Source organism: Choloepus didactylus, chromosome 20 (assembly GCF_015220235.1).
Source record: "Choloepus didactylus isolate mChoDid1 chromosome 20, mChoDid1.pri, whole genome shotgun sequence".
Classification (NCBI taxonomy): Eukaryota; Metazoa; Chordata; class Mammalia; order Pilosa; family Megalonychidae; genus Choloepus; species Choloepus didactylus.
In genome coordinates this window covers 5,176,766-5,320,944 of record NC_051326.1, presented here as the reverse complement: position 1 = coordinate 5,320,944, position 144,179 = coordinate 5,176,766, and the positions used below count along the sequence as shown (strand labels likewise).

At 41.4% G+C, this 144,179-nt stretch overlaps 1 long non-coding RNA gene across 2 annotated transcripts; it reads left to right on the top strand.

Annotated features, from left to right (window-relative positions):
* Window positions 1-43,969: 43,969 nt before the first annotated feature.
* LOC119516627 lies at window positions 43,970-96,036 on the top strand. 2 transcript variants are annotated; one of them, XR_005213337.1, is made up of 5 exons: window positions 43,970-44,320; window positions 51,770-51,874; window positions 53,536-53,653; window positions 93,396-93,644; window positions 95,205-96,036. It is a non-coding gene; the product is annotated as an uncharacterized LOC119516627 (long non-coding RNA). The 2 variants fall into 2 exon arrangements; XR_005213336.1 differs by lacking the exon at window positions 95,205-96,036 and having other exon boundaries at window positions 93,396-93,957.
* The last annotated feature ends 48,143 nt before the right edge of the window (window positions 96,037-144,179 follow it).

The window sequence follows — 144,179 nt, the reverse complement described above, 5'->3', positions numbered from 1 at the left end:
ATTTTTCGAACGTGTGGACATCTCCTGTGGACATTTGCTTCCTTTCCAGCTTTTCTTGAAGAAACACTGACTTCACCTGTCCTCCTGAGGTTCTTACTGCCCTATTCCATGTTTGTACCCTGAAGATGTGTCTTTCCTGAGCTTAATATCCTTCAATTCACTTCATCCTCAGGGTCTGGCCTAAGCTCCCAGCCTGTCATTCCAAGATCTTCACAAACTGGACCTGTGTTTCTCTCAGCTGGATCCCTTTACTTTCTTCCTTTCTTCCACTCCCTGCCCTGGCTCTCTCTGCTTCGAAATATCAAGCTGCTCGTGTCATGCTTTCTTGGGCTTCCTGGCCTCCCATTGCAGCTCCATGCCTTCTGGATGCTCCTGTACTTGGAAAATTCATCTTTAAAGCACCAATTTAAATGCCATTTCCTATGTGAAGGCTTTCCTAACTCCTCAGGACAAATGTAGTGACCTCCCTCCCACCTCGACTGGAACTTCACCACATTTGGTGTGTGCCTGGGTTGCTGGCATCAATGCATTCCATTCCTTCGCCATATTTTTCTTCAGACTGTGAGTTTCTAGAAGGCAAGTCCTCTGACTTCGTCCTCCAGTCCTCTTTGCTTATGACACAGCCTCGTCACTCCTTCCTATTTGCTTATTTTACAGGTTTAGGCCTGATCTTAAGCTTTTCTGGCTCATATACTTGCCTTATCATTTACAAATAATACCTTAAAAATTGTTAATGTACATCAAGCACTTCACTAAAGAACCACCACCATGTCAAGCTTTTTGCCTGTGTTTTTCTAATTCTCGAACCACCTTATTAGGTAGAAAGAATTATTAGCCTCATTGTACAGATAAGGCCCTTGCAGCTCAGAGACTCTGAGGACCTGGACTGAAGTCACACAGACCATTCTCTTTTCTGGCAGGCAGACCGGCAACTTCGAGCAAAGAAAGTGTATCTACCAGCTGCCTGGCTCACTCACACATGGGCTGCTTCATTTTCTAAGCTTTGAGAGTTTGGAGAGCAAAGGGTTAAGCCTGAGTGTATGGATTTGGATGGAGTCAGCTCAGTTTTTCCCTTTCAGATGGCAGCTTCCTGACTTTGTAGTCTGTCTACCCAAGTTGGTGTCTCTGCAGGATCAGTTTCTTAGTCTTCTCTATTTCTCTTATTTCTTTTTGAAGTATTGTCAAAATAATCAAAAAACTTTCTTTCACAAGGTTTTTTTTTTTTTTTTTGCCTTCTTTTGAGATATATCCTGTTTGCTTTGTTTGTTACCCCAACCCATTTCCAATTTCCTGCTCTTGGTCATTTCTCCCTAGTTTATCAAACCATCCAATTTAGAACAGCACTTTTAATTAATGCGATTTATCTTCCTTAAGATTAATGAAAATGAGAAGACCAAATGCAGCTCTGAGCTCTCTGGCAGCTCACTGTAGCTTATAATATTGATCAAATCAATCCTTGTGCTCTTTTATGAATCTTTGTTCATAAGAGATTATGTTGGAGGCATAACATCATTCTGATGAACATTGTTAGATCATTCTGGAGATGATATTCTTGGTTTTTAAGGTAAGGAGTTCATTCTGCCACAAGAATTCAAGGTCATGTCCAGCTAATGTCAAATCCCCCAGCAGATGAATAATCTAGAATCAAGGTCAGATTACAACATCAGAGTCTGAAACAGAGAGTATGGTTGAGGGTCCAGAAATACACCTTCATTTTCATATATGAGGGGACTCGACCCTTACATGTTAACTCTGGCTAACCCAACCAGTCTTCCTTCTCCTAATCTTGAAATATGTGTGGGAGCAAGACTAGCTTATGGCCACCATGTTTTTTCCATGGGTGTGCCTGCCACAGCTGGTGCTGTCCTTGGTATGATGTCAGTTAGATATGGAAACTTTTGAGTTGGAAGTGCTGCCTCCTAAAGCAGATAACAACATATTCATTCTGCCTTTCCAGATTCAGATGAGAGATGGTGGCAATTGGAATTCAGGGGCTTCATCACCTTAGGGAGTTTGAGGTATATAATTTGCTCCACAAAACTTGTGAACAAACCAAATTTATCCTCCACAAAGCCAATGACTTTGTACACTGAGATATCATAAAGTTCTGACAGTGATAGCAAGGGCAGGGAATAGAATATGGAGACATTTATCATAAAGTCAAAATCCCCAAGATGTTAATATCAGACTATGCAATACCCATCCTCCCAAGTCCGGACAATCTTCTATAATCACATAATGTAAACTCAGTTTTCCAAATCACAGTGTTGATAACTTTGAAGCTCAGAACATACATATACATGTATATGTCATGAGATGTCGAGGTAGAGCTGCAAACCAGTGGTGGAATGCAACTGGACTCGGGGTTATCCTTTTCTGTAGACTATAAATTGGTCATTCAGAAGGCAAAGGACATGTTTAAATAACCCAACAGCATCCAGATTTTTCACACTGAATTGACTTCATCCATGTATGTCCTTTCAATCAATCTCAGGATGGAAACTTAAATTAGGAAAAACCAAGGCATTTAATCCAGAGAGAGTAAGCTGATGTTTTAGGGTCCATATGACAATTTATTTTAATTGCATGTGCCTCATGCTTCATGTCTGGAAACTTTACTTAAAATAATGTACCTCAAAACAATTACAGATGTTCAGATAAATGAAGGAGAGTATTTTCCAGTCCACGGGGGATAACTTGGTACTGGTGGGGACATGATCACTTACCTGAGGTTGTATTAGAGTTCTGAACTTTGAAGACAATGTGCTGCTTCTCTGAAGGTGGCCTGGGAGAGGATTTGGGGTGGAGATGATGCAAGACACAAGAAGTAAGAAATGTGATTGGTTCATGGACACCAGTCCCTGTTACTAAGGGAGAAAAAAATCTCCAACACTTTATCTCCATGATCCAAATAAAAGAGAAGCTAAATTTATAAACCCATCAAGACTATAATGATTTTGTTTTTGACGTTATGTTTTCCAAACCCATAAAATACAAGGTTTTGAAACAGGAAATGGAGAACTAAGAATTCAACTACTATTCATTCAAATTCATATTTTTGGCAGTATTTTTTGGTAATTAGGGAACAGAGGACACTTCCCACTAATTCCTCTTATTTTTCCAATTCTGAATACAGAAAAAGTCATTGAGAAGCATGGTTTCTTCAATTTCATAAAATATTGAACTTTGGAAAATAATAGCAAATCCGTCAGTGGGAATCCATATAAAATATCCAAGTACACATTGTGTAGGTATATATTTGGAATGTGACCAGATGTATGTTAAAAACTTTTTCTAGACTACCAATTTTGATTCATTAAACTATTTAAACATAAACCAATGGGTTTTGGCTCATACTCTCTTTATCCAGTATATGGACAGATGAGTAGAAGAATGGGGACAAAAAGTAAATGAATAATGGGGGGGTGGGGGTGGGTAGGAGATGTTTTAGGTGTTCTTTTTTACTTTTATTATTATTTTTATTATTATTTTTATTTTTTTGGAGAAATGAAAATGTTCAAAAATTGTGGTAATGAATGCACAACTATATAATGATACTGTGAACAACTGATTGTAGATTTCAGATGAGTGTAGGTTATGTGAATATTTATCAATAAAATTGCATTAAAAAATAAACCAGTGGGGATTGTGTAAATGATTAAAAAATTATCTTAAAAGATTGGATTTTGGGTGCAAAGTCTCCAAAATTTTCTAGGATTATAATGCATCAAAAATAAATTTCAGATTGATAAAGTATTGTAGGAAATTGAAACTATGAACTCTATGCCATATACATGTACAGTTAATTGATCTTTCAGAGAACATAGACTTTACAATAATTTAAACAATAAGAAAAATCACAAAGTCAAAGTGATGTATTTAACTAGATCAAATTTAAACTTTAACATATTGATAATATTTGTAAAACACATAAACATTAATGGGTCAATATCTTTTCTTTGTGAACCCCTGACAGAAATCAATAAGAAAAGCACTAAAACTAAAAATTATATATATATGTATATATATATTCAAAAAAAGTCATAGATGGAGAAATACAAGTTGATAGTAAACACAAATTAAAAAATTGTAAATTTAGTAGTTATTAAATATGCAAATTTAAATGATAGGGTACAGTGTTTATTTCATAGGGAAAAAAGTCAATGATAGAAGAAGTGTAATATGAGGTATACATATTCTAGCTATCATTGCTGAAAATGGTGTAACCTACTGAGGAAAGTATTTAGCAATATGGATTGAGCCTTAAATACTCATATTTTATTACCTAGAATTTTTACCTTGGGTTATATATCCCAGGGAATTAATAGGAGATGCATACAAAGATGCACCTACATGGAAATTTCAAGAGAAAGCTTAACAATACAAAAATTCTTCAATGATAGTGCAATCACTTAGTGAAATATTATGGAGTCATTACAAGTATATTTTCAAACAACATTTACCGATCAAGGAATGTTTTAATAATTTTTAGAGTAGAAATACTATTTTTATAGCACAAACTTGGGAGGTATGAGAGCCTAAACTATAGCAGGGCTTTAGGACTGTGTTGCTATGTTACCTAGGATGCAGCTGGGAAGTGGATGATTAGTAAGCTAGGTTCAGACGTGCGAGCTCTGTAACGTTGGGCATTGTGGCGATATGTATAGACACAACCTCTGGCAGGCTTTGAGGTTTATCTCTTTAGAGAGAGACAGATATCAGTTAAATGTGGTGATAAATTTGAAACCAGTGATTTTTGGATCTTAAACATCCAAGTTTTCTGTCCTCCAGACCCAGGGCTGGAGAAGTGCAAGTGCATTGAAGACAGGAGGAACACAAAGAAATTCAGGTGCAGGCCATGTTGAGAGATCATGGGCACGACACCAGAGAAAAAACCAAAGCAGGTAAGCTCCACACCCAGGCCATTATTCTAGAGTACCTCAAACAGAGGCTCCAAATCCGAGTCGGGGGGATGAGAGTCAGTCCATTGTCGAATCTGAAATCAAAGCCTGCATGAGTTGAGTAGAGTCCAGACATTGTGTGTAGGGTAACTAGTAGTATAAAAGAGGCCAACTGGTAAAGGTTTAATATAGTGGACATTTTTTAACGTCAATGTCAGCAACTGGAACACAGTAAAAATGCAGATTATGAGAAAGAACTGTTGAATTGAGCAATCATAAAATGAACAAGTTGTATGTACGTTGTCATTTAAACTGTCGGCCTAATACTTTGTTAAATGATTTTATTAAGGCTTCTTAACAAATAGAATTCATTTAGAGACTTCACACTGTGAAGTACTCGGAGGAAATTTACATGCTTAGAGGCACTGATCCAGTTACCAGAAAAAATGAAAATATTAGGATACAAAATGGAAATGAAAACAGCAGAAAAAACTAAAAGCATAAGGAAGAAATTAATAAAAAGTAAAAGAAAACACAAAGCAAAACAAAAATCTATTTATCAATAAAATCAAAAGCCAATTATTTCAGCCCAATCTCATATACATGACTTCTAGCTGATGATGGAGTGCCGCTGGCCTGGTGTGCCAAGATGGGCAGCTCAAATTGCACGTTAGCTTTGTGGCCCATGGTTAAGCCTCTGGCCTCTGCTAAGGCCCAGCAGCAGGCCAAAGCTGTTTCTCAAGAGTCTGCCTGTGACTGTCCTGTGGGGACCTGTCAAAGTCTCCAGCTAGCACCTCTACTTGCCAGTGACACTTCCAGCACCATTGGAGTCGCTGGATTGCATGACCCAAGTGGCAGGGCAGCTTGCGCAGCAGCCTGGGCCTGTTGCAGAGCCTTCCTTTGTTCTGGCCCCACCCAAAACTAGCAGCTTGTTGGGTCACTTGGTAAATGGGCCAGAGTAACATATCCAAATGTGGACTATGTTGCCTCCAAAATCCAAAGAGGATAGCTAGGCATTCACCTCTTTTTCAGTTGTAGGAGGGGTCAGATAAAATAGCTTATCCTTCATGTTGGAAAGCATATCATGACATGCCTCACACAGCTGACACCTGGAAATTACACTGAAGTGGAGGACCCCTATATTTTTTATTTATTTTCCAACTTCTGTACAAATGTCTTACCAATGTCTAGAGAGGTTGCTATTTCTTGCTGTCTAGGTCCAATCAGTCTAATGTCATCCAGGTAGTAGATGAGTGTGATGTTTTGTTGGAGGGAAAGGGGATTATGGCTCCTGCAGATGGTGTTATGACAAAGGTCTGGAGAGTTGATTTACCCCTGAGGTAGGACAGTGATGGTGCATTGCTGACCTTGCCAGCTGAAAGCAAACTGGTTCTGGTGGTCTTTACTAACAGACATCAAGAAGAAAAATTTGTCAGATCAATAGCTACATAGCAGGTATGATGGGGTGTATTTTTTTGTTGTTGTTGTTCAAGGCCTTGAAGTCACAAGTAAGTTACACAAGGAAGTGGCCCAAATGCCCATGTCCCCACTCTTGTCACATCCTCTTCTTTCTCCTAACCTGCACCTATGGCCCATTGGGGAGTTCCCTATGATCAACTGGCTGAGGAACAGAAAACTGAGGTCTGGTTTACTAAGAGTCTTGTATGATATGTAGGTGCCACCCCAAAGTGGAGAGCTGTAGCACAGCAGCCCCTCACTGGGACGTCCCTGAAGGACTGTGGTGAAGGGGAATCCTCCCAGGGAGGATTTCTAGCAGTGCACCTAGTTGTGAATTTTGCTTGGAAGGAGAAATAGTCAGAGGTGTGCTTGTATACTGATTAATGGGCTGCGGCAAATGGTTTGGCTGGATGGTCAGGGACTTGAAAGGAACAGATTGGAAATTTGGTGATGAGGAGGTCTGACATAGTAGTACGTGAGTATATCTTTCTGAACAGATTTCCCAGGTAAATGTTCACCAGAAAGAGACCTCAGCAGAGATTTTAATCATCAAATGATAGGATGGTACAATCTATAAATACCTGTCAGCCTCTTTCCATACCACTCTTGCCATTGGCCAATGGGCTCATGAACAAAGTGGCCATGTCAGTAGGAATGGAGATTATGCCTGGGCTTGGCAACATAGAATTTCACTCAGGAAGGCCACCCTGGCTGCAGCCAGTGCTGAGTGCCCAAGCTGCCAGCAGCAGAGACCACACTGAGTCCCCATTCAGCACCATTCCCTGAGGTGATCAGCCAGCTACCTGGTGGAAGGTTGATTACATGGATCACTTCCATCGTAGAAGAGGGATCATTTTGTTCTTACTGGAGCAGACACTCTGGATATGGATTTGCCTTCCCTGCATGCAATGCTTCTGCCATGGACTTGGTGAATGGACTTCATGGACTTGGAGAATGCCTTATCCGCCATCATGGTATTCCACACAGCATTGCTTCTGATCAAAAATTCACAGGAAATCCACTGTGGCAATGGGTGCTCATGGAGTTCACTAGTTTGACCATGTTCCCCATCATTGTGAAGCAGCTGGATTGTTCGAATGGTGGAATGGACTTTTGAAGACTCAGTTATGGCACCGACTGGATGGCAATACCTTGAAGGGCTGGAACAGTGTTCTCCAGGAGGCTGTGTATGCCCTAAATCAGCATCCACTCTATGGTGCTGTTTCTCCCATAGCAAGGATTCATGGGTCCGGGAATCAAGGGGTGGAACCACTCATTGTTACCCCTACTGATCCACTAGAAAAAATGTTTGTTTCCTTTCTCCACAACCTTATACTCTGCTGGTCTAGAGGTCTTTGTTCCAAAAGGAGGAGAACTTCCACCAGGAGATACAACGATTTCACTGAACTGGAAGTTGAGACTGCCACCTGGCCACTTTAGGCTCTTCATGCCTCTGAATCAACAGGCAAAGAAGGGGATTATTGTACCGGCTGGTATCACTGATCCTGATTATCAAAGATACATTGGACTGCTGCTGCAAAATGGAGGTAAGGAAGAGTATGCCCAGAATACAGGAGATCCCCTAGGGCGTCTCTTAGTACTGCCATGCTCTGTGATTAAAGTCAATGGAAAACTGCAGCAACTCCATCCAGGCAGGACTACCAATGGCCCAGACTCTTCAGGAATGATGGTTTTGGTCCCCCCACCAAGCAAGGAACAATGACCAGTTAAGGGGCTTCTGAAAATAAAAGGAATATGGAATTGGTAATGGAATAAAGTAGTTATTACTACCAGGTTTATAACCATACAACAAGTTAGAGAAACAAGGACTGTAATTGTTATGAGTATTTCTTAATTATTTTGCTATGAATGTATAAAGAAATATTTTTTCTTGCCTCTCTTATCCACCTAGCATATAACATGTTATATTAACTTTATATGATACTATTTAAGTTACAGGATGTCAAGGATAAGAGTGAATATCACCAAGGATTCTTCTGGAGAAGGGTTGGCATGTGTTTGGTTGTATACAAAACAGTTGTTTTAATTAGGTGAGAGTATGACTATATTATTTTCTTCATTTGGCTATTAAGTATAGTTTAAGGAGATGTGGATGGGTGCCAATCGATGAGGACTGTGATGGTTAATTCTGTGAGCCAACGTGGCTAGGTTATAGTTTCCAATTATTTGGTCAAGCCATTGCCTGCTTGTTACTCTGAGGATATTTCATAGATGGAATTTATATCTATATTCAGTTAATTGCATCTATGAGCAACAAGGGATTTTGAATCTCCTCATTCAATCAACCGGAATTCTCAAAAGCCAGAAGTGGGGATTTCTGAGGTCGGAGGAGGAATTCAGACTGATGGTTCCAGCATCTCCTTTATTGACGTTTCCAGCTTAGAGCCTGCCTTACAGAATTAGGACTTGCCAACCCCACAGATGTCTGAGCCAATTACTTAAAACAAACAAACAATGAATGAACAAAAATGCCAATCATTTGATAAGACCAATTAAAATAATTAAAAATTGGCATTCTGAAAAGTAAAAAGAATATGTAAATAACAATATTAGGAATAAAAAAGGGGATGCACTTCAAGTTAAAAAATAAAAAACAGGATATTCTGTATGATAGTATACCGATATATTGGAAAATATGGATAAAGTTGATGGAAAATCAATTTTAAACTGTATATTGATTCAAGAACTGATAGACAGCTGGTGTTAGTCATCAGCCATATTAAAATAATTGAAAAGGTTATCAAAGATCTGTCCCTCAAAAAAAAAATCAAGCCCAGAAACTTTTAAAGATGAGTTGCACAAAATGTTCAAGGGAAAAATAGTGTTTGAAATTTATGCCGTGCATGAAATAAGATGAGCAACTTCCATTTTATTATATGAGGCTTGTATAACCCTGGTGAGACATAAAAGATAAAATAAAACAAAGAAAATTTAGGTCAATCATAATTTGAATATAGATACACAAGTGTAAATAAAATATTATCTGCCAGTGCATCTGAATATTTTTTAAATGCTCCTTAAAATAAGAATATGAAGGAATGCAAATATATTTCAACATTAGGAAGAGTATTAACATAGTTTTCACACTGAAAGAAAAAACAGTTTTTTTTTATTAAGGGCAAATCAAGGAAGTGAAAGTCTCTCCTCTGATGACAGATTAATAGATTACCCTCCCACCTTGAACAACTAAATTACTGGAGAAAACATATGAAAAAAATCTTTCTCAGACATTGGACAACAGGCAGCACAGGAAAACGTGCCCCGAGGAAAGAAAAACAAACAAGATGAGACCTACAGTTGCCCAGATCCCCACCTTGAGAAAATTTCCAGGATGCTTTGCAGGGAAGGGGAGACCATCGGAGACCAGTAGTTCCCCTGAATTGAGAGGCAGATTTTAGAGTTAGAGGAGGTCAAATGGCTGGAATTTGCATGGCAGAATTCCAGAAAGGAGCAAATTGCACTGAGAGAGCTCGGTAGGTCTAGAGTGTTCTCTTGAGTCTTCAGCTCAGCACCAATCGTGTCAGGTGCCGGGAACTAGGGAGGTGAAGGAACGAACGGCCAGGAAGGAGGCCAGAGGCATCCGAGAGCTCTTGCAAGGCTGGGAGGAGCAGTGTGGGCTCCCACCAGTCCGAGAGGAAAGACCTCCTCCCCTGCAGGTCACAAGTGAAACACTCAGAAGTGTATCGTTTTACTAGTTGGACAAAATTATTCTTAGACAAATGGCTGTTCGCATGCACCCTAATAAAGCACTCTCCTCCCTCTCTCTCTCACTCTCTCTCTCTTTTTCTCTCTCTCTACTACAAAACAACATCTGACATCCCATTAAAAATTACCAGGCATGCAAAGATGCAGGATAATAAGACATATGATGAAAGAAAGTTAATTGAATAGAGACAGATGTATGGATGACAGATCACAGATGATAAAATTAGTAGAAAAGGACATTAAAGCAGTTACTAAATATTCCTCATATGTTCAAGAAGTAGAGAAAAAATTGAGCGTGATGAGGAATGACAAGGAAGACAAAACAAACAAAGGCCCCAATAAAACTTACAGAGATTTAAAAAAAACCATGTCTGACAAATTGCTTTATCCATGATCAAATTGCTTTAAAAAATGTGATGGAGAGACGATTTGAAAGGCAGAAGAAAAAGACACATCATGTGCAGAAGAACCAAGCCAAGAACAACTGAAGATGTGCCGGAAATAACACAAGCCTGAGACAGGGGGCAATATCTTAAAGCACTGAAAGATAAACAAATAATAATCTAGAGTGATCTTCCCAGTCAAAATATCTTTTAAAAAGATGAAATGACTTTTTTCAGACATACGGCAGCTGAAAGAATTCTCATCATGTGTTTGGCATTACAGGAAATGTTAAGTCATTTCAGGAAAAAGGGAAATGATACCAGGTAGAAATAATCTGGACCCAAACAAAGAAAGAAAGAGCCACAAAAATGGTGTACATGTATGGGTAATAATGAAAGACTCTTTAAAAACATTTTATGTCTCCTTAAAAGATAATTGTCCGCTTAAATAAAAACGAAACAATATGCTTGTGTGGCTCAAAACATGTAGAAAACAGGCTATGATGGCAGCAGCACAAATGCCGGTTGGGGGTAATGGAAGTGCACTGATGAGTCTTAAATTACATGTGATATTTTTATAATATCACTTGAAGATAATGCATTGATGAGTCTTAAACTATATGTGATAATTTTATAATATCACTCATCAGTCAAGGATTTGTAATCTAAAGCCTAAGGCAACCGCTGAAAGAATAAGAAAAGAAGTATAACTAATAAACCAATAAAATAGATAAAATATAGTCATAAAACTCTCCAATCTAAAATAAGGTGGTAAATGAGGAAAAGGGGAAAAAAGAACAGATGGAAGAAATAAAAACAAAGAGTAGGATGGTAGATCTACTCCCAACCATATGAATAATTCCATTTAATATATATCATCTAATATCCTCAGTTAAAAGCTAGAACCTGCCAGATGTGGAAAACAAGCAAGAAGCAACTGCATGCTGTCAGTATCAAACACACATTAACTATAAATGTGGACGATTTGAAAATAAAAGGATGGAAAATATGTGTATGTATATCTACATACTGACTTTAGTAAAAATATTTTGGATTGACTATATTAATATCAGATAAAGTGGATTTCAGAGCAGGCAATATTATCAGGAACATAATGGATGATTTAATGAAGATAGAGGTGTCAGTTCTACAAGGTGTCATTAGAATCCTGTATGTTTTACATCTAATAACAGTGTTTCAATATACGCGAATTGTGCCGGTTTGAATGTATTGTGTCCCCCAAATGCCATTATCTTTGTGGTCTTGTGGAGCAGACATTTTGGTGTTGTTTGGATTTGCTTGGAGTGTGCCCCACCCAGCTGTGGGTGATGATTCTGATGAGATATTCCCGTGGAGGCGTGGCCCTGCCCATTTGGGGTGGGCCTTGATCGGTGGAGCCATATAAATGAGCTGACTCAAAGAGAGGGAACTCAGTGCAGCTGGGAGTGATGTTTTGAAGAGGAGCAAGCTTGCTAGAGAGGAGCATCCTGGGAGAAAGCCGTTTTGAGGCCAGAGCTTTGGAGCAGACGCCGGCTGCCTTCCCAGCTAACAGAGGTTTTCCGGACGCCATTGGCCATCCTCCGGTGAAGGTGCCCGATTGCTGATGTGTTGCCTTGGACACTTTGTGGCCTTAAGACTGTAACTGTGTAGTGAAATAAACTCCTGTTTTATAAAAGCCTATCCATCTCTGGTGTTTTGCATTCTGCAGCATTAGCAAACTAGGACATGAATCCAAACATGATAGAACTGAAAGGAGAAATAGAAAAATCCACAGCCACAGTCAGCTATCTCTTCACTGCTCTCTCAGTCATTGGTAGCCCAAGTAGGAAATCTCTGAAGATAGAAAATAATTGAACAAAACTATCAACCAACTTGACATTTCTGGAACAATTCATGCTATATCTGCAGGACACCCATTTACTTCAAATGCACATGAAATACTTATCAATAGGATCATATTTTGGGCTATAATTTCAGTCTCACTAGATTACAAATGATTCACATGATACAAAGAATGCTCTCTGATGACAATGAAATTAGTAATCAAAACACAGCAATATTTGGAAAGTTCCCAAACATTAAACATTTCTGAATAAGTCATAAATCAAGGAAAAAATTCCAAGGGAAATGAGATCGTATTTTGAATTGAATAAAAATAAAATTATGACATAACATTTCTGAGATTCAGTTAAAACAGTATTTGGAAGGAAATTTGTAGCATTAAACAGTCATTTTAAAAAACGTGAAAGTCACAAAGAAATGCCCTAAGGGTCTACCTTAAAAAACCTGATAGAGAAAAGTAGATTACACCCCAAAAAGCAGAGAAAGGAAAATTATGAGGATAACATTTGAAATTGACATAGAAAATAGAAAAACAAAAGAAAAATATGATTAATTAAAAAGCTGGTTCTTTGAAAAGATCGATGAAATTTATACACTTTAGCTAGACAAATCAGTAAAGTGGAATAGAAAGAGAGAGAGCATGTGCAGAAATTACCAATATAAGGAATTGGAAAGGAGACACTTTTGAAAATCCTACAGACATTAAAAAAGTGGAAAGACAATATTATGAGCTACTTTATGTTAATTTAAGAACTTAGTTGGAAAGGACAAATTCCAGCCCTATGCAAGAAGAATTAGATAAAGTAAGCACACACACAAATGCAGACACATATTTTTAATGCAATTTGTAGTTTTAAAACTTTCCTAAAATGAATTGAAAACCACAGATGACTTCACTGATAAAATCAACCAATATTTTAAGGGAAAAATAATACAAATTCTACACCTGGAAGAGAAATTGGTACTTCCTATCTCATGGTATGAGACTAGATTTACTCTGATATCAAAACCAAAGATGTAGAGAAAAATAGCCACAGATCAATATCCCTCAAGAGCATCGATGCATGTTTCCTTAAAGGGTTTAAATCAAGCTATGTACAAAGAGGATAATGCATCACGATTCAGGGGAGGTTATCACAAGAATGAAAGATTGGTTCAACATTCAAAAATCAATTCATATAGACATATAATCATCTCAATATATGGAGGAAAAGCTATTTTCAAAATTCAATATCCTCTCATTATAAAAATTCATTACATACTAGGACTATGAGGGAACTTCCTCAGCCAAATAAACAGAATTCTTGAAAAACTACGGCTTATATCACATGATATTGAAAGACTGAATGGCTCCCTCTGAGAATGGGAACAAAGGAAAGAGACTCACATTCAACAAATATTTTCAAATTTGTACTGGAGGTTCTAGCAATGGCTAAGGACAAGTAAAAGAAATTTCTTCAAGTTTGGAACAAAGTACTAAATTTATCTGTATTGTGAGATGATATGATAAATAGCCTATGCAGAAAATTCTAGAGAATCTACAAAAATACCTATTATAATTAATAAGAGAGTTTAACAATTTGTAGTATACCACATCAGTATACAAAAATTGGCTGCGCTTCTAAATACTAACAGAAGTCAGAAATTGAAAAAAAAAAGAAATTGAAAATTAAAAAAAAGTACCGAAAAAAAAATACCGCTTACACTACAATCAATATTGTAGAACACTTAGATCCAAATTTAATCTATGAATTCATCTACTAAAGCCATTAAAACTTCTACAAAGTGAAGCAGTTGGATACAAGATCAACCTACAAATGCCAAAAGCTGCCTATGCTGTAGCAAGAATCAATTCAACAAATGTGATGGGAACATAAGATATCCTACTTGTAAAAGCAGGAAAAATCTCAAAAATCTCCAAGATTACATATAAAGAGAAAAGTTGTTTCCTACAAGAATAAAAGTATAAAATGTCATTTATATCCATAAAACCTAAATAAATTCATTTTGTTTTCATTCCGTTTTCTTCATTGCACAGTTGTAAAGATATCATTCTTTCCAAAGGAATCTATAAATTTCTTTGGAAAGGGAATACATTTTGGAAATCAATAACTTGATTTCAAAGTTTACCTTAAAAATAAAATGTCCAAGAATAGCTAAGAAACTTTTGGACAAGAAGAACAATGGGCTATCTGCTGCCTTAATAGATATTAAAACACTATTTAAATCTATGCTGTTAATTGTTGTTCATCATATATTTTAGCCTATCATTTCCACTTTTAGAAACTTACTTAAAACTACTCAAATACACACACAAAAATTTTAGCACCTGTGCAAGACCCTGTTCTAAGCAGATATAAAATAATGAACAAAACAAATGCATTTCCTTTCCTCATCAACACAGTGTTTTCCTTGCACACTGACCTTAAATAAATAATCCAACAGCCAAATACAGAGCATGATTACAAAACACTATAGGCTCTCTGAAGGAAAAGTGCAGAGTGCCAGGAAGATCACAGTACCTGTTTATCATTTATGTATCTTCTCTCTGCATGCACACACACGCACACACACATACACCCTCCAATGCCAAGATTCCCACCTGTCCTTCAGGGTCCAGCTTACTCTTTGTTTTGTCCAAGGACTCTGTGCCCCCAAATCTCCTTGGTTAAAATGATGGCTCCGCTGTCTGGGTCCCCACAGTGTTTATTCTTCCCTGTTGCACTCACCACGATTGCACGTTACCTGTTTGAGTTCCTGGCTGCCTCTCCCTCTGGGCTCTTTCATTCCTACAGCTCCTTTCCCTATGGCTCATGAGCTGACATTGAGAGCTACTTGAATTACACTGGATTTAGGTCTTCCAGAGAAACAACGTTTTATCACCTTGCAACAGGTGAGGATAAATGCTGAATTCTGTAGGATTTATTTTCTTCCATTTTTTCAACCTTATGTAATTCAATCTATCACCCATACACTAGAAATTGAGTGCAAAGTTTTCTCTTTCCCTCTCTCGGGCAGGCTAAACAACTTGAAGCACATTTTCCAAAATGTAACCTGTGAGAGGAATCTTATGGATGAAAGAGTCATTTAATTTAAAGGTTCCTATTTCTTTGCTTTCTTTGCAATACACATTGATCTCAGGCTTCACTTGAAGGAATTTTATCCTTTCCAATGAGGATCAGAGACTTTGCATCCTAAGGTTAATTATTTAGCCAAATACTCCATCATATTCCATACTGTATTCTGAAACCAAATGAGGAATCAAGGATATGAAGAGAAAAATATAGTGGTAGGTAATGATTAGCACAGAGCTGGGGCCAGAGTTAAATAGAGAGAGAGAGGAATGGGGGGGATATCAAGGGCAAAAGAGCTTGTCCTAACAGTGCTTGCTCATCAGCCCGTCTCTCTCCAAATACCAAGGCCCACGGCCTCAGCTAGAGATTGGGATTCCTTTCCACATTACCTAGGGAAGATACGTCAGTATACGTCCTGGCCTCCTAATCAGTAGGGGAGTATTTCCATGCCATTTGTTTTTCTGATTCTGCAAAAGAAACTGTATAAAATGGTCATTATCTGCTCCTGTAATATTGGATGGAATTTACCCACAAAACCCTCTAGACCTGCTTGCTTCCTTTGTGGGACTATTTTAAATTTTAAAGCCAATTAATTCCTTTATTGTTATGAAAACTGTTTACAGAAATAGTATTTACTGAAATTTCCTATTTCTTTGTGTGGAGCATTTGGGGCATTCCTTTTTTTTTTTTTTTTTTTACCCTAGAAGTATGTGCAGCTCATTTAAAATTTCAAATTTGTTGCTATAAAATTGTTTAAAGTCTCCTCATTATTGTTTTGAAATCTTTTCTGTATCTTAGTTAAGACTCTTTATTTCTAATACCATTTTTGTACCTTCTCTTTTTTTTCCTTCATCTGTCTTCCTAGGAGTTTGTCAATTTACTAGTTTTTGCAAATAAATACCTTAGGTTTTCTTGAATATCTATTATTTATTTGAACTTTTAAATTAATTTTAGCTCTTTAAAAGTTACTTTCATTTCATTTTATTTGGTTCATTTGCTCTTCCTTTCCAACTCCTTTAGACGAATGCTTAGTGTGTTAATTGTTCAGCCTCTCTTTACTCATATGACATTTAAAGCTATAATTTTTCCTCAAAATACTGCTTTGGTTTTATCCCAGAAGTCTTAATATAATGTATTTTCACTAATTCAGTTTTAAAAGTTTTCTAATTTCTATGATTTTTTTTTTCTTTAACCTATGGATTATTTAGAAACTTTTTTGAAAAATAAGAAGATACATTTTCTACTTATCTTTATATTATTTATTCTTGGTTAATGGTATTTTTGTCAGAGAACAGACTGTATTTTAATGTTCCAATTTTTTTTTTTTTTTTTTTTTTTTGCTATTTGCTTTAAGGCCTTGCATATGGTTAATTTTTGTGAATGTTGTTGGGTAGTAATATGAACTATTCTGCATTTGTCCAGTAGGCCAATTTTATTAAACAGGTTTAAATCTAATATTTCTAGTTTTTTTTTTCCTGGTTAATATCCCAGAATTATTAAGGTTTGTCATATAATCTCCAAATAATTTTCCCTTATAGTCCTATCAATTTTTGCTTCATATATTTTAAGGTTATAATATTTCATGAATAAAAATCTAGATTTGTTATATCCTTCTGGTGAAGTAAAATTTTATCATTCTAAAGTAGTCCTCTAATTCTATCAATACATTTTTATCTTATGGTATATTTTGTCTAATAATAGTAAAACTACATCAATTTTTACATTCTATCCTTTTATATTCTATCTCTTTACTTTTTGCTTTTCCTTTCAACATCTTTGTGCTTTAGGGTCTAATGATTTATGTCTTTTAACTGAATTTAGTCCACTTAAATATATTTCATTGCTGTTGTGAGTGTGTACAGACACATGCATATTTGTAACACTTATTTCCAGCATTCTATCTAATCAGCTTTCTGGAAATTTTTTTCTGCTTTGTAGTTCTTTAGTGAACACTTTTTAATAGAATGAATTATTTTCTAATTCTGTTTTTTCTCTACTACTCCTTTTCTTGGATAACTATCCCTTATATTTGAACATGTATTATTAACTTGTCAAGTCTGCATCTTGTCAGCAACCCATATTGTTTTGAACAATACAATTATTCCCTCTAAGCTGGTATCCAAGTATTTTCAGCAGTTTAGCTTTACTTTGATTTTTTAATACCCCAAGCAGAATTATTTTTATTGTTTAATACCTCATTGTTTGTTTAGGCTATTCATGTTTCCCATTTTCTTTACTGTCCATTCGTTCTTGAATATCAAACCTTCCTTCTGGGATTATTTGCCTTCATTTTTGAGAAGTTCCCTTAGGGGATGCCATTTAGAGGTAACATCTTTTAAAAATATTGAAAATGTTTTTTTTACCTAATTTTGAAAAAAGTTACGTTAACTATTAGCTATTACATTAATATTACATTAATCATTAACTGTTAACATGTAATTACAGCTACATTAATACATTTAATAAATACACTTATATTTAATAAGTGTATAAGTGTTTTCTCACATCTCATTTATGTATCTATAAAATATCAATTAATTTCCTTCAAATTATTTAAGATAGCGTAATTCTGAAATCAGAAGAACTACTGGATTCAAACAGTGATTTCAATTTCAAAGAAACAAGACTGCAAGTAAAACATGGATTTCACTTGAGTATTAAAATGGCAAACTATCACACAGTAAAAGATTATTATAAACAATTAGCTATCTTGTAAGGCGGGAAAAAAATTAAACTCTTAAGGGCTTCACAAAGTAACTGCTCGTTTACTGATTCAGTCACTCATTCCACATTTATTGAGAACCCATTAGGCGTGGAATTCCGTGAAACAGTGAGATACAAAAAAATAGAAATTCCAGAATGTACCCTGGGGGTGGCAAGAATGGGGAGAATAGTTATGTATTATCATATCAATGCTAAAATGAATTTCATTTTTTCCTTTTTAATTTCCAAAAGCAATCATAACACTAGCTCCTCCAAAAATGTTTTAGTGCAGAACCTCATTACTGGCAGTACAGGATTCCACGGAAACAAAGGAGTGTGTGTGCACCTTCCTCTGCTGGGTTGTGATGGGCGCTGATTCACCTGGGGAGCTCGTGCTGAGCCCGCTCACATCTGCCATGCCCGTGTTCTCTTCTGAAGCTGCCATTGTCACCACCTCCTCCCCTCCGCACACACACCAGGGCACGGATGCCCGTGAGAGATGCGGTGGTGGCCTCGATAAAGAGGCTGGACCGGCCACGCGGTGGGGAGATGTTGGTTCTGGCGACAGGAAATGAACGCTCTTGCTGTGAAAAGCCTGGTAAGTCCCATTAGAGGGTTTATAACGGCACTAACTCAGCTTTTACTCTTTCTGTCAAAATATTCGATGCTTTCGTCCACTCCAAGTATCACTGTGTCTAGTGACTGATATTTTTAAACCCATCAGTTATTCAAGGAAAAGGGAAGCATTTTTAATCATATGTCAAAAATGAAGACTTTTGTAGAAGCTTTTCCATTCAGAGAGAAGCTGAGGGAAAATGCAAACAGAAAGAACACCTGCCTTTTTCCAGGCCACTTAGCAAAGCGCTGTCCTTGTTTCAGCCAACAAGCCTCGGTGGAGAGCACATTTTGTGCTGCGGCTTAGCAGGGAGGGGCGGGGTTCTCCTCTCTCCCGGCTCCCCATGAGCGCATCTTGGAGAGTGAGAAGGGCGCTGTTAGTAAATGTGCTGGTTAACAGGCCTAAATTGGCACTGCCCAGGCCAACCAAGATGCCTTGGCTTCAAATTTTACTATAATGTTGGAGGGAGAAGATGCCTAAATGACAGGATCTTTATGGTCTTCTACTTAGAGTCATACTTGATGAGATAAACCTATGAGGACAGGGATGAGAGTGTCAGATCCCTGCCGCTGGGGGCAGGGGCTTGGAGGAAGGGGTAGAATTCAGGAAAGTCTTCTCAGAAAGACAGCCGACAATGCTGGAGCACCAGCCACGAGTCATCCAGTGAAATAGAGCATGTTCCTGTACAGCGTTCACAGAATTCTTATAACCTCCCAAGGGAAGTGATTTTATACAGATCAAATGCGGTGACTTGTTGATGCAGGACAATCCTGCCCTTTAAGTCTGGATCACTTCTGTCCAAAGCCGTTTGTAGAAGATGTGGCACGTGGCAGATCTGTGCTGGATTCAGACACAAAGACAAAGAGTGCGCGCCCCAGGAATTTACCGTATGCAGGAGGAGCTTGCAGCTTACCGCATGAGCCATTCAAGCAAGATTGTAGAACCAGTTTTAGGAAAAGGGTGATTATTATAGTCACTGGATTTTAAAGACCTAAGGAATGTGAATATTTTACCTGCATTCAAGAACTTGTACTTTTTTACCAACTAGGAGTGCAAAAGTATAACTGCTATTCAGTGGCTGCCCTTGGTAAATGCATAGGGCACTGCACCTGTTGTATCTCATTTAATCTCCATAATATCATTTAAAACATGTTACCTCATTTTATAGATGAAGATACTGAATTTTAAAAAGCAGTGGCAGGTTTGAACCACAGGATAAAGTACAGCTGGAGCTATGAACTGGGCTTATGTAAAACATCTCTCTTGAGCCCACTGGACCCCTGCAAAGGCTGCATTGTGGAGAGTGGACCCTGGGGTTGTGGGGACTTCCCAGCACTGGCAGAGGAAGACTTCAGGGACATGAGTGATGCCAATCACAGCATCAGGACCACTGCATGGCCACAGATAATGCCTATAGTGGACCCATAGTTGTGTATTCTTTTTTGTTAAATGCAATAAATTAGATTTCTTTCAAAGCAAAGAGACTGTGGTTTCTCTGCTTTTGACAAACAAGATGGGAGAGTGTCCTTCTGCACACACCTGATTGGGGAGTATACATTAGCAATGCTCTGTTACCAGGTCTTCATTTTCCAGCCACCAAAACTGAGGAAGAAATCAAGGGTCATTAGTCCTTCAAATCCCTGTGGCTACTCAGAGGAGCAGGGCCCATCTTTTAGGCTTGTGTTATGTGCCAGAAGCTTTACAGAATTCTCCAGCCTTGCAGCTGCTCTGTACAACAGCTTCTTGAACCTAATTTTATAGCAGAAGGAATAAGGGAGACAGAATTACCTAATTGGCTGAGATAACACAGACACTAATGGACAAATCTGGAACCTGGCCTTTGACCGTTCATCTGACACATTGCCTGGAATGTTGTCCCTCACTTCCTCCTTCCATTCAGGCTCTGACCTGATGCTAAATATCAATTGTGTTAAAAATGATAACTTAATTCCAGGAAGATGGTGAAGTAGGTGAGGCAGAGCAGGCTTCTCCTCCATGAAAGAAACTAGAGAAGGGACAGAGGACACCTGGGACCACGGTTTCAGGGTGTGAGCAGCCAAAAAGTGTCTCCGCAGTACATGGAAGGGATGTGGACAAAGCACGACAGATGGTCCTTGAAGGACGGGGTGAGTTTGTCCCTGCTGGGACTGCCTCCCAGGCCAGCAGTGGCGAGATGGTCACCGGGCAAGGGAGGGAGCAGTGTCACTGCACTCCTGTGCGCCCACCTTGGCAGTTAGCTGGGATCCTCCACAGCCAGACAGCTGGGAGCTCCCATGAGGGAACCCAGGAGGCAGCATTTACTCTCCCCCCACAGAAGTCAAGGGTGTGAACTGGCAAGAAATGGGGATAGGAGAGGGTGCCATACAAAGCATCAGGAGCCACCCTCACACCCCAGAGGCTCACGGGTACATGGCAGGCAGAGAGCAGGGCATGTTCCATCTGCGGGTGCCCTTGAGTGGACTCTCTGCCCGCTACTCAGGACCCATGTTGCAGCCCCAGTGCAGGCCGCCCCCAGTGCACACGGAGATCCAGTGCACTGATTTGTTCTCCACCCAGTCTGGACTCTGCCCATTGCACAAAAGTTTGGGGAAGACCTACTTGAGAGCACCAACTGCTGGTAGGTATGGGAAACTGCACTCCAGTAAACTGTACCTCAAGCACCACCTGCTGGTAATTGAGGGAAAATGCACTACAGCAAGCTGTACCTCAGGAGCACCACCTGCTGGTACGTTAGGGAAATTGCACTCCAGCAAGCTGTAGCTCTTCCAAATTATATACAAATTGCTCAAATAATCCTGCATTTCCCCACAAGCAAATGCCACAAAGTCAACAGAAAAGTACAAAGCACTTGAAGAATCTAGAAGATATGGATAAGCCAAATGAACAAATTAACAAGCCAAAAAAGACACATGATTTGGAGCAATTAATTAAAGAAGTACACACAAACTCCAAAACAATTTCAACGAGATGGCTAAAGACATAAAGGACATTAAGAAGGCCCCAGAAGAGCATAAAGAAGAATTTGAGAGAGTAAATAAAAAAAAAGATCAGATCTTATGGAAATAAAAGACACTGTGGATCAAATTAAAAATATACTAGAGATGCACAACAGCATATTTGGAGAGGCAGAAGAAAGAATTGGTGAACCAGAAGACAGAGCAATTGAATGTAAATGCACAAAAGAACAAATGGTGAAAAAAAATAAAAAAGTTTGAAATGAATCAAAGAAATGATGGACAACATGAAGCAAACAGATATAAGAATCATTGGTGTCCCAGAAGGAGAAGAGAAGAGTGAAGGGCTAGGATGAATGTTTCAAGATGTAATTGGCAAAAACTTCCCAACCTTTCTAAATGGCATAAATATGCAAATTGAAGATGCCCAAAAAAATTCCAAATAGAATAAGTCCAAATAAAACCACTCCAAGACATATATTGATTAAATTGTCAAATGCTGAAGAGAAGGAGAATGTTCTGAAAGCAGGAAGAGAAAAGCTTGCATAACATACAAGGGAAACAACATAAAACTAAGTACTGACTACTCAGTGGGAACCAGGGAGGCAAGAAGGCAGTGGTATGACATATTTAAGATTCTGAAAAAGAAAAATTACCAGCCAAGAATTCTTTATCCAGCAAAGCTCTCCTTCAAAATTGAGGAAGAGTTTAAAATTTGCACAAACAAATGCTGAATTTGTTAACAAGAGAACTGCCCTGCAAGAAATAAAAAAGATCTACCAGGCGAGAAAAAAAAGAAAGGAGAGAGAGGTCTGAAGAAGGGCACAGAACTGAAGAGTATTAGTAACGGTAGCTTAAAGGAAAAAAAAGGAAGAGGGGGAAAATAGATCTAACAAATAAAAGCCAAAGGATAAAATGGCTGATTCAAGAACTCCCTTCACAGTAATAACCTTGAAAGTGAGTTGATTAAACTCTCCAATTAAAAGATACAGACTGGTAGAATGGATTAAAAAATATGACCCATTGATAAGCTGTTTACAAGAGACACATCTTAGACCCTGCAACACAAAGAGACTGAAAGTGAAAGGATGGAAAAAAATATTCTATACAAACTGCAGCCAAAAGAAATCTGGGGTAATTATACTAATATCAGACAAAATAGACTTTAAATGCAAAGATGTCATAAGAGACAAAGAAGGATACTATATATTAATAAAAGGGACAATTCACTAAGAAGAAATAACAGTCATAAATGTTTATGCACCCAACAAGGAGCTCCAAAATACATGAAGCAAACATTGGCTAAACTGAAGGAAGTAATAGACATGTCTACAATAATAGTGGGAGACTTCAATACCATAGTATTCTATAGATAGAACTAGACAGAAGACCAATAAGGAAATTGAGAACATAAACAATATGATAAATGAATTAGACTTAACAGACATACATAGATCATTACATCCAAAGTACCAGGATATGTATTCATTCTGCTCTAGTGCCCATGTAATGTTCTCCAGGATAGATCATATGCTGGGCACAAAACGAGTCTTGATAAATTTAAAAAGATTGAAATTATTCAAAGCACATTCTCTGACCATAAGAAAACACAACTAGAAATCAGTAACCACCAAAGAACTGGTCTTTCACAAATATATGGAGGTTAAACAACACATTCCTAAACAACCAGTGGGTCAAAGAAGAAAATGCAAGAAAAATAGGTAAATATCTAGAGACAAATGAAAATGAGAACACTACATATCAAAACCTGTGGAATGCAGTGAAGGCAGTGCTGAGAGGGAAATTTATAGCTCTAAATGCATATATAAAAAAGCAACAAAGAGCTAAAACCAAAGACCTAACTGAACAACTGAAGAAGCTAGAGAATGATCAGCACACTAACCCTAAGGCAAATAGAAGGAAAGAAATAACAAAGATTAAAGGAGAAATAAATGAGCTGGAGAACAAAAACAAAAATGAAAACCAAAAAAAGAAAACACAATAGAGAATAAATAAAACCAGGAGTTGGTCTGTTGAGAAGATCAACAAGATTGACTTACCCTTAGATAGACTGACAAAATCAAAAAGAGAGATGACCCAAATAAACAGAATCAGAAATGAGAAGGGTATAATTACTATGGATCCCAAAGAAATTTTAAAAAAATCATAAGAGGAGACTATGAACAGCTGTATGCCAACAATCTAGACAATTTAGAGGAAATGGACAATTTCTTGGAAACACATGATGCAAGAAGAAGTAGAAGACCTCAACAAACCAATCGCAAGCAAAGAGATCCAATTGGTCATCAAAAATCTACCAAAAAATAAAAGCCCAGGGCCAACGGCTTCAGAGGAGAATTTTACCAAACTTTTCAAAAAGAATTGACACCATTCCTGCTCAAAGTCTTCCAATAAATTGAAGAAAAAGGAGCACTACCTAACTCGTTTTGTGAAGCTAATATCACCCTGATACCAAAACCAGATAAAGATGCTACAATAAAGGAAAACTATAGGCCAATCTCCCTAATGGATATAAATGCAAAAATCTTGAAAAAAATACTTGCAAATTGAATCCAAAGACACATTAAAAGAATTATCCACCATGACCAAGTGGGGTTAGTGCCTGGCATGCAAGGGTGGTTCAACATAAGAAAATCAATCAGTGTAATACAACACATTAATAAATCATCAGGAAAAAATCAAATGATCATCTTGTTAGATGCTGAAAAAACATTTAACAAAATTCAACATCCCTTTCTAAAAAACATTTCAAAATGTAGGAATTGAGGGAAGCTTCCTCAATATGATAAAGGGCATATATGGAAAACCTACAGCCAGCATCGTACTCAATGGTGAGAGGCTGAAAGCCTTCCCTCTAAGATCAGGAATGAGACAAGGATGCCCACTCTCACCTCTATAATTCAACATTGTGCTAGAAGGTCTAGCCAGAGCAATTAGCCAAGACAAATAAAAGGTATCCAAATTGGAAAGGAAGAAGTAAAACTATCATTATTTGCATATGATATGATCATATATTTGGAAAATCCTGAGAATTCGATGACAAAGCTAATTGACCTAATAAACAAATTCAGCAGAGTGGCAGGATATTAGATTAATGTACACAAGTCAGTAATGTTCCTATATACTAGTAATGACCAAACTGAAGATGCAATAAAAAAACAAAAACAAAAAAAAAACAAAAACTATTCCATTCACAATAGCAACTAATAAAATCAAGGATGTAGGAATAAACTTAACCAAGGATGTAAAAAATCTCTACACAGAAAATTACAAAACCTTACTAAAATAAATAAAAAAGGACCTAAATAGGTGGAAAAATATTCCATGCTCAGGGGTAGGAAGACTAAATGTCAAGATGTCAATTCTACCCTAACTGAGCTACAGAGTCAATGCAATTCAAATCAAAATTCCAGCAACCTACTTTATAGACTTGGAAAAGTTAGTTATCAAATTTATTTGGAAGAGAAAGGAGCCTTGAATTGCCAAAAACATCCTAAAAAAGAAGAGCAAAGATAGAAGACTTACACTTCCAGACTTTGAAACCTACTATAAAGCCACAGTGGTCAAAACAGCATGGTATTGGCACAAAGATAGACATATTGATCAATGGAATTGAACTGAGAGTTTGGAAATAGACCACAGAACTGTGACAGAACAGTCTCTTCAACAACTGGGGCTGGAATAAATGGATATCCATAACCAAAAGAATGAAAGGGGACCCTAACCTCACGCCCTATGCCAAAATTAACTCAAAGTGGATCAAAGATCTCAATGTAAGAGACAGCACAATAAAACTGTTAGAAGATAATATAGGGAAACATCTTCAGGACCTAGTAATAGGAGTTAGCTTCTTAGACATTATATCCAAAGCACAAACAACAAAAGAAAAAATAGATAAATGGGAACTCCTCAAAATCAAAAACATCTGTGCCTCAAAAAACTTTGTCAAAAAGGTGAAGAGGCAGTCAACTCAATGGAAGAAAATATTTGGAAACCATATATCTGATAAGAGACTGATTTCCTGCACATATAAAGAAATCCTGCACCTCAACAGCAATAGTGCAAACAGCCCAATTATAAAATGGGCAAAAGATATGAAAAGGTATTTTTCTGAATAGGAAAATGAATGGCTAAAAACACATGAAAAATTGTTCATCTTCACTAGCTATTAGGGGAATGCAAATAAAACCACAATCAGATATCATCTCACACCAATAAGAATGGCCACCATTAAACAAACAGGAAACAATAAATGCTGGAGAGTATGTAGAGAAATTGGAACCCTTGTTCATTGCTTTTGCGAATGTATAATGGTACAGCCATTGTGGAAGGCGGTTTGGCAGTTTCTCAGAAAACTAGATATTGAATTACCGTACGATCTGACAATTCCACTTCTTGGTATATACCCAGGAGATCTGAAAGCAGTGACACGAACAGACATTTGTACACCGATGTTCATAGCAGCACTGTTCACAATTGCCAAGAGATGGAAACAATCCAGGTGTCCTTGAACAGACGGGTGGCTCAACAAAATATGGTACATACACACGATGGACTACCATGCAGCAGTAAGAAGGAACAAGGTCCTGAAACATATGGCAACATGGATGAAACTTGAAGATATAATGCTGAGTGAAATAAGTCAGACACAAAAGGAGAGATATTGTCTGTGACCACTCCTATGACCTTCCTGAACAATGTAAAATCAATGCCTTATAATATAGAATATTGGGGACCTAGAGATAGGCAGAAGCTAGTTGAGGGGGAATGTATTCTAACATGTTCAGATATGTTAATGAAGGTGAATTCAAACGTACAGGAATGGATGGGGTGACGATTGTTTGCTAATGGGATTATAAGTATCAGAGCTGCATTGAAGGTGAATAGGATTGAAAGGGGTTGTTTAAAGTCATGTTTCCCACAGATCAGCACCACAAATATAGATAGGGGCTTGCATGATATACTTCTAAGGTAGGACACTAGTACAGAGAATTGACAACAAAATGGTATATGGGAAAAATCTACCTATTGCATACTAGGGACTATAATTAATAGGAATACCATGCTAGCATCACACAAATACTAGGGATAAATAATTAAGGGCTAAAAATAAAATAAAATAAAATGACAACATTTCCACCCCCACTCTGATACTCTCAATCCTCCTTAAACTTCTTCTTGTTTGCCATTTTTTTCCACAGCATTTATCAACTTCCAAGACAATAGATAATTTTCTTATTTTTTTATCTATTACTGTATTAGTCAGGGTTCTCCAGGGAAACATAACTGATAGAATATTATGAGATTTATTAAGGAAATTGGCTTACATGACTGCAGGGATTGGTGAGTTTGAATTCCATAGGGCAGGCTGCAAGTTGGGAACTCAGGAGAAGCGGGCTGAAGCAGAGAGAAATTTCTTCCTTCTGACTGCTGACACCACCAGTTCTCCTTTAAGGCCTTCAACTGATTGGATGAGGATTTTCTCATTGCAAAAGGCAATCTCCTTTGTTGAATACAGACACAATCAACTGACTAATGCTTTAAATCTGCAAAATACCTTCACAGTGAACAATCAGGCCAGTGCTTGACTGACACACACCTGGACACCATCACCTGGCCAAGTTAACACGTGAACTTAACCATCACAATTACTTGCTGTCTCTTTTTCCCTGCTAGCATATGGACTCCTAGGAGAAAAGGACCTTTGTCTATTTTAGTTACTGATATACCCCATACTCTTGGATAAGAATTTGACATCTGGTAAACATTTAATAAATATTGATAAATAAGTGTATGAATGAATTAAGGAATGAATTAGCAAAGCCCATGTCCCTTCTACTGGATGATGCTTTCCCTTCCTGGGAAGTCACATGACATAGTCTGTCCTGGCTGTGATGGGCCTGGGAGAGCTACCCACTCTTACAATATAAGTTCTTTGTTCCTTGAAGCCTTTTATTTTCAAACTCTTTTATAAATATTTATATATGGCTAGGTGGAAATAACATTATGAGTGTTCAGCTAGTATTAATTTCATCAGAGTCATGAGTTTTTCAAACTGGAAAGGACATTATACATAGAAAACTTGCCATTTTGCATATTCAAGAAACCAAATATTAGAGAGAAGAAGTGGAAATTATTACGTGAATGTAAGATCAATTAAGATCCATCAGAGGGCACAAGCAGGGCATAATTTGGTGCCCAAGGAGAGAAAAAGAGGGAAATGGGATGGGAAAGAAAGGATAAAAGGGAATGGAGGAAGGTTTCAGAAATATAAGTTTCCATTTTCTAATGTTCCATCACCTAGTATATGCTTTTGATACTTACTGAACATTCTGCAAATTTTGGTTCTATCAATATAAATTAAATTGACAGGCTATGGCCATGACAACCTAAAATATTGCCAGTGCTACAGGATGCTGGTGTAGACATCACTGCTCCCTCACTTTACAAACTGGTAGTGTCTTTTTATTGCAAGCATTTTGGAGACTGCATTCTTTCATAGTCTTTCTCTTTTAGTGATATATATAATGTTATAAGGTCTTAGAACTGGAAGAAAAGGGTGAAATGCTGCCTGTCCTTTCTTTCTAATACCATCAGCTGAGAACAAGATAGGGACACAGGCACATAGCAGTGCAGGGATTCAGTAGAAAGGGGAGGGAATGGAGAACTGCTGACTGGTAAAGACGCTTTGGATGGTTTAACAAGGGCAGGCCATGGTTTGCTGACCTAGGCAGGAAAAGTGAAATGAGACAGGAAAGGAATAAGATGGCAACCAAGGCAAGGAGCCATTATATTCTTCTCCTTAGAGAGGATTCTGTGGCAGCAGCACCCTGAGTGAAGAGCAGGATATATAAGCAGGAACACTTGTGTAGACTTTGGCTTCCCAGGTGTTAAGAGATCACAGCCTCTTCTTGAATAGCCTTTTTTTAAAAAAAATAAAAATAAAAAACTTGCCGTTTATTGAACACCAGCTATGTGCCACACACTGTCCTTCCCAAACACCAAAGGAATTAGTATTTGCAGGGGAGAAGGAAAGAATGGGGGACCCAGTAAAGAGCACCAGTCTTGAATAGCCTTTTATGTTTGAAAAAAAAAAAAAAAAAAAAAGACCAGGGCTCCTGGAAAATTGGCTAATTCCAAGGTTCCAGTAGGAAATGTACACGGTGAGCCTGGAATACCTTGTCATGACAGACAGTGAAGAAGCTAACAGAGCCTTCCTGGATCAGGTCCAAAGGACTTAGAAGTCAACTTCAAGAGCCCCGGGAACCAACGATGGGACAATTACATCGTCAATAAGCATAACAACTATAGTGTATTGAAATACATTGACTATAGTTAAATCCCAAGTTTATGATAAAAAATAATTAAAATGTGTTACCATTGCATGGATCCAGATAATCAGTTTGTTATTTTGAAAACTGTTAAAGAAAACTGGGAAAGAGTAAAACATTTCCCTGTCATTTCTATATAACTTACACAATGCATAACCGAAGAGTGGATGAAGCCAAGTTTCCTTTATAGTTTCTCAAGCTAAAGCATGAAGAAGCAATGGCATTAATGAGTGGAGCTAGGGATTGCTTATCAATGGCTGCTAAAGAGATGCAATGATCATGTGCCCCCGGGTGGATGAACAAACCACTATCTGTGGTGTAGTCTTAGAAGGAAATGGATAATGAATCTGAACAAATCATTGGATCCAAATGGCAATTTGCAAGAAAATCAGGGAAGAGTGCAACATGTTAAACTAACCACAGGCGGAGATGCAATCAACCTGTAAAAAGATAATTCTACAGATCAAATGACCTGGTTTGTTCCAAAAGTGAATTTCAAGGTGAAAAAAGAGAAAGAAAGAGATTGAAGAGGAACTTATATATTAAAAGACATTTAAAAGATGCAGCACTCAATCATGTGGATCGTAATTAGATCCTTTTGCAAGCAAACTGTCAAATAAATTTATTTTATATGTGAGACAACTGGAAATTTGAACATTGATAGCTATTTGATATTAATTATTAATATTTTATACTGTTAAAATGGTTTTGTGGCTGTATTTCATAGTAAACCTTTTCTTTTAGGGATGAAATCTAAAATATTTAGGGCAAAAATGATAGGACTTCTGGAATTGGCTTCATGCTGTTATAGGAAGGTGAGGAGTGGGCGGTAAGATACAAAAACAAAACTGATAAATATCAAAGCTAGTGATAATTATCAAAAGGTCTTATACAATAAAGGCATACTATATATATACTTTTTTTACATGCTTGAAATTCCCCAGAATAAAATATGAAAAGCAACCAAGTTGCCCAAGAGGAAGTAATCATTAGGTTGAAGTGGTACTGAAAATTATTTTTGACTGCTTTGAAGATTTGGCATCTCACTGTACTAGAAAATCTGGGAAGCTGCCCTCCAGAATCTCTATTTTATTTCTAGGATAAAGAAATAACTATTGATATAACAAGTTAGGAGAATGGGGTTTGCAATCTGAGGCTACCCAGGAATTGTCGTGATTTACATGCAGTTTACATGCTTTATATTTATTTTTATGACTAAGAAAGCCTCTGAATATATTCTTGTGTTAAGAATATTTGCAACAAATCTCAGCTGTTCTAGAATCCCAGGAAATGGACAAATTTATTCTGCAAACTTGCAATGATTTTGTGAAGGCTGGGGGTGTGAAAAATTACATGGAAGGAGGTGTTCCAATCCCATACTCTCATTTTATTTAAATTTATCAAGCCAACTCCTTCTAAGGCAAGTGGCCTTTTGGATAGTGCAGAGCAAAACAGGGTTAGCTGGAAGTGAGATAGCCCAGTCCGACTTGCAGCTGGCAAGTCCCATTGCTCAGTAATGTGTAGGTTGGGCATATGGGGAGAAAGGGTTTTTTCGTTGATGTCCCCTGCTATCACAACCTGTGCATCTTGGAGTTCTCACTCGTGTTAATTTTCTGCATAAACTGCATCATAATTTTTCCCGTTATATTTTACGGAGAAGAAAAATGGTAATTTATTCAAAGACATTGCCTCCTATTCATCATCACGCCTCCCATGCAGTGCCACCCCCCACTCCTGCTTCCACTACATAATATTGACATCCAGCTTCAGAGGCGGTTAACCTGGAAGAGTTCTCCGAGAATATCTAGGACAACTCCCTGTTTCACGGATAGACGCGGTGGGCTTAGGATGAGGGTTCAGGGTGGGTGTGAGTGGTGTGTGTGGTTGGTTTCAGATGGGTGACTGAGGTCACCGGCCTGGTTATTGCCGAGGCGTGTCCTGGATCTCGGTGGCCTGCCTCCAGCCCCGTGCTCTTTTCCCCCGAGCTGTTCTGCTTGATGGGTGTGATGCGTCCCCTTTGCTCTGGAATCCCAGACTCCAGATTATGGTTAATTTCCTAGAAAACTTGTGGTCTGGATGATTTTGCTCTAATCATTTATAGGAGAAAGGGGACCTTGGCCCCTTCCCTGGTACCCCCCTACCCCCCAGCTTGGAAAACCTGCTAAGACGATTGAAGTGGACCCTCGCAGACTTATGCCCTCCAGGATCTCTTTTTATTAACTGGGTTAGATTTTTATGCTTCTAAGAGAAGTTAAGGTGTCCATATTTATTAAGTAGAGTTTAATTGTTAATTTCGTGGAGCAATTGTAGTGCATTTCGGTGAAAAGTTCAATCCTAAAGAGAGAACAGGAGATGTTAAAGTCTCCATTGCTGAAGAATAGGCCTTTTTCATGGGAGTATCTGAATAAACAAATGGCGTAGCATTTGGAACAAAATTTATTTCTTAGAGAAGATTAATGCCATGGCCAAGAGCCATTTCTTGGCTGAAGTTTGTGGGCAGATGCATCAGTCAAAGACTTGGGAAATACTGAGCTACTTAGCATCCTTTTATCAAACACTTTTGACATGTTTTTTGGTTCAGGGAATATCCTCTTAGGTTCGTACTTGGGTACGAGTAGTTGGAGTTGACTAGAATATGAATTAGCAAACCCTCCTGGCATAACAGATGGTGCTGGGTAAACTAGCTGTTAGCAGGTATTTACTAAAGGGAGCACTGCTTCATGATTGACAGCATGTGCTCTGGCCCAAACTATGCATGCTTCAATCCTGGGTCCCCAGTTTTCCAGGTAGGTAACCTTTAAAACAAGTTGCTTACCCTGCCTGTGCCCCAGTTTTCTCATCTGTAAAATGGACCTATTAAGAGCACTTATTTCGCAGGGCTTCATAAGGTTTCTATGAGAACTGAATGAGTGAATACACAGGAAGCCTTTAGAACTGTACCTAGTATGCAATCAGCACTCATTCATTGTTAGCAATTATTCCATATCGATGTCAGCAATTTTTACATACCTAGTCATGGCTGACTTGCTCCAAACAATCCTTCACCATGAAGCTTTTCTGTATTACTTTTTCCACTTTGCTCTTCTCTGTTGCCATGGAAAGATTAGGAGGTTTAGAAGCTGACAGTTCTGGCTTCACTTACTAACCATGTGACACGGGCAAGATATGAAATTCCTTGAAATCTTTACTCTGAGTCTACAGCATGTGGATAATAACATCTCCCTGGGAGGGGTGCTGTGGTCACTGGGTGAGAAATCGGAGGTGGTGGTTAGTATAGGCCTGGAGGAGGGGCCCTCAGTAAATGAACGAGGGGCTTCAGCCTCTCTTACTGCTTCTGGAAGATCGTTGCCCCACTCCGTGTGCTTTTACTGCTGCCCTACGTGCTCGTTCAACAGGCAAAGTTATGCTCGGTCTTCTCAGTTCCTCGTGGGATGTTTGAGGCATAGACCAAGTCTCATTCATTTGAGTAACTCACTGGGACCAGCAAAGGGCAAGAAACAGATTTCATTCCTGCATTTATGAGTCAACAAATATTTATTGAGTGGCCATGATGTGCCAGGCACCATGAAAGAGAGACACGAGCTCTATCCATCAAGGAAGTCAGAGCTTCTGCTCGCATGGGGCTCGTACTCTTAAGAAAGAGACTGATATTAAGTAAGTAACCACATAAGTCATCATCAAATCAAGGCTATTTGAGATCTTGTTTCTAAAGTGTACTCCAGAAACAGTTTTGAGAGAATGCTCAGTCTTAAGCTCTGAAAACAAATAACTATGGGTTTTCTGGTTTAGTGTTTCTAGATTTATTAAAGCTCTCCAAAAGGGCTGGGTTGGTTTCGATGAGAGGAACTTATCGGAAGTCCGTGTGCTGTCCCAGGAATGTGAGCTGCCTCATGAGCTGACAGCTGCCGTCCTGAAGGGTCCACGCTGGCTTTACAGAATGCTCCCACTTCCACGGCTCCCGTGGACCACACCGCATACGTGTGGATTACAGCAAGGATCCTGGGCTGGAGAACATCTCCAGGGTATCAGTTCTTCAAACTAAGGAAGCATAGGCATTTGGTTGATGTGCTCAAGGTGACGATAGGCTGGTGGAATTAATTTTGACAATTGAGTCCATGATCTGACTCTGGCTCATGCTGCAAGAGCCGACACTGCAGGTAAGCAATGGTGCAATTACATATTCCAAGAACCTATGCACCACAATGAAAGGAAAAATGATTGAAACTGCAAAAGTCATCCACGCCCAAATTGAATTTCGTCAAAAAGCCTGAAGTAATTTCATTGTCAAAATGAACTCTGTCAAAACCTTTGAGGCTCCTTTCCTCCTCAGAGGGAAACAGTTTAGGGAACAGTTCATTTTGGCTGATGTATCTATTGGAGGAAGTGGACTGACAGGAGTCCCTGCCGAGTCCTGGGGAAGTGTGTGCCCGGCTTTGGAGGCCCTGTGTGGGGGACAGAGCAGCGTTAGAGGGGGACCTGGGTCTGCATTCTTTGGGCTATGTGGTGGCAAGTGAAAGCTGCTGACATGCAAATGGGGACATGATCCTCTCGAACTAGGAAATGGAGAGAGTGAAGCCAAGGTACTGACCCCGTTCTCACCCCAGTCTCTCTCTGCACGTCTCCCCTTTGCTCTCTCTGCTGGTGGGCTTTCCCTGAGACTCGAAAGAGACGGTAGGAGATGCCTGTTCCCAGCTTTGGGTTTTTCCAGCTCCTGTATTCCAGAGGCCAGCCAGTCTGGGATTGGATTCTGTAGCCCCGATTCCAAAATCTGAGGAAAGAGGCTGGAATCTGTCCAGGCTATGTTAGGTCACCAGCCTTGCCCAGGGGGTTGGGATCTCCCAGATGACGAGGCTGTGAAGAGCCCACTTGTATGGCTGGGGTGGCAGTCCCCAGGAAAACAGGGTGTCTTGGACTCACCACCTGGGAAACATCCTTAGAAGACGTCCACTGCTCGATCCATTTTAGATTGTTATCAGAATACTTAAGAGAGAACATTTACCTTCTAAATGGAAAAACAATAGGCTTTGTAAACAATCTTGTGCAGAAATACAAATAACCAAATCAAAGGTAATGAAAGCTATCTTCTTTTTGCCTGAACATGAAATATAATTAAACTACCCCTCAAATTAAAAACAAGCATAGTCTCTTTCCATGGAATACCCACCATTTGCAGGCCTTCAAGCAATCTCACGATTAAGGACAAAGCCAACCTGGATTTGCGTTTTGCCATGGATAACCCTATAAGCTGGAAATATCCCTTGGAGAGACTTTAAGACAGAGCTGACTAAATCACTCCCCTGAAGGGCAACCCTGTGATAGCTGGGACACTCTCGGAGCCCCAGAGCTCCCAAAGAACAAGGAGCCAGACATATAAAGGGCTACCAAATTAATATGAAACATAGGCACCTCTTATTCATTGGAAATCAGATGAGAGGAAATAGTCTCCCTCAACCTGTCTCAGTGTCCTAACCTCTGCATTACTGTTAATTCTTTTTTTTTCTTTTTTTGCCCTATTCACCTGATCTACCATCTCAATATTTCTGCAAACAATTGTTGCTTCTTTGCTTGTACAGGCCTTATCATATCTTGCCAGAATTACTGAAAAACTACCTTTAGAAATTATTCATTCTTAATTGTACAAACATTCGTAAAATGCATTCATTCTCGGTTGCTTCTAGGAATGAGGAGATTGAAAAGACAGTTCCTGCGTGTGAAAAGTCTCCACTGGGTACTTCTGTTGTACCATTTTTTATCATTGTGATTATTTTTTAGTCTCTTGCTAAGGAAAGAGTTCTGTAGAGAGCTACAGGCTAAGGCTAAAGCTGTTTAGATGTTGCATTGGTTTTATTAGACTTGTTGATAGGAGATGGTGGTTCTTACAGTTTCATTATGACCCTTGCAGTTTCCACCTGTATTTTAGAGTTGAGTGTGTGTACGCACATGCATTCACTTTAAGTTGATATTAAGATACGGAGTTTTGGTTTCAACAAATATCTGAGATACTTAATTTCCTCAATTGTTATGAACTGAATTGTTTCTCCCAAAAAGGCATGTTTAAGTGCTAACCCCTGTTCCTGTGTATGTGAGCTTATTTTTAAATAGGGTTGCTGGGAATTTTACTAGTTAAGACGAGGACATACTAGAGTAGGTGGGTCCCTCTCCTATACGACATGTGTCACCTCAGGGGAGGGAATGTGGACGCAGGACGGAAGACAGAGAGAGAGACCGAGAGGAAGACGGCTGCGTGACAGAGGCAGGGACTGACGCCACCACCAGCCAAGGATCTCCAGAGCCCGGGGAGAGGCAGGTGGGGGCTCCCCTTCAAGACATCGCACAGTCCTGCTCACACCTGGAATTCAGACTCGCAGCCCCCACTCGTGAGACAGTGAATTCATGTTGTTTACGCGAACTAGTCTTAACAACCAGCCCGCGGTGCTGCATTCTAGCAGCCCTGACTTGGAAGACACCAACTGCTATTCTTGATGAAGACTCTCAGGTACAAGTGGGTAAAAAATAAACCAAAAGGCCGCTGTGATGTTTTGTGATCTTTGCTTTATAAGATCAGAATAAAAAGTAGTGCAGAATGGAAGACTTCCATTTGATGTTACACTTGTGACTACTTTAGAAAATAGGGGAAACCGGGCTGGGCCTCCCTCAGCCTTTTTCCTCCTTCCTGCTAATCTCGTCTATAAGCCTACTTCCTAACCGGTGTTCTGGAGAAAGCCCCTGCAGGTCTCGGCTCTACCCAAAGCTCCACCTGATAAAATATGCATCTGACAAGGTACCCGGCTGCTAATGCACAGACCCCATCCCATCAAAAGAAATGTTGTCTCCTCTCTTCTGCGACGGAACCCCCTGCACCTGCTGCGTGGATCCACCGCCTTCCCCCGGCCCCTTCTCCTCCCTCCTGCCCGCCCCTCATCCTCACAGCCGGGGGAGCTCTGCTCACTCCAAAGTCGGCAACAACCTCAGAGGTGCCAAGAGAGACATTTCTGTCTCTCCCTGTTTTGCCTCTCCCAATATCCTTGCCATTTCCGTCTGCACCCACAATTCCAAACCTACCCCCTCCCTGACGTGGGGGCACCACTCATTTCGGGCTCTTCTCTCTCCTTCTCTCTCCTTCTCACAGAGTCCTGCGTGGCTCCCCCTCACCTGGTGTTCTCACAACCCCTGTCATCTGTCTGATGGGTCCCCGAGCTCTATCTCCAGCTCCTGCTCTTCTGAGCTCTGAACTGTGCACTTCCCCATCTGGCTCGTGGGCATCTCGGAGCAACCTGCTTGGCCGGGTCTCGTCACCTGCACATCTCGCTGCTCAGAACTGCCCTCTTGTGTTTCCTACTCAGTGAAGGACTCCCGCTTGCATCTGGCTGCCCAGCCCAGAGACTTCAGGTGCTCCTGACCCCAGACATCCAGCCAGGCACCAGGTCTCAGTGTTTTACCTTCCAAGTGTCCCTGTGATATATTTTAGTTATCAGTCATTGCTTGCCTGGATTATGGAAACAACATTTAACACTCTCATTGATTCCAGTCTTTGTCCTCATATCCATCCAAGGTGATCTCTCTAATACAAATGTGGTGATGCCCATTCCCTGCTTAAAATTCTTCCAAAGCTCTCGGTTACCCTGAGTAAAGTCTGCTTCTCAGCACACAATGTACAACCTTTGTCTGGCTTTTGCTTGTGTCTCCAACTTCATTTCCTGCCAGACCCTCCACTCTCAGCTGTATGGTTTGAGGCTTGAGAAATGCAAGATATTATTATTTATGGTTATTATTATTTTTTTTTACTTTTCCCCATCTCTCCAAAACATGGAGTTTCCTTTTCCTCTTACAGATTTCCCAAAAGCAAAGTGGCATTCGCCACCCCCTGTCATGTAATCACTCTAATTTGCTTCAGCATGAACTGTCTCTCCTTCCTGTGTCCTTGGGGGTCCCCCCAATCTGTTCCCACCAGGATTGCCCTGGGGGATTCGGAGCTGGGGCCTTGGGAGGGATGAAGCAGGTGTCTTCCAGGCTGGTGGTTCCCAGCCAGTCATTCTTTTGTCCGGTCCTGTTTACAGGTTCTGCAGAACTAGAAGGCTGGTCATGCTGGATGACCAGTCAGCCCCAGCCCATGGTGGTTACTTCTCACTAATTAGCAGAAGTAAACATTTAGATTTCAGGACAACTCAACTTTTCATATGCTAATCCCTATGCAGAGAATTCCTGCCCTTCTTCCTGATTTCAGCCTCTGGTAAAATCTCACTCTTGCTTCCATATCCAGCTCAACTATCACCTCCTCTGTGCATCCTTCCTGGACACTCACCTTTTCAAGGACAGTTAATGCCGCCCTCCCAGCTCAGAGTACCAGGTGCATCCCTCCGCATCACGGTCAACACAATGTCGGCTGAAGCCACCTGTGCGTCTGTTTCCTTCTGAAATCATGATGGGCAGTCACTTCTGTATTTTCTATGTTTACAGTCATTTCTATATTTTCTATTTCTATTTCTATATTTCCAGTGTGTAGCCTGGTGCCTGGCATGGAGTCATAGTTCAGTAAATGTCTGGCAAATGAGCATGTATACCTTCTTGGAGAAAATAATGGACCCCATTTATCCTGTTGCCTAACTTTATTTACAAAGACATTTCACATGGAATCACAAGACATCAGAACAGGAAGGAATTTTTGGACTCCAAGAGGGTGGTGGTAGCTGTTTCCCAGTCAAAACCCTCAAGAAGACGTAAGTGAGAAGCAGCTCTGGAAGATTCCATGGGAAGCTGTCTTGATTTCCCGGGATTGGCTGCCTCCTGTAATGCAAGTATAAACACATCTGATAATGAGGCCTGAGCTGAACAGACTTTCTCCTGGAAGCCTCTTCCACTGGGATTCCTTGGGGTCTTCAAGGGGAACTCTTGGGCGAGGGTGACACCTGACTCCCTCTCTATGGCTGTGCTCCCCCACCCCACCCCGCCCAGTGGCTTGGATTCGCTGGGCTCTGACTCACCCCATGACTCAGACTGAAGCAGAGAGAAGGGGTTGTCTCAGGCCCGGAACTACCATCACCCTCCCTACCAAAAAATTCTTAGTTCTCAGGTTCCACACGTGACCACAGATTTCTCCAAGCAGATCTGTGCCCGTCCCAGTGCTGCTGCAAGGAGATGTCCCACCCCGTTTTCTGGCTGTCCCCCTGACATAGGTTCCCTTCTAGGTTTCTGTATCTGACACTCTACCTCGAGGATCTCTTCTCTTTCACTGGCTTCAGTAGGTTTGGGCTGGTCTGAGGAACGGCTGAGAATCCTTGTTTCCTCTTCTTTGCCCATGGAGTGGCTGTTTCCTGCTTCTATGGAAGAGTGGGTACCCTTCTCCAGATTTTATAGCTCAAGTGGGATTTGTGTTTAAGCCTCAGGATCCAGAACCAGGAGAGATTTGCTTCCCATCCTGCCCCTCCGGACAGCTTCCTCCAAAGCGTCCCCTCAGCTCTGCTCCTCTCAGAATCCTCTTTCTTATTGATTCTTCAGGTTCAAATAGTGAATTATGTCAAGTCCTGTGCTTCACTTCAGGACCCACAGAGCAGTGGAATTTATCACAGGACTTTAGACTTTTGTGTTCTGAGAGCCAGTGAGTTGGCCAGTCCCAGGCCCACCCCGGCCCTCCGTGTGGCTGTTAACCTCATTCACGCTGCCTCTGGAGGAAAACACACACTGCATTCCTCCCTCAGGAAAGTGTGAACACTTTGAGAAATTACTGAGCATTTAAATGTCAAGATAATTGAGCCCACAACCCCACAAATACTTCTGTAAAGGACAAAGATGAGGCATCACCACAGCTCATGCTGCAGGGGTTCAGCCCACACCCTCACGGACAGACCAGAGCAGAGAGGGGCAGCTCTGTCCCGTGGCTCCCCCACAGAGGACCCCCTCACCTCCAGGGAGCCCGCGTCCGAGGCCAAGAGGGTGCTTGCACCCGACGTATCAGCCTCATAGAACCTGCACTTTCAGTTTATTTCCTACGCTTTCTTACATCTCTACTCTGCCGTGTTATAAGAAAAGGGGAGGCGGGAGGTGATTCCTGAGGAACCTGCCACCCCAATTCACCTCCTGCCTGAAGGGAGGAAGCAAAACATCACCCAGCTACATCTGTAAAGCTGTCTTAGAAGTGGGGTCCGGAGAGGCCACCCTCGGGGCACCCACTCCTCTGAAAAGGCTGTCACCTTGTCCTTACTGAACCGAGGGTCCTGACTCATTCAAGGCGACGTTTTTCTGATTTGTTTTCTAGTGTGGCCATAGCAGCCTCAGCTGGAGATTTTCCAAGTGTGAGCCAGCACAGTAAGGGACCAAGCTCCTCAAATTCTCCACGTCTACTTTCCCCACAGGCTGCAGAGGCCTCCCATGATAGGATTTGGAGTTAGAGGACTGGGGCTAAGATATCTTGATTTCCCAGGGCCATTTCCATTTCCAACAGGTATTCTTCCAAATTAATTTCTTTTCCAATAAGAGTTGTTCTTATCCTGATGACAAAAAAAAAAAAAGCCATGGTATATCATTATGGCAGTTGGTATAAATTAGGTACATGCTGGGTGCCATGCCCCACCCTGGGCATGGTCAGGAGACAGTCACACAAGGCTCAGAACGAGGGTGTCACGGAGCGAGGGGTGGGCGCATCACGCACCGTCCTGGCAGTGGAGACCCTAAGTGCTTCAGGCAGTTTTAGAGAGAGCGAGCCTGGCGATGAGCATGGTCAGGTGCTCTATGAAGTGAGTATTCCATCTACATTAGGCATCCGTCCTCCATGAGTTTATAGCCTCATATATTATGTTGCCTCCTTCCAGGAAGCTTTTGTCTTTCCCTTGTCAAAATAGTGAAGGCTCATAGAATCTTCCGGAGCCCATTCAAATGGCTCTTCTTCAACAATGCAGTTACAGACCCACCTGTTTAGTGGCTCCCTTCTCCGAGCATCCTAAGCTCTTCCTCTAGATCTGTACTGTAGCACGGTCATTGAGTGGCCAGTGGTGATCTTCAAACTTTGTTATCAGTTCTTGACAAGTGCATGGGCAGATATTGAGAAAAAACACTTGGAAATACTTATAGCAGTGTGACATTGCTGCTACATCCAAGGCTGTGCCCGGTGGACTCTTCTCCTTGAACAGGGTGCAGATCCGTTTGGGTGTTGGTGAACTCGTGTGATGAGTCACAAGTGATGTAAGCTGGGTCCCCAGCAAGCCTGATAGGACCCTGTCACAAGATATGGTATTTTAAGTTTAGTCAACCAAAAAGTACCTAAAATATAAATAAATTTCTTTCATTGAAAGATAAATCAGCGGAAACATTATAGGATAAATTAGTTGAATGGGCTACTGATGAAGGGTTGGAGATGAATCCCTTGATTTGTTTTGGATACAAGTTAAAAATTAATATCCTGAGCCTGCTGAAATTGCTGTCAAATCTCTTCTTCCCTTCTCATCAGCCTACTCATCTGCATGAGTAACATCAAAACAAGACATAGGTATGTTTTAGGTATATGTCATCCTCAGTGAGTAGTGTTGTCCCCAATCCAACCAGATTAGATAAATTAAAAGTAAGAAGCAAGTTCATTTGTCAGTTTAAAAAGGTTAAATACTGATATTCACAGTGTTTGTTCAAAGTGTGTGGGAGAGGCTTTGAAAATAAGGAATCACTATTTCACTCATAGTGTTTTGTTTAATTAAAATTGTAAAAAGGTAAGTTGAATCCAATGCTCTGTGTTAGTCAACTATATGCATACTTTCAATGACCCACGAGTAGTTTTTATAATTATTTTTCTCCCTTGTGCTTGCTCTGATTATATTTACTGAAATATAATCTTCTGTCACTGAATCTAATAAAAAAATTTGGGCTTGTGTTTTGTCTTTATTTCTAGTTTGTTTTACTTTCCTGATTATTCATTTTTATTGCTTTTTACAAAAAACACAAGTCTACATTGGGTTGGAAATTAAAATTGTCTTAAAGGACCATAAAGAACTGGAGCTGGACAAGCTCTTCCTTCTCTCTGCACAGTCACTCCCATCATGGCCACATCGATTTCACGTCCCTAAGGTTCCATCCAAATGCCAACGACCTCCATGAGTGTTTCTCAGGCTGGGCCTCGTCCTGCACTCAGCCCAGCCTGTCTAACTGCCTACTTGATGTTTCCACTGAGAGGAGTAACAAATCCAAAACTGAACTCCTGGTCCACCTCCTGCCCACCCAAGGTGCTCCACCTGCAGACTCTGCCATCTCAGTAAGTGGAAACTCATCCTGCCAGGAGGTCAGGCCCAAACCCTCAGAATCATCCTCGACACCTTTTCTCACCTGCCACATCCATTCCCCCTCGAAATCGTGTTGGCTTTACCTTAGAAATGCATCCTGAACTTAACCACTTCTCACCGCCTCCATTTCTAACTTTCTAATCCCTGCCATTACCCCTGCTTGCCTGGATCATGGCAACAACCTCTGAAACTGTCTCTCTCCTTTCACCCTGGTTCTCCAGTCTCTTCTCAGCGAGGCAGGAGAATGGGCCTCTCGGAGCTGAAGGAGAGCCTACCACTTGGCAGCTCTCAGCACTCTAACGAGCCCCCATTGCACTCCGTCTAGAGGCCAATTGCAAGGACCTTAAAAGCCATGTCCCGTCTGCTCTCTTCCTTCACTCTTTCTCACCTACCTACGGGCTTCCTTACTTCTCATGGCTCCACGAGCCATGCTCCCACTTCAGGGCCTTTGCATGCATTGTTTCCACTTCTAGAACCCTCTTCACCTAGCTAGACTCTTAACTTGCTCTCTTGTCTCCTTAGAACTCTGCTTTGGTGTCACCACTCCATGGAGGCCTTCTTTTAAGCATCTTTGACGTTGTGTTCCTCTGGCTTCCTCTCCTCCACTTCCCTGCTTAATTTCTATGCACAACACTCAATAGCTTCCAATATACTCTACCATTTATTTTTACAGCCTGTTTCACCCCACTAGAATATGAACTCCACAAGGGTAGGGATTTTGTGTGTTGTGTTCACTGCTGGCTCTCTGGGACCTAGGTCAAAGGTTGGCACGTAAATGTTTGTTGAATGAAGAACTTATCCTCCATATTCTGAGATTTGTTATTTGACTATGAGCCTCTAATCAGGAGAGGGGGTGCCTTGTACTATTTTGCATTCCCTGGGCTTACCCTGGGGCCTGGTAAAGAGCAATGATTAATGCGTATATATTAATAAGTGTGGAGAACACGGCAAATGATGAGGGCGTAGCCCCACATCTCAAGGTACTTACTATCTAATTTTTGACATGGGGACTGCTACAAAATCAAGATTTACTTGACTGTGAGGGACAAATAATAACCTATGTATAGTTCTGAGATTTGGGGTGGAGCAGGTGTGATTTGAGTTCTGGTCCTTTGCAAGAGAGAGAAGGAAGGAGGTTACCTCCAGCTGAAGGAGAAACAGCCTTGAATGGACCATGTTTTGCCAGAGTTTGAGCAAATCATCCAGGCTGAACATACCTTTCCAATGTTGAGGACTCTCCCTTCACTCAGAAATTTCTACTTTGTTTCCTATTTCAAAAAGTTACGTCTGGAAGTAAAAACTCTTGCCATTTAGAGATATAACCATTTTTATCTTCAAATAATCTTCCCTAAGTGTGCCAGTTTGAATGTATTATGTCCCGCAAATGCCATTATCTTTGATGTAATCTTGTGGGGCAGATATATTAGTGGGGATTAAGTTGGAACATTTGGATTAGGTTGTTTGCATGGAAATACGCCCCACCCAAGTGTAGGTGATAACTGATGAGATATTTCCATGGAGGTGTGGCCCCACCCATTCAGGGTGGGCCTTGATTAGTGGAGCCATATAAATGAGCTGACTCAAAGAGAAGGAACTCAGTGCAGCTGTGAGTGATGTTTTGAAGAGGAGCTACGGCCAAGAGGGACACTTTGAAGAAAGCACAGGAGCTACAGATGAGAGACAGTTTGAAGACGGCCGTTGAAAGCAGACTCTTGCTCTGGAGAAGCTAAGAGAGGACAAATGCCCCAAGAGCAACTGAGAGTGACATTTTGAAGAGGAGCTGTAGCCTAGAGAGGAACGTCCTGGGAGAAAGCCATTTTGAAACCAGAACTTGGAGCAGATGCCGGCCACGTGCCTTCCCAGCTAACAGAGGTATTCTGGACGTCATTGGCCGTCCTCCAGTGAAGGTACCCAATTGCTGATGGGTTACCTTGGACACTTTATGGCCTTAAGACTATAACTGTGTAACTAAATAAACCCCCTTTTATAAAAGCCAATCCATAGCTGGTGTTTTGCATTCCGACAGCATTAGCAAACTAGAACACTAAAAAAGCTAAAAATCAGACTTGAGTTCCAGGAGATGTATCTCAGCTGTGGGTTACATGGGTGAGATACATTCTTCCAGCCATAAAAATCACTGCCTTTTCTGCAAAAATAAGCAGGGAGAAATAATGACTACATTTTGTGGAGGTAAGAGGAGAGAGTGTGGAGGTTCAGGGGAACTGTTTTCCTTTCCCTAGATCTAAAGGAATGGTGTGATCCGTGCAGCCATTCACATTTTAGTATGAATAAGCCGATCCCTTTGTTCTTCCTCAGGGGGTTGCACTCCTTGAAGCATAAATGCATTCAGGTCTCAGCAGTCACCTGAGAGCGAGGGTAGTTCTATCTGTTGGGTAAATTCAGCTTCCACGTTCCCCTTCAGATTTGCAAGTTCCTGACCATATTGAATGTCCCACTTTAATTCAAAGTATTGATAAACACAGAAGTTCCTAACAGTTAGGTGCTTGATTTTCACTCTTCTGAATAATTTTAAACACCAAGAAGTAAGAACAGCTTGTGAAGAAGGCCCTTTAAGACACCGCTGTGTGTGTGCGCCTCTGCTCCTGCCGGATGGGCTGCCGTCCAAGGTGCGCCTTCTCTAATACGGGGAACCAGAGTGGACTCAGGTGGGAGGATCCACCATTCACCCAGAACAGCTGTGAAAATGCCAAGACACTCATGATGTTTACCACCCTCTGGTTCGATGCCCTGGACTTTGTGAAGCTGCAAAGAGACTCCACGTTTCCATTTCCATGAGCAATTTTGTAAAAGAAGATTTGTTCTACAGCTAACCTGAATCTAGCAAGTTCTACCGTGTGAGAGAAAAGAATCCACCTATGGGTGTGTCATTTCTGAAGCCTCAGTTTTCATTTTCTGAATCAGAGAACCAGACTCACACTTTCTGAGCCGAGAAATAGAGCGTGAATCTTAGCGGCAATCCTGGATGGGGAGACAGCCTGGGAAACACACTGGATGTTCAGATGTTGGAAGTCGGGAACAAGTTACCAGCCAGTAAGTACATAAAAGATAGTATTTGAAATTGGATCTGTGCTTGAGAGCCTGGGAGGAATGTTTACAGCAATTCTAAGGCCCTGACCAGAAATGAGGACTTAGGACTTTAAACCGCACCCATAAGCCAGCTAGAAATGAGTCCATGAGAAAGCAGGGCATCCTGGCACCATTTAAATTTGTTCTCTTCAAATGCTAAGTCTTCCTTAATGCCACTTTAACTCCCTTTGCCCTTCTACTTTGCTTACTTGGCAAAAAGAAATTGTGTTTATCTGCAATGTGAAATGCCTACATTTTGTTATTCTATGTCATAACATGACGCAGATCATGGTTGATCATTTTCCTTATAATAATAGCTAATGCTTACCTAGAGCTTACCATGAAGTTTTCAAATCATTTTACATATACTAGCCATACCAGCTCATTTAATCATTGCAACAACCTTATGGATTAGATGCTATTATTATTTGTGTTTTATAAATAAGAAAAATGAGGTATAGAAAAGTTGAATAACTTGCCAAGGTCACATTGCTAATAAGAGGTGGAGACAAGACATAAATGCATTCTGGTTCCAGAACCCATCGCCTGTGATAACTATGCCAAGCTGCCTCTTAATAGTAAGACCAAGTGTTCCTTTAAAAGGTGTTTTTGAAACTACTTTGATTTTAGGAAAGTTAAAGCTATAGGACTCTGCCTATCAAAATTCTACTTGTCCTTTAATCTTCCTCCCATAAATTTCAATATTTCCTCCATAATACAAGATTTCTGGTTGCATCTTTGAGGAGATCAATAAAAGTAATAAAACTCTAGAGTTTGATCAGGAAACAAGGACACAATTAACCAAAATCAGGAATTAGAGAGATTACCTCAACTCTGCAGTTACTAAAAGGGAATATCATTAAAAACTTTATGCCTACATGTTTCAAAACTTAGATGAAAGCAACAAAGCCCTTGAAAGACACAAATTACCGACGCTTATAGAAGGAGAAATAGATAACCTGAACAGTCCTATATCCATTAAGGAAATTGAATTTATAGTTAAAAACCTTCCAACAAAGAAAACTCCACGTCCGTTTGGCCTCACTGGTAAATTGTACCAACCATTTAAGGAAGAAATACTATCAATTATATACAAATTCTTCCAGAAAATTGCAAAAGAGGAAATACTTCCAAATTCATTCACTGAGGCCAGTATTACTGGATACCCAAACTGAAGGTGCTAAGGGAAATGTCCCAATACAAACAATATCCCTCATGAACATAGAGTTTAGAAATTCAACACTAAAAACTTATAAAAAGTATATTATCTCATGATCAAGTAGGATTGATCTCAAGAATACGGGGTTGTTTTAACATTCAAAAATCAATGCAATTCACTACATTAACAAATGAACAGAGAAAAACTCTACGATCATCTCAATAATTGCAGGTAAAGCATTTGGCAAAATCTAGCATCTCTTCCTGACAATAGCTCTCAGCTCACTAAGATTAGCAGGAAACTTCCTTAACCTCAGAATGGGCATCTGTGAAAAGCCTACAGGCCACGTCATATATGACAGCGAAAGACTGAACACTTTCCACCCAAAACAGGGATAATTGCTGATGTCTACTCTCAGCACTTCTATCCCACATTGCACTCAGTACAGTCAGGCAAGAAAAATGAATGCAAGGCATCACGATTGAAAGAAAGAAGGAAAACTGCCTTTACTTGAGAACTATATCATTGTCTACATTGGCAGTCTGATAGCTATAAAAGTGAGACTAGAAGCAATAAGTGAATTTAGCAAACTTGCAGGGTACAAGATCAATATACAAAAACAATTTTATTTTTATGTACTAGGAATGGAAATATGAAATTGAAATTTAAAGATGCCATTTACCTTATCATCAAAATACATGAAATAATTACAGATAAATCTGGCAAAAGGTGTGAAAAACCTGTACACTGAAAACTAAAAAAACACTGTTAAGATAAACTAAAGACCTAAATAAAGAAAACCTAAATTAAAGAAGATCAAGATATTTTGTTTAAAGTTTAGATGTCTCAGTAACATTAAGATGTCAATTCTCACCAAATTTCTCTGTAGATACAATGAAATTGCAATACAAATTCTACCAGGATTTTTGTAGAAATTGACAAGTTGATTGTAAAATTGCAAGAAAAAGAAATTAGAATAGCCGTAGCACTTGTGAAAAAGAACAAAGTAGGGGAGTTAATGCCACCTGATTTCAAGACTTTAGACCTATGGTAACCAAGATAGCGTGACAGTGGTATCAGTGTAGACAAATGGATCAATGGAGTGGAACAGAGAGTCCAGAAACAGACTTCCACATAGTTGGATGACCGATTTTTTTTTTTACTGTCAATTTCCTTTTTTTAATTCAATGTTATTGAGATATATTCACATACCATACAGTCATCCAAAGTGTACAATCAGTTGTACATGGTAACATCATATAGTTGTGCATTCATCACCTCAATCTATTTTTTGAACATTTTCCTTCCTTGTACCAGAAAAAGTCCCCATTTTTCTGCTCATTCATCCATACACTGGATAAAGGGAGTGTGATCCACAAGGCTTTCACAATCACACTGTCACCCATTGTATACTACATTGTTATACAATTGCCTTCAAGAGTCAAGGCTACTGGGTTGCAGTTTGATAGTTTCAGGTATTTACTTCTAGCTATTCCAACACATTAAAACCTAAAAAAGGGTTGTCTGTATAGTGCATAAGAATGTCCACCAGAGTGACCTCTCAACTCCATTTTGAATCTTTCAGCCACTTAAACTTTATTTCGTTTCATTTCACATCCCCCTTTTGGTCAAGAAGATGTTCTCAATCCGACGATGCCAGGTCCAGATTCATGCCCGGGAGTCATGTTCTGCATTGCCAGGGAGATTTACACCCCTGGGAGTCAGAGCCCACGTAGGGGGGAGGGCAGGGAGTTCACCCACCGAGTTATCTTAGCTAGAGAGAGAGGGCCACATCTGAGCAACAAAGAGGTACTCAGGGGGAGACTCTTAGGTGCAATTATAAGCAGGTTTAGCCTCTTCTTTGCAGTTGATGAGCTTCATAAGGGCAAGTCCTGTGATAGAGGGCTCAGCACATCAAACCATCCGTCCTCAATGTTTGTGAGAACATCAGCCACAATCCAGGTGAGGAAGCCCAACACCTCTGTATTTTCCCCCAGCTCCTCAGGGAGACCCTGCATATGTATTTTTATTCTCTGTCCAAATTACTTTGGGATATGTCACTATTTCACTCTAACCTATGCAAACCTACGAGGTCTCACTTCCCATTAAAATTTCCATGTAATTATGGTATTTGAATGAATTGTGCAAGTTCAATTGTTTAGGAAATATAGATCTTGTATCAACTAAACATCTCTTCCTTTGGTGGATGGCTGATTTTTCACAAAACTGCAAAGACATTTAGTAGAGAATTGATTGTCTTGTCAATAAATGGTACTGGATATTTATATGCAAGACAAATCAATTCATTTCTCTCACCATAAAAAAAAAAATAGTTCAAAATGGATCATAAACTTTAATGTAAAACCTGAAACTATAAACCTCCCAGGAAAAAACAGGAGAAAATCTTTCTGACCTTGGGTTAGGCAAGAGTTCCTTCAATATGACACCAAAAGCATGATCCACAAAAGAATAAATTGACAAATTGGATCTCATCAAAATTAAGACATCTGCTTTTCAAAATAAACTATTACCAGAATGAAAATACGATTGACAATCTGATAGAAAATGTTTCTAAAGAATACATCTGGTAAGGGTCTGGTATCCAGAATATATAAATATCTTTCAGAACTCAATAATAAGAAAACAAACACCCCAGTAAAAACTGGCAAGAGATTTGAATGACACTTTATAAAGAAGATACATGAATGGAAAATAAGGGCGTGAAAAGATGTTTGGCATCATTAGTCACTAGGGAAATGCACGTTAAAAGTGCAATCAGATGCCACTACACTTCTAACAAGGCAGCTAAAATTCAGGAGGGATCATGCCCAGTGTCGATGAGTTTGTGAAGTGACTGGAACTCTCATGCACAGCTGGTTGGAATGTAAAATGGTACAATTCCCTTGGTAAACAGTTTGGCAGTTTCCTAAAAGAGTAAAACATATACCTCCATGTGATCTAGCCATTCCTCTCCTCCTAATTTACCAAAGAGGAAAGAAAGCATATGTCCATACAAAGATGTGTACACAAATGCTCATAGATTTAGGTAAAAGGCAAAAACAAATAAACAAACAAAAAAACTGGAAATCACTCCACTGTCCCTGAACACACAAATGGCTAAATAAATTTTGGTATACCTATAGAATGGAATATTACTCAGAAATAAAGATGAATGAACTACTGATACATGAGACAACATGTGTACATCTCAGCAAAATTGTGCTAAGTGAAAGGAGCCAGCCAAAAAAGAGCACATACTGCATGATTCCTTTTATAGAAAACTTCAGAGGATGCAAACTAGTCTTCAGTGGCAGAAACCAATCAGTGCTAGACAGGATGGGGAAGGGAATGGGGGTGGGAGGGAGGAATTGCAAAGGGTCTTGGGGAAACCTTTAGGGGCGATGGATATGTTCATTATCTTGATTGTGGTGATGGTTTGTGGTGTTACATTTATGTCAAAATGTATCAAATCGAACACTTTAAACACATACCTTTTATTGTATGTCAAGTATTCTTCGTTGAAGCTATAAACAAGAAACAAAGAGAGCAGAACTGTAACAAATGCTAGCAGTGTTTCTATAAAATCAATGGCTGCTAGCAGTCCCCTTATAACCTGGACAAACATTCAAGTTGTGTTTGATAAGGGGGGCTTCTGATGCGACCAGAATATTTGGTCAGCCTACGGGATTGTTTCGAAGGCAGATTAATGTGTATTTTGGCAACACGTCGGCTTCTTGCTTGGCTGATTTAAATTCTGTGCTGCAGAGGCGAAGTCATTTGTATGCAGCCCGTGTCCTTCACCAGCAAACACAGACTCTGCCAGTTCTCGTACCGAGAGACTTAAGTCTCAAATGTCCTTGAGAATGACCACATCGAACACACAGAGAAAACAAGCATCCTTTTTGGTTGTTTGTTTAAATTAAGAGTTGATTCATTTTCATCACACATATGGAACCATGTGTTAATACTTTTTCTACATCCTTTTTTAAAACAACGTCAATCAATCCAGCAGCTGCAAAATTCTCTATTCCATGGAAAGATGGGACAATTAGAGTTCATATCTATTTTTAATCTATGCCTTAGTGCAGCCTGGGGATTAAGCAGAAGTAGCTGATTCTAGGCATTTGATGTCTCTTTTTCACATAACATTTAAAGGCCTCAAAATTAGGTGAGGCTGGTATGTGCATGGATGCATATGTTTATGCATATTTTCCTAATTCTTCTAAATGTCCAAATTCTTCTAAATGTCCTAATTCTTCTAAATGTCCAAATACATGGAAAGTTATGCTGGGGGTGGATTAGGACCTGAACTAAGGGTCACAGTGGATGGCTTTGAAGACCAGCTTTCTGACTTTACAGCTCTATGAAATTAAACAAGATGCTGAGGTGCATGTAACTTACCTGGAGCATGAGAAACAAGCACATGCATTGCCAGACATCTATTGTGTGTGCCCCAAATGCTTTGCAAATTGCACAGGGCCATACAAATTAAAGAACTATTCATGGCTAGACGGCAGAAGTCTTGGGTTGCAAAGTAAATGCAGAAGTGCAGCGCAGGGTAGAGGGTGTGTTCCCCAGGTCAAAACCGAAAGATTCAAGCCCAATCTTTGCCCCTTACTTTAGTTGAGTGCTCTTGGAAAAGTCACATACCTGGGTGAACTACGAATGTCTTTGCAAGATTAAGGACAACCTACTTCAGAGTGTCGCTATGAGAATTAAATAAAAAAAAATTATGACAATATTGAAGGTTACTCAGTAAAAGTTAGCAACTATTATTGTGATAAACCACCATTCAAATAAGACTGGGTGAAGTACTTTTCAGTTTTTATGATCAGATAAAAAATATAATTTAAAAAAATTATTAAATCCCATACTGGTATAAATACTTCTACTGGGACTGCCAAATCCTTGAATATTTATAGATAGATTTTGAAGTTGAAATGCCTTCATTTTAAAGGAGAATTTTTTTCTCAGTCTATAGTAAGAAATTCTATTTCAGAGAAAATGTTGATATGCCAGTTTTAATGAATAATTTAAAAAACAATTGAGACAATCCTTTCTTTAGTCAAAAGAATGTTAATCTATCATTTCAGAGTAAACATTCTGTACCTAAAACCTGCATGGGTGGTTTTATTGATCCATTGAAATGAGGAGGAAGGAGGGATGATACATTCTTTAAGCTTAATGTCAGTCAATTTCCCCCAGGCATTTGACCTGCAAGATGTTTTCCCAAGTGAAAGAACATTATCTGAGAGAAAGAGAGAGAAAGGAAGGAAGGGAGGGAGGGAGGGAGGGAGGGAGGAAGGAAGATATGGTAGCAGCAACCCCAGTGCGGTATGGTCTGTGTCACTCCACAGAGATGAGGAAAGCAAGGTGAGTCCATCGTGTCAAGGAACAGTGAAGAGAGACAAAAGTCATTAAAATAAGTCAAGTGAGTGGATAATGGGTGTATGTGCAAGGGACAGAGGTCACCCAGGAGAATAGGCAACCTACTCTATTTGGGGGCCCCAGGGGAAGTTTCGATGGTAAATTTAGGGCTATATCTCGAAGGGTGAATAGATGTTTCCAGGGAAGCAATAGAGAAAAGGCATGGAAACCAGAAGACCAATCTGGTTGGAAACAGCAAGTGATTATGGCATTGTGGGGTTCAAGGTGCAGAGCAGGGGGAGGTGGGGCCAAAGAGGTAAATCAAGGACCAAACTGTGATGTCCTTTTATGTAACTTATAATAAGAACCTTTCCCTAATTTGGGCTGCATGGTGAAGCCTGCTGGTGACAGTTCACCAACTGTCCTGGCATCCAGGAGTCCTTGTTGGATCCAGGGGTTATTACTTCAGGGAAGTGCTGCTGAGACCGAGAAAATCTGTGCCCCAAATCGATGTTCCTGGTTCTAGAGTCTGTTCCTGCTTGGGACTGCTTGTTGGAAAGGGTCCAGGCCTATAAGACTCAACTGTGAGCCAGGAAGCACTGGCAGCCAAATGGAGGGCTCCCATAAACCAAACTTTAGAACAAGTATCCCAGGAGCACAAACACCGCCTTGAGGCCGTTGTCCTCTCCACTGTAGTTGGTATAAAGCAGGCATTGTGCTGGCTTGAGTCTGACAGCCTTACTGCTGGTTTTACCAGCTCCTTTTGAAAACAGCTTAATGCAAATCCAGAAGGAGGTGGCTCTGAAAAGGGTTCCCTGTGTATCAGGAAGTATGCCAATGAATGTGTCTTGATCACTCATAAGCATTCCATGCATTCCTTCCTCAAGGATTTCTGGAACATCCCTGATGTGCAAGGCCTTGTGAGCAGTGCCAACACCTGACCCTGCCTCACCTTCTAGGGGTCACCTGTAACTGGGAAGGAAGATTTACAGGTAGGCAGCTCAGTAACTGTTGGCTGGGTACCCAGGAGGGACCAGGGTCCATCAGCTGGTGGAACTCAGAGGGGAGAGAAAGCTTTGAGCTGTAATGGCATCAGGGAAGGCGTCTTGCAGGAGGTGGACATAACCTGCACGTTGAAGGATGGGTGGTGGTTGGACGGATTTCTAAGGGACAGGACGGAAGGAGGCGAGAGGCGGTGGGCTCCTGCTCTACCCCCACACCCACCTTTCCAGAATCAATTAGCCCACCTCAGGCGTGCCCACTTCAGCCTCTTATCCTGGCTCCAGCAGGCTGGAGTTCTTTGCCTTCTGTGGGATGTTTGTCCCAGTTCTGTTATTCCAGCCATTCTCAACCTGGGGTGATTTTGTCCCCACCCTCCCCTTCCGAGCCCACGGGCATTTTTGGTTGTCACAAAGGAAGGGAAGGTTGCTACTGGACTGTAGTAGATTGAGGTCAGGGATGCTGCTAAATATCCTACAAATGCAAAGAACTACATCTTTCTGTCTGTCTATCTATCTATTTATCTATCTATTTTTTGCAAAGAATGCAGAGAATTACCTGGTCCAAAATGTTAATCATGGCGAGGCTGAGAAACCCTGTGACTCGTCAGCCCTTCCTTGCCCCCCAACCCCACTGAAAAGGTGCTTTAGATAGGATTCTCTTCAGCCTCAGAAGTCACCCTCAGACTTGATTCTGACATTCATCGGGGACCCCAGCAGGGAGGTCTGCTCCTGCCCCGCCTCCCCGGCAGGGCCTGCAGGGGGTCAGGCAGCTGCAGAGTTCCAGCTGCAGAGGGTCCTGGGGGAAGGGGAAAGAGGCATGACACTGGGTTTGGAGATTGGAGCCTTATCAGGGTTCTTTGAAAAAGCATTTCTGTCAAGCCCTGGAGATGGAAATCCTGTTCAAGAGGTTAAGGAGAAAAAGATGGATCAGAATATGGGGGCAGAAAAGATATTTCCATCCTGCAAACTTCCACAGCTTTTGCGTTGCACTTTGGAACCGGGCTGGAGTCTATGGAACCTGTCTTTGCTAATAGAATTAGTATAATAGGGTAATTGCTCTGTGGAACTGTGAGCTCTCTGAGGGTAAGTTCTGGGGCATATAAAAAGGCAGAAAGATTTTATGGAAATGAGCATGAAAGGAATATTAAGTACTTTGAAAATTTAAAGCATTCTAGGGCTAAATGCTATTTTGAATCCTAAAAATTTATACCCATATATATAGAAAAATTTTTTAAAAAAATCAATTTATTGACGGTTCTTGCCAGAATCCTTGTATTTCCTGCCTCTTTGGGATAACAAAGCTATTACTTGAATTTGAAGTCATTGGATTATCCATGTGCTCTTCATTTTACTTTCCCCCCTTTCATTTTATTTTACTTTATTCTATCCTACTTTATGTTTGTCAACTGACATAGTAGGAATCAGTGGGAAGAAAATCTTTTTAGGTAGATAAAAATCTGCGGCCAGGAGCTGCAACAGTGAGGGGAAGCAGGAATGTAGATGTACCAATAAACACCAGATGCTTTCTGAAATAATTTCTCCCATCCCTGCAAGCTCTTGTGGATGGTTTTTAAAGAAACACCTTTATACAATTCATTGCTCTCTTGATAGTTCTCTGAGATACTTTGATCTATGAATTCATTTAATTTCAGCTCCTTGCCTCTGGGCTGGCTCAGACAAGCTGCTTGTAGCTACTGGAACCCACCAACTTCCAGGCTGAGGACCAGGCTGGCGGCTGTCACATACCCACTGTATACTTGGTCACACGTGGTAGGTGCTGGGATGATGTGTGTCAAATTAATGTGTGCACGGTCGAATCTGTTTGGTGTATACATTTCTATGCTAACAGAATTTGGTATCAATATGGATAGTTGACATTTATATCCAATCCCAGATTCCAGTTTGTTAACCTTAATCAACCGATTCCACTCTATGTGTGTCTGAGGCCTTCCCAAGAGCGTCTCCGGCCAGCTGCCGCCTGCCTGTGGGGAGAGGCAGGGCCCCCCTCAGGAGAAGGTGGGGTGACAAGGCTTAGCCAGGGGAAGGCAGTGGCTTTGTCCATCTCACAGGTTGGATTTGAGGAAGTGGATGAGGAAAAAGGAAATGGATAAGGTTGCAAGAATGTGGAAAAGTGACGTACCCGAATATCCAGGAAACTTTTGTCCTGTTTCAACACGAGCAGAGGAAATAGCATCAATTACTGGAATTGCTCTAAATCTGAGCCTGCGCCTTTGAGCACATTTTGGCCACCTGTGGTTGAGAGACCAGGGTCAGTGCCAAGAACTAGTTTTAGCCACAGTGAAGGATCCCACTGGAAACTTGTTTGTCCTCTTCTTGCTTCTGCTCCCCAAGCATAACAGAGGCCACATTCAATGAGAGAGGCCGCGTGTAACACAGATCTCAGGGCTAAATGCAGAAGTGTATGGAGTATGGGATTCAAAGACAGGCATTTATCCTATTTTTCCCTTTCATGTATTCAGGAATGGAATATCTCTTCTGCTCTGGGTTCTGGTCTGGGCACTAAGGTGCTTGGTATATTTGTCAGAAATATGAAAGATGGGATCTCTGCTGTCGGGTATTTTTCAGTAGAACATGGGAAATAGAAGAGTAAACGTGCATGCGTGCATGTGTGTGTTTACAGTGAAATATAATAATTACTATAAAAGCAGTGAACACAATGGGGACTAAAAACCTAAATCTGTCTGGGGCCATCAGTTAAGGTATTTTGGAAGAGAAGCATTTGAGCTGAGACTTGAAGGTTACATGGAAACTTTCCAGGTTGACAAGCCTGGAGAAGGCCCTTCAGGCCCAGGAATTCAGAGAGGAGTTGTGTCCATCTGACATGTAAACTGTGAGGGTGGGGAAAGGCAGGATATGTGACTAGCTCCCTAGGCAGGGGTCAGGGGTGAAGGGACCCCTTTGTCAAGACAGTTTCTGGTTTTATCCTGTAGAAGATGAGGTTCTTGGTGAACATTACATAGGGAAATAGTACAAATGTATTTGCATATTTAAATATGACCAGAGCAGTGGTGCTGAGGATGCGTGGAAGAATGTGCTTTAAAGACCATTAAAAATCTCTTGACTAGTGGCTGGTGTCTCAGGTGGGCAAAGCTGTCTGTCTGGCAGCTCTGAGGCTCAGTCTCACACAGAAAATAGAAGTCATGCTGGAATGTTTGTGCTCAACTGGGCTCAGGCAACGTTGGCCTCGGCGGTCCGAGTGGGCTCTCCAGGGCCAGCTCTGGTGGAAGCTATTTAATTGGTTCCTTCCATCTATTTCTCTTTCAAGTATCCTTTGTGAAGAGATCAGATGTAAAGCTCTCTCGGCATCACAGCGGGCTCATAAAAATTGATTTCTTTTTGTAGTCAACCAGTTTAGCCACAAGCCTCCTCTGTCTTTTTAGCTCTCTAATCACAGTCTGTTTTCCCACTAATTAGTGATGGGACAACTCGGCCCGGGCCCTCAACTGGAAACTGTTGGTGTCATGAGGAGAAAGCTCTTAATCTGATGATTATCCAACAAAGAGATCTTCTCTGACAAAAGCTCCTGGGCTGCCCGAGGTGCCCGGTCTTCTCTCTTCTCTCACAATCTCTGCTTGGTCAGGCTCTGCTGAGGCGGGAGCTTCTGTGGGTATCGGTGTTTCACCAAAAGGCACCCATGGATATATGCCAGGATGATGAGGAAGCCTGCATTTTCATTGACATTGGGGGTATTTAAAACCACTCCCACTGGCTGTTGTTTTCAAAAGACTCGGTTCTGTGCCGTACATGGGTAGATAGATGACTTAGCTCCGTAGGACAGGTTGTCTTGGCACCGTGAGCTCTTCAGTCTGTAAAGATGATGGCAGGTTTTGCTGTGTTAAAATATTTATTTTTATGTAACTTAATGTTAAATGTTTCCTAGGAGAGGGGCCATATCTGGTGTTAGGGGCAGCTTGGGAGTGGGAGAGCCATCTCTGAATCCTCCAGCAGGTGGACCTTGCTTTGAACTGGATTCTGTACATACTGTGTGACCTCAAACCGGGTAATGAAGTCATCACATTCTCAAGGAGCTAATATATACTTCCCAGAATTCTGATGACATAAAATGAAATGAGGTGCCTTAAACACTTCTTAAAGTCTAGTAGTGCAGCGTCATGGTCTTTTTGATGGATCAACTTGGCTAGGCTATAGTCCTGTTGTTTATCAAACACTAATCTAGGCGTCTTCTGCAAAGGCATTTCGTAAATGTTATTGAAGTGCATAAGCAGTTGGCTTTAAGCAAGAGATTATTCTAGAAACTCCTAGTGAAAGGACTTCCGAGTAGAGCTGAGGCTTCCCTGAAGAAGAGGAAATTCTGCCCATGGACGGCAGCTTCAGCCTATGCCCAAGTTGCAAACCACCTCCCTGAGGGTCTGCTCTACAGACTCCAGGTTTCCATTGCAGCTCCCTCCCCAATTACATACGCCAATTCCTTATAATACATCTCTTAATATATTCATATCCTACTGGTTCATTTCTCTGTTTGGACACTGATACACACAGGAAGCAATTATTTAATAACAGCTGAAGTGTAATTGTTTAATCAGAAACCAGAGGGGTTTGTTTCTGAGTTACCATGACTGGCCCTAAATATGTCTATTCTCACCAAGACTATTTCTCACTAGATATCATGGAGTAATGAGATAGCGATAAGAGTAGTAACAATGAACAGCAGATAGCATCACAAGAAGCCAGCCTGAAAACCAGGTCCAGCCAGTCCAAGCCGGGGGGAGCCTTCTGTCCCCCTCCCACTTGTCTGGGCACCTGCCGTGGGCTGAGGCCAGGCTGTTCCAGGGGCGTCCTGAGCCCTCACCTGCCACGGAGCAACCGGGCGCAACGGCCCATGCACAAAGCCACAGGCTAAAAGCCTGCCGGGATTGTTCTCAATAATTACTGAAATTCAACCATTTCCACAGTGGGTTCCTGAAGGTGTGCATAGTGCCTGCTTACCCCTTCTAGACCCCCAGCTTCCTTTTACCATTTGTGGTTTCCACGTCAAACTTCATAGAAATGGTGCCGCTCGGCATCCCAGTCCCTGTCCTGTCCAGCTGCCACATCACGGCACCGTGGCCTCCCCGGCTGCCCAGGAGCGCCACGTCCAAGGTCGGGGTGGGGCAGGCTCCTGAAGCCCATCTTTTCTGTGACCGTCTTAGGGGATACACAGCCCCCTCCAGCAAACAACTTCCTACCCCTGTCCTGCTGCATGGTCCAAAGTCTGGGACCTACTTTGCTTTTTGTTATTTATGACCTTGTTTAAAGAAAATAAATATTTCACAACCTTAACAAAGTTATTTTTTCAAGTTATTCACCTAAAAGAAACTAACTTTTTAATATGATAAAAATTCCTTACCAGTTTCCCCTGGAAAGCTTCTGATGGCCCTCAAAATCCGCACTTGTGGATGAAGCTTTAATAACTTCACTCACAACTCAGATAATGCCCTTTACCTCTTCTCTGCAGACCTGCAGGGACAGGGACAGCTCGCAGGAGCAGGGTGCCTTCCAGGCCTCAGATTCTGAGGAATGCGTGTCAAAATACATTTATTTTTCCTTCAGCCATTGCCAGCATCCTAATTTTTTTTTCATTCATATGTGAAAATGAAGCATAGAATTGACTACTCTGGAGCAAGTTTGAGCGTGCTATCTGCATTTGGTGAAATACCGATAATCTTTTTCCCTAAATGGCAGCATTTCCAGGGATCTAGCCCATCGTGGGTGCTTAATGCACAATAGCGGTTATGCCGGTGACGTCCTTGACTGACACGGAGGGGAAGGGGCCCTGCCACCCTGGCTACGTCCCGTCCTCTGTGCTTTGGTTTGCTATTCGACAGCCAACCCAGGTGTGTTGCACCTTCTGTAGATTTCCAACGCAGGGGCCCCTGGTGCCCTCTCACCAGACCCAGCTCACATCCCAGTTACGACTGCTTGACTCCCCCAGCTCCCTGCGCCTCAGCACTGCTGCTGGGGAGGGTATTTCAGAATGTGAGCCGTGATGGAGAGCAGCCCCCCATTTCTAAACGTGCTGCTGGAGAGGGGAGGCAGGGAGGGAGGATATTTGAACACATCCACTTCGAAGGCCTTAACTTTCAAATATTCCTAGGATGCAGGATTCTGGAAAGAGGAAGATGCCAATGTCCTAAGTAAACACTGACATAACACGGGTTCAGGGGCAGGAGATGACGAGGCACTCGGGGAAAGGGCTGAGACTTACTCATCAGCGTTTGTCCGTCCTCTTACTCCTTTCTCCATCCAAGCGAAACTGTTTATGGTGCTTTAGATTGATCAGCACGGCCCTGCTGTCATGCTTTTGGTCATATTGCCCTTTGGCCAAGAGTGCCTTCCTCCTCTGATCAGCCTAGTTAGCGCGACTCGTCACGGGTTCTGAAGCCACAGAAATGGAGCTGAAATTCTGGCTCCAACTCCCACTTAGCAGTATACATCTTGGGCCAAATGCACCCCCTTTCTGTCCCTCAATTTTCTTCTCTGTAAATTTGGAAAACATAATGAACACCCCTTGCTGTGATTACTGAAGTCCTTGTTACAAATGCAGAATCCACAACAACTGAATCCTAATCTGATTTTAACAAGATGCCTGGGAGCTTCTGTGCACATTAAAGCTTGAGAGGCACTGACGGCCCCTAAACAATAAGGTTATTTGGAGGAGTAAGCGAGCTAATAGATTCAAAATATGTAGACCAGCACCTAACACACGTACTAGGTGCTGAATTAGTATTAGCTATTACTATTTGTATCTTCCTTCAACATACAGCTCAAGCGGCAACTTTCCTGCCAAGCTTTCAACGACCTTTCCACTACCTTCTTCTGACTTACTTGTGCTCTCTTTTGTTTGTGCTCCCCTACATCCCTGTAGGCACCTCTGATTATTCATTTACTTGCATGCCTTCTCTTTTACACCCAGAGATGTTAAAGGATACAAAGTGTCTTTTATCTCCCTGCTCTCTGGGTCCTGACAGCGGATAGCTCCAGAACAGACACTCAATAAAATGAAAGCTACGTAAATGAATGAATTACACACACACACACATACATGCACACCCCACAACCACCACCCAGCATAAACACTCAATAAAATGAAAGCTACTTAAATAAATGAAGGATACACACACACAGCCCCCACCACCACTGCCAAGAGTGACAATGGTCACAAATACCAAATGAATGAGGTGAGAAATCCTTACTGGGAGATGTAAGGAATGCTGAGGTGCTCTGAGAAATTTCCTGAGTGAGGACGAGCTGTAAACTGCTCTTTGAACTGCATGAATATTCAAAGTTGAAAAAAGATACAGGGGTGTGGAGAGCTGGTGCATACCAACAAAGCAAAGATGCATTTCACTGAGGGTAGCCCGTCTTTTTTTATTTGTGTGTCAAATCTAGAAGAGGAACAAACAGCTCTCAAGTCCATTCGGCCACTGATGGGTTGTTGCATAGTTCTGCATTTTATTTGTCACAGGTGCTGGTGTTGCTGTTTTCTAATTTGCATGTACTCTGAAAGCCTGTAACTTCCTGCACAATTACAATGAAGTTTGACTGAGGGATTCAAGTGACCATTTTAGGCCCTGGATTTGAGCTGCTTGAAGCAGGTGATGAGTCACGGGCAGCACTGGCGTAGCTGGGCGGGGTGGTGACTGGTCTCCTGCCCACCCCCCGTCTCCTGCTCTTACTCCCACGTGGTGCTTGCCTGAGTTACTGGGGTCTCCACAGAGTCCACAGTACATGACGCTGAGTTTTCAAATATGCAAAGGTTATTTCGTTTGGATTCTCAGGATGGAGGGAGGGCTTTGCAATTTTCACTAGAGCTGTCTTTACTAAGAAAGAAATTCCAAGAAACCTGATTTGTCCACAAAATTCTGTTCCTCCTTTGTGTTGTAGATAAGAAAGAAAGATTAAAGAGTATCAGGAATAAATAAAATCTCCTGCATCCGCTAAAATATATCTTTATCCTTTCTATCCTATCTACTCCATGTGGGCAGGTATGTGATATTTTTTTCCTTATTGGCCAAAAGATGTGCAGACGAAGCCTGAATATACAGAAGGGGCTAGTCTGAAGCTTAGTGGATAGTTGACGTTCACAGCTGTCTGCAGGGAGTCCCCCTCTGCTGGGTACACTGTTAGTGCTCCAGGGGCTGATGTAAGCAGAGGAAGCAGCCGCCTAGCCTGTGTGGTGCCTCAGGCTCCAGACGGAGAGCCTGCCCACAGCTCCCGAGGCCAAGGAGCCCATCTCCATCCCCATGGAGGGACCAGTCTGCAATGGCTGAGTCCGATTGATAGGAAAGGCCATCAGCTGAAGAGCCCAGTGGAGGGTGAGTGGAGGGCACTGGATGAAGAATGGTAATTTATTTTTAAAAAGTCTTTAATGCACTGTATTAGAGTATAAATAGGAGCCAGTTTTTATGTGGCGCATATTATGTGCTAACCATTGTGATGACAGTTCACAGGTGTTACCTCATTTAGTATTTACAGAAACCCTAATGGTAGACATTAATATTAGTAAATAGCCATTGATTATTAATATTAATAATTATGAATAGCTATTTTGTTAATAATAGTTAATATTAAAATTGTTCTTGATTTAACATAGGAAGACTTTGAAGTCTTGAAAGCTTATGCAACTCACCTGTATTCAAAAAGCTTAGTAAACATGAATTCTCATCATTTTAATTTGTATGATTTCTAGTGAATTTGCATATTTTTTCACATCTACTTACAGCCTTTTTTGTTGTTGTTGTTTAGTTTTGCCTTTTCTGACTCCTTAAGCTTCCAGAACTAACGTTTTGGGATCCTGTGATTGATGAAGCATTTGCCAGTAGGTTTTTCTGCATATCGGGTCTTGAGGGTGATCATTCAGCTGTCAAAATTTTCTTTGTAAAGTTAAAGTTGTTCTCTCCACCCCCACATAAAGGCCAAAGGGACAAGACTTTGTGGGATGCAGATTAAACATGCACCTGACTTTTTGATGAATTCCCAGGAAAAGGCTGGTTGGCAGAAGGGTAGGAGTTTGGTGCCAGTGAAGGGAAGTAAAGATTTAAAACCAGAAGGCAACACTCCCTCCTCTGCTTTACCCACTTCAGACCAGTGCTACTTGTCTTGGTAGGGTGAGAGAATCAGGAACGGGGTCTTTGGCAAAGATTGTGAAATATGTGATTGGAAGGGGAACGTGCAGAAGCGATTGCCAGGAGAAAGTTCTGGATTGATTCTGCCTTTGAGAATTCATACAGCCTCAGGTAGGCACTTGAACTCCCTGTACCATAGGTTCTGCCCTCGTAAAAATCCTCTAAAATATGAATTATTATTAGCCTTGGTTTAAAAAGCGCATTATAATCAGCTTCCCAGCTGAAATAGAGAGGTAATGCATGGCTTAATCCTGCTGTTTTATTTTATACAGATCTTTGCTGAGGCCCCACAGAGTGAATGAATTTTTAATCTGTAATGTGCATAGGTAGAAAAGTGTCAATTTATTCATCTTTTTTTACCAAAGCAAACAACAGCTTCATCCCTATCTTTCTAGTGAATCATTTAATGTGAGTGACGGTCAGCTTCTTGTCACCATCATTAACAAAAGAGAACAGAAAATAGAGAGAATGGAAAAACCTTTTTCCTTCCTCTGAAAAAGGTTTGGTGCCAGGGAAATCTAGTTTGTTTTTCCAGATGTGGCAGATCAAAAAGATTAGGGAATCTGCTGGAAACGGACATTTTTGAAAGCAATAACAGAGAAGGGTTTATTGTTTTGATGAAAGCAAAGAGCTGAAGGAATTAATTGGTCTAAAAATCAGACTGGAAAATTCAATACCATTTACAATAGCAAAAAAAAAAAAAAAAAAAAGAATGACAAAGACATCTCATGAAAGAATGAAAGATGTGAAATACCTCCATGACTTTGCTGTGGTTTGTGGAACGGAGCTGGTCCATGTTTTTTTTTTTCTTTTTTTTCTTTTTTTCCTTATTGCTTACCAATAGGGTAAGTACAGGAACTAGTAGTAAGTCTTCAGAATTGTTTATAGTAATGTGATGTGGCTGCAGTGTTCAAGCCTGTGTTCAGTGGATCTGATTCATTGAAAAGTGTGTAAGCCAGTTTGTGTCTTTTTGAATCTACGTGTAAGTCTCATGGGGTGTGAGCCATGACACGCGGCTCATAGGATACATATGCTGGCCTGCGATGGAGTGGAAAACAGAACTGATTCTGCATCATAAATACAAAATTTATAGAATGTCACTGAAAAAAATTAAGGAGACCTAAATAAAGGAAAGGATAAACTATGTTCCTGGGTTGGAAGATGTGCTATTTTACACGTCATTCCTTCCCCAGATTAAGTTTACAGAGTCAATGCAATTCCAGTTGAGATCTCGGCAGATGTTTTGTGGAAGAGAAAACAACAAGTTGAATATTAAATTCATATAAGCTAGTGTAGTAGGCTGAATTATGTTCTTAATCTTAATCCATTCCTGTGGGTGTAAACTCATTGTAAATAGGACCTTTGGAAGATGCTATTTTTACTTAAGGGGTGGACAACTGAATCTAGCCTACTGAAACCCTTTATAAACAGAATGAAATTCAAGCAAAGAGAGAAAAAGACACGTGGAGGAGAAAAAGCTGGAAAACAACAGACCCCAGAAGAGAGAGAAGACCCCACTGTGTGCGCTGCCTATGACAGAAGAGCCAAGGACCCAGGATCGCCAGCAGCCAGCACCAGAGTGCAACAGTTTTCGGGCAGAAAGCTTTGCCTAGCTGATGCCTTGATTTTGTTTTCTCCCCCTGCCTCCCCCAAACCATGAGCCCAGTAAATTCCCATTGTTTACGCCAACCTGCTGTTTGGTATTTGTTTTAGCCGCTTGGAGACTAAGATAGCTAGAAAATAACTAAGGCAATAAAAAGAAAGTAAAAAAGAAAGTTGGAAGCCTTCAACTACCAGCTACCAACCCCTAGTCTATGGATATAGTATTTAAGACTGTATACCAGGACAAGGATACGGAAACTGACCAGTGGAACAGAGTAGCTCGTCCAGAAACAGATCCCAGGCACTCATGGTCACCTCATTATGACAAAGGAGATGCTGCAGTGCAGTGGGGGGAAGGGTGATATTTTCAATAAGGAGTGCTGGGTCAATTGAATCCCTATTTGGGAAAAAATTACCTTGACCCTCTATTTCAAATCAGACACAGAAATCAACTCTATATCAATTGTAGAGCTAATCATGAAGTTTTAGCAATAGAGCTTTTAGATGAAAACACAGGAGAGCATCTTTACAAACTTGAGGTAAGCAAATATTTCTTAAAGAGGATGCAAAATGTGTTAACTGTACAACTTGATGAATTTATGTTAAAATTAAGGGCTTTTTCATCAAAACTCTCCATTAAGCCAATGTCAAAGCAGCCCATAGGGTGGGAGAAAGCTCACAGTGCATATGTTCAGCAAAGGATTCCTATCCAGATATATTTCAACATCCTAGAAATCAATAAAAAGTGCCTGACAATCTAATTGAAAAATGAGCAAACAACTAGAATGGATACATCAAGAAGGCCATCCAAATGGTTAATTAACAAATGAAAGGCCACTTAACTTCATTAGTCATCAGGAAGACGCAAAATAAAACCACATTGAGATACTACTGCACACCCAGCAAGATGGCTGAAATGAAAAAGATATAAGATAGCAAATCTTGGCAAATATTTGGAATAACTGCAACTCGTGTATTGCTGATGGCGATGTGATGTTAGCACATTCTGATGCTATGTCTACTAAAGCTAAACATATGTCTACTCCATGAACAAGCAGTTTGTACATATTTTACCAAAAGATATATATCACAATGATCATAGCCATGCTCAACTCTAAACTGAAACTCCTGCAGAGCCCTTCAAGAATAGAATAGAAAAATACTAAATCATGATATATTTAGACAGTGGAATATTATATAGCAATGAGCATGAACAATCTACAACTACACCTAATGTTAGGGAAGAATACCAGAGATATTAAATGAAATGAGTCAGATACAAAAGTGTACATATTTATTAGACAATAGCAATTTATGATGTTCAAAGCCAAAATAATGATCACTTTTAGGGAAAGTAATGACAGAATGGGGGTACAAAGGAGACTTCTAGAGTGCTGGTAACTTTCTCTTTCTTGCTCTGGTTTCATGAGTGAGTTCAATTTGAGAACATCCACCGATATGTTCTCTCTTCTCCATGGTTATCCTGTCAGTTGACAGGTTATGAAAGATGATAGGTAGGTAGGTGTATAGAAGATATAGATAGATAGATGATAGATAGATAGATAGATAGAGATAGATAGATAGACAATAGACAGACAGACATAGATTTCAAGTGAAGAGTTAGTCACAGCTTGGAGGGAAAAGATACGAAGATAATAAAAATAAGTAAAGATAGATTTCCACTTCTGAAATTTCCCTGAAGTTGTGCAAGCACTCAGCATTCATCAAAAAGTTTATAAGATCATGCCCTCTTTAAAGAGAGAGGGTGAAAATGATAGATTTTCCACTATAAAAGTGCATTTTCAAATATAAATCTGGTAGATGTATCTAGCAATGCAGAAGAAAAAGCATCGGGGAAGAACTACCATATATAGGGAACATAAAATGAGTCAACAACTCTACAATCTGCAGCTTGAATCTTTTTTCATCAAGAAAATATACTGTCTCAAGTCAAAGAAACACTGGAAGTGCCTCTAATGATGGTTTATTATAACTGGAAGCAACGGGATCTAACAGGATCACTGGGAGCCCAGATTGAGGCACTACATGAGAAGCCAAAGTACCTCTAAAATGGGAGCTATTTTGGGTCTTAATTTAAAAGGAATATTATCGTCAGCTTTCCAGCTGAAATAAATGGGAAATGTGCATCCTGGTGCTATTACCTAAAAGTAATAACCATGCTAATTTAGTTTAGAATAGGTACAGGATTGTAAAATCAAAAGGCCTTTAGAGCCCTCACGCAGACACATCTGTGCATGGGCCCGGCTCACAGGTGCAGCCCCGTGGCTCCATAAATGACATGATGAGAATTCGCCTTGCTCAGGGTTAGGGGGCGGTGGAGGCATCTGTTAGAAGGGTTTTGTGCCCACCTCATGCTCTCAGGAATGCTGCCCTTGGTCAATCAGATTTAAGACACTTGTTTGATATCTGGCTTCCCTTGGGATAATACCACATATGAGCTGCACGTTATTATTTCCTGGGTGGATAAGCTTTCACACGGCTGCCGTTTAGAATACCTTTGCCTTCATTCATTCATTCAGTTATTTGCTCATTATTTTCTCCACTCACTAATTTATTCAGAGATTGCGACTGATTACAATGTGTTAGGATTGTGGAAGAGACGGAGGTGTCTAGGAAATGGTCCCAGGCTCCAAAGATAGTGAATACAAATGAAAAATCCATAAACATGAAAAGCAACATAAGGTAGAAGGCAGTAAAAGAGATTAAAACACTCTGGTAATTTAGAGAAAGAAAGGCTCATTTTCAGAGAAGTTAGGAAGGTTTTGTGGAAGTAGTGGCCTTCGAACTGCACCATAAAAAGGGGAAACCACTTGTACAAAGAATTTGAAATGAAGAGGATCCCAACTGGAGGAACCTGGATGAACGAATGCACAGGGTGGAAAAGTTTGGGTGTGTGCGGGAAGCAGCAAGTCATGGAGCTTTCCTGGGACACGGAGGTGTCTGAGGGAGCCCTGCAAACTGGACAGGAAGGATTACGTGGTGGTGGGGTCTCTAAATTGAACTGAGAGATTAGAGACCACAGGTATTGGAGAGTTACTGAAGACTTTGGACTGAGGAGAGAGGGACGCTTGGTTAGAAACGTCCCCTCCACCAGAATGTGAGTGACCTGCAGGCAGGGCCTGCTCTCTCCTGCTGCCTGTCCCAGCACGTGTGGACTACTGAATGCTCTTAAAGTGTGCCATGCAGGGTATTAGTAGCACATGGATTCATTTAATATATTTATTTACTTTCTGATAATACATGCACATGATACAAAAAGAAAAATGTTCAGAAGAGTTTACATTGAGAAACTCACTCTCTGCCATTCAGTTCCATCATACAAAGGCTGGAATTCTATGCACCAAGTTCTGCACCAGCTTTTTTTTTTTTTTTTTTTTTTTTTTAATACAGTTAATTTTGAGAATTAAACTTCCACAATGCCTGGATTTTTTTCTGTTCCTTTTCCTTTTTCTCCGATTCATTCCCAGTGCCTAGAATAGTCCTGGTCTATAGTAGAAATTGAATAAATATTTGTTGAATGAATTTATGAAGTATCTATTAAAGTTCACAGCATATGATAGACAATTAAATGTTAGTTCCCCTTTCTTTTTCTTTATTTCAGAAGCAATGCCACTAGCAAATTTATAATTATAATCTTTTTTTTTCTTTTAGGTCTTCTTTTTTTTTTTTAATTCACTTTATTGAGATATGTTCACATACCATGCAGTCATACAAAACAAAGTGTACATTCAATTGTTCACAGTACCACCACGTAGTTGTGCATTCATCACCAAAATCAATCCCTGACACCTTCATTACCACACACACACAAATAACAAGAAATAAAAATTAAAGTGAAAAAGAGCAATTAAAGTAAAAAAGAACACTGGGTGCCTTGTTTGTTTGTTTGTTTGTTTTTCTCCTTCCCCCATTTTTCTACTCATCCATCCATAAACTAGACAAAGGGGAGTGGTCCATATGGCTTTCCCAATCACATTGTCACCCCTCATAAGCTACATTTTTATACAATCATCTTCAAGATTCATGGGTTCTGGGTTGTAGTTTGATAGTTTCAGGTATTTACTGCTAGCTACTCCAATTCACTAGAACCTAAAAAGGGTTGTCTAAATTGTGCGTAAGAGTGCCCACCAGAGTGACCTCTCGGCTCCTTTTGGAATCTCTCCACCACTGAAGCTTATTTCATTTCCTTTCACATCCCCCTTTTGGTCAAGAGGATGTTCTCCATCCCATGATGCCAGGTCTAGATTCCTCCCTGGGAGTCATATTCCACATTGCCAGGGAGATTCACTCCCCTGAGTGACAGATCCCACATAGGGGGGATGGCAGCGATTTCAACTGCCAAGTTGTCTGCACCAGCTTTTATACTTATTTATGCATCAGCTATTATTTCTCACTAGTATATATAGAACTGCCTCATTCTTTTTTTTTTTTGAAATAAATTCAAAGTTACATGAATAGTTGCAAAAACAATACTAGCTCCATACACAGAATTCCATCATACCTTGACCCCCCTCCCCCAATAGCTCAATCCACCAACTTTAACATGCTGTCACATCACTATTTCTTTCCCTCCCTCCCTGTCTATCATCCATCATCTATTGCTCTGCCTTCTGAACATATGAGAGTTAGCTGCACACATCCTTGAACATACACTATAATTCACGTATATACTTCCTATGAACAAAAACATTCTTTTATGTAATTCCATTAAGCACAGCTAAGAAGTATAAGAGATTCAACAATGATACAATGCTTACATTCTATATTTCCTTTTCCTTATGTCTCAACTGTGTCCCTTGGAGCCACCTGTCCTCTATCCTCCAATCCCTTCCAAGTTCATCCTTAGCATTCAATTGTCGTCTAGTTAGACTGTCTTTTTTTTTCTTTTTTCAGTTGTGGAAACATATATACAGCCTAAATCTTCCCATTCCACCCCCTCCCTAGACTTCCATTAGTGGGATTAATCACATTTAGAATGTTGTAATGCTCTTTCCCATCGTCCATTACTAGAAATTTCCCTTCACCTCAAACAGCAACCCTACACTCATTTCTTAACTCCCCATTGCCCCTTCCCGCATTTCTCTTAACCCAAACTCTACTTTTGATCTCTATGGTTACATTCTCTGATAATTTCTTTGTGTTTACTATGGGGCTTAAAATTAACCTCTTAAATCCCTGTCAATCTTGTTTTTCTTTGATACCACCTTCACTTCAATAGGGCACAATAACTATGTTCCTATACTCCTGCATTCCCTCACCTTTATATAGTTGTCTAAAATTACATATTTTACATTGAGTTCAAAACCACTGATTTGTCCTTAGAGTTTGTGTATTTTTTATCATGTTGGAAGTAAATAGTGGAGTTACAGTTCAAAAATTACTGTGTTCTATTTGTATTCCATTGTGGTTGGAGTATGTGCTTTGAGTATGTTCAATTTTTTTTTTTTAATGATTTCTTGAGGCTTGTTTTATGTCCCAGCTTATGGTCCCTTCTGGAAAAAGATCTGTGATCAGTAGAGAAAAATGAGTGTCCTGGTGATTTGGGATGTAAGGTACTATATATGTCTGTTAAAATTCTCTATATCTCTTTTTCCTTTCTTTGTTTCTCTGTTGGTAGGGCTCCCTTTAGAATCTGAAGTAGGGCAGGTCTTTTATTGGAAAAGTCTCTCAGTATTTGTTTGTCTGTGAAAAATTTAAGCTCTCCCTCAAATTTGAAGGAGAGTTTTGCTGGATAAAGTATTCTTGGCTGGAAATTTTTCTCTCTCAGAATTTTAAGTATGTCTTGCCACTGCCTTCTCGCCTCCATGGTGGCTGCTGAGTAGTCACTACTTAGTCTTATGTTGTTTCCTTTGTATGTGGTGAATTGCTTTTCTCTTGCTGCTTTCAGAACTTGCTCCTTCTCTTCAGTATTTGACAGTCTGATCAGAATATGTCTTGGGGTGGGTTTATTTGGATTTATTCTTTTTGGAGTTCACTGGGCATTTATGCTTTGTGTATTTATATTGTGTAGAAGGTTTCGGAAGTTTTTCCCAACAATTTCTTTGAATACTCTTTCTAGACCTTTACCCTTCTCTTCCCCTTCTGGGACACCAATGAGTTGTAAATTTGGACGTTCTATTGTATCTTCCGTATCCCTGAGATCCATTTTGTTTTGTTTTTTTGATTTTTTTCTCCATTTTTTTCTTTTGTTCTTTCATTTTCTGTTCTGTGGACTTCTAGGACACTGAGATGTTGTTCAGCTTCCTCTAGTCTTGTATTGTGAATATCCAGAGTCTTTTTAATTTGGCCAACAGTTTATTTCCATAAGATCTTCTATTTTTTTATTTACTCTTGCAATGTCTTCTTTATGCTCTTCTAGGGTCTTCTTTATGTCACTTATATCCTGAGCCATGGTCTTCTTGATATCCTTTAAATCCTTTGCCATGTTTTCATTCTTCGATTGTAGTTCTTTGATTAATTGTGTGAGGTACAGTGTTTCTTCCGAAATCTTGATTTGTGTGTTTGGAGTTGGATTCTCCATATCATCTGGTTTTATCATATGCATTAAGATTTTCTGTTGTTTTTGGCCTCTGGGCATTTGTTTTGCTTGATAGGGTTCTTTCAAGTTGTAACAAAAAAAAGGATATCGATCTAATTTTTCAGAGACAGAGTTTGGTGACGTACACTTTCTCTAACTAACCAGCAGATGCCGTCTGTGAGTCACCTATACCCCTCAAGTCAGTTCTCCACCTTGTCCCCGCGGTGTGTGGGGAAATGATTCTTGTGGGATTCAGTTGGAGAACTGTTTGGGTGTGTTGCTGGAGCCATCTGCCCTGAATGTGGGGCATGTGTACGGGTGGCCAGGGAGGAAGGGCAGTTCTACTGTTCAAATTTCCCAGGTTCCAGGAGATTCAAGGCTGCCACAAGAGTCTAAGCCTTCATTTCAGTTCAGCTCCAGACCCTCTCTCTCGCTGTCCCACAAACCACTGGACTTGGCATAGCATCCCTGGGTTCTCCGAGCAGGTCCCCCCTCTGAGCCACAATCCTCCAGGCACTCAGCCGAGGGAATGCCGTGCTACATCACCAGAGCACGCCATCCCTCAAGGGAAGCCCTGGATCACCTGGCTGTGCCGCGGCGCGCTCTCGGCTCGTTTCAGAATGCAGAATGTCCGAGGCTGTCTGCCTTGCGGGCTAAGAACAGCTGAGGTTTTCTCCACAGAGAGAGAGCGAGGGACAGAAAAACTCCCAGGTTCACCCATCAGCCGGAGATAGCACCTGATTCTCTGGGCTCCCTATCCTGAGACAGATATGTCCCCCGATTCTCCCAAGGTCAGTTGTCACCAAAAGCCTCTGTCTGCTTGTTGAGGATTCGCTGTCTGTATTGAGCAGTTAACATTAAAACCTCACTTGGAGCTGGGCTGAGAGAGTGCACGGCACGGCTTCTGTGAGGGAGGGGCTCTCGGCTCTAGGTTCTCGGCTCTCAGCACGGGTCCGCAGTTTTACTTACAGATTTTATGCTGTGATCTCGGGCATTCCTCCCAATTCATGTCGGTGGATGTTGAGTGTACAGTCACATTTGTCTCCCCGCTGTTATTCCAGGTTATTTACTGGTTTTTTGTTCATTTATGAATTGTTCTGGGGAAGACTAAGTCTTCCACTTCTCTCTGTGCCGCCATCTTCCTAGAATCCTCTCATTCTTTTTTTAACTACTGTGTAATATTACCTTGGATGGAGATAAAATAATTTATTTAAATAATGGTATAAAGATAGGTATTTGGACATTTTTAGTATTGTCCTACTTAAAAAATATAGCAATGAAAATCCCATGTAGCTAGTTTATAGGATGTAGCTACAGGAAAGTTTTGTAAAATGTTATCATGAAATATTTAAACTTAAGAATGATGAATAATTCAACAAGAACCCTTGTGATCATCACCAGCCAAAGAAATATAACATTAACAATAACCCATGGGTAGCCATCACCAAGTACACACCTCTCCCTGCCCCTAGGTGAATATCATCAGTCTAAGTGTTACCAGGGCTGAGCAATTTTACATGTTTTTCAGAATCATTTGTATTTTTCCTTTTTGGTGAACTTTCTGTTCAGATCCATTTCACATATTATATTCTATTGGTCTTTTTATTGATTTATAGGAACTCTTTATATATTAGAAAAACTCACTCTTTGTGTGGAAAGACAAAAGAGGTTGACTATGGGTAACCCTTGCAGCTCTCTCCTGGTTGCCTGGCCCCTCCTCTGCTGAGATGCATTAGCTGGGCTCATTCCCAGCTTCCACAGTGTTATGAGGTGGTGGCAGCTTGCATTCCCAGCAGGGACATACAACTTTGCTCAACAGCTGCACTTAAGCTCAGCCTGTTTTTCCTTGGACTTGGAGGGGGAGGCTCTTGCCCTTTGCTTATATAAAGGAAGAGCAGCAAGGAAGCACAGCCCCTTTCCTGTTACACAGCCCCAAAGGGCATCCATTTGTACCTGACCAAGCATTCGGCCTTGCAGTTGCTAAGAGAACTGGCTCATACAACTTTCCGACCAGAAGATGCAAGCAGGGCTTGTTTTGAGCCTTTTGCACAATCACCTCTGATGTGGGTTGCACTTATTTTCTTTCTCTCAGTTTATGATTTGTCCTTTGACTTTGTCTTTTGTCTTGATCAATGTTGTTAATTTCTGCAGCTCATTTTTAAGTCAAAACTCTTTATTAGAATATACACGCTTATATTAACAAGTACAAAGGAGCTTTTGTTCTGCCCTTAAAATAACTTCTTGCATTTGCCATACACAATGGATGATTAATATCTCAGCTTGATGTCTCAAAATACATAGTTTAATCCAACTGACTTCCTCTTATACAACTTAATAGTCAGTAATGGTCCATAGAGATATGTAATTCTCCTTTTATTGCCCTGTCTGGTCTCATAAATTCTATCTTGCAAATGGGAAGATGCATCATGTGCTATATCTCTGGACAAAATAGAATAAAGTGTACTTTTAGGTTACTTATCTATGGGTTATAAGAGTCTCTTTAACTTTTTGAAAGTTTCTATTACTGAAACAAAATACAACAAAAGCAAAAAGAAACATACAGGGGAATTCCCTGTGTGCATCATCCTTCTCCCACCATCAACAATTCGCAGCCACTCTTGATTGTCTTTGCCACTGCTAACCTCCCTGCCCCCAACCGCTTACTCTGGGTCAATTTATCAGTCCTTTATGTATGGTTTCTCAGATTTGTTTTATGCTTATAAGAAGCTTTCACCACTCCAGGGTTATTAAAAATAATTATCTGTATTTCTTTCTACTGCATTTTGGTTTTATTTTTCAAATTTAAATAATTGTTCAACATGGCATTCATTTTGGCCTAAGGCATAAAGAATGTATCTTCTTATTTTCTTTCAGATTGTTTTTTAATTGCTCAGCTAGAATTTATTAAATAATCCATGCTTTCATTAATGATTTTGAATGGTAAATTGATCATATACTCAATTCCATTTGTAGTTGGGATTTTCTGGATATTCTGATATATTTCAGTGATGCACCAAAATATTCAACATAGCATACTGTCAAATTCTGTACTTATTATTTTTCTAACTATCTGGTAGGGTTCAAGTCTTCTAATTTCTCTTCTATTTCAGAATTTTTTGGCCACTTGTGCTTATTTTGTTCTCCAAGTGGATTTTATAATCACCTTATTTAGTTTAAAATAAAATAATGTTTAGAATATCACCTTTCCAGGTTGCTGGGAGGGTTAAATGAGAGCGCACACAGCATATCCCTGACAGAATATCTGGCTTCAAGCAGGTGCTCAATAAATGTGTGATATACTAACGGGAAAATCTTGGTTAATATGAATTATTTTAATCTATGAATAATTAGAACAAATTAATATCTTTATAATATTGAGCCTTCCTCTTCCAGGCCGTGCTGGCCTATGCTCAAATCTTCTTTTGCATCTGTCAGGAGGGTTTTAAGGTATTATTCATACAGATTTTGCAGATTTCTGGTTAAGTGTGTTTCTAAGTTTTGTATCTTTTTGGTGGTGTTACTGCTATTTTAACAGTCTCTTTAGTGACTTTTATACCATCTCCCAAAAGTGTGTTACTTATTTAGTTGGACGCTATAATAATTTTGTACCCAGCCATTTTATTATATTCTCTTGCCATTTTATTTTTTTTCAGTTGGTTATCTTATGTTTTGCTGATAAACACATACAACCTCAAATATTGACCATTTCCCTCCTTTTCAAAAGGTTTTCTTTTTATTTATCTTTTCTAACTGTATTAATTAGCACTTCTAAAACAGAGTTAAATAAGAGGGATATCTTGTTACTTACCTTGATCAGAGTGCCCAGGTTTAATTTAATTGGATTATGGCTTGAGGAAAAAAATATATCTATATTTTATTTTGCCAGAACCGGTACCATTTCCAGGTGTGATGGGGGTTGCACTGGGGAGATTATGCTGGATTACACAGTTGGGCCCAACGTAACCCCGGAGTCCTTACAGGGGTGGGCAGGAGGGTCAGGCTGAGAGAAGGTGAGTGAAGCAGAAGCAGAGGAAGAGGAGGGGATGTGACGAGGAGAGAAGGGGATGTGAAGAGGGAAGTGGAGGTGGGAGTGATGTGGTTTGAAGATGGAGGAGGGCTCCAGGGCTCAAGGAATACATGTGGCCTCTCAAAGCTGAACAGGAGGAAACAGCCTCCCCTGGAGCCTCCAGGACAGAAGGCAGCTCTCCAAGCACCCTGATTTGGGCATCTGGTAATTTGTGGTAATTTGGTATAACCACAATAGAGAGAGAAGGAACTTCTAAAATTTAATTCATTTTCATTTATGGTATGTTTCTTATCAAGACAGTATATTGAATTTTTAAAAATTCCTTTTCATCCTCCACATATATTTTTTTCTTTTGTCTACAAACATGGGGAGTTTGCTAATAGTGAACCGTCTTTGCATTTCTTGAATAAGTATAATTTTCTTTATCATGGTATATTATTTTTTAATAAGCTATTGGCCAATATTTTCTTGCATCAAATTTCATAAGAGATATTATTTAGTTTTTTTTTTTTTAGCCAGTTAACAGCTTTATTCGTAATAGCAAGATAAAAAAAAAAACAAAAAAAGGAAAATGAAAGAATGAATGCATTGTTCTAAACAACAGCATATTTGCAAAATGCAATACAACACAATGGTGAAGGATGAATGAATTAGAGGTATATATCTACCCTAACCTCTTTTTTTTTTTGTTTTTTTTTGTTTTTTGTTTTTAATCATCATTTTATTGAGATATACTCACATACCATGCAGTCATACAAAACAAATTGTACTTTCGATTGTTTACAGTACCATTACATAGTTGTACATTCATCACCTAAATCAATCCCTGACACCTTCATTAGCACACACACAAAAATAACAAGAATAATAATTAGAGTGAAAAAGAGCAATTGAAGTAAAAAAGAACACTGGGTACCTTTGTCTGTTTGTTTCCTTCCCCTACTTTTCTACACATCCATCCATAAACTAGACAAAGTGGAGTTTGGTCCTTATGGCTTTCCCAATCCCATTGTCACCCCTCATAAGCTACATTTTTATACAACTGTCTTCGAGATTCATGGGTTCTGGGTTGTAGTTTAATAGTTTCAGGTATCCACCACCAGCTACCCCAATTCTTTAGAACCTAAAAAAGGTTGTCTAAAGTGTGCGTAAGAGTGCCCACCAGAGTGATCTCTCGGCTCGTTTTGGAATCTCTCTGCCACTGAAGCTTATTTCATTTCCTTTCACATCCCCCTTTTGGTCAAGAAGATGTTCTCCATCCCACGATGCCGGGTCTACATTCCTCCCTGGGAGTCATATTCCACGTTGCCAGGGAGATTCACTCCCCTGGGTGTCTGATCCCACGTAGGGGGAAGGGCAGTGATTTCACCTTTCAAGTTGGCTTAGCCAGAGAGAGAGGGCCACATCTGAGCAACAAAGAGGCATTCAGGAGGAGACTCTTAGGCACAAATACAGGGAGGCCTAGCCTCTCCTTTGCAGCAACCGTCTTCCCAAGGGTAAAACTTATGGTAGAGGGCTCAACCCATCAAACCACCAGTCCCCTATGTCTGTGGTCATGTTAGCAACCATGGAGGTGGGGTAGGCGAATACCCCTGCATTCTCCACAGGCTCCTCAAGGGGGCACTACATCTTTTTTTTTTTTTCCTTGTTTGTCTTTTTTCTTTTTCTTTTTTTTTTTAACTTTCCCTTCTTTTTTAAATCAACTGTATGAAAAAAAAAGTTAAAAAGAAAACAAACATACAATAAAAGAACATTTCAAAGAGACCATAACAAGGGAGTAAGAAAAAGACAACTAACCTAAGATAACTGTTTAACTACCAACATGTTCCTACTTTACCCCAAGAAAGTTACATAATATAGCAACATTTCAGTGAACTTGTTCCTACTATATCCATCAGAAATTAACAGACCATAGTCATTTCTGGGCATCCCCAGAACGTTAAATAGCTTATCTGTTCTTCTTGGATTATTGTTCCCCCTTCCTTAATTGCTCTCTACTGCTAGTTCCCCTACATTCTACATTATAAACCATTTGTTTTACATTTTTCAAAGTTCACATTAGTGGTAGCATATAATATTTCTCTTTTTGTGCCTGGCTTATTTCGCTCAGCATTATGTCTTCAAGGTTCATCCATGTTGTCATATGTTTCACCAGATCGTTCCTTCTTACTGCCGCGTAGTATTCCATCGTGTGTATATACCACATTTTATTTATCCACTCATCTGTTGAAGGACATTTGGGTTGTTTCCATCTCTTGGCAATTGTGAATAATGCTGCTATGAACATTGGCGTGCAGATATCTGTTCGTGTCACTGCTTTCCGATCTTCCGGGTATATACCGAGAAGTGCAATCATTGGATCGAATGGTAGCTCTATATCTAGTTTTCTAAGGAACTGCCAGACTGACTTCCAGAGTGGCTGAACCATTATACAGTCCCACCAACAATGAATAAGAGTTCCAATTTCTCCACATCCCCTCCAGCATTTGTAGTTTCCTGTTTGTTTAATGGCAGCCATTCTAATCGGTGTTAGATGGTATCTCATTGTGGTCTTAATTTGCATCTCTCTAATAGCTAGTGAAGCTGAACATTTTTTCATGTGTTTCTTGGCCATTTGTATTTCCTCTTCAGAGAACTGTCTTTTCATATCTTTTGCCCACTTTATAATTGGGCTGTCTGTACTATTGTCATTGAGTTGTAGGATTTCTTTGTATATGCAAGATATCAGTCTTTTGTCAGATACATGGTTTCCAAAAATTTTTCCCATTGAGTTGGCTGCCTCTTTACCTTTTTGAGAAATTCCTTTGAGGTGCAGAAACTTCTAAGCTTGAGGAGTTCCCATTTATCTATTTTCTCTTTTGTTGCTTGTGCTTTGGGTGTAAAGTCTAGGAAGTGGCCTCCTAATACAAGGTCTTGAAGATGTTTTCCTACATTATCTTCTAGGAGTTTTATGGTACTTTCTTTTATATTGAGATCTTTGGTCCATTTTGAGTTAATTTTTGTGTAGGGGGTGAGGTAGGGGTCCTCTTTCATTCTTTTGGATATGGATATCCAACTCTCCCAGCCCCATTTGTTGAAAAGACCATTATGGCTCAGTTCGGTGACTTTGGGGGCCTTATCAAAGATCAGTCGGCCATAGATCTGAGGGTCTATCTCTGAATTCTCAATTCGATTCCATTGATCTATATGTCTATCTTTGTGCCAGTACCATGCTGTTTTGGCAACTGTGGCTTTATAATAAGCTTCAAAGTCAGGGAGTGTAAGTCCGCCCACTTCGTTTTTCTTTTTTAGAGTGTCTTTAGCAATTCGAGGCATCTTCCCTTTCCAAATAAATTTGATAACTAGCTTTTCCAAGTCTGCAAAGTAGGTTGTTGGAATTTTGATTGGGATTGCATTGAATCTGTAGATGAGTTTGGGTAGAATTGACATCTTAATGACATTTAGCCTTCCTATCCATGAACATGGAATATTTTTCCATCTTTTAAGGTCCCCTTCTATTTCTTTTAGTAGAGTTATGTAGTTTTCTTTGTATAGGTCTTTTACATCTTTGGTTAAGTTGATTCCTAGGTACTTGATTTTTTTAGTTGCTATTGAAAATGGTATCTTTTTCTTGAGTGTCTCTTCAGTTTGTTCATTTCTAGCATATAGAAACATTACTGACTTATGTGCATTAATCTTGTATCCCGCTACTTTGCTAAATTTGTTTATTAGCTCTAGTAGGTGTATCGTTGATTTCTCAGGGTTTTCTAGATATAAGATCATATCATCTGCAAACAATGACAGTTTTACTTCTTCTTTTCCAATTTGGATGCCTTTTATTTCTTTGTCTTGCCAGATTGCCTTGGCTAGCACTTCCAGCACAATGTTGAATAACAGTGGTGACAGCGGGCATCCTTGTCTTGTTCCTGATCTTAGAGGGAAGGCTTTCAGTCTCTCACCATTGAGTACTATGCTGGCTGTGGGTTTTTCATATATGCTCTTTATCATGTTGAGGAAGTTTCCTTCAATTCCTACCTTTTGAAGTGTTTTTATCAAAAAGGGATGTTGGATTTTGTCAAATGCTTTTTCAGCATCTATTGAGATGATCAATTGATTTTTCCCTTTCGAGTTTTTAATGTGTTGTAATACATTGATTGATTTTCTTATGTTGAACCATCCTTGCATGCCTGGAATGAACCCCACTTGGTCATGGTGTATGATTTTTTTAATGTGTCTTTGGATTCGATTTGCAAGTATTTTGTTGAGGATTTTTGCATCTATATTCATTAGGGAGATTGGCCGGTAGTTTTCCTTTTTTGTAGCATCTTTGCCTGGTTTTGGTATTAGATTGATGTTAGCTTCATAAAATGAGTTAGGTAGTGTTCCATTTTTTTCAATGTTTTGAAAGAGTTTGAGTAAGATTGGTGTCAGTTCTTTCTGGAAAGTTTGGTAGAATTCCCCTGTGAAGCCATCTGGCCCTGGGCATTTATTTGTGGGAAGATTTTTGATGACTGATTGGATCTCTTTGCTTGTGATGGGTTGGTTGAGGTCTTCTATTTCTTCTCTGGTCAGTCTAGGTTGTTCATATGTTTCCAGGAAATTGTCCATTTCTTCTACGTTATCCAGTTTGTTGCCATACAGTTGTTCATAATATCCTCTTATAATTTTTTTAATTTCTTCAGGATCTGCAGTTATGTCACCTTTTTCATTCATTATTTTGTTTATATGGGTCTTCTCTCTTTTTGATTTTGTCAGTCTAGCTAGGGGCTTGTCAGTCTTGTTGATCTTCTCAAAGAACCAACTTTTGGTGATATTTATTCTCTCTATTGTTTTTTTGTTCTCTATGTCATTTATTTCTGCTTTAATCCTTGTTATTTCTTTTCTTCTACTTGGTTGAGGATTGGTTTGCTGTTCATTTTCTAGCTTCTTCAGTTGATCCATTAGTTCTTTGATTTTGGCTCTTTCTTCCTTTTTAATATATGCGTTTAGTGCTATAAATTTCCCCCTTAGCACTGCTTTTGCTGCATCCCATAGGTTTTGGTATGTTGTGTTCTCATTTTCATTCGTCTCTATATATTTAGCAATTTCTCTTGCTATTTCTTCTTTAACCCACTGATTGTTTAGGAGTGTGTTGTTTAACCTCCAGGTATTTGTGAATTTTCTAAGTCTCTGATGGTTATTGACTTCTAATTGTATTCCATTGTGGTCAGAGAATGTGCTTTGAATAATTTCAATCTTTTTAAATTTATTGAGGCTTGTTTTATGTCCCAGCATATGATCTATTCTGGAGGAAGTTCCGTGAGCACTAGAAAAGTATGTGTATCCTGGTGATTTGGGATGTAATGTCCTGTAGATGTCTGTTAAATCTAATTCATTTATCAGATTGTTTAGGTTTTCACTTTCTGTCCGGCGCCGCCCCGCTCGACCCCTGTTCCCCGGCCGGCGAGGGGAGAAACAAGGGATGAGAGAGAGAGAGATGCAGACCACGCAAACTGACCTGGCTGGAAGTCACGACTCGAGCCACACGGCGGTTGCGAGAGCAAGTCTTTTACTGAAGCTAGATAAGCATTCTCTGTTACAGGTTTCCACGCGGGGCAGAGTGCCTCGCGGGAGAGCAGCCTCGATGTGGCCGTCAGGTACGGCTCCTAGTGGGCTGTCTCCCCGAGGTTCGCTTGGGCAAACTCTTAAGTACTCTACTCATAACCAATGATCTAGCGCCGCGCATATGCACTCAATTGGCAGATAGGAATAGTGAGTGTGCACGTCATAAGCGGAAGCAGGATATGGGCGCCATCTTGGCTCATTCGATGGGCGGGGGGACTTTGGAGCAGGTTTACAGCGCATGCGCTATGCCCGTCCCGGGAGACGGCTCTCCACATCTCCCCCTTTATTATTTATATCGACCCAGTGTCCCCAGTGATGAGTGTGCTCCCGTGAACCCAGATGGCTCACAATTTGTTCCGGTGCTTTGGGGAGTCTGGACTAGGTCTCAGCCATTTAGCGGCGGAGCCTCTAGCACCGACCAGAATGCTCACCTCATATGGAGACAGGAGAGTCCGTGAGCTGGAAACAACATGACTCTCCCTGCAGTGCTTTGCCTTGCAACTGGGGGACAAAGGCGGGGGCAGGGATAGCATTAACCAGAGTCGGAGGTGTCACTAGGCGTCCCTATGCATTGGCTAGAGTCAAGTCTGGCCACAACTATGACTCTGCCTTAGGGACCTACCTGAGACAAAAATTATGACTGCTGGCGTCGCCCGTTATACCCGGGACACAGCTGCGCGCTTAGCTACAAACCTCGCTCCCGAGTGCCCCACCCGAGGCGGCCAGGATGGGGTATGGCCATCAGAATGGTCGCTGTTGGGGGTATCAAAGGTGGAGGACATAGCCATCATAGTGGTAACACGGTACTGCCGCGCTTGAAACAGGCGTTCTAGCAAAGATTTAACAATGACTAATCCCACCAATGGTCCCACCATCAAGAGAATCCAATTAGTCAAATTGGGCCAAGAGAACCAAGAGGTGACTTGGTCCCACAGATTTTTTACAGTCTCGCCCAGTGTGGAAAGGTCGAAACTAACAGGCTTCAATTTCCTAATGTTCTCAAGTCCCTGAAGGTCGGATTTCACTTGGTCGGAGAGATTGGTGAAGTTGGGGAGATAAGTGTCCTTGAGCCACTCGGCGACATCTTGCTGCTCCTCTGTCAAGTTCACCCTAACCGGGGTGACACAAAGCCTCCCGAATAACCATCGGGTATCACACGTCTGCTGGAGAACTCTCCAGAGTCCATCTATTTCTAGTCCAAGTTCATCTATCTCCGCTAGGAGTTTCTGAATGGCCTGGAAATTTAAGTTCAGCATCTGATTGTGGCGGCGTAGCACGTCTCGGGTAAGGTATGCCTCTTGGACGCCTAGACTTAGAGAAGGGGATATTGTTAAGTGAAACAACTTGAGAAACAGGGCCAACCCAGTCGGTTGCCTTGACGGGGAGCCAGACATAACTTGGGCGATACACTAGGATAGCGGGGCGGCGAGGCATCCGGGTCTTTGGAACGGTTGCAGACTGTAGGAGCAAACCCCGGAAGGAAAAGGCACCTTTGAGTCTCATTTTTACTCAAGATCCCTTCACAAGACTGGCGGCTCTTCCCTGTAACGTTAAGAAATTCAAGCAAGACTCCCTTACTTAACTCGCCATTACCAGTTTCACAAGTAGCATTCGCCGCAACTGTGGTGTTGACAACCTTGACAGAGAGGTTAGCAAAAGAGAGGATCAGTGTGTCATTGGTGAGGGGGAAGGACTCGTTGAAGCTTGTGGAGGAAATATTTCTGTCAGAAGGCAGGTGGTGGAGACCTAGAGACAGGGTATGAGTGAAAAACACAGGAGAGGCGGGAGACCCAGCAGAGAATGGGGCCAGGGTCGGGGGATGATGCCACAGGCCCCAAAGACCACTCTCCTGCGCTACCACAGTTCCACTAAAAAAAGAAAAAGGCAGATTAGAAGGATTGCTATAGGAGAGCAAAGAACAGAGTTACCGATCCTCTTTTTGGGCAACCGCGGGGTGGTCAGTCCTACTATTATCGTCTTGTCGGTCGTCGCCATCATCAGCAGGGTCGGAGGCTTGGTCTAATGGTTCAGGTTGTATATTCGTTGGTGTTTCTGACAGCTGTTCCTTGGCTTCTTCAGGTGATGTCACGGTTCTCACCAGTCTTTCCGGAACCCACACTGGTTGACGTCCTGGTTCCTGGGGAAAAACACAAACAGAGCCTCTGGCCCAGCTGAGCACCGGGTCAGGGCCTTTCCACTGCCCCGACAGGACATCCTTCCAACGGACTAGACCTCTATGCTGAGGACTCGGGGTGGTGTGTTGCAGGGCAGGTGTCACTCCCTGTTAGCTTTTTCCAGGCACCCACAAAACAGCGGAAGATCTGGGCGTAGACCTCTTGTGGGAAACCCGTTTGGTTCTGGGCATGGGCGCCTCTCCCCAACAGCATGTCAGCATTCCACCCGCCACGTCTCCCCGCCGCATTCCTTGCGGCCTGCTCTTCAGCTAACTCCTCAAACCATGCTTTCCAATCTATGAATCGGCCTGACGGCAAGCAAGCACGGGCTAGCTGAAAAATATCTGCGGGTGTATGATTTAGAGCAGAGAGGTTCTCGATCATGTTCAAGGTATAAGGGGCATTGGGGCCATACTGATGGACGGCCTGCCTCAATTCCCTCAATAGTTTGTAATCATATGATTCGTGCTGATTGCCACCTTGGGGATTGATAATAACCGGGTACATTTCTGAGACTGGCTGCGGCTCAAGTGGCTGGTAGCCACCCAGCATGCCAAAAGGTCTAAATGTTGTGAAAGGGTTCCATCTCCAGAAATGTCTCCCACCACTACCTAATGGCAAAGGGTCCTGAGGGCCTGTGTACTCGGGCGGGGGGTACGGCAAAGGTTGCCCCTCCCCTGACCGGCCCATCGGGGTTTCCGGGTCTGGCAGCAAAGGATAATTACATTTACTGGGCATGGCCACTAGAGGGAGCTCTCGGCGAGGTCCTTTGGTGGGACCGCCCAAGGCGTCAGTTGGGAGCTGGGGTGTCCCTGGGGGGTGCAGCGGTAGACATTGGCGGGGCGGAAGGCCGCACGGGTGTGGCGGGAGGCTCCTCCCACTCAATTAGCGGGGATGCTTCCGCCTCCTCGTCAGTATCGCTATCTGACTCTGAGTCAGAGTCACTGGACTCCGGCGGTTTGCCCTTATAGGAGCCGTCCGCTGACGAAACTGACTGGGTTTCTTGGAGCGCGCACCGTGCTTCTTGCAAGGCAGAGGACGGGCTTAGGCCGGCAGCCGATTCTAGTTCAAGGACCGCACGGACGGTCTCCCATATGGGTACTAGAATCGGGTCCATACACATGCCCGTCTGGCGCGCTCGGTCTATGTCGCGACCGAGCTTCATCCAAGAGGGTAGGCTAAGGCTGCCGGTGCAGGCAAACCAAGGGGCAAAAGTATCAACATCATCAAGAAAACGCTGAAGGGAGCTTTTCCTGACCGAGATACCCCGTTGTTTCAAAAGGTTCTTTAAGGGAGCTAAGAGAGGTGAACTTCCGGACTGCCCCATGATTGCAGTCGGCACTATACTTCAGTCACTCGGAGAGCTCTTCCGAGTCCCCCGGGGTCACCTGAAAACCCACGGGCCCTAACTATCATGTAATAAGACGCACTCACCTTCTCGCGTTGATCAGGCGCGGGAAGTCCGCCGTAAGCTCGATGCGCAGCGCTGCTCTCCTCACAGAGGGACCGTCGAGAGCGAGGCAGGAGGAGGAGCGTTCCCCGTACGGGCCACCACTTGTCCGGCGCCGCCCCGCTCGACCCCTGTTCCCCGGCCGGCGAGGGGAGAAACAAGGGATGAGAGAGAGAGAGATGCAGACCACGCAAACTGACCTGGCTGGAAGTCACGACTCGAGCCACACGGCGGTTGCGAGAGCAAGTCTTTTACTGAAGCTAGATAAGCATTCTCTGTTACAGGTTTCCACGCGGGGCAGAGTGCCTCGCGGGAGAGCAGCCTCGATGTGGCCGTCAGGTACGGCTCCTAGTGGGCTGTCTCCCCGAGGTTCGCTTGGGCAAACTCTTAAGTACTCTACTCATAACCAATGATCTAGCGCCGCGCATATGCACTCAATTGGCAGATAGGAATAGTGAGTGTGCACGTCATAAGCGGAAGCAGGATATGGGCGCCATCTTGGCTCATTCGATGGGCGGGGGGACTTTGGAGCAGGTTTACAGCGCATGCGCTATGCCCGTCCCGGGAGACGGCTCTCCACAACTTTCCTTATTGGTCTTCTGTCTGGTTGATCTATCTATAGGAGAGAGTGATGTGTTGAAGTCTCCCACAATTATTGTGGAAACATCAATTGCTTCCTTTAGTTTTGCCAGTGTTTCTCTCATGTATTTTGTGGCACCTTGATTGGGTGCATAGACATTTACGATTGTTATTTCTTCTTGTTGAATTGCCCCTTTTATTAGTATGTAGTGGCCTTCTTTGTCTCTCAAAACATCCCTGCATTTGAAGTCTATTTTATCTGAGATTAATATTGCTACACCTGCTTTCTTTTGGCTGTAGCTTGCATGAAATATTTTTTTCCATCCTTTCACTTTCAGTTTCTTTGTGTCCCTGTGTCTAAGATGAGTCTCTTGTATGCAACATATTGATGGTTCATTTTTTTTGATCCATTCTGCGAATCTATATCTTTTAATTGGGGAGTTTAATCCATTTACATTCAACGTTAAAACCGTGAAGGCATTTCTTGAATCGGCCATCTTATCCTTTGGTTTATGTTTGCCATATTTTTCCCCTCTCTCTATTAATATCCTTTATTGTACCCATACCGAATCTCTTTAGTACTGAACCTTTCTCCAAGTCTCTCTGTACTGTCTTTGTTTCTCTGTCTGTAGGGCTCCCTTTAGTATCTCCAGTAGGGCAGGTCTCTTGTTAGCAAATTCTCTCAGCATTTCTTTGTCTGTGAAAAATTTAAGCTCTCCCTCAAATTTGAAGGAGAGCTTTGCTGGATAAAGTATTCTTGGCTGGAAATTCCTCTCACTCAGAATTTTAAATATATCGTGCCACTGCCTTCTTGCCTCCATGGTGGCTGCTGAGTAGTCACTACTTAGTCTTATGCTGTTTCCTTTGTATGTGGTGAATTGCTTTTCTCTTCCTGCTTTCAGAACTTGTTCCTTCTCTTCTATGTTTGACAGTGTGATCAGTATATGTCTCGGAGTGGGTTTATTTGGATTTATTCTATTTGGAGTTCGCTGAGCATTTATGGTTTGTGTATTTATGTTGTTTAGAAGATTTGGGAAGTTTTCCCCAACAATTTCTTTGAATACTCTTCCTAGACCTTTACCCTTTTCTTCCCCTTCTGGGACACCAATGAGTCTTATATTCGGACGTTTCATATTATCTATCATATCCCTGAGGTCCATTTCGAGTTTTTCAATTTTTTCCCCATTCTTTCTTTTATGCTTTCATTTTCCATTCTGTCATCTTCCAGGTCACTGATTCGTTGTTCAACTTCCTCTAGTCTTGTACTATGAGTGTCCAGAATCTTTTTAATTTGGTCAACAGTTTCTTTAATTTCCATAAGATCATCCATTTTTTTATTTAGTCTTGCAATGTCTTCTTTATGCTCTTCTAGGGTCTTCTTGATTTCCTTCATATCCCGTACTATGGTCTCATTGTTCATCTTTAGTTCTTTGAGTAGCTGCTCTAGGTGCTGTGTCTCTTCTGGTCTTTTGATTTGGGTGCTTGGGCTTGGGTTATCCATATCGTCTGGTTTTTTCATATGCTTTATAATTTTCTGTTGTTTTTGGCCTTGTGGCATTTGCTGAACTTGATAGGGTTCTTTTAGGGTTTGTAGACCTATTGAAGTCCTTATCTCTAATTTATCAGATCTACAGCTTCGTGGAGTACACTTTCTCTAACTAACCAGCAGGTGGCGTCCACGAGCCACCTGTTCTCCACAAGCCAGTTCTCCCCTGCTTAGCCTTTTTGGTGAGTGGGGGAGTGAGTCTTGTGGGGCCCAATTGGTGTACCAAGCTTGCGTGTGTAGTTGGTGTTGCCTGCCCTGTATGTGGGGCGTGTTTCTGGGCAGTCGGGGAGGGGGGGTGGCCCTAACAATCAAATCTCCCTGATGATCTTAGAGTTTTAAAGCTGCTGCAATAGTCTAATCCTTCAGTTCAGTCCTGCCACAGTTTGTCTCTGCCACTGACCCACAAGTCTTTGGTATTGGCGTATGGCTCCTGAGACTTGCAAGTGGGCCCCTCTTCCAGGCTGTGCACCCCGGGTCCTCTGTTGAGGGATGACTGTGCTATGTCACAGGTGAGTGCCGTCCCCCCAGGGCAGTTCTGGGCTGCTGGGCTGTGTAGGGAGGCTCCCAGTCTGCTCAAATGATGGCTGAATGGGGCTTTGTTAATTCACACTGCTCCACCTTCCCAGCTCTGGGACATTCAGCTGAGGTTGCAGGGAAGGCTAATGTCCACGCCCAGTTTTGTGGTGTGTGCCTGTTATTTGAAGCACTTCCGTCACACTGGGTTGTCTGGGGCAGCTCTGGGCTATGGGGCTGGCGATGGGCAGGAGTGTTTCCTGTCCACCAGGATGGTGGCTGTGAGCGGACACCCCCCTTTTCTTGGGAAGTTGTGTTGTTTAGTGAATTTTCTCAGCCACTGGATTATTGCCTTTTGTCTCAGAGCTCTCTTAGTTCTGCTCTTGACTTGACGTGCCCAAATTGCAATTCTTTGAAGCTTTCTGTATTGGGCTTCTTAGAGTAATTGTTTTAGGAAAAGAAAAAAGGATTTAAAAAAAAAAAAAAAAGGGCCCTCCTCAGAGATCTAATGGGTTATTGAAATGCTAATAGACAAAGCAACCAGGGCCATTAAGGAAAGGTCCACAGGGCAGAGAGATCAGCTTTGCTTCAGGATTTGCATATGCGCCTCAAGGCCTGAGCTCCGCCCTTCCCCTTTCTGTGTTCACCAGAACTCCAAAAATCCTCTGCTTTTATTTTGGAGTTTTTCGTGTTGTTTTTTTTCTATGCCTGTCTCCTCTCTGCTGGGCTGGCTGCTCTCAGAGTCTCTGGTGTCTGGTCTCAGTCTATCTATGGTTGGAGTTTGAATCAGTAGAATGAGTTTCTGATAAGAGCAGCCACTGCAGTTCTCCCTTCTCCTTCCCGGAGCTGACAGCCCCTCCTCCCCCGGGGCTGAGCCTGGCAGGGAGGGGCGCGGGTCCCCTGGCCGCAAAAACTTACAGATTTCGCTGATCTCAGCAGTTCCACATTTTCATGAGTGTTGTATGAAGTATGCCCAAAGACAGATTGCTCTGTGGTGTCCAGTCCACGCAGTTCCTGGCTTTTTACCTACTTTCCTGGAGGAGTAACTAAAACTTACAGCTCACTAGTCTGCCATCTTGCCCCGCCTCTCTATTTAGTTTTATCTTTATATTGTCATTGTGAGAATTTTTGGTATCAATAGTATCCTAATTTATAAAATAAATTTGGAAGTTGTTCTTTTTTTTTTTTAATGCCCTGGAGGAATTAATTAGTATTTGAGAAATTTACTCCCAAAAGGTTGGCAAGATTGACTTGTGAAATCATCTGAATCTGGTATTTTTGGTCTGTATATCTCTGATAACTTTATTTCTTATGGTAATTGATTGGTTTGGCTTTACTATCTCATCTTGAGTCAGATGTCATCATTTATATATTAATGGAAAAGTTTCTGCTTTTTAGAGTCTTCACTTCTTTTTAGACCTCCAAAAAGTAGTGTACTGGGCGTGAGGCAGGTGAGGGCAGTGCTGGCAGGGCCCTCGCGGCTGCAGCCGTGTCCAAGGTGCCATGTCTGGGATGTGCTGGACCCCATGACCATCTGGGGTGAGCCACTATGTCTTCGAGTTTGTCAGCATTACACTTGGAAAAGTCCTGCTTCTTGACGATATGGTCGCATGGCGGCTGGGAAACTTGAGCTTGTCCCTGCAGAGCGGCTCAGCACATACTCCTGGTGCCAAAGCTTGGCAATGCTTTGGCCGATGTGGCCCCGGCTGCTGTGCCCTTGGGTTTTCCAAAGTCACCTTGCACACCTGGAGCCTGTCAGACCCAGCAGAGGACAACGACTTGTTGGTGTGGACGACGTGGTTGACCTGGGTGACGTGGAAGGGATGGAGCCACTCTCGGATGTGAAAGCAATCCACCACGACGTTCTACCATGGACTTGTTGGCACAAATGCAGGCCGCCTGCAGGGCTTGGGAGGGTGGGGACGGGTCCTCTTCCCGAGCCTGTGAGCACCGGGCACTATTCCCCCGAATCCTTCCAGGTGGCGTTTTCTCCAGCTTCGGGAGGTTTCCTCACACGTTTGTGCTGATCAGTACTTTCTGGATCCTGGAGGACCCCCTGCGTATCTCTGGTTCTTGCTCGGTGCAGCGCTCTCTTCTCTGCTACTCTGCCCTATACACTTTAGTCAGGGTGGCTCCATCTCCTCCACTCTAGAAGGCCACAGGGTTTGCCCGAGTGCCCCTCTGTGACCAGTGGTCTAGACGCTCCCTCAGGGCAGTAAGTTGGGGCAATTGTAAGGCTCACACAATTTCTTCCATCTCCTGTTGATCACTGGCCTTCCTCGTCTGGTGTCCAGTGCCTTGGAAACCATTTTTTCATATATTTTATCTGGATTTATTTTTGGTTTTTTTTTTCCATTTTTCTTTGCTTCTGGAAAGAAGGTAAATCCAGTGCCTGTTAATCTGCCTTGGCTAGAAGTGAAAGGACCAATGTCCTTCCCTGAGGACCTTATATCCACCACTCTCCTCTCCTTTATTATTAAACGGCGTGCTAGAGAAGTTTGAGAGTAGCTTCATTTCAAATAAGCTGATTTGCTCTTTTGTCTGATAGCCATATAATTTACTTTGAGGTTCAAGAACTTTAATAAAATAGGAGCATGGATTGATCATTTTTTGTCAATTTTTTCTGGGGCGTAAGGTACACCTTCATCTGTATATTTACGTCTTCTTTATTTCCGAAAAAATTTTCAACAGTCAAGGCAGAACCCGCTTCTCAGTGCCCTGAATTGTTTCGTTCTCAGCTGAGGTTCAGACGGCCCTCTGGCTAGCTCTGCCCGGTTGCAGACATCTTCTGCAGACTTAGGTTCCTTGTCAGCTGGGGCCATCACCGACAGGTCTCATAGTTGCCTCGACATGCTTTGCTGCCCTCAGAAACCTTATTCCCTATCAAAAAACATGTTGTTCTTTCCAAAACACCTATCTGAGGACTCAGGGATTCTCGAGCACACCACATGGCCACCTACAAAATTCTCTCTCCCCCTTCCTCCACCTTCCTTCTGCCCCTCTCTCCTTCCCTCCCTTCCTCCCTCCTTGCCTTCCCTCCTTCATTTCCTCCTCCTCCTCACACACATGTGGTGTACAGATATTTGGAAGTGACATGTAGGTGATGATACATAGGCCACTACAATTTAAGCTAGACTCAACTTTAGTGGGGGATTAGGTGTTGCGGTTGACAAACATGCGATCATCTCGCTTTGCCTATAAGGGATGTCCAGCCGTGACCTGTGCAGTGGTTACTCGTTCCTGTAAGCTGTGGTATCTTAAACCAAACGTTCAAATGGTCCTCTCGTTCAGTGATCTGGCCAGGGCTGGGTGAAGGGCGGGAGTGGAAGCCTGTGGCTCTTTAGCACCGAACTTTATCCTGCTTTCAGAATCACAAGAGAATAAGGTGGAAGCACAGACATACTGGGGTACGAAACTCTTAATTTTCCTCCTCTGCTTCCCCTTCCCCTCTCCCGTTCCTCCCCCATGTCCGCACTCAGCTGGGTCTCCAGCAATGGCCCTGGCTCCTTTCTTTTTATAGTCCTTCATGTTTATGTCTAAAGAGGCTTGGAAAATGCCTTTTGTTACTGCCAGCACTTAGCAGCATCCTGCTGGGCAGGTAGGCAGGGCCGTCAGCACTTCTGTCAGCAACCAGCATCCTTCACCTGGGCAGCCGGCCCAGCCCCACGAACAACTCTTTCGTTGCTGACCCGGAACCTGGAAATGAAGGAGCTGAAGGAGCTGGGTGGCTGCCTTGGTAGAGCAGGTGGGGTCCTCTGTTAACGGGGTGCACAAGTACAGTGTGGATGGCTCCGCATCAGAGTTGGGACCAGATAAGCATTTAGGACATAAAGAAATTGGTGGATGAAGTAATAATTAACTCCTTTTGGCCATATGGATGATGGGCCAATGAACAACAAATCATATTATGATAAAAAATAAGTAAGGAATATAATTTTAAAAATGTTTTCTAGAACCCTAAACTACTCCTGACTTCTGAAAATGCAGCAGTAGAAGGGGAAGTTTTCGGAAACCAGCCTGCCTAGCCATTTTATGGCTGCACGTCCTGAGTCATCTGCGTATCCACCTTCCTGAGGCGATGCCCTCGTGCAGGGACCCCCATCCTGGCAAGGCTCAGAGCAGGGCATCCCGGCCTTGGCACTGCTGGTGCTGGTGCTGGGGAGGTCCTTGTGGTGGGAGGGTGTTGTGTGCCCCATAAGATGTTTAACGGCACCCATGAGATGGCCAAGGGAAACCAGCATCCCAGCCAGGACAACCCCAAATGCCTGTGGGTGTCACCCATTCCTCTGCCGGCATGTTCACCCTGGTGGGGAACCGAGGATCCAGAACCGCCTGAGGCTGGACATGTCCTTGAGTGGAGATTCGTGCCCGTCTCGGGACCCAGCACGGGGCAGGGCTCCCCACACTTCTGAGGCAGGATTTCTTCGGGGGCAGACACCTGCCGGAGCCCAAAGCGAGAAATCACGATGGGGGCCAGACCAGTGTCAGACTCACAATTCCAGCTCTCCTTCCTCCCATTCCTCACCAGAGCCCGCCTCCTCCCCCCAAGACAAAAGTGGTGCTCCAAGCAGTCTGTCCAGCCTCTGCTGCTGACTCGGGTAGTCCTCTGAGGCAGCCATCAACACTCAGACGCCAGTCTCTTCCCGTTAAATCAGGGCATTGGGAGAATTTGTTTCCGGTGCTCAGTAAGAGTTGACAGTGCTGCTCACTCAGATTCCCAAAGTGAGAAGTCTATAGCTGCTTCTGAGCCAAGGAAAACCTGCTCCCCAGGCCTTCCCACAGGAGTGGCTGCTCCTTGTCTCCCAGGCCCAGAGGACCTTCTTACTCAGAATTAAGCATATTTGCCTATCCAGGTTTGTGTTTGGTTTCTCTTAAGTCTGCCCAAATTTGCAGCAAGTATGCAGACTCATTTTCTACATGTTTGTTCTGAGTTTCACCACAAAATGTCTGCCCTGGTTCCTTTGAAATCCTGAATACATGCTTGCATTAGTGGGTGCCAATTTCCCATCAGAGCCCTGCACTCTGGTTGATTGGAAACAGGGCAATGAGATCGGGACATGAGCACTGACCGGGTCTCAAGGTCAAAGTCTCCTTGGTTTCCTCACCTGCCTGGTCGCATGCCCTCATGCACACCTGTGCATTAGGAATAAATGCTGCAGGAGGCAGTGGCTCTGAGTAAATCCTTCTGGATGCAGAAATGTTAGGTGGCGCCGTGCACACTCAGAAGGCTTGCACTGCATGTTCTCACAGAGCAGGAGGGTGTGCACTGAGGGTGAATGAATAACTGCCGTCAGAAACGGAGGCGACTAAAGGAGCCTGTGCTCCACGAAGACACTTATTGATAGAATTGTTCCTAGCATCCCAGAGCAAGTTAATTATCCATTTAATTGCAATTTTCTATCTCCCAGAAGAAAATTTAACAAGGGCAGATCATATTCAGATGGGGTATGCATTAATTTATGCACAGACTTTTACTGAGAACCCAGTGTAAATCTCTCTCTTGCACTCCGGATTCCAAAACTCAGCTTTCTCCTCCTTTTGCTCATCTCACACCTGTACCTGGAAGTCCGAGGGCCACTCCAAATTTAGCCCATCCAAAATCAGATCCGAACTTTATCCCCGAGAGTTTTCAGCTTCCCAAGCCAGGTGGCAGGAAGATTTCCAGTTAACAACTTTTATTTACTTCTTTACCTTCACGCCACAGCCAGTGGGTAGCCAGGTCCTGTACACCTGTCCCTTAAATATCCCTCATTTGAATTTTCCTCATTTTCTTCATCCCTAATGCAACTTCCTTATTTCCAGCTCTCATGATCTTTTATTACTACTGCAATCATCAACAAAATGAATATTTAGAAAATAACATTAATATTCTTTCCCACATCCAACTTTCCTCCCACATCCCCTAAGTAACAGGCTATGGTTTATCCTTCTACAACTTTCTCCATTCATATAAAACATCTACAGACTTCTGTAACAATTTGTGTGTGTGTGTTACATCGATTTATGGAAATAGGATCAGCATGAACTTTAAGTTGCAGCTTTAACAGATGTATTTAACAGTTGCATGCTATTTCATAATATACTATCCTAAATTATTAATCCATTGCCTCATTGGTGTTTATTCTGATCATTTCTTCCTTTTATCATTACAACCACACTGCTGCAATTGACAACTTTGTACTACTCTCCTCACACAGTAGTGTGTTGATTTCCATTGGATAAAACTCCAAATGAGGGCCAGAGTTTGCATGTCTTTTAAAAATTTTAATAGACACTATCAGATTACTTTTTGAATTGTAACACTTCACAATCCCACAAACAATGAATGAAAAGTGTTTCCTGTCTCACATGCTTTCTGGTACAGATTTTTATCATTGTTGATGATTTTTGCCAATCTTGTAGATAAGATACAATATTTAATTTTTAGTATAATTTGCAGAAATCATAAAAGATTATTAGCTATTGCTTTGCCTATTTGGATTTCCTCTTCTGTAAATTGTTTACTCATAAACTGTTCATTTTTATGGGTTATTCATGTATCTTTTATTGAATTATAGGAGCTCTTTGTATAGTAGACATATTATCCGTTAATGTATGTTGAAAAGATTTTTTTCCAGTTTATCTTTGGTCTTTTGCCATTTTGTATGGTATCTTTGGCTACAGATATTTTTTTTTTAATTTACAAAGTAAAGTTTGTCTCTCATTTTCTTGATGACTTCTGGGTCTACTGTTTTACTAAGAAAAGTCTCCTCTGTCCCATGTTTTATAAATATTCTCTTAAAATTGCTTGTATGTTCTAACTGTTTTATTTATATTTAAATCACTAATTCATTACTAATTACTTGTGTAAATGGCACGAGAGAAGGTTTCTTTTCAAGTAACAGTCAATTGTGCCAACATTTATTAAATGACCCCAGGTTTTGCCTCTGGATTGAAATGTTCTCATTTCATATATATATTGAGTGCCCATATATCCCGTGTATCATTTTGGAATCTATTTTATTCCACTGATCCATTTAGCCTCTCCAAAATCATTACCAATGACATACTTCATTATAGTGGTTTTATTGCTCATTTAAAAATCTGACAAGTTAAATCCCTTTTCACACTTCTTTCCATAATTTCCTTTGCAGTTTTTCAGGAATCTATGATTACATAAAAATTGTCAAGTATGTTTTCCAGTATTAGTAAAAATGGTTTCTGATTAGATGGGCATTAAATTTATATATTCATGTTAGAACTATTTCTGTTATTATCTTCCCATACAGGAATGTTGTATGCTACTTCATTTGTTTAAATCATGTTTTATGTCCTTCCATATAAACTACACTTTTCTCCTTATAGGTCCTGTACCTTTCTTGTTAAAATTTGACCTAGATATATTTTAGAAATTTGCCACCAATGTAAAGGAGCTTTTACCCTTTTGCATTTCTAATTTGTTATTCTTAAGAATGAATCTACAGGATTTTGACATTCATGTTCAGTGTAAATGTCATCTCTTTGATCAAACTTTCTCATGATCATCTAGTTTAAAGGAGCCGCCTTTGCCCCGCTTCTCTCTCTGCGTATCTACCATACTGTTTTACTTTCATCATAGCATTCACTCTGATATTTTACTGTCTTTTTAATTTGTTTATTATCTATTTCCCTTCTATTAGAATATAAGTTCCGTGGAAGTTGCTATTTACCTCTCTATTCTTAGCATCCAAAATAGTGCCTGGCTTAAAATAACTGCTCACAAAATATGTGTTGAATAAATGAATGAATTCATTTGTATTTATCATATGCAAAGTCATTTTTCTCCAATTTTATTATCATTAAAGTAGGGTTTTTGCTCTTTTGACTTGAATTTTTTGCTTTTTACTGAGTATATAATCGTATCTGAAGATACATGTTTATCCCTCATCATATTTATACTGACTAGTTGGTTTGCTTTTCCCTTCTGATTCAAAACATCAAAACTGTAGACTGTAAGTGGTGACAGAGGAGATCCCTGTCTAATTTGCAAATTTAATGGAAGTAGCTTTATTCTTTTGCTATTTATATTGTTTTATGCTAATGTTTGCAAACTCTCTGCCTTTGAGCTATGTTACTTAGCATTTTGTTAGCAAAGGCTGCTGGATTCTATCAAGTGACTTTTCAGCATCTATTGACACAATTTTATGATTATTCTCTATTTTTACATAAGGTATTATGCCTACAGCTTTGTCTGATGGTGAGTCATCATTGTATTCCTAGAATAAATTTTCTTCCTTTTATATGTTATGTTTTTATTGGATTTGATTTGCAAATATTCTATTTAGAATTGTTGCACCTATACTACTAAGCATTATGGATTGACTCACGTCCCACAGGAAGCCATGTTCAAGTCCGAAACCCTGGCCCTGCGGATGTGAACTGACTTGTAAACAGGATCTTTGAAGATGACCATGTGACGGAGGTTGATTTTGGACCACCAGGGAGTTACAGGTGTCAGGGAAAGCCTGGCTGCTGATGGCTTGAGTTTGGACTTCCAGTCTGCAAAACTGTGAGGCACTACCTTCCTGTTGTCTAATCCAACCGCTCTGTCGTATTTCTTTTAGCAACCTTGACAAACTAGGACAGTAAGTTAATGGGCTATAGTTTTCCTTCTTTGTACTATCTCTATTTGGTTCTGATAATAAGTTTGTGCTAGCCTCACAAAATGAGTTGGGGAGGTCTCCATCGTTTTCATGTGTGGCCTGGAAGAGAATAATACTGAAATGATCTGTTCTTCAAAGTTGAAATACAGCTCATCTCTAAAAACATATCGTTTTGCATAACCTTTGTGTGTACTATACAATGGTATACTATGGATTTTTTTCAAATGTAAAATGCTAGTGGTGTAATAAGCATCTTTATTTTATATACCACCAAGAAAGAAAGAAAAATGTGTATACACTCTGTTTAGCTTTCTTATCATATATAATTTTTAATTTTATACTTACTGAAATAACTTTTCAGGCATATAGGAAGAAATTTTATCAAATAAAAGGAAAGTGAAGCTAAATAATTAGGTACAAGTATTTCTATAGCCCCTTCACATTCATAGTCGACTCTTGTAATTACTTCTTGATTTAGATTCCTCAGTGTCCATGTTGATTGTGTTAGCCAAGCTCTGTCTATCCTTGCTCGTTTTAATTTACTTGTTCTTCAAATTCAGAAATTTGTATCTACTATACATATAATCTATCTATATAATTTCCTAGTGGAAGGTTATATTGTGTGTTTTTTTTTCTAAATCCAAATCTTCAGCACCAATGGTATTTTCCACTATACCTCCATAACCTGTAATCAGTCATTTCTCGTCTATATGATTTTCTCATATAGACCTCTTCCAAAAATTTTACATGGAAGCTTAGTTTTTCACTAAGACTTTGACACTTAATAAAGGGATTTCCAGGTTCTGCAGGCAGGTCAGAAAGAATTCATTTGGGTTTTATCGTTCCCTGATCAAATAAACAGAATCTCTCTCTCTCTACCTCTCTTTTCTACTAATGGGGATAGTCAACATCCTCTTGTTTTTTTCATCTTCCCCTCAACTCAAGCGCTCCCTGAGCAGAAAAGGCTATAAGATTGCCTGAAAAAGAGATTTAGGCCTCATTGAGTGAGCAGAGAAGGCAGATTATTTCTCCTCTAGATGGAATAAGAGATGTGTGAATAAGTTTTCTAGATCATGCCACACCTTCCATCTCCCTTTAGCTTGTACTAAGTTGTTATATAAAATTGGTTCTCTTAATGGAGTCACTATTTTGTTGCATTTATCTATATTTCTATTTTCAGGCCATCACTATACCCTGATTTGCTGTTCTTTTATTCGACTTTTAAAATTCTTTAATATTTGTCTTTCTAAACAAATTTTTACAATTATTAAAATCCTACTGCAATTTTGATATGAACTGATATCCTGATAATTTATATCAAAATAAAAATTTATAATACTTAGTCTTCACATTCAGCAACAGAATTTTCTCTCCATTTGTTCAAATATACTTGTAAATAGCATAACAAAGGACTATAATTTCTTTCCAAATGTTTCCAGATGTCTCTCAGTTTATTCCTAATTATTTTGTAATTCTTTTGTTTGTTATTTCCAGTTGAAAATGAGATCTCTGCTCTGCCTCTCTTTTCCATTTAAATTCTAGCATCATCTCTGAATGAGAAGTCCATCTCCTAAAGAAAAAGCAACTTCTGGGCACCAAAAACCAGGCACAGACCAGAGTCCCCCACAAGGACAAGGAGTCCACTCCCAGAGGACACACAGGAGCCTTGGACTGCATGTTGAATGGAACAGCACCTTCCATGAAGAGTGCCAAGGACCTGGTCCTGTCAGCTGGTGGCAGTGGTGACTTATTTGTCTTCCTGACCACAGGACCCCTCATGGAGGCTATGTGACTGTGAAGAAGCCAATAGAAGGACTGTGGAGAGCAGTGGCCACTTCTACACTCAGCCCACCCCCAGCCTCTCCGCCCCTTTCACCTGCTCCTCTGCGGAGGGCAGCCTTGAAGGGTGGGGTCAGTGTCTCATCCAGCTCCAGGCTCCAGACTCCCAACCCTGTGCCTTTTGCAGGGAGATGCTCCGTGAAGTTGGGGTAAAACTAAACAGAGACAGGAAGGGTCATGAAATTGTGAACTAGCAGATCTCACCATTCCATCTGGGTCCTTAGAAAGCCCAGATCTGATCTTAAAATCTCATTGTTTCTCTACTATATTAAAGATGTCCAGGCGCCTTGACTTAACAATGAGGCCACACGATCTTGCCCACTGGGCTGTCCTTGCCAACAACGCCATCCTCTCCACACACCCTGCACTTCTGTGCCCTTGTCGAGCCAGCCCAGCTTCCCAAGAGCGGGGACTCCGGGCTGCACGGCCCTGATGAGACCCGGGACTGGTCGAGGTTGGGGAATCCGGCCGAGCTGTGGATGCTGGGAAGTCAGGGCCTGTCAGAAGGACTCACAGACAGGACCGGTTTTGAGTCTATGGGTCACTTTTTCCTTTTTCCTTTTTTTTTTTTTAAGGTTCCTTGATCTTTATTTATTTCTTCTCAGTAATTTTTGCTTCACTTTTTTTTTATTTTAATCATTTTTTTTTATTGCAGAATATAACATATATAGATATAGAAGTGATAACCTTTCAAGTGAAATTTGACAAGTAGTTAGCAAATTTTAAAGAACGTTATGGGTTACAGTTCCACAGTTTCAGTTATTTCCTTATGTGAAATATATCATATATGCCAAAAGGTAATAACTTGCAAAGTATGATTTAATAAATAGTTATATAGGAAATTTTCAAAAATGTTATGAGTTACAGCACCATAGTTTCAGTTATTTCCTTATTGTAAAATGTAACATATATACAAAAAGGTGATAACTTTCAAATTATAATTTAACAAGTAGCTATAGAGCAAATTTCAAAGAATGCTGTGAGTTACATTTCCACCATTTCAATTCTATTCTTCTAGCTCTTCTAGTACCCTAGCAACTAAGAAAAAGAAAATTATATAGAGATTCAGTATTCATCATCCTTTGTTAAATTCCATCTTGTCTGTTTCTACCCATTCCTCTAGTTTAACCACTTTCCCAGTCTTCAGCAATGTCTAGGCAGTGACCACCCTAACTTGTTTATATTAAAAATGTGTGTTGACATTATTGGAAAAAGGGACACATCTGGTTGATGTTCTTGAAGAGGCCATTGCTTCTGGGTATTGGGACTTAGCTGGCAGAGGAGTTCTCTGGAGGATTTAAGTCTCACATAGGGATCCAGGTATTTTTTAGGGTTTTTGGGACTACTGTTGACTTGGGCTTATCATACTGTGGTCATTTGGTATACCTAGCGGAAGCTTGCATAGGAGTAACCTCCAAGACAGCCTCTTGACTCTATTTGAATTCTCTTAGCCACTGAAACCTTATTTTGTTGCCTTTCTTTCCCCTCTTTCGGTCAAAAAGGCATTCTCAATCCCTTGATGCCAGGGTTGGGCTTATTCCTGGAATCCATGTCCCACATCACCAGGGAGACTCACTCACCTGGGGGGCCCTGTCCCACATCGGTGGGGGAGGAGAGTGAATGAATTATTTTCAAAGTTGGACTTAGAGAGAGAAAGTCCACATTTGAGCAACAAAAGAGGTTCTCTGGAGGTGACACCGAGGAATAAGTGTAATGGGCTTAGCCTCCCCTTTACAACCATAAGTTTCACAAGAGCAAGCCTCAAAAATGAGGGCTTGACTTATAAAATAGGAGGTTCCTAAGTACACAGGGCATATATTATGTCCACAACAATCCATCCATATCTTACATTATCATCACTTAGTTGCACATGTTCATCATGCTTCATGTTAAACAGTTCTCATAACCCAAAACAACCCATAGCCCTTTTCAGCCCTTAATTATTTGTCCCTAGTATTTGTGTGGTACTAGTAAGGTATTCCTATTAATTATAGTCCCCAGGTAGATTTTTCTCATATACCATTCTGTTGTCAACTCTCTGTACTAGTGTCATACCTTAGAAGTATATCATGCAAGCACCTATTTACATATGTAGTGCTGATCTGTGGGAAATATGCTTTTAAACAATCCCTTTCAATCCTGTTTGTCTTCAATACAGCTCTGATACTTATAATCTCATTAACAAACAATCATCACCCCTATCCATTCCCATACCTTTGAATTCACCATCATTAACAGATCTGAACATATTAGATTATCATTCCCCCTCTCCTAGGTTCTGTCTATCACTAGGTCCCCAATATTCTACATTATAAGACATTGATTTTACACTGTTCAGGGAGTTCATAGTAATGGTAACATATAACATCTCTCCTTTTGTGTCTTATGAATGTCAGTGTACAAATGTCTGTGTCACAGTTTTCAGATCTTAAAGGTATACACCAAGAAGTGGAATTGCCAGATTGTAGGGTAATTTGATATCTAGTTTTCTGAGAATCCACCCAACAGTCTTCCACAGTGGCATTATACATTCTTACCAGCAATGAATAAGAGTTCCAATTTCCCTAATAGCTAGTGAAGATGAACATTTTTTCATGTGTTTTTTAGCCATTTGTATTTCCTCTTCAGAAAAATGCCTTTTTATATCTTTTGCCCATTTTTAAATTGGGCTGTTTGTACTATTGTTGTTGAGTTGCAGGGTTTCTTTATATATGGAGGATATCAGTCTCTTATCAGATATACGGTTTCCAAATATTTTCTCCCACTGAGTTGGCTGCTTCTGCATTTTTTTTGACAAAGTCTCTTGAGGCACATAAGTTTTTGATTTTGAGGTGTTCCCATTTATCTATTTTTTCTTTCTTCTTTTTTTTTTCTTTGATTGTGCTTTGGGTGTAAGGTCTAAGAAGATACCTCATAGTACTAGCTCTTGAAAATGTTTCCCTATATTATCTTCAAAGAGTTTTATTGTGCTGTCTCTTATATTGAGGTCTTTGATCCACTTTGAATTAATTTTTGCATAGGGTGTGAGGTAGGGGTCCTTTTTCATTCTTTTGGTTATGGATATCCATTTCTCTCAGCCCCAGTTATTAAAGAGACTATTTTGTCCCAGTTCAGTGGATCTGGAGGCCTTATCAAAAATCAGTCCACCATAGATCTGGGGATTTATTTCTGAACTCTCAATTTGATTCCATTGATCAGTATGTCTATCTTTGTGCCAATACCATGCTGTTTTGAACTCTGTGGCTTTATAGTAGGTTTCAAAGTCTGAAACTGTAAGGCCTCCCACTCTGCTCTTCTTTTTTTGGGATATTTTTGGCAATTTGAGGCCCCTTTCCCTTACAAATAAATTTGATAAGTAGCTTTTCCAAGTCTGCAAAGTAGGTTGCTGGAATTTTGATTGGAATTGCATTGAATCTGTAGATCAGTTTGTGTAGAATTGACATCGTAACAACATTTGGCCTTCCTATCCATGAACACATAATATCTTTCCACCTATTAATGTCCTTTTTATTTCTTTTAGTAAAGTTTCATAATATTCTGTGTAGAGGTCTTTTACATCCTTGGTTAAATTTATTCCTAGGTACTTGATTTCTTTAGACGCTATTGTGAATGGAATTTTTTTTTTTATTGCCTCTTCAGTTAGGTCATTACTAATGTATAGGAACATTACTGACTTAAGTGCATTAATCTTGCATCCAATCACTCTGATGAATTTGTTTGTTAGCTCAAGTAGCTTTGTTGTCGATTCCTCAGGATTTTCCAAATATAAGGTCATATCATCTGCAAATAATGACAGTTTTGCTTCTTCCTTTCCAATTTGGATACCTTTTATTTCTTTGTCTTGGTGAATTGCTCTGGCTAGAACTTCTAGCACACTGTTGAATAATAGAGGTGACAGTGGGCATCCTTGTCTCATTCCCAGTCTTAGGAGGAAGGTTTTCATCCTCTCACCATTGAGTACTATGCTGGCTGTGGGTTTCATATTGAGGAATTTTATCATATTGAGGAAGTTTCCTTCAATTCCTACCTTTTGAAGTGGTTTTATCAAAAAGGGATGCTGGATTTTGTCGAATGCTTTTTCAGCATCTATTGAGATGATCATTTAATTTTTCCCTTTCAATTTGTTAATGTGTCGTATTACATTGATTGATTTTCTTATGTTGAACCACCCATGCATGCCAGGAATGAATGCTGCTTGGTCATGATGTATAATTCTTTTAATGTGCCTTTGGATTTGATTTGCAAGTATTTTGTGCAGTTTACCTATCCCACCAGCAGGTAGTGCTCTCAGGCCAGTCTTCCTTGAACTTCTCCTGTGTGCTGGGCTGAATCCAAACTGGGAGGGGAACCAATCAATGTGCCAGTTCTCCATGCGTACTCAGGACAGCCTGCCGTGGGGCTGGGACGTGGGCCTGTGCAGTTTTGCAGGAAGTCCACTCACAGGCACCCTCGAGCACAGATGTGCTCCACTCCCTGCTGCCATGTGCCCTCGAGCTCGTTCAGCCCTGGAGCTGTGAGAATTAATGTCCTGTCTACTAATTACAGAATGACATGCTGGCTGGCACTCCTTCCCTCTCACAGCTACTTGGCAGGCTTCCAGGCTCTTCTAGTTTCTCCAAACTGAGATCCAAATTGAGGACAAACGAGACAGGACAAGCTCGTTGCCTAATGGACATTTGCAGGAGGCCCTGACATCAGTTACAGACTCTTGCAAGACAAGGGCTGCTCACTTCAATGTCAAGTAACAGTGAAACAAACACAGACTTTTCCTAATATATATAAATAATATAAAATAATTAGGAATAAACTGAAAGAGAGACATCTGGAAACTTTAGGAAAGGAACTATTGTTCTTTGTTATGTTATTTATAAGTATATTTTAATAAATGGAGAGAGAGTCCTGTTGCTGAATGGGAAGATTATATATTATAAATTTTTATTTTAATTAAATTATCAGTTTATCAATTTCCTGTAAAACCAGGGAAGTCATATCTAACAAATGAAATAATTTACTTGAAAAACTTGGTCCACAGAAGCACATAATGGCATGAAAAAGGACTGAGAATCTCTCCCCCCATTTTTCTCCTTTGTCACAGTGCCTTGTGAGATAGTAGAGGCACAGTAATTATTTGTTGAATGATGAGCAATGAAACTGGGCTGGAGATAGGAATATAGCGCAAACTGGTTTGCAATGCCAAGCTCATGGAATCTCTGAAAAGTAGCTTTATTATTTCCTACCAACATGTTTTGGCTACAAATTGGTTTCTTTCCTGGCCAGAAAGCTGTATCTAAGTGGCCGCATGTCATGTCTACTCTCCTCATTTTAAAGGGGGGTCCCTGGAGTGTGAGCCGGAGAATCTGGTTCTGCTCTCACCTTCGCATCCCCAAGGATCAAAGGGACCCGTGGTGAGACGTCATACAGTGGCTTGATTTTCTTTCATGTTTCAGAGGTGAGTGAATGGGTTCTGAAATAAATTCAAGCAATACTTTTGGAGCACATATTATCATGTTGCTTGTGGTATGCTTGGCACTGGGAATAAAGAGTAAATAAATAAGGTTTACCTCCTGCCTTGTAGAACCTCCCAGTTTGTGGGGAGACAGTTACATGTATAGGATAAATACAAATGCACTAGTAATGAATCTAAAGTCCAGGGACAGCAGAGAGAAGAGATAATGTCTACTTGGAGCTCAGAGGAGGGTTAGAGGACTCCTCACAGAAGAGGTCTTCTTTGAGATAAGCCTGGCAGAATGAACAAAAATTCACCAGAAGACAAGCTTGGACAAAGATGCAATGTGTTCCTCTCATCTGAGAGTGCTTTCCATCTCTAGGATTCCATATGATTACAAGTAGAAAGTATATAATCATTGTGAAGCTTCACCAATTTGGACTAATTGAAGAGTGACCATTCTGAATTGGTGAACGCTTGGTAGAGAGTATTTTAATGAAGTTTTATTGCTTTCCAGAACTCCAAAGAACTCCCAGTAGAGTTAGAAAGTGCTTTCATCAGTAGATAAACAGGATTTTGAATATAAGTTATTTGTACATTAAAACATTAAAACATTCTCTCAACCTGCTTGGAATGAGCTGGTTTCTTCCCATAGGTAAATATATATTAGAAAAATGAATGACCGTTTTTCTGTCTGAGCTAATCACATTTTCATAAAAGAGTCAAGGCACAAGCCCTTTCTGAAACAACGTGGTTTCCCAATGACCAGGCTATCGTGTTGGGTAGCCACGGACACTCTTAGGGAGTTTGACCCAGGTAGTACAGAGAGAACGGTGGCCTCGGTGTCTTAGACAGAGGAAAGGAAACTTGAAGGCTCATGATTTCTATCCCAAAATAGAGATGACTCCAGGACCTGAGCTCTCTCAATCACTCTCTGAGTTAGGAGCACAGGTGACTACAAACTTTCATGAACCGTCAGTGAGTCCTGTGTAGAAAGGATGCCACGGCAGTGGTTGCTTTTTCCTTCTGAGTACCATACCAGAAAGGATCAAGAGATTGTATGGAGAAACATGTAAGCATGGGCATGAATTAGAACCAGTAGATTTGGATTCTAGGCCTGATTCTACCTCACAGTTGCTGTGTGTCATTCCTCCAATGGTCCTCAGTCTCCCAGATACATGATGAAGGGAGTGGGCCCCCAACCCTGTGGAAATTTGTGGTGGGAAAACTCCAGCAAAAGTACATCTGTTTTCATGCTTGTTGATTGGCAAGTGTTAAATTTCTGCTGGTGAACGTGTTTGGCTCATCCATGGGGAAATGGTATGGACTATTTCTGCCCATCGTCACTGAGGGTGATGCTCCTGATAATGGAGATTTTCATGACCTGTCCAAGGTCACACAGCAGATTATTGTCAGAGCAGAAATCTTGTTTTACTACTCACTCTTCCACCATTTGGTCTGCCCAAGGATGTCTGGGTGATTAAATGGATCTCACGAATGCCAGGATAGATGAGAAGCAGCTTGTGCAAAAGAGATGAAGAGTGAATCAAAATTTATAAAGTTGCCCCTACTTTCTCCTCTTTAGTTTTGCCCTATAACTTTGGTTGATGTCTTTGGCTTCAACATAAACCGAGCTGCAGTCTAGCTTCAGCTGCAGCAGTTCTCTAGAAACAACAATGAGAAGACGCCTGGATGTGGCTGTCCACAACTCCAGTGCCATTCCAAATCTTAGTTTCTTGAGTCTTACCCAGCCTGGTCCCTGGAATTTGGGGATGGAAAGGTACTATTCCTGATAGAAAAAGCATACAGAGAGCTTTCATCTCATCAGGTAGGATGGCTTAGGAAGCTTCTGGGAGTCTGGGTTCACTGGACTATGAGTTTTTCATATTGTCAATTTTATTTCTCCCTCAAAAATAGCAAACCAGCAGGAACAAGGGCAAACCAGGCTATGTCCCTCTATCAAAGAGGAAAATAAATAGAAACTTTATTCAAAACAAAAACAAAAAACAAAAAACGAAAAACAACGAATCTGCACTCAGGCAATTTCAAAGTTCTGGAGCTGCATAGATGTGTGATAAAAATACCACAGTACTCCCCTGCCACGCTCATTCAGATAGCAAGTCAAGAGTACAGAAGATGGAGCTGGCAATAACAGGGAAAGACAGAAATGTACAGGGAGAGACTGTGATGTGAGAATTGAGGGAAGTTGGGCCTAGATGAGGCTGGCAGGTGTGGGTGTCAATGAAGGTAATTATAATAATTGACACCTTCACAATTCATAAAGAAAACGTATCCGTTGACTCATTCGTTTATTTAAAACACATTTATTGCATGCACACTGTGTTTAAGGTATTCTTTTTTGCAACTCTGTGCATGAATGGGTCATTTAACAAGAAGGACAAAAGTCCCTTCTTGACCTACTAGTGGGTTGCAGACAGTTATAAACCCATAACCACATACATCAAGATAATTCCTAATCGGGATAAATGCACTGATAAAGATTCAGGATGAGATGGTTAGAATTTCTAGGGCAAGAAAGAGGAAGGAAAGTTTTCAGTTGAGTCTTCAGGAAAGTTCCTCTGAAAAGGTAACACTTGTGCTGAGGCACTGAGTAGTCAACTTGAAGGCCCTCGTGAGCGTCATGTCCACTTTCTTCATATAATTTTATTTACACAATTACTGTCTGATGGAGGCCAATCAGAGCTTTCTATTTTCATTTTTATGACAGCATGAGGCTCAAGGATTTGAGCAAGTTGACTGAACTCACAGAGCTCATGGGGCAGAGCTGAGGCTGGCCTGGGGAAGGGGCCCCTGCACCTTCTAGTTGACCATGATGGCTGTAGAATGAAAAGTTGGGGGAGACCTCAAAGATGAACTGGCTCACCTAGAAAATTCAACATGGACCAGTTCATCTCTTTGCAGACAAGTCTAAGTTCTCCTTTATCTCAGGGCCATTGGGAGCCAGAGTCCTGGGGCACATCCAGTTGGCTCAGCACGTCCCAGCTCAGAGCCCCTGAACTGCAGTGAGAACAAGCCCTGCCCGTCATGCTCTCTCCATGCAGGAAGTAATCTCAGCCTTCTGAGGCCCTGGGAATGTGCTCATCCCACCAGGTCACAGCTCCTTCTGGGAATTAACCAGATTCCACATCTTATTTAGAAACAAAACAAGACAAAAACAACAAAAGTCCTTATCCTAGCATTTTTCATCCCCGTCACCTGTGTTTTCTAGAGTAGTGCTTTACAAACTTCGATCTATAGAGAATTGCCTGAAGAATTCAGTAAACACACAGAGGCACAGGCTCTACTGTACTTCAATATGTCTTCAATAAGACTCAATGAGCTCCTTGGGTTAATTGTGATACTTCAAAGTTTGAGAAACAAGGCTGGAAAGCAGCATTCTTCTTCAGCTTTAATGTGCCTGTGAGTCACTTGGGCATATTGTTAATGCAGATTCTGGTTCATGGGCCTAGACTGGCCTGAAGTTCCATATATCTAATCGGCTCTCAAGATGAGCCTGAGCCATGGACTGCACTTGGCTGGCAAGGGTCTACACCTGCAGTGATGATGACCACCGGGACGGTGGGATCCCGGGATGAGGGACTTGTTCTACAGTAGGTTTGGCAGCTTTTCCTATTCAATTTTGCCCATTTTGTTTTCAGTATTCTACTGTATCGGTTTATACATAAGATATTTAATGTGGAATAAGATTCTTCCTCCAGCTCTGCTAAAGAGAAAGAACAACATCTTCAGCTCTGGATCAAAACAAAGAACCAAAAGCCATGACAGGGTCCTGTGCTCATCCATTCTTAACCACAATCCATTCCTGTTTCTTCTTCCAGATCACCCCACAAATGACTGGGGGTCATTTGAGGGAAAACGGTGAATTTCTCAAATGGCCACTTATTGAATTCATACTTCGTGGCAAATGCAGTGATATGGCATTTAGATGCATTTATTTACAAACATTAACCAATTTATTACCCATACCTTTTATTTGTTTTTTATCAATAATGAAATAGTGACTTAGGTTAGATACTTGCCCAAGGGCACACATCTAGTGAGTGATAGAGCCCAGATTCAAAGACCTATACAAACCTGAACTCCATGCTCTTGACTTTTCTGCCAATGTGCACCGGGATACAGAAGCTTTACAGAAAGGTGGGTCATACCTGATAAGCCAGTGAATGAAGTACAGGCGACAGTGACCATGTGGAGTCTGGAAGAATTGACCAAAAACAATTAGCGTTTGCTAAAAAATGGGGTTTAAATAACTTAAACTATGGGGTTTAAATAATGTAATGAGTTAATAAGTAAATGAGTTTAATGGAAAGTCTTCTTAATAAGAGTTTCTACAATCATCTTAGAATCTATGGTCAGGTAAACCATTGAGAAGTATAGCAAAGAATATCAGCTAGGAGTTGGAGATGAGGGTCCTTGTCCTGACTTTTTTTCCATTTAGATGATTTTGAGCAAGTCATGGTCCCACTCTCAGCTCCTGTTTCTGAATCAATAGAATAAATTGGATCAAGTCATCTCAACAGTATTTTCAGCTTTATCACAGACCATGAAAATATCTATTTTACCACCACTAAATGAAAATAAAGAGCTGATCAATAGAGTCATGAATTTATTAGAGTAGAAATCAACATGCCCCAAAGGTCATGGCTGTTCAAGGTTGCACTGTGACTTGGCAACCCATCAGGCACCCTGGGCCACGAACCAGACCCGGTGCAGCGTTTCTCCCACAAGCCCTTGCAGAACAGTCACTTAACATTTGACTGAGTCAAAATGGAATTATGGAAATGAGGCAGCACTTGATGGATCATCCTCAGGAAAGGAATTAGTTTTTGTAAACACAGAAATATTTGGAATTTTAGCATACAGGAATAAATAGAAAAATAAAATTAAATGACTAACACGCATCATGAGAGGTGATGGAACACAATGGATAATGTCAGTTCTGGAGACTGACTGCCCAGCCTCTAATTCTGTAACTTAACCCCTTTCTGCTCAAATTTTTCATTTGATGAATGGAAATAATGGTCATTATTATGGGACAGGGTGGTGGGAATAATGGGTTAGTACAGGTGAGGTGCTTAGAACAGAGTCTGGGGAGGAGGTGCTCAGTGTTAGCAGATGAGACATTGGCCTCACAGTGGGGTTTGGCCCCGGGAGCTCTCAGCAGACTAGATAGGACCCCTCTTCACAGAACCTTCTGTCTAATCGCAGAAGCACCAGGGACAGTGGAGAAACCATCTAATTTGTAGCCAGAAGACCCAGGTATAATCTCTTTTGTGCTCTGTCCACAGTTAATGACCTTGAACAAATGACTTCAACCCCCTGTTCTTTGCTTGTTTTATTTGTAAATAGAGATACCAGTGATACCGATTCAACAAGTTGGTCTGAGGATTGCACAATAATGTTCTAAAATGTTGGTTATTATTATGATCGTTAATGCCAGCCTAGCTGGGTTATGGAGTGAGCATTGGGGAAATGAAGGCACCCCCAGATCTCAGCAGCTATGGAAGTGACTCAGCAGGAGGGACCGTGTCAGCTGCTGGGAACAGGGATCCACCCAGCACAGGCCGAACGTGAGAGTTATCTTCAAACACAAGCAGGAGACCAGCCATGTAAGCAAGCACGGGGCTACACACAGACACACGAGTGAAAAGGGAACCTGTGGCTGCTTTAAAGGAGCTCGGACCACCTGGCCTTGAGGAGGGACAGCGGAGGCCTGTGTGAGGCTGGGTCACAGAATTTTACAGGTATTTGAAGATCCGTAGATAGTAGCAGATCACCAGTTAGTTCTCTAGAGTAATTTTTTTTTTTAATGTAACTTTGGGCAAGTTCCCTTTCCTTGGAACTCTTCAATGACGTGACATGGTTCAAAAGGTAAGGACAAACTCCTTAAGAAGGCCTCCACAACTTTGCCCACATGGTGGAGGACAGGCCGGTGCTTCCCCGGCGCTTTGCCTCTAGCCTTTCCATCTCCTCACTTCCTCTATCAGCCCCCCGGGCTTCGCCCCTGCTGCTGCCTCTGCAGGCTCTTCCCCTCCCCCACCCCTTTTCCGGTTAACTCTTCCAGAACCTTCAGACTGCCACAAAATCATTACTTTGGAACTTCCTCAGTAATTCATCCCCTGAACACTTTACCTGGCCAAATCTCTTTATTTTCTGCTTTGGTTGGTGCCACATATCTTCCCTTTGTAACGTTTGTAACAGGTAGAATTTTACATGTATTTGCATAATTATTGATTGTTGTCTTTCTCCTCTAAGCAATGTGAGAGTAGGGACACATTCTGACTTTGTCCCCCATTGTGTATTTACAATCCAACATAGTATCTGGACATGATTGTAGCTCAAAATGAATTTTTAAATGAATGAAAGAATGAATGGAAAAAAGTGACCTGTTTTCAAATGGTGTGACTAGCCTGATTAATCAGAGTATTTAATAAGGCGTTCGATGAGGACCTGCTGATCTGTTGGTGGACGAGATGGAGAAATACACTCTCAGAGATGGCACAGTCGGATGGATGCCTCACTTAGTCAATGACCTATTGAGTTCCTTAATGTCTCTCTTGGGTCAGATTGGAGAGAGAACTATAATAGATCTAGCCAAACAGCATAGCAATGATTTTTGAAGACAGAGTGTGCTGCTAAAATTTGACAAGATTGATGGCAAAAATCAAGATCCACAAAATTCTGGATAGTTGCAATATTGCGCCAATCTAAAAATTGGAAAATTGAACTGGGGTAAAATTAAGGTTATGATTTTAGTCTAAAACAGAAAAAGAAAGAAATAAAAACTCTCCAGGTGGAGGATGGTGAGGATGCTTCAGAAGCACACCTGACCTACCCTTAGGCTCATGATCTCCAGCCTCTGTGCCGAGGCGTTGTCACGGGGAGGCTGTGGGGTGTTTTCCATACTGGAGGGAAACAGCGAAAACCACTAGCTCCAGTCCACAGTTTCAACATGAAATCGAGCTTCATCTGCTTCGATGATGTCATGTGTCTGTGAAGCTGGGTCTTGGGAGATTGCTGGAAAACAAGCACAAAAATCAGTGTGGAAGACGGAGCAGGACTCAACAGGTGCACACACATTCCATCAATAAGTGAACGTGGCTATTTAAGAAGGAGATAAGAATATTCTTTTCTTTTCATTTATGCATATTATTTAAAAATAGCAACTTAGTTGTTAGAATATAAATACTCACTAAACTTTTGGACCTAACTACTTAATAAACAGAACTGTTATATGTTTCCTTTGGCCTAGGGGTGCTGTGAAAAAGCTCTCCCAGACACTAAGGGCACAGTGAACCAAGAAAATTTTGGAATAACTGCCCCAGGTATTTGGGACTAGCCTAAAGCAATAGCTATGAAGAGAGAGAGAAAATAATTGATTCAATGATAGCTAATATTTTTTTCTTGCTATATACTAATGCATGGCAATTGAGGAGAATTTATTAGACACTGTAAGTAAAGCACCTAGCATAATGCCTGGCACATAATAAACATCCCATTAATCATTGCATTTACTATCCAAAAAATATATAGAAAACAAGAAAATAACCACCATACAGAAAAAAAGAAAGATCTGTGGACAACTTGTTTGACATACTTTCATCTAACATATTTATGAATAATTATAATTAATATAGCTGAGATTATACTTTATATGCTATTTTGTTCCCTTATTTTGAATTCAATATTTTATCATATATATTTTCTTATGTCATTACTTTTCATGAGTTTATTTTAATGGCTCCATGTCTCCACCGTGTGCATATACCATAATTTATACACATTCCCCATGATGATTCAATATTTCCCCACTTTGCAACTTTCCTGTCATAAAAGGCTTTTTCATATACTTTTGTAAAAGTATTTTTTTGCTCATTTTGGATGAGTTTCATTAACACAAATCCAATAAGCATTTTGCAAATGAAATGCATGCGTTTCATGATTGAATGTGGAAGAGTTAGGTAAGGAAGACAGAGGTGCAGAAGGTGAAGTAAGTGGCTGGGTGGGTGGTGGTGATAATTCCTGACATAGAAAATAAAAGGTAAGGGCACTTCTGAGAGGGGCAAGAAGAGAAAGTGTTCAAGTTTATGTATACTGAGCTTGAATTGTCTTGGGAGATATCCAGGTAGGGAAATTCAGAGGCAATTAAATGTGTAAGTTCAGAAACCCATAAAATATGTCTATGTCTGTACTAAAGATGTGAAATTGAGAATTCTTTGGTTCTGGATGGTATTTGTGAACAGGTTAGATCACCTAGAAAGCATGCACAGAAGTGTTAAATATGGTGTCTAGGACAGTGAACATGAGCATATCCTGTGAACAGCATGATCAGACCACAATTAGAGCTTTAGGTCCAGTTTTCAGTGCAGGTTTAAGAGACTTTGGGAAAGAAGAGAGATTTCTGAGTAAGGGTTTCAGAATGAAACAGAATCACAGACCCTATATCCCAATAGTCAATGAATGAATAAGATATTATAAACATTAAATAGAGAACTAGAACATAACCCAAACTCCACCTGGCTGCAATCAATGAAGAGAGGGCTACAACTTTCTAAAAGTCATGGCTGAAGCAAAACACAAAAAGTTAGAAGTGGGGTGCAGCCCTTACATCTCTCGTCCATCAGTAAAGCAGCATTTGGAGAGACAATGAATCATCTAAATCCCGAGGACCGTTACTGTTACTAACTGTTACTAACTGCCTTTCAACCTGAAGATAAGTGACCAGGGGTTGAGTAGGCAGCTTGCAAAACCCAGGGAAAACATGTGATAAGCATAGCTCCCATGTACCACGGTGGGAGCTCTGCAGAAGTAGTGCCAGGGTTTGTCACCTTCTAAGGCAGTGTCCTGCGTTGAGGGAACAATTTAAACCCACTAAATGGGGGGTACATTCGATGACCTGGTACGGTCATCTCATGGCATCACAAGAGGGAGCAGAGCTCGGGTCTCTCTGCACGGGCTGCACCCCGGCTAGGCCCCCTCCTCCTTCACCTCGTTCCCTCGGACCCAGAAAAGTAAGTGGGAAGCAATGGCGAGCCTACGAACAGCAGAGCCCGTGGGTCGGCAAGCAGAAAATGATTTCATATCATCTCAACAATCAGGAAGCTTAGAAACAAGCCTGGTAACGTGATGGAGAGAAAAACAAGGACACGGCAAATCTAAAAACATAAAGGCATACTTTTAAAAACAATTAATACTATATTATACAAATGGAAGAATATAGAAAAAGCAAAGCTTGGGAAGCAGAAACTGAATTCTCTTGAGTGCTTGAAGTATATAAAAATTTAACCATATGAATTCAATAAAATGTGCTTGAAGAGAGGAATATCACAAAGTTAAGAAACATATTGAAATCTAACAGTACCTCATGAAAGGTCTAATATATTTCATTAAGAAAGAATGCATATAGAAGAATTAAATTAATCAAACTAGTAACATGAAGAAAACATTTGAAAAAATCTAAGCGAACATGAAGGAAAAAGCAAAATGATTATAGTAATTATAGAAAAAAGATAGGTATGGAAAATACAAAAAACCAACACATCCTAGTAAAATGATTATTTTGAAGTAAAGGACTCTGAAATGAAGGAAAAATGTAATTTACAGATGAATAATATACTCCATATGATGCTAAAAAATGATATGTTTTAATTGAAAGTAAGTGATTTTATTCTGGATAAGTCACTGAGTTGAATGGAAAAAGAAAACTCTATAATTCATTAGAATTAAGCAGTCACCTAAAAGAGGGAAGTGAGATCAGTCTCAGAAAACTCCACAACAGCATTTAATGCTAGAAGACAATGCCAGCGTTAATACTGTTTTGAGGGAAAGGAAATGCAGCCCATGAAGATTACACTCAGTCAGCTGTCCTTTAAGTGTGACGGCCATAAGCAGAAATTTGCTAACATGTAAAAGCAAAGGTCCCCAATAGTTCTTCCTGAATAAATGACTTGACAATCAGAGTCAACCAAGGCATAACTCAAAATAAAGGTCAAGGTGTGGGAAAACCATGGTATAACACCAGTAACCCCTTAAATACAGAACAAAGACTAAACAACAATAGGAATTACGATTCGTAGAAATAATATTTATGCTACAAACTGACAGTCTAAATAATATAAACAATAAAAATTGTGAGGTAGGGAGCAGAATTAAATGGTGTACAAAAGCGACCAACTCCTCTTTCTTAGCAGAAAGTCCTTTGATTTGGGCAAAATTTAACTCTTGGGATTTTAAAAAAATGACTACTGGAATCAGTTGGTGGTTTTCGTGATCATTTTTTCCTAGCCTTCAAAGGATCTTTTGGGAATTAATATCTCTTGAAATTAAGAAACTTTTATCTGTTTCTATCTGTAGCCATCAAATGTTTCTCTATTTCAGAAATTTCTTTAGTTCCAATCTCCTTTTCATCTGTTAAATTCAAGTTCAATTGACCTCAATATTTTTATTTCAGAACAAATGTTATTGTATAATCTGATTTTTATAAAAGTGTTTTCACTGATAAATCTTTCCATGTATCTCTCTATCATGCTTTTATAAATCATGCTTCTATCTTTCTATCGTCCATCTATCATTTGTCTATCTTTCATCTATTTTTCCATCTAACTGTCTATCTTTTCATCTCATCAAGCAAAGGGCAATATCTGGAAAATTGTTCACTAAATGTTAATGTTTTCTAAGTGTGGAATTATGGATGATTCATAGCTCCTTATTTTCATTTTTACATGTCACTTGATTTTAAAAAGAAATGATGTATTCATTCATTTATTAAATTTTGCCCAACAAATTCTTGTCAAGTACATGCTATGTAACAGACATTATTCCAGGCAGCAAGGACAGAAAGGAAGAAAACAAATATTTGTTCTCATGACCTCTATACCCTAGTGGGGGAGATAAACAGTAAACAAATGGAGTATCATTTCATGAGAGCCCATCACTAAAATAAAAGCAATCAACTCATGATTCCAACCAACAGGTACGGGCATGGGGAACTGGAACACATTCAGAAGATCACCCTGTAAGAGAGACTTCTGGAAGTATCAGCTTTAAAGAGCAGTTGAAAGATCAGAGAAAGTGCTTCTTGTACAAGAAGATTCTTGTTAACAAATATCTGAAGCATCATCATTGGGAAGGGGTGTTATCCCTGAACTTGGTAACACCAAAAAGCAGATTTTAGAGCCTGGGTTGCAAGTTACATGGAGGTGATGTTCGACTCACCGTTAAGAACTACTGGGTAAGGAGAGCTGTGGGGATATACGACAGCCTGCCATGGGAAGGAGGGACTTGACTTCAATCACAGATGGTGTCAACATTGTGAGGAAAAACAGAAGGAACTCAGATATCCTGGATATTGACCCAGATGTTGACCCAGATGATACACACGTGCTCGTTTGGAGCTGTTATGTACCCTAGAAAAGACTGTGTTCTTTCAATCCAATCTTGTAGGGGCAGACCTGTTGTGGGTGGGGCCTTTTGATCAGGTTGTTTCCATGGAGATGTGACCCTGCCCATTCAAGGTGGGTCTTAATCCCCTTGCTGGAGTCCTCTATGAGAGGATAAAAGGCAGAGACATTTTGGAGAAGGAGCTCAGAGATGCTTAGACAGAAACACACCGAGAGAAACAAGCAGAGAGCCAAGAGAAGCCAAGACAGAAGCTCAGGGACATTCTGGAGAGAACCATGGAAACCAGAAACTAAACCCAGGAGAGGCCCAGCAGACGTGAGCCATGTGCCTTCCCATGTGACAGAGGAACCCAGGATGCCATCGACCTTTCTTCAGAGAAGATGTCGTTTTGTTGATGCCTTAAATGGGACATTTCCACGGCCTTAGAGCTCTGAATTTGTGAACTAATAAACCCCCAATTGTAAAAGCCAATCCATTTCTGGTATATTGCCATTTTGGCAGCTTTAGCAAACCAGAACATGACACAAATCTTTCCATGAGATTCTATCCCCTTATCAGGTAACTCCACATCATGTCACATAAAAAATCATGGATGTGATGAGAAGAGAAAGGATTTGGATATGTTATATCCATAATCATGTATGACTATATTTTATGTGAGTATTCACCTGTAAGTGTTGTGCAAGCATCTAGGATCCATGGATAGATGTTCTAGTTTGCTAACGCTGCCGGAATACAAAACACCAGAGATGGATTGGCTTTTATAAAAGGGGGTTTATTTAGTTACACAGTTATAGTCCAAGGCCATAAAGTGTCCAAGGTAACACATCAGCAATCTGGTACCTTCACTGGAGGATGGCCAGTGGTGTCCAGAAAACCTCTGTTAGCTGGGAAGGCACGTGGCTGGTGTCTGCTCCAAAGTTCCGGTTTCAAAATGGCTTTCTCCCAGGACGTTCCTCTCTAGGCTGCAGTTCCTCAAAAATGTCACTCTCAGTTGCACTTGGGGTATTTGTCCTCTCTCAGCTTCTCTGGAGCAAGAGTCTGCTTTCAATGGCCGTCTTCAAACTGTGTCTCATCTGCAGCTCCTGTGTTTCTTCAAAGTGTCCCTCTTGGCTATAGCTCGTCTTCAGAACATCACTCACAGCTGCACTGAGTTCCCTCTGCCCATCAGCTCATTTACACGGCTCCACTGAGCAAGGCCCACCCTGAATGGGTGGGGCCATGCCTCCATGGAAATATCTCATCAGTTATCACCTACAGTTGGGTGGGGCGCATTTCCATGCAAACACTCAAAGAATTACAATCTAATCAACACTGATAATGTCTGCCCACACAAGATTACATCAAAGATAATGGCATTTGGGGGATACAATATATTCAAACTGGCACAATAGACATGTAGATATGAGTTACAGAGAATTATATCTATATACTTTGATTTAATAGGAAGAGAGAAAATGGGTATATTTCCACCCTAAATTGAGTTAAAGTAAAAATTCCACCCACAGTTGAATTCCTGGTTCATTCCCTATTAATTAAAAGAATGTAGAACTACTCTGAGTTCTTCCAGTAATTTGATGATTTAGCATATGCTGAGCATTTTTTCCTTTAATTTTAACCGTAGGTTTCAAGGGAAAGTTTGTTTTTAATAATAAAAGTAGTTTAATCATTAAAACAGTCTGCTCTTTGCTACAAATATAATTTCTTCTGTGGAAATAATTGCCTTCTGTCATCCTAGTTCCCCAAAACAAACTCCCAAAAGTATTCAACACAGTCATAGAGAATTCCAATTGCTGTATTTAGTGCTAGTCATTCATGAAACTGGAAAAAAATCTTTAACATCCCATCATCTCATTTACACTACATGAAAAATTAAAGAGGCAGGGTCAGGAGTTAGAGCCATGTCTCCTGCTTCCTGGCGAGGGTTTTACCTGCAGTAACAGCCCAAGAATCTTAGAGTAGCTGACGGCTATGGCACCCGGGGGCACAAGTTTTCTAATGATCAACGCTAGGATGACCAGCCTCCCCGCTGATCCTTCTCCACTGCAAGACACAAACAGAGGAAGTGTACAACTAAGGAAGACTGGCCAAGTGGGTGTTGGAATATCAGCTCTGTTATTGACTGGGCCAGGCCATGCTGGGCCCTGGTCATCAAGTAGCCCACCCACCGCAAATGCCTGGCTCCCTAACCAGCTGGAGTGGAAAGGAGGGCCTTTTCCTGGGCCTGCCCCTCCTTACTTGAACATCTTTAACGGGGATGAGGCCGTGGTGGTGGGAACAGGCAATGGGTGTGTGAAGGCGTGTGGCAGGTGCCTGGAGGAAGGGTGGACGCCAGCCTCGTGCCAGCCCTTGGCAGGGCAGAGAGAAGGAGTGTTGACCTGACTCTGAAGAGAGCTGCTGCCTGAGCCGTTGGGGACAAAGTCAAGCTCGGTGGCCCACTGGCCTGAATTTACACTGTGAGATGTGGCCCACTGGGTGCTGAAGGAGCCGGCTCTCTTCCCGCATCCTTGTTTTGTCACTGAAATGATTCTCAGCCTGAGGACAAAAACAAAATGACAGCTTTGCAAAAATTTGCCTTTTGAAACCCCCCAAAACTAGAAACATCCAAGGCAGCTTAGGTGTGGTACATGGGCCGTCATCTGGTACCCTCCAGTTCAGTCACGAGACAGACATTTATTTGAGAGTTTCTGTTAGAAGGCACCTATGGGACATGGTGAATTATGGCACAACTGTGTTGGCGCAGGGAGTAACTGTGTGTGGGGAGCTGGAAGGGCTTTCTGGTGTTGGTGGTGGGGATGGGGTTTAAGCTTCGGCAGTAGAAATTCGCAAGGTGAGATGGGTCTAATCGGCACGAAAATGTTGCTGAATGTCTCCGCTCCCCACCCCCCCCAGTGCAGAAGTACGTGGCCAGCCATTGCTGCAGGGCTGCTGGATGACGGGTTAAGGCTGCTGTTTATTTTGAACTGACCTTTGTAGTTATTGCGAAGCTGGAAGGGAGCTTTACACATATTTAGTCCAACTCACCTCCCTTTCTCCTCGGTAATTTACAAATGAGGAAACCATTGGAATCAATCATGTAGCATCAAAACCGGACCTAGACCTGGGTTCTTTCTAGATACAATTCTTAAGAGCGTGACACAGTCTCTAAATTCATGTACGTTTATATAACATCAAATTTCACATGACATTTTGAAGGATTTTCCTGTATCTTCTACCATAAAAGCTCTTATTTTCCAAAGCAAGTAAATTTCTTAACTGGCCAGAGCCAAGACAAATCCCTTCTTGAACTGAATCATGCTGGTGTGACAGTGCACATGTGGTTTTAGCCTGCTTTTCCATCATGGCATGTTTCCCCAACCATAAACCCCCCTTTTCTTTCCACAAACCATTTCACTGCTCAGCCCAAGATTTCAGATGTCGGAGTTTGTAAAATATATGGCTCTGGGGTATAATCAAGCCAGGGATTCTTCTCAAGGGGAACTGAAACCTAAGTTATTAGGCTTTGAGAACACTCATTTCTAAAGGATTTTGTTTCCCCCTAATGAGATCAGGAGCTTCTGATTTGGGCCTGAGTTTCTCCTAACATAAAACTTCAAAGCGTCAATTACTGATACTCAGAACTGCTACCCCATTTTTATGGTCTCAGACCGAATATTTTCAGCTTTTGGAAACCTTTTTTTTTTCCCCCTTTCTTTTATCCTCTTCAAGCTATCAGAGAGCATCACAACAACCCTTGTGGAAACATCAGTCATGAAAGGACTGTGTAGACCCTTTACTGCCATCAAAACTTTATTTTTTTCGATTCCTCCACAGTTTTCAGTGTTCTTTGTGGTGTGCAATGAACTTCAACAGTACGCGTTGAAAGCAAAGGGGGCTCTCTACATTTTCCCATTTATTTTTGTAGACAAAACACCTTTACATAAATTAATAATGATGAGGATGTTCATAATTATGAAGATAATGGTAATACATTTAATGGAGCTGTTTATGCACCAGAGACCGTGAAAAGGCTTTTATTCATTCATTCCGCAGATGGGTGAGGACTGCTGGCCCTGCGCCAGGCGGGGGTCTAGGCCTGAGGGTGTGAATGGAAAAGAACCTGCCTTTTGTGAAACGTACATTCCAGGGAACTTCTCCATGTGAATTATCTCATTTATTTGCATGAATATGCTCAAGTTCTCCCTACTGAGAGGAGGTATAAAACTATTCTTCATGTTTAAAGAGGGGGAACTTAGATTGAGAGAAGTTACATATTGTGCCCATGGTTCCGAAGTTAGGATGAGATCAATCCAGGATTCGCATCCAGGCATGCAATTTCACTGTCTGTTCTGAGCCATATTCAGTTCTGAACGGAATTCTCAGTATAATCTTCCCTATGATTGCATTAATCAGTCACTGTATTTCGTAACTGAGGAAGCTGGAAGTTAAGTTACTTTCCCCAAATTCCGCATCTAGGATTTGAATTTAGGTCTCCTCCCAATCAATCCATGTTCATTCTTCCGTGTATAAGCTTTACACACGTAGATGACACGTGCACGCTGACATGCACATACACACAAACCCAGACACACACAACCCCGGCCTCCAGTTTGCTCTTTTACCGATGACAGTTTCCCTAGCCAGAGAGATACAAGTTCTCTGTGGAAACGGCTGGGCTATGATTTCTAATGAAGAAAATAACCCCTGCTCTTCCAACTTTCATTCCACGAATTTCATACCTGATTTCATCTGAAGTACATTTGGGCTCATTTGGTTCACTTTGTTTGCGTTTTTAAGTTTTGCCCTTATCCTATCTTTGTTGATTTCATTTTATTTTTTGAATTTGCAGAGCATTAGCATGCTTCCAAAAGTGAAAATAATGCAAAATAAGATATATTCAGGAAAATGTCTTCTCTCCAGTATACCTTTCACCCTCTCACTCATTTCATTGTCCTTTGGATTATTCTTCTTGTGTTTCATTTTGTAACAGGAAGCAGATATATGTATCTTATTTTATTTTACTTTCTTTTTTACCCCAAATATAGCATATTGTATATACCCTTTGGTACTTTTCCATTTATTAATATACCCTGGAATTCACTCCCTATCAGCTCATAGATACCATCTTTATTCTTTTTTTTACAACTGTTTGATATATAATTCATTGTGTGGATGTAGCACAGTTTATTTAACCAATCTCCTATAGTTAGGCATTTAAGCGATTTACATTATTTTCAATTATAAATGATGTTGCAGATAGTAAACTTTTGCATATATGTTTTCCCATTGTTGGACACAAGTCATCTGGGTAAATTCTTACAAGTGGGATTTCTGGGTTAAAGGTTAAATGCACTTATCATTTTTCCATAGTCAGAATGTTTTTATTTCCACCAGCAATGAATGGGTAACTTTTTCCTTGTGTCTTGCCATTAGCTTGTTTTATCAAGCTTTTGAATTTTTGCCATCTAACTGGTGGAAAATGGCAAAGTAAAGGGGGAAAAATGGATTTCACAACATCAAAATTAAGTGTTTCTGTTCAATGAAGAACACAATAAGCAAAATTAACAGATGTCTTACAGAATTTGAGAGGTTATTTGCAATGTCTAAAACTCAAATGGGTTAATATCTAGAATATACAAAGAACCCCTCCAAACCAAAAAGAAAATCAGTAAACATAGTCACAAACTAAGTATGCATGTCCGTAACACAGAACTATGATTATTTCTTATTAAATTATATTCTAATTCTTATAGGAAACAACGAGTACAGTCAATGCTGAGGGTACCAGTGCTGGGCTGTTCATCGACCGTGTAGTTACCTGTTCTGGAGCTCTTTGTTTCTTCATATGACTCCACACTGCTGCCTCCTGCCCTCTCCTTTTAACCTGAAGAACCCCCTTTAGCATCTCTTGTAAGGCTGATCTCTTAGTGATGAATTCTCTGTTTTTGTCTTTCTGTGAATGTCTTAAACTGTCCTTCATTTGTGAAGGATAGTTTGCTGGATATAGAATTAGTGGCTGGCAGTTTTTCTCTTTTAGTTCATGAAATATGTCATTCCACTTCCTTTTTGCCTCCATGCTTTCTTTTTATTTTTTCAATGCAATTTTATCGAGATATATTGACATACCAGATAATCATCCAAAGCATACAATCAGTGGTTCACAGTATCATCATATAGTGGTGTATTCATCACCACAATCATTTTTTAACTTTTCATTACTCAAAAAAAAAGAATAAAAATAAAAATAAACAAGAACACCAAAATATTCCATACCCCTTAACCTCCCCATTATTTATTTGTTTTTTGTCTTTATTTTCCAACTCATTTGTCCATACACTGGATAAAGGGAATGTCACCTACAACAGAAATTGACTTCTGTATTTAGCACATCAAAGCAATCAAATGCCCAGGCATCAATAAAAGACCAGAAGTCATACAAAGAAAGAGGAAGGAATGGCTCATTCAAGGGAACAGATTAAAGCAACAGAGGAATCACAGACATGGAACAACTAATCAAAGATATTCAGTCAAGTCTTCTAAATTAGTTCAATGAAATAAAGGAGAGTATGGCTATAGAACTAAAGGATATCATTTATAAAAGCTATTTAGTAATACAATCATCTCCAAGAAGCAAAGCTACTGGATTACAGTTCAACTCTTTCAGGTATTTCCCTCTAGCTATTCTAATACACTAAAAACTAAAAAGGAATATCTATACAATGTGTAAGTATAGCCTCCAGAATGACCTCTCTACTCCATTTGAGATCACTCAGCCACTGAAACTTCATTTTGTTTCATTTCTCTTCTCCCTTGTTGTCCAAAGTCTTTCTCAATCCCATGATGCCAGGGCAAAGCTCATCTCCAGGAGTTGTGTCCTACATTGCCAGGGAGATTTATACCTCTGGGAGTCATGTTCCATAAAGGGGAGGGCAGTGAGTTTACCTGCCGAGTTGGCTTAGAGAGAGAGGCCACATTTGAGCAACAAAAGAGGTTCTCTGGATGTGACTCTTAGGCATAATTGTAAGTAGGCTTGACTTATTCCCTGCAGGAATAAGTTTAATAAATTCAAGCCCCAAGATTGAGGACTTGGCCTATTAAATTGGGAGTCCCCAATGCTTGTGAGAATATCCAGAATTCCCCAGGTAGGGAAGTTTAATATTTCCACATTTTCCCCCAGTCCTTCAAGGCAACTTTGCAAATACTTTTTTATCCTCTGCCCAAATTACTCTGGGATGTATCACCTCCATGGTTTCTGATGAGAAATTAGCATTTAGTCTTATTGAGCATCAGTTATTATTTCCTCAAATATCATTTCTGCCCCTTTCTCCTTCTCTTATCCTTCCAGAAGTCCAAAAATGTACATGTTGGCACACATCACATTGTCCCACATGTCCTTAGGCTCTGCTCACTTTCTTTCATTCTTCTCTCTATATTTTCTTCAGACTGCATGATTTCAATTGTCATGCTTTCTAGCTTGCTGATTCTTTCTTCTTCCTGTTCAAATCTGCTGTTGAACATCTCCAATATATATTTAATCTCAATTATCATGTTTTTCATCCCCATAGATTCTGTTATGTTCCTTTATAAACTTTTTAATTCCTCTTTTTGTTCACACATGGTCTTCTTGATATCCTTTAGTTCTATAGCCATACTCTCCTTTATTTCATTGAACTAATTTAGAAGACTTGACTGAATATCTTTGATTAGTTGTTCCATGTCTGTGATTCCTCTGTTGCTTTAATCTGCTCCCTTGAATGAGCCATTCCTTCCTCTTTCTTTGTATGACTTCTGGTCTTTTGTTGATGCCTGGGCATTTGATTGCTTTGATGTGCTAAATACAGAAGTCAATTTCTGTTGTAGGTGAATGTTAGAAGCAACCAATGAATCCAGCATTAGTGATATGGATAAGTAAAATAAATATATAGCAACATGGACAGATCTTAAAAATATGCTGAATAAAAAAGAAATATTTGAACAAGATAAGTAGAATAGTATAGTTTACACAAATTAAAAATTACATATAAACATAAAAGTATTCGAAGATGCTTACCAAACATAGCCAACATAGCAGTGTATGGAGGGGAGAGAAATAGAATGAGGTTCCGGGAAAGCACAGAAATAAAACAGTAGAGGAATGGGTCTGTCTTTTCCAGAGCTGCTATCACAAATGCCACACACTGGTTGGCTTGAAAAAGAATGTATTGGCTCACCATTTGGAGGCTGGAAGTCTAAACTCAAGAAGTTGGCAAGGTCATGCTTTCTCCCGGAGACTGTAGGGTACTGGTGATGGCCGTCCTTTGTCACAGGGCAGTGCCCTCTGTCTCCTCCTTGTCTTTCTCTGACTTCTGGCTTGTCTACATAGGGCCTCCAGTATTAAGGGTTAAGGCACACCTTGATTTCATTGGCCACTCTTAACTAGGGTCTTCAAAGGTCCCAGGCACAAATGAGTCCACACCCTGACACACCTTCACATATTCAAAGATTCTACAAAGGAGTTCCCACCCACAGTGATGTGGATTAAAATTTTAACAGGTCTTTGTGGTTACAGGACTCAATTCCTAACAGGGTCCTTATACAAAGTAATTAGAATAATTTGCCCTGAATTAGTAATTAAATGTGCGCAAAACACTTAAAGGAAAAGTACAAAAGTTAGTTAATGAATGACTTTGGGCAAGTTCCTCCTCTTTGGTTCCTTAGAGACCCCACTTGAATTTGGAATCCTGATCTTACTGGCCAGTTTCAAGAATTAGGCACATCCTCAGCCTGCCCTGGGGTAGCTGATCCAATCCCCTTTCATTGATATTCAGCCCGAGTCCCCTCTATTGCTTCTGTACATCTCTCCTCCACATTAATCCCAGGTTCTGGTAGAGGTCCAGTTATTATGGCAACAAAGCTGACCTTTCCAAGATGATGGGCAAGTCTGGGGTAGATGGTGCAACCTGACATTGCAAGGGTTTTGCCTGACTGTATACAAGTGTGTGCTTGTGTTTTGTGAAAAGGAGTGATGATCAAATGATGATCTGAGGTATCTTTTTTCATCTAACTACTGGAATTCTCTAGATTTAATTCCATGAAATATATCCAAACATGGTGTTCTAGTTTGCTAATGCTGCAGAATGCAAAACACCAGAGATGGATAGGCTTTTATAAAACGGGGGTTTATTTTGCTACACAGTTACAGTCTTAAGGCCACAAAGCGTCCAAGGTAACACATCAGCAATCGGTTACCTTCACTGGAGGATGGCCAATGGTGTCCAGAAAATCTCTGCTAGCTAGGAAGGCAGCCGGCATCCGCTCCAAAGCTCTGGCCTCAAAATGGCTTTCTCCCAGGATGTTCCTCTCCAGCAAGATTGCTCCTCTTCAAAACATCACTCACAGCTGCACTCAGTTTCCTCCCCCTGAGTCAGCTCATTTATATAGCTCCACTGATCAAGGCCCACCCTGAATGGGCGGGGCCACGCCTCCGTGGGAACATCTCATCAGAATCATTACCCACAGCTGGGTGGGGCACACTCCAAGCAAATCTAACCAGCACCAAAATGTCTGCCCCACAAAACTACAAAGATAATGGCATTTGGGAGACACAATACACTCAAATCGGCACACATGGTAAGAAAAATATCCTTCTTTCCTTCCTTCCTCCATCTCTCTGTCCCTCCCTTCCTCCCTCTCTTCTTTGTTTACTTAGTTAAATAAAAAGACACATTTTAATTACCCAGCAGCTCACTCTACTAAGATGCCAGCATTACCAAAATGAATAAGAGGACCCCTTCCATCGTGGGGGTACTGGAGAGAAACAGCAAGAAGAGTAGATCACTAGAGTGGCATTTTCAGTGCTATGACAGAGAGGCACACAGGCTGCTGTGTGGAAACTCAGAAAAAGGTGCCTCACTGCTTGGCGGGGTCAGAGAAGCTGTTTCTGGGAAGGTGGCCTGTAAGCAGGCACTAGGAAGTGGAATCAACTAGAGGAGTAGGAATGGAAGGGCCTCCTAGGGAAGGGAACAGTGCATGCGAAGTCATGGGAACACGTCAGTGGGTGACGTGTTTGGGAAATGGCTAGTGGTACAAGATTGGCTGGGGAAGGAGGGGTTATTAAACTTGAGAGGAGGACGGGCAAAGTCAGGAAGATCCCACCCCTCACCCACTGCGCTCCAGCCACACCGACCTCCAAGCACACTTCCGTCTCAGGGTGTTTGTTCCTGCTGTTATTTCCATCAGGAATGCTTGTCCTTCGGATATTCTCATGCTCCTAGCTCTTTTCATTCAGGTGTCTGTTCAAATACCACCTCCTCAAGAAGCCCCTGCTGACTACCCTACAGAAGATGCTCACCCAATCACTTGTGGTCTCTAACTTTTCTTAACAGCACCATTCAGTACTTCATATATATTTTCTTTTTTGCCTGTGTCCCCTACTCAATTATGAGCACCTATAATCACTGAATGCATATTTCCTGAGTGAGTGAGTGAGTGAATGAATGAATGTCATGCCTAATTCGCTTGAACTTTATCCAAGTGTTACTGAAAGGCCTCGCATAGTGGGGGTTAGGCCTTATGTTTTAGGTTATCTGGCTTCAGAGTGGGGCATGGATTGGAAAGAACAAGACCATGGGCAGGTGACCAGTTCAGAGCACGCCTGACTGATGTGAGGGATGAGACTAGGGTGAACTGGGTAGATGATATTTATAGTTATTGAGAAAAAACTGCAAAGGAAATATCAGGCAGGAGTGGAGTAAGTACAATTGGAAGTCTGGATTTTGCATTGTGGAGATTGAAGACTCTTGGAGTCATCCAGGAGAAGAGGTACCTCTATAGTTTCAAAATTCCATTTGGGAGTTCGGGAAAGGATCTGGGGGTTAAATTTAATTAACTGTAATCTTACTGTTTAATACCCACTGACTCAAGCCTCATTTATTGAACTCCTTCTGGACAGGCATCACCCTAGTTCCTACAGATACAGGAGTGGACACGAAAATGTCCCTTATGGATTCTAAGTTCTGGTGGGCGATTAAAACTTATACTGTCGAGGGTTGATAAGGGCCATGAATTACTATGAAGAAAGTAAAATTGAGTGATATGATACACCGTACCTGGGACACTGGCAACATGAGCTGACAGTGCGATGTCAGGAAATGCCTTTCTGAAGGTAAATATTCATGCCGATACCAACAACAACATGATGGTCTGGGGAAAGAATCTTCCATCCAGAGAGACAGCAGTTTCTGAGGAGAGGGTCAGTGTGGCCTGTTAGCAGACTGCAATGGAGGCCAGCAGGCCTGCGGCAGAGAAAGAGAGGAGGAGGGTGGGAGGAGCTGAGGTCAGAAGCTTCCAGATGGCAGAAGGCTTCTTGGCCAAGGTAAAGAGAATGGGCTCTATTTTAAATACAAGAGGGAAACGTTGGAGCATTTCCAGCTGGAGCATTTCCAGTGGGGACGTGATGTGGTCTGATGCATATATATTTTTAAAAGACCACTGTAGTTGTTTTGTAGGAGAGAGATTGCAGAAGGTGAGAGAGAGCAGAGATGAGTTCTTTTGAAATTGTTCAGGCGAGCATTGAACTAGAGAGGAAAAGGCAAACACAGGATATGTTCACTGAATAACCTGACATGTTGGACCAGGGGAAAGTGGAGCAGTGGGTACACTGAGGCACCACTGACTGAGATGTAGAAGGTTGGGAAGGGCAGCTCTGGGGCATCGAGTCAGGGTTACTTTTGGACATGTCAGGTTTGACATGCCAATTAGAAATCCACGTGAAAATATCAAGTAGGCCACTTGATAAACAACTTCACACCGCACGAGAGATTTCAGGGATAGGGATGAAATTCTGAGAGTCGTGAGCACGTGGAAGGCCTTTGAAGCCATGAGATTGAATGGAGTCAATAGAGAGTGTGCAGCAAAAGGAGAGGGTCCAGGGCAAGTTCCTAATGTTGAGATCCTCTAACATTTAGAATTTGGGCAGAGGTGGCTTAGTCAGTAAATGAGATTTGGAAGAAGCTTTCTGTGAAATGAGAGAAAATGGCAGGGACAATATGCTCTCAAGGATTCCAATAGAAGAAAATATTTCAAGGAGGGAATGTTTAACTTTGTCAAATGCTGGTGCTGAGAGGTTAAGTAATATGAAGTCAAGGAAGGAGTGAGCAGATATAGCATGGAGTTCATCACATTTTGAAATGCATTTTTAGTGGAGCAGATGGCTGTATGATTGGAATTGGTTGAGTAGAGAATATGGAGTGTGGCATTGAGACAAAACGAATTCACCTTACATGGTCCTGTCTACTGTGCAAGAATTTTGTGTGATAGGTTTAGGGGTCCCATTTTCAGGTGAGAAAAACTTAGGTTAGGTGAAAATCAGTCAGTCAACGTATCTTTTATCAAGTTATTAAAGACGGAGGGGTCGAGCCCCACTGCTTTGACTAACCCTAGAGAAGTGTTCTCTGAGGAGAGGACATCTGAGTTGGGCCTGAATGATGAGAGAAAAGAGGGAGCCACACAAAGAGCCTGACGAAGAATATTTCACTTGGACTCCCAGGTGCTCAGGGCCTGAGGTGAGACTGAGCTGGGAGGATGCAACTGGGGAGCATGTCAATAGGAGAGAGGGAGATGCGTTTCAGATCATGTAGGTAAGGGGAAGCCATTGAGGAAGAAGCTCAATCTAAGTTCCCACTTAAAAATTCAACTCTGGTTATTGGAGGGGCTTTAGGGGACAAGGGTGGAGGCAGCTATTCCAGTTGGGATGCTGTCAGCACTCCAAGAGGTTCTGAAGAGAGGATATAGTGTTTTCAGATGCTTCATTTAAATATCTGACGTATTTCACACACTGACTCTTTCAAACAATCATAAGTGAGCTCCAGTAGTCTGTCTCAGAGAGTGCCTGTACCACCACCTCACTTTCAATTTTCAAGTGGCATTTTTGGTGAATTACAGAGTGTCAGAATTGGAGAGAATCTTAGTAGATCAACCCTGGAACCGTAATCCACCACCTTAGTAGGGTCTGGAGAGAAGTGGAACCTGCAAAATCTCCTCATGAATCATAACAGTTTGCGTATAAGCTAATTATGAGGTTTAAAGCAGTGGCTCCTGGGTGCTGCCCGACAGTTGCAGAACAAGTCGTGCCTGCTTTCAAAATCTAATCAGGTTCTTACTTCCTCCAGCTCTGCCTCCAACATTCTGGATAGATGCTGAAACTCCTGCAATGCAATATAGAATAATGCTTGATAGATTTTTTTTCAATTCCCTACTGGGAGCAAAAGACCTGGAGTAACTAAATTTGAAGTGATGTACACCTTGTACAGACCTGTCTTGGTAGAAAGAGTTGAAAATCAGACACTTTTTATGAGATTTTTTTCCTCTTCCTTATTTTGAATTGGTAACTCAAATTTCTTTTCTAGAATAATGATTTGGAGTTTAATTTTCACAAGCACCTTTTCTATTCTGTCCTATCATTTATGTGCATGTTCAATTAGTGGGCAAAATACAGTGTTTTACTGTTTACAGATGGACTGTGGTGAATTAGGTAGAGGAAAAGGGATTGAGATGATAAAGCTCAATATAAGCACATATGTGATATGTAGACATATAGAACACAATGCATGAGCTTCCCATGCTGTTGAACATATTGGTAATTCATTCAAAAGCCATAAAAATAAACCTATATTCAGATTTATTCAGTAAGCTTGCTTCTAGGATTTTATCCTAAGGAAATAACTTAAAGGCAGAAAATGAAGTGAAAGCTATAACCCTGGAGATGTTAACTGTAAGCTTTTAGGAAGGAAGTGAGTGATCCTGGGGTCCACATTGTCCCAGCCTGAAATGGACATGAAAGATATGCACAGGGGGGACCCCAACTCTGGCACCTCACTTTTCTGCCTGTGTGCCTAGAGCCTATTACAGGGCATTTTTGTGGAGACACTTTGAATATTTCCTCCCTCTCATCAAAACATATCCTGATCCCAAAATTCTTTAAAAATGTAATTGCCTTTATTTTTTCATGGTAATATGGAAAAGATATACTCCCCTCAGCTGGGAGAGATAGTGTTCCACCTATTTTTTGCCTCTCTCCCTTCCTCCCTTCCTTTCTTCTTTCTCTCAAAACATATTCAACATTTCATTTGGATTAAGTCTTATAATCAGCACTGGGAATATATGGGTGGAGCAAATAATTCTCCTTCCCTTAAAGAGTCCAAAATCTGATGGAAGGATGATGCTGCCAAGGTGGCAGAGTGAGACGCTCCAGGTTTCCCTGTCCCCACAGAAGTTTTAAATCACAAGCCTGTCACAAGCAGAACCATCTCTCTCAGAGCTCATAAAACAGACAGTTGAAGGGTTGCAGTGTGTGGGTGGGGAAAAGGAGGTGAACCTAGTGGTGCCACAGGCCTTCCTCCACTCCCTCCACAGTGCAGAGCTGGCCGCACTCCCAGAAGGAGCAGAGTAACCCTCAGGTACACACCTAAGGGCGTGTATGGCCACACCAGTCTGTCTGTTGGGAAACGGAAGGACTGACCCAAAAAGCTCATCACAGGCTAACCATCCCAGAACTTGTCCAGCATATAGAAGCATGCGGGGTGGTTAACATGGTGCAAAAGAGCAGTGAGATCACAGAGACCTGGGACAAAGGATTACTGGCTGCAAAACACATTATAGCACCAGGGGCTGGAGGAAGGACTAATTCTTAGGGGAAGGGGGACAGTATCCTTGCAAATGGTGCTAAGGCCATTTGTGTGTGCCCAGGATAAGAGGCATAATTAGGAAAGTCCCGGAGGGCCCTGTGCTTTTCCCTCAGGCTGTTCTTTGGAACCATTATTTTGATGTCCAGGCTCTGAAGGAGCACACTAACACAGGCCAACCTGCAAAGACAGGAGAAGGTGTTTTCTTTTCTTCTCTTCTGGTGTGTGTGTGTGTCTGTGTGTGTGTGAACTTTTGGCATTCAAGGGAATCTCAAGCATAACATGAGCTGGATACAAGTTTAGGGAACACACACCTCAGTTCCTAAATTCCAGATGTAGCACATTAAAATATTAAAATGTCCAATGTGCAAAACAAAGTTTACAAGATGTGAAAAAACAGGAAATGATGACCCATGCAAAGGAGAAAGAAAAAGGATTAGAAACCATCAATGAGGAAGACCCAACTTTGGCCATATCTGGCAAAGAGCTACAAAAAATAGTCCTTAAGTATTCTCAAGGAGCTAAAGGAAAACATAGACCAATAAATGAAATCAGGAAAATGATAGATGAACAAAAAGAGAATTTCAATAAAGAGATAGGAACCTCTGAAGACCAGACTATCTGAAATTATAAAGTTCAACAGCAGATTGGAGCTGGCAGAAAAGGGAATCAGTGAATTTAATGAATTTTTTCAGTCTGAGGAGCAGAAAGGAAAAAAGAATGAAAAATATTTTTAGAGAGCCTAAGAGAATAGTGCGATGCCATCAAGCATAACAATATAAACATTGTGGAAATCCAGGAAGGAGAAGAAAGAAACACAGAGGCAGAAGCAATAGTCAAAGAAATAATGGCTGGAAACACGAGTATACACATCCAAGAAGCTCAATGAATTCCAAATAGGAAAAATTCAGAGAGATCTGCCTGGAGACACATTCTAATCAGTCTACTGCCAAAGATAAAGAGTATCCTGAGATGCAGGAGAACAATACTTCGTGTATGTTGGAGCCTCGATAAGATTAAGTACCAGTTTCTCATCAGAAACCTTGGAAGCAAGAAGGGAGTGGGCTGAAGTATTTAAAGTGCTGAAAGGAAACAATTGGCAACCAAGAACTTTATATCTGGTGAGACTACATTTCAAAAATGATGGCGACATTAAGACATTTCCAGATTAAACAAAGGCTGAGAGAGTTCACTACCATTAGACTGGCTCTACAAGAAATGCAAAAGGGAGTTTTACAGGTTGAAAGGAAAGGACGCTAGAGAGTAGATCGAGTCTGCATGAAGAAATAAAGAGTTCCAAGAAAGATAAAAGCATGGGTAAATATAAAGGCCAGTACTATAATATTTTTGATTTGTAACTCCATTTTTTACTTCTCACAAGATGTATAATGCAAATGCATTAAAAATAATGATAAATCTATGGTTTTGCATACACAAAATATAAAGATACCCAAACTGAATGAGGGTGGGCCTTAATCCAATATGGCTGAAGTCTTAAAGTCTTATAAGCAAAAGAAATTGGAGAAGGAAGGAGAAGTCATGGGAAACAGCCGGCAGTCAACAGAACCCAGAAGAGAAAGAAGACGACACCAGTATGTGCATTTCCATGTAACAAAAGCCAAGGACCAAGGATCGTTGGCAACCAGCCTCAGAACACCACAGTGTATGTCACCTTGGTGATGCCTCAAGGTTGGACTTCTCCTAGCCTCAAAATCATGAGCCAGTAAATTCCTGTTGTTTAAGCCAGATAGGCTGCAACGAGTACCATATAACCAAGTTCCTGCCATGCCGTGAGGACCTGGGAACTTTCATTTCCTTTATATATATGTTTAGACAAGGATGGAAAGGTGTTAACTTTTGAATATTTACTCTGTTCCATTCACTTTACCTTCATGTAATCCACAACCCTGTGAAATAGATATGATTGTCACTCATGCATATGAGGAAACTGAAATTCAGAGAAGTTATTAACTTTTTCAACATCACACAGTCAGAATGAAATCTTGACTCTGGGGTTGTTTGTCTGAAAAAAGTTAGGTTCCAGTACCACACGTTGCATCCCCAGTAACAGAGAGAAATTCAAAGAGAGTCTTGTGGATGAAATGGCATTTAGAAGACAGTATGTTCTTTTAAGTCAACAGAACAAGCTACTTTATTCTTTTGAATAAGCCTTGGACTTCACTAAGTCATTGTGCTTTACTGAGTCACACAATTGGGGAAAAGCCTGATTGTAATTAGTGAAAAAAGAAAATTTGTCCCATTTTTGTAGAAAATAAGCTGTGTTGCTTTTGACATTTATTGTAACTGGAACTCATGTGAGTGGTGCCTTAGGAGACCAACCTCAGTCATTGAGTGGGAGCAGTGTATGAGCACATCGGAAGGTCATCCAGGGTGCCCTCAACTGTTTACTTCATGAATTTGCTAAGCAATCCTGCTAATCAAGGATGGCAGACATATCTGCAGGCTGTTTGGATTTGGGGCTTTGGAGTTAATGGGATTTTCTTGGCTCGTAATAATGAAACCTAATGAATTTTGAGCATTTAATATATTCCAGGCACTGTGTTAACCACTTTGTATTTGTATTCTCTCCCTGAATCCTCACAACTTCATGTGGTAGGAGTTACCACCTTCCCCACTTCACCTATGAGGGAATTGAAGCTCAGAGAAGTTAATTTTTCAGGAACACACAGACTTCAAGTAGCAGATCTTAGATTTAAACCCAAGTCTTCCTGATCCCAGAGCCCTTATCCCCTCTACTTCCCCACCAGGTGAGATCTTGGGGTAGAACACACCTTTTCCAAATTCCACCGGTGTCAGTCTTTCCACCAGCATTCCGTAACAAGCCGCTCGTGCTGTCTTCTGGGCATTTATCAAGGGTCTAGGACACAGGGACATCACGTCCACATTTGGGGGAGAGAGAGGTCCAATTGCTGGTGTTCTAGTTCATTTCCTTCTTGGAGAAATGCAACAACCGCCTAACTAATCTCCTTGCCCTCAGTGTCAACCTTCTTAGAGCACAGAGAATTCCCTTCAGCAGCATAAAACCCACCATCAACTCCTTTCCTCTTTCAGGAAAAAAGAATCCAGGCATTCTGAGTACAAGACCCTCCACTGTCAGGTCCCTGCTGACTTCGGCAACAGCACCCCCTGCCACTCTCTGCCCTGCATTTGGAATTTTAGCAAGACCAAATCATTTCCTTACCTGAACACCCATCAGCACTGTCTGCTCGAGTCATTCCCTCTGTCTAGAATCCACCTTCCCATATCCCCAGTTTCCTAAAAACTCTAAAAGACTTGGCTCAGAGGTCACCTCCCACATGAAGCCTTCTCTAACCCATAGACTGTATTAAATGCTTCTATTCCACGTACCCATATTAACCTGTGGTATACGTCCTCCCAGTTCTTATTAACAGCAGGGCAATTATGTCTTTACTCATTTATCTCCCACATCATTGGCTGCTGTATTCACTCTTTTATCCATAGCCATTAACTCAGTGCTGGGCACAGAGTAGTAACTTCTCAGTTAAGTTTTGTTCAAACATCAGTGAACTGACCCATAGGAGGTGCTGATCTTGAACCTGGCCATAGCACTTCATGGGTTTCAGAATACAATTTGTTGAGAGACAACCTCCATGACGTTTCTGCATATCTTATATTGGCTTTTGTTCCAGACCATCCTTTCAACAATATTTTTACAGCACATGGCCCTGGAAGATAGTAATAGTGTCTCCCTCTAAGGCAGAGGGAAGATCTGCATCCTGACCAGTATAATATATCTTCCTTTAGGGCAAATGTTGGGTAGGTTTGTGAGCCCTCACTTATAAGATTGGGGTTTTCCTAAGGTCAAGATCCCTCAACATTCACAAACCTACTGCATGTGCAGGCTTCACTTAGGCCCCTTCCCATTATTCCCAAGGACTTGGGGAGCAAGGCATACCAATATAAACATGATGCTCATGTCGCCCACTGTGTCACAAGTAACAAATTCCTTTGCCTCTGACCCAGGGGTCTCGTGTCTTCTGCCAGCATCTATGAATCTGTGAAGATATGGTAGGCTAACTTGCTGACTTGCAGGCAGGGTGTACTCTCAGATGCGTCACAGCTCTTGACACAGTTGGCCCATGATGTGCCAAATAGAAAAGTAACTCCCTTCCAGAGCCACAGAAATTTAGAGCTGTCAGGATATAATTCCAACTCCTTCCATTTTCTAAAGATCCTGAGAAGTGAAATGGTGTTTCTGAGGTCACAAAACTTATTAATTGCTGTGTGGAAGTTGTACAGTGTCATGCAGAGAAGATGGATTCTGGAATCATTTCAGAGCACAATTATGCTATTTAATAGCTTCAGCAATTTGTTTAACCTCTCTGAGCTGTGGTTTATTCGTCTGTAAAATGTGTTTAATGGGTGTATTTTATGGGGTTGTTGAGACGATAGAATCAAACGGGAGCATGTATGATGCTGCCTGTGCAGTGTCCAGAACAACCCAGGGTGTCCAGTCCCCTCTCCTTCCTCTGCAGGTGGAGGCCAAAGCTGCATCCCACCAAGGCTGTCCAAGATGCCCCGGCCTTCTTTTCGGGTGGACCTGGAGGAGTTACCAAGCCTACTTTCCCGCTAGGTCATTCCACAGACTCCCCTTCCGCCAACCCCCAGTTCCTCAAGAGGCCCAGCAGACAGCACAGGACAAGGAGAGAATTCGAAATAGACCGTGCGGGGGTGGACCTGGCTCTTTTCCCTGCAAGTGGTCCAGGTAAGACCGACTTCTGAAGGAGTCTTTCCTCCTACTTGTAAGACTGACTCATTAAATTTCCCTCAGTCCCTTGGTGTAAAGGGATTAAACAGACTAATTTGTCTTCTACGGGTGTTTAACCAAGAGCTTTGATAAGTCATCTGTCATTGGCTAAAACCAGTGTGAGTTCCAAGTCTGCTTTCCCATCACCCTTCCCTTTCAGCCTGTTTTGAGTAGAGAGGGGATTCCTGTCAGCTCGGAGGCACGTCCTACCATTTTCACCTCGCAGAAGCCAGGACTCAGTAATTCTGAAAGCAGATCAGCTCTCTCCAGTGGTGGAGCTCACTGTCAGTCTTCCAGGTTGGAGTGAGGTAGGACTCACGGATCACCTGGTTCTCTAAAATCTCAGAGACAAGAAAACCATGACTTCCCCAGACTCCCAGACTGTGGAATCTACTGCCAATTTCTGTGGGGTTAACACTCTAGAAAGTACAAATTTGGTTGGAATTTCTGCTGAAATTCTGAAAAGGGCCCAGCCAGGCTAAAAATATTTCTTTCCATGAAGGAATGTGGCTTCTCTTTCCTGCCTCAGAAGGAATAATGACACAACCTGTAGTTTCACCAGTGGAGCGTTTATTCCTTTTCCTCAGTCAAGACCCAATGGCAAGTACAACAGCTTTGAGCTGGACGAAGGACCAACAGCGAGTGTTAACCGAGAAAATTCTGTGGGCCCGTAACTGTGCTAGGCCCTTGAAGTGGAAATGAGAAGTTTTAAACTCAGTTCTTTCCTTCTAGAGGCTTACAGTCAGGTCAATAGGAAAATAATATGGACACATAAATCAATTAACACCATATGGAAAGCTTTACGAATTGCGACGGATTCACTCAGACTCTCCTCCATGGGCCTGAGAGGAGGGGGTGATCCCTGGTGACTGAGGGGTCCAGGGGAGGCTCCCAGATGAGGGGGGTCAAGGATATATTTTGCTCATTAAGGGCAAATGCTGCATTCTGTCTGATTTGTCATTCCTGATAGCAGCAAACACTGTGCCTAGTCCTAAGAAATCTCTAGGCAGAACTTGCTTATTTAAATGAATTACACTGAGTTGAAGCAATTCCTCTTTTTTGGGTCAAATATATGGAGCAGGAGATGTGCGCTGTTCTTTTTAAAATATGATTTTAAAAATTTCTCAAGATAAATTTTCCAGCATTGTTCTGGTCACAGAATGTGGGAGCTGAAGGCAGGTTGAGGTTGAGTTAAATGAGTTTCTGGGTTTCCTCAAACCCTAGTTGAGGCATTTGGTTGTCTGTGCAGGTGACCCTTACCCTCCTGCCCCTAAAATGGGCAAAGGTCCCTGGCTATGTTTACCATTCTCTTCTTTCTCTATGATTTTTGCTTTCATGAACCACAGAAACCAGCGTCCTGGGGGGAGAAAAATGACTCTTTCCTTTTGAAAGTTGCCTGTGAAGGGTTTGGCTTCAGACCAAAGACTGGCCAAGCCAAAATGCTTAGTTAGATCCTACTTGGGGGCAAAACTCGGAAAGTAGCAAAGCTTCTTAGAGATGCTGCCAGACTCCATCATCCTCGTCACCACTGCATGGCTCTCAATGAGGCTTCTTTAGGCTTCTTTAGGCTTCTGTCCGTGCCCACCAAAATAATTCCACAGAAGAGGCTACAAAACGACAGCCCACCCATTGAAACCATACTGCAAAGGGGTTACGTTTGATTCTCACACAGGGTTTTAAAAAAAGTGCACTGTGATGTGTGATTGTGAAGACCTTGTGGATCACACCCCCTTTATCTAGTGTATGGATGAGTAGAAAAATGGGGATAAAAACTAAAGGACAAATGGGGTGGGATGGGGGGGATGATTTGGGTGTTCTTTTTTCACTTTTATTTTTTATTCTTGTTCTGTTTCTTTCTGATGTAAGGAAAATGTTCAGAGATAGATTGTGGTGATGAGCGTATAACTATGTTATCATACTGTGGACAGTGGATTGTATACCATGGATGATTGTATGGTGTGTGAATGTATTTCAATAAAACTGAATTTAATTTAAAAAAAAAAAGTGCACTGTGAGCATTTAAAAAACTGGAGATATCACTTAAAATAACGAACCTGGAGCTTCAAAAAAAAAAAGGGGAGGGAAGGGGAGAACGTGACCCTGTGCCACTAACTCAGCTTCCTGTGCGCAGCTCCCAGCCTAGAGCTAAGTAGCAGCTGCCTCCTTTGCTTTCCTCATCTACAGACCCTTCCAATCCCTAACGTGCCCACAGCAGGGCTGGGTGTTGATTTTTCCCCTTGTTATTGAAACAATGAGCTGTTGTCTTCTTGTGGTAGAATTCAGAGGAAAGTAAAACAGTTCTTTAACCTCTGCTGCTTCCAAAAATGGGAAAATAGAAGATGGACAACAAACAAGTATTCATCCAGTGCTTCCAAAGCGTCAGTGACTCAGCCAAATACTAAACCAAAGGGTGTAGCAGGGAATGAAAAAGAAATGTACTTGTGGAATTCACATTCAAGTGGGGATTTACAGGCAATAAACAAGAAAAGCAATACATGATTAAGACAATTTGGGAAACATAAAAGTGCTATAAAGAAGATAAAATAGAATAATGTAGCAGAGGGTGAATAAGAGAACAGAGTGGGGGAAATGATAATCAGGTGAGTGGGAAGGGGATAGAGAGGTAAAGAAACATCTTGCCAGCCCCGAGCTCAGATTACATCCCAGGTGCAGTGTGCAGTCCTTATGGAGCTTTAAGATGGAGCAACAAAACCTGATTTGTCTTTTGAAAGATCGCTTTGGCTTCTCTGAGAGACTGGGCTCCGAGGGGGAAAAGGATAATAAAATAGTGGCAGTGGTTTGGGTTAGTCTTGCAGTAGGGGAGATGGTGAGAAATGGTCAGATTTAGGATATGTTTTCCGGGTAGAAGCAACAAGACCTACTGCTGGATTGAATTTGGGATGTGCAAGAAAGAAAAGATGAAACTGAAGTTTGGGGCTTGAGCAACTGGACGGGGGAGACGGGGAATTCTAAAATGGGGAGGGTTGGGAATGGGGCTGGATGGGACAGGAAAATCAGGTTTGGGAAGCAGTAGAAACATTGTTTTTACTTCAGCCATATCAGGAATAGAGATGGTTATTAAACATAAAAGTGGAGTTGTCAAGTAGTTAGTAAGATAACAGAGCCTGGAACTCAAGGAAAAGGGATTTTGCCTATGATCAAATGAGATCACCTAGGAGAGAGTATAATTGAAGAGGGAAATGGGTACGGAAAATACTCCCGAGTCATGCAAATAGAGTTTTAGAAAAGGAGAGAGATCCATAAAAAGGGATTGCAAAGAAGGGGGTACTGGACTAGGAGAACCGATTGAGGGTAGTTTTACTGGAACCTGGATAAGACAGTGAGTGAAAAGGAGAAGCCATCCGCCGGGTCGTGGGCTGCTGGGAGGACATACAAGATGACTGAAAATTGATCATTACCACTGGCAAGATATAGTTTTTGGTGAAGTTAATTTGAACTATTTCAGGGATGTGGAAGATGAAAAAGCCTAGAAGTGGGTTGAGGAGGTAACATAAGGAGACAACATGGAACCTTCATATTAGCCATTATTTTGAAGAGTTTTGATGGTAACCAGAGCAGAGAGGTGTGACTGTAGCTGGAGGGCAGTGTCGTGTTTCAGAAGGACACTGGTCTGCTGGTGGGACTGATCCAGCAGAGAGGAAATGTATAATGGAGGGGTGCAGGTGCTTAGAAAGGAAAAGGAACAGAATGAGGGGTAAGTGGAGGGTGTTGACTCAGATCAAGTTCAGCTGCTTCTTTCACCGGAATAGGAGACAAAGTACGTACATTCTGATGCAGGCGAGCTGAGCTGGTTCTGTGAGGGAGGATGGGGTAGTTTTCACGAGTGCATCTCTTGCTTTGTGAAGATGCTCAGTTGAGAGTAGGGGTGATCATCACTGGAACTTTGAATACAGAGAAGTTAAGAAATAGCCATTTTGGAGAGTGGGAGAGTGAATTTAATAGAGAAACATCATGACACAATCTAGCAGTATTGACCATTCACTATCTGTGCTGATAAATATGAGGTGAGTCCAGTTAGCACAGCTACATGATCTAGTAGAATAACATTTGGCGACTCGAGTGCAGAAATGGAGTAAGTGGGTAGTCAGATTTAACCAGAACAGGGGTCCTGATAGACAAGCACAATGGATGGAGAGAGGGGCAAGGGGCCTGGGGGTGTCTGTGACAGAGCACTTACTGTGCTGATCCCTGAAATCTAAGCTGGGGTAAAGAAGGAGTAAGGAGATGTGGGCAAGAACTGAAAGTACAATGTCAATGGGTTCGTGCTTGGAGGGTTGCCAGAGCGGGAGCTGTAGAGTAAAGTGGAAGGCTGGAGATAATGGAGTTGAGGGAAAGATTTACATTTTATAGCTCACTTTCTTGTATGCCATCGTTTTTTTATTCTGGAAGGAAATCAGTTAGACTATTTTCTTGCTTAAAATTGCCCTGTTGCTCCCCAACATATTGAGAATAAAATCCTAACTGGCATCTGCAAGCCTATAGGACCTGGTCACAGCCCCAACACGTGACTTGTTTTATGCCACTACTCTTTGCTCACTGGTTTCTAATCACAGTGCCTTTGTGCTCCCCTGTTCCTTGAGTGCTCCAAGATCTTCCTGCCCTGGGTCACTGGGCTTGCGTCTCAATGTAGCATGTGGTTAAGAACTTGGGATCTGGAGGCAAACTGCTGGCTCCAAGTCAGAGCTCTGCTACCTTCCAGCTCCATGACTTTGACATATCACCTAACCTCTCCACACCTCTCTTCTAACCTATAAAATGGAAACGATAGGAACTGCCTCAGAACAGAGTTGCTGAGAGTATTCAATGTGTTAATGCAAAGGGCACTTAGAGCTGTGCCAGGACCACAGTGGCTGCTGCACCAATGTCAGGCATCATGAGGCCACTTGCACTGGTCCCTTCTCTTCTCCTCTAGTGGCCTAGATGAAATTCACTCTTGAATTTTTATGAAAATCCATTTGTTTTTTCAGCAATGGTTGTCCAAATATTCCATGAGTACTCTACAGCCCCAGAGGTAGACTGTCAGTGAATAATTCAAGCCAGTTATTATAATCCCATTCTAATTGCCAGGGATGGATTTTGGCTTGGCCAAGGTATGCCATTGCATTTCCTGAAAACTAGAGCATCCAGGATAGTATCCTTGCTCTTACAAAAAGGAAAGACGAAAGCCCATGACCTTTTACCCTTGATCACTGTTAAGTAAGGACCTGGTGCTTGAACGGTGACGCCATCGTCCATCCAGGAGGAGAAAGTGGCACTGCAGGACCTCTGGGTCAACCACCCTGGAACTAGCTCCCTCCGCGCTTCACTGGGTGAGACGGCCATTCTGAAGGTGGAAACCAAGTCAGCTGTGGTCTTCGGTGTGGATGATTCCTTTCTGATACACCTTTCCTGACCACCTAGATAAACTAGCCAGCCCCCGACCCCCAAGAATTGTTTCTCATACTCTTAAAACCCATTAGTTAAGTTGTTGTGTGTAGCTTCCCCTTATTAGAAGAAAATTCCATGAGGATGGAGACCACTTTGCTTTCCACACCCGTGACCTCCAGGCCCAGGGCACTACCAGGCCCGTGCTTGGAGGCAAGTTGTTAAATTTCAAATAGGTGAAAAGGAACTGAGAATCAGCAGCCTAGGCCCATTTCCATACATATCCAGAACATCAGCGACTGGAAGACATTGGGCACGTCTCTCGGCCTCTCGGCAGTGAGCTGCCTCATGTCTATTGCAGTTTAGCCCGCCCCAGGCTGTGAGGGGCTCTGCTGAGAGACCACCAGACAGAGCTTTGTAAGTGGAATAGCAACGGTGAGGCTAGCAGGGCACTGCCTTTCCTCTAGGAACAGCACATGCTTTTCATCCCCAATTGCTTAGCACCACTACTGATGACAGACACAAAGTGATGTCCCTTAAAGAAGGTTCAGCTTTTCAGACAGACAGAGGGCAGGGATCAGAGAGCGATGCCATTGTTGGCACAGCGCTGCGAGGTTTACTTTTCTGGAGAATTAAATTTAGACGTTGTCCCTTTTCTGGACACCATAAAGGGCTTCCTCCCCCTGTGCACTCTGTAAGGAATGTTTAATTCATGATGAAAAAAGGTCAGAACTTACCCGAAGGCAGACAGAGATCAAAGAAACAAAAGGGGTACTGTTATTTCTGTTACTCTGGCCGACAGAAATCTATTTTTTTTTTTAAATATCCTGCGTCAAGCTCTTTGCTACTTTTTTCAGCTTAAAAAATTCAAATCCAGTCTTCACCAGGTTAATGGGGCAAGGAGGCAAAGCACTTCTCTTCACATCTGCATTTTTTCACCAAATACACAGATCAAACCAATCCACACATATCCCAATGGCATATTTATTTTGTCTGTAACCCAGGGGCCATTATTCTTCTTGATCAAATAGATTACCACTTACGACCTGAGCAATATACTTTAGAGATGGAGAAAATAGCATCCCCTGGGTAGCTAATAAGTGACTTAATTAAACCTAGGTAGGAACAAGTCCTAATGTAGTCATGATTCCAAGTATTTTAATTGGAGCAATCTCGCAGCTAGTTAACCCCTTTATGAGATTATCTATCATTCACAATAGAGCATATTGAATGACATGCTTAAGAAGAGCCATTTTACTTTTTTTGCTTTATTGTCTTTTTTAATATTTAGTTAAATATTGACTGAAAACTGTACTAGCTTCCTGGCTGCTAAAACAAATACCATACAATGGGTTGGCTTGATACCAGGAATTTATTGGCCCACAGTTTCAGAGTCCAGAAGTCGTGCTGCCTCCCGGGTTTGGTATCTTCTGGCTGGCCAGCAATCTTTGGGGTTCCTTGACTTTTTGGTCAATTACATGGCAGTGTCTTCTCCTTCTTTCTCTTCTGTGTTCTGTTGATTGCCAGCATCTGGCTGCTCCCCACCCCTTCCTCTCGGTGGCCTTGTCTATAAGGCTTCCGGAATAGGATGAAGGCCTGTGCTGATGCAACTGACCACACCTTAACTAAAAATGACCTCATCAAAAGCCATTTTAATAAGGGGTCACACCCATAGGACCAGTGGTTTGGTCCTGAACAGGCTTTCTGTTGGGGCCATGATTCCACCCAGAGCAGATAGCAAATGGGAAGTTTAAAATATGACAACATTAATTTATTCAGGTGCTTTATCTGGAACTTGGCTGTGAACTGGGACGGTGCCTGTGTGGTCAAATAAACTTTTAGAAGTCCACAGAAAAGCACAAGGGCTTTATTCATCAAAGACATCCTCAGAAACTTATTCTGAGTTAATTAGTTCTTGCTTTAGAAGTAGTTATCATAAAATGAAGAGCATGATGTGGGGGGGGGGCAATTTTAGAACCACTTCATTTAATTTCCCCTGTGGCTCTGTAAGAAGTGTGGGTTGGTGGTTTGAGGGATACTGGTGGCATTTGATGGAAATAGAGCCAGCAATCCCCGAATCCTGTTCCTTTAAAGATTCTGGATTGGACTCTGAGAAAACACAGTGAACAATGGTGGAAAAAAATGAGAATCCTGCCTCATTATTAGCTGTGTCGGTGCTCACACTCCACTGTAGGGTTCACGGAGAAAATGCCACTCGCCTCCACCTTCCCCAGGACTTGAATCTCCCTGCCTAACTGCCTGAAGAAGGAGAGAGGAGGGGAAGGCACTGGGTGTGCCTGATGAATGGTCACTTAATCCACCTTGAAGCCACAGCTCAGCAGGCGTGACCAGTGCCCCCACTTTTGAGCCATCTGGGACCCCACAGTGGGCGGTGGCATGGACAGGCAGGAAAAGAGGACGCTGCTTTCTCTCTTTTCCCCGGTCCTCTGCTTTCATGGTGTGGATGAGAGCTGGAGGCTGAGGGAGGTCGGTCACTTGTTCTGCCTGAAGTGTCCCAGCTGGTAAGGGGCAGAACAGGATTTTCAAACCAGGGCTGCATGATTCTAATCGCCTCCAAATGGCCCTCGTTGTCTTTTCCCCTTGCCCTGGGCTGTTGCCCCATATTACACTGTATGTGGCTTCCTGGTGGGCAGCAATTCAGGCACAAAAAAATAACAGGTGGCAAAGGCATTAGGAGGGGAAGTTCACTGCCAACTGCCCAAAGGAGCAGCGGAGCCAGTGCCAGAGTTGTGGAAATACTGGGCTTCACAGCTCCCAATGACATTTTAAATTTTATTAAAAGAGACTAAAGAACTAAACATACACGTCATCTGGCACTTAATGTAGGGACAGTGTTCCATCCTTTTCCACTGCATCTGAGGTCACCCACCGTCCTACAACACTGAAAACTCAAAATAACGACTTTTGATTACTGCATTCGTTTCCTAGAGCTTCTGCAACAAAGTTCCATGAACTTGGTGACTTAAAACAGGGGAAATACATTCTCTGAGGCCTGAAGCGTGAACCCAGGTTTTGGCGGGGTCGCCCCCCGACGGCTCTGGCTTCCTTCTCTGCCCTCCTGGACGCCGTCACTCGCAGATGCCTCACCCCAGCCTCTCCATCCGCACAGGCTTCTCCCTGTGTCCCGTCTCCGGGCTCTTCTCCTCTCACTGTAAGGACACGGGCCGTATTGGATCCGGGCCGCCCCGCTCCAGTGGCCCTCATCCTAACCACTACATCTGCAAGACCCTATTTCCATGTAAGTCCATATTCACAGTTACTGGGGACCAGAACTTCAGTGGATCTTTTTGGGGACACAATTGAACCCATAACAGTCACCAGGAAAAATATTCAGTGTAGGTTATTTAAGAAGGCAGGAAAGGTTATAACAAATACGTCTGCATTTCACGGTATACCAGTTCCTCAAAAATGAATCTGTGAAAGTAGAAGGGTAAGGGGTCATGATCAGACAGGGTTTTGAAGAACTACATTTTATGAAAGCCTTTGGGTGATTCACACTGCACATTTGCATGTAAAATACTCCTATAATAAATAAACTTTTTGCTTTTGCATCATTTAACTTGATATTTTCCAAACTTATTTCACCATAAAACCCCTTTTCTCACCCTCATAATATGCTACGAGAAAGCCATGGAATTGGATTTCATGGGAACCCCTCTGTGAAACACAAGTATAATGAAGTTTCCAAAGAGTTTAATTCAAAATGATTAAAATAAAGTCTTGTCCTTTTAAAATCTTTCAGCAATAAAAGTTCTGCTACATAAGAGGGTGATCTCTGTTATCTGAAGCTTTCCCAAGATGGCAGGTCCCATTCGTGGAATAAACGAGCTTTGCTTTACCAAAATGTAAAGCATGGTTAAGGTGAAAGCGTTGTTTGGGGTCTAGAGATTGAACAGATCTGTTTTCCAACAATCCTCTAGATGACTAAAAGATCTGAGGACATTCTAGCATTTTTACTTATTAAGATGACCAATCCTGGTCGATGGTTTATAATCCTGGTGATTCTTCAGGGACTGACCTTGAGCTTCATAAACTCGATCTCAGGGTATTGAAAACCTGCTTCTCATGACAGAGACTGTCCTTTACTCTCACATCTTTTTTCAAATTGAGCCAATCACAAGGAAGGACACATTTCTTCTTAATGCAGTTAAAAACAAGACCCACAAACACTGTACCTTCTCGCCTTCTATTTCAGAAGGAAAGTAGACAAAGGAACAAAAATAATGAGAAACAATAGTGCTGATCACGTCAAGAGCCTTATATTTTCTCCTTCTTTCCCAGAGAAAATTGTTACAGAAGCATCTTTGCTCTAGAACCTGTTTCTCCATTTTTTCAAAATATTTGTGGTCAGCTTTGGTGCTCAGACCTGTCAGTTGGACACAAGGGCCCTGAGTGGCCTGGCCACAGGGTGACACTGTGTCCAGAGGGCAGTGAACACCAACAAGAAAATAGGTGGCCACTGTGTTCCATATTTTAAGCAAATGCCACATCAAGAAAGCTAATAGACCACCACAAACCCAGCAACCGAGGACAGGCACATTTGCGGGGATATGCTCGCTTCTGTCTCGGCAGAGAGAGACATGAAGCCCTGGGAACTGCCAAGCGAGGATATGGAGAACACCTGAAGTCCTTTTTTCTTCTTTCTTTCTCTATAGCAAATCAACAGACTGTCCTCCTCTCTTACATTATTCCTGACAAGCAGCTTTTTTTTTTAGAGAGAGAGGACAGATGAATGAATAAATGATACAGTACAAGCAGTTGCCTACCAGACATTTTGGAAGTAATGAGACATCAGATGGCCAGGGTATCGTCAGTAGCCCTTGTCAATCAAACCCAAAGGGCACTGCAATTGCAGTGATTGTTTTATGTCTCATAGTAAAAGGTCCTGGTGGGGCTGCAGTGTTACCAGGTGGCAGTAACCTCCTGATTACAACTGTAGATGAACAAACCAGCCCCTTCTACCTGGAACTCTTTATCCTACGAGACACTGAAGGCTGGTAGGGAATTCAGCCTTGGTAGTTGGTTTAGCCACAGTTGATGCCCATCAGGAACTTGCTGAGTGCTTGCTTCTGCTACGCCTCATATCAGGAACTGAATTCTTTTCTTGTTTTCCATGCCCTATTTTAGATACATTTTCTAGGACAACTTGGCTCTTTCACTGACACCCCCACAACTTTGTACTTCTGAATTGTCACTGGTCTGTTCTCTGGGGGTTGGTTTTCCTTTGGTTCTCCGTAGTTGATCCAGAGCTGGAAAAGTTCTGATAGGTCACTAGAGGCTGGAATCCTGGGCCTGTGATTTGCCGACATCCTGTTGAACTCCATCTCCCCTTTCCTCCCAGCGTGCCCACGGGTTGTTGCCACACTGTGGGGTGTTCGGGCCACTGGTGGGAAGCCAGAGAAGACAGCGGGGGGGAGGACTGTGAGTGAGAACTGAATATAGAGATCAGATCATGGTACTGGAAGAAAACACCTGATACCAAGTTCAAATGCGGTGAGAAAGAGGGCAAAGCCCTGAGACCAGGAGCTGAGACAAGGCCGACACAGGAGGGTACAAGCTGTGGGTAAACTGAGGGAGTCCTGGGGAAGTACACAGGGAGAGCCGGGGGGCCCAGCTTCACAGGTCACTTGGAGTCACACTTGGGCAATGCACTGACTTAAAGATACAACACCCTGAGGCACAAATTAAAAATATTTTTAGAATATAAGGATGGGTGGGATTCTGGGAAGCAATATTTGAATATAATTTGACTATAAGGGTTGGAGCACGTAAAGGTTAATATTTTTCGGGACTGGGATATAAAGGTGAATCAGATAATGTCTCTACTCTCCAGGGTTTCAATTTGCTTTCCAAAGACTGTGCAGTGTATGACAGATGAGGAATATCCTGTCTCCTCAACATGAAAAGGCAGTTTCTTCTCCAGTACAATTTTTTGGCTCCTGCAATAATAACCCAGCTTGTATGATACTAAAACAAATTTACCTCTTTCATTTTTTTAACTTCACAATTCTAAAGGGCCCCTGCAATAACTGGTGATGCTTGTTCCCCCAGATACCTGCCTGCATCACCTTCCCTCCATCCAGGGCTCTGCCAGGACTCGCCTCATCAGAGAGACTCCCGGGCCAGGCCCGCTGCCTGAAGCAGGAGCTGCCACCACGGCACGTTCTATCCCTTTGAGAACAGTGGGGTACCCAAGAGAGAGAAGGGTGGGAGCTGTTTCCTCATCTGTCTTTTTTTTTAATTTTTGAATAATGTGAATACATTATACATTCTAAAAATGATACATTTTTACTTAAAAAAAATAATGAATGGATCTAAATAAGTAGCCCATGTTGCCATAGTTTCTTTCCAGCCCCCAGTTTCTCCCCTGGTAGGGGAGTGGGGTGGTCAGTGTCCCATTTCATTCCATTATTTGAGCCTTGCTCCGCTTCCTCAGTCCACTGTGGACCATGGGGGCTGAGTGAGGTGAGTCACCTGTGCCCCTGGCAACACTGATGGACCCCCGGGTAAGCACGTGCCCCCAGTATATGAGAACTCCCCTTTCCCTGGACCTCTTATCCAGAGGTTAGGAGGCAAGCATTTGGTTTCTTGTTGGTTTTTTGTTTTTGCTTTTGTTTACTGAAGAAATTAAGCTGGAAATGCGTGTTGCCATATTTCCATGATCTCTAGTACAAGAACATAAGGCTGTTTCTCAGAGAGATTTGAGAGAAGTAAAAATTGATTGGGACAGAGAGAGGGAGGGAGAGACTTGTGGCTCTGAGGCACTTGTCATGTACTCTGATTCTCTGAGCTATGTCCGTAGCCTTCATTTCAACTAAAAACTAATTTGAGGAGGGTTGATATCATTTGTAAAATCTTGCAGGCATTGGTTCGCTTCACTAACAACCAGAAGAGTTGTGATTAATATGCCTATCATTGTTGGTCACAAACTGTGGGAGATAAAGAGATGACAATAAAGGTGAAAACACATCCTCAAC